General features: G+C 33.8%; 5 protein-coding genes across 8 annotated transcripts; 4 read left to right on the top strand and 1 right to left on the bottom strand.

Moving 5' to 3' along the window:
• The first annotated feature begins 26 nt into the window (after positions 1 to 26).
• Positions 27 to 10,241, top strand: LOC117927611 (protein unc-13 homolog). Its single transcript, XM_034847220.1, has 7 exons — positions 27 to 108; positions 5,691 to 5,795; positions 5,880 to 5,986; positions 6,878 to 6,955; positions 7,040 to 7,135; positions 7,425 to 7,520; positions 9,814 to 10,241. Exons 2-7 carry the CDS (start codon positions 5,723 to 5,725, stop codon positions 9,985 to 9,987), a joined length of 624 nt encoding a protein of 207 aa, XP_034703111.1. The 5' UTR covers positions 27 to 108; positions 5,691 to 5,722; the 3' UTR covers positions 9,988 to 10,241.
• A 2,607-nt stretch (positions 10,242 to 12,848) lies between these two features.
• LOC117927688 (peptidyl-prolyl cis-trans isomerase CYP22) lies at positions 12,849 to 18,120 on the top strand. The gene is made up of 6 exons (XM_034847341.1): positions 12,849 to 13,078; positions 13,180 to 13,267; positions 13,361 to 13,453; positions 16,524 to 16,556; positions 17,256 to 17,312; positions 17,788 to 18,120. Exons 1-6 carry the CDS (start codon positions 12,891 to 12,893, stop codon positions 17,896 to 17,898), a joined length of 570 nt encoding a protein of 189 aa, XP_034703232.1. The 5' UTR covers positions 12,849 to 12,890; the 3' UTR covers positions 17,899 to 18,120.
• Positions 18,121 to 21,610: 3,490 nt separating this feature from the next.
• LOC117927572 (NADH dehydrogenase [ubiquinone] 1 alpha subcomplex subunit 6-like) lies at positions 21,611 to 26,630 on the top strand. Its single transcript, XM_034847159.1, has 2 exons — positions 21,611 to 21,846; positions 26,235 to 26,630. Exons 1-2 carry the CDS (start codon positions 21,631 to 21,633, stop codon positions 26,418 to 26,420), a joined length of 402 nt encoding a protein of 133 aa, XP_034703050.1. The 5' UTR covers positions 21,611 to 21,630; the 3' UTR covers positions 26,421 to 26,630.
• Positions 26,631 to 48,445: 21,815 nt separating this feature from the next.
• On the bottom strand, positions 48,446 to 100,906 carry LOC117927916 (DNA-directed RNA polymerase I subunit 2). Of its 4 annotated transcripts, none has more exons than XM_034847643.1 (28): positions 100,812 to 100,906; positions 100,156 to 100,324; positions 99,925 to 100,007; positions 99,677 to 99,796; positions 99,279 to 99,355; positions 98,731 to 98,794; positions 98,326 to 98,396; positions 96,667 to 96,744; positions 96,533 to 96,578; positions 95,606 to 95,786; positions 95,462 to 95,514; positions 95,221 to 95,294; positions 94,931 to 95,048; positions 84,833 to 84,917; positions 78,838 to 78,953; positions 69,260 to 69,387; positions 69,104 to 69,183; positions 66,175 to 66,416; positions 65,930 to 66,094; positions 65,627 to 65,791; positions 65,435 to 65,509; positions 62,005 to 62,108; positions 61,849 to 61,924; positions 59,702 to 59,830; positions 59,460 to 59,600; positions 51,980 to 52,192; positions 49,819 to 50,073; positions 48,446 to 49,204 (listed from the first exon to the last, which is right to left on the bottom strand). In XM_034847643.1, exons 2-28 carry the CDS (start codon positions 100,310 to 100,312, stop codon positions 48,791 to 48,793), a joined length of 3,510 nt encoding a protein of 1,169 aa, XP_034703534.1. In that variant the 5' UTR covers positions 100,313 to 100,324; positions 100,812 to 100,906; the 3' UTR covers positions 48,446 to 48,790. The 4 variants fall into 4 exon arrangements, with proteins under 4 accessions (XP_034703534.1, XP_034703535.1, XP_034703533.1 ...); XM_034847644.1 differs by having other exon boundaries at positions 100,156 to 100,341; positions 100,812 to 100,889; XM_034847642.1 differs by lacking the exon at positions 100,812 to 100,906 and adding an exon at positions 100,745 to 100,803.
• A 10,438-nt stretch (positions 100,907 to 111,344) lies between these two features.
• Positions 111,345 to 122,659, top strand: LOC117929363 (ERI1 exoribonuclease 2-like). Its single transcript, XM_034849653.1, is given in 9 exon segments — positions 111,345 to 111,432; positions 111,544 to 111,628; positions 118,829 to 119,424; positions 121,709 to 121,773; positions 121,775 to 121,812; positions 121,815 to 121,881; positions 122,027 to 122,148; positions 122,151 to 122,306; positions 122,309 to 122,659. Coding segments are annotated over 8 exon segments (1,236 nt in total). The 5' UTR covers positions 111,345 to 111,432; positions 111,544 to 111,606; the 3' UTR covers positions 122,479 to 122,659.
• Positions 122,660 to 124,473: the final 1,814 nt, after the last annotated feature.

Below are 124,473 nucleotides of genomic sequence, written 5' to 3'. Positions count from 1 at the left end.
TGATGCATGCTCTGTTTTTAATACAGTATGCAATTAGTCAACTGAATAAGTTGGAAGATAGCATTTGGGAGCGATGGACAAGGAAAAAGCCTCAGGAAAGATCTATCAGTATGTATCTAAACACACACACATTTATATATATATATATATATCCTTTTAATGCTCTGTAGTTATGTGAGATTAGCTTAGATTGTGAATAATATTAATTAACATAAAACTTTTCCAACTGGAATGACCCACAACAGCTATTGTTTTTCATCACCCAACAGAGTGAAATAAATAAATTTGAAAAAGTTCTTGTGATGGGTAGAAATGGTTTCAAGATATGGAGTTCAATACCTGCTACTGTAAAATTAGCAAACTATGATCCCAACTTGTGAACCCTCTCAAAAGTAGACTGGAAATGGACCATCCATTTGACAATCAGGTCAAATTTAGAAAATATATCCCAACTTTCTAAAGCTTGTGCACTAAAAACTCCCTATATGTCAAGCAATCTCCTCGAGCTTGGTTTGATCGTTTCACCAAGACTGTAAAGAGGTTTAGTTACTCCCAGTGTCAGTCTGACCACACTCTATTTATGAAACATATTGTTGAAAGAACTATCATTATCATTGTTTATGTGGATGACATAATCTCGATTGGAAATCATGATTAAGAAATAGGCAAACTCAAGAGTTTTGTTGCCCATGAGTTCAAAATTTAAGACCTAGGGAATCTTAAATATTTTCTTGGGATGGAAATTACTAGATCAAAAATGGGTATTGCAATCTCCCAATGTAGGTATGTCCTAGACGTGCTAAAGGAGATTGGGATGCTTGGTTGTAAACCTGTAGACACACCTATGAACTACACTACTAAACTAGGAAAAGTCAAAGGAAATGCTCTAGTGGATAAAGAGAGATATCAAAGACTTATGGGGCAATTCATCTATCTCTCTCATAGAAGACTAGCCAAAACCTTTAGATTCTCCACCCTTCCTACCAGTAGAATCTCACTTTTATCCAAATTAATTTTCAACCCTGAGATAGCTTCAAACCACATTAACAATCAACTCAGATAAGCCATCTGATCCTGAGAAGCCTCACAAAATACAAGCGTGTCGTTAGGGAACAACAAATGCGAAATTTGGACCCCATCACCTCCCCCCCTTCCCCCCTTCACCCTACAACATGACAAAAAGCCCCCTCTCACCACTCTATTGATGAGGCTACTTAGCGCCTCCATCCTAATCACAAAGAGATAGGGTGAAAGAGGGTCCCCTTGCCTCAAACCCCTAGAGTTGTGGAAGAAACCTGATGGAGTGCCATTTATCAAAACAGAAAATCTCACTGTAGAAATGCACCACCAAATCCAATCTGTCCATTTTTCACCAAAGCCCATTTTTTGCATCACCAAAATAAAAAAACTTCTAGTTTACGTGATCATATGCCTTCTCTATGTCAAGCTTACATAGCGCCCCACATTCGTTGCCTTTTAGTAGAGTCATTAGCCTCATTAGCCATTAAAGTCGCATCAAGAATTTGTTTTCCCTTTACGAAAGCATTTTGGGCGAAGACACCACCTTACCCACCACCTTCTTAAGTCTATTAGCTAGAACTTTTGCCAACAACTTGTATAAGCCTCCCACTAAGCTAATAGGTGCGAAGTCTTTTAGATCATCTGCCCCCCCTTTCTTTGGAAATAACACCAGGAAAGTAGTATTCAAACTCCTTGCAAATCTTCCTTGCTCATGGAATTCTCTAAAGAAGCCCATAACCTATTATTTCACAAAATCTCAACTAAACTACCAGAACACTAAGGAAAAACCATCTGGACTAGGTGCTTTGTCCCTACTCAGCTCAGAAAGGGCAGAAAAAACCTCTTCCACAGAGAAAGCCTCCTCCAGCCTCGCAACTTCTTCTTCCTCTCCCTCTAAACTTTCAAACATCAGTCCATTAAAACACGATCTCCAATCAGTAGGTCCCGACAACAGATTCTAGAACGCACTAACCACGCCACCCTGAATCTCCTGCTGCTCTAGAAACTAGGTCCCATTGATTTTGATCTTGGAAAGGCAACTATTCCTTCTATGAGAATTTATCATCCTATGGAAAAAGCATGTGTTCCTGTCTCCTTCCCACAGTCGAACTTCTCTAGATTTTTGTCTCCAAAAGATTTCCTCCATAAGGGCCCATTTCTTGAATTCCTCATTGGCCTCCTTTCTAGCCTCCACTTCCTCTAGCAATAAAACTCTCGAATTATCCTATTCATCCTAGAACGACACTTTTAGCAGAGCCAAATTCTTATTAACCCTAACCTTCCCAAACACTTCTTTGTTCCAAGTTTTTAAATTGGACTTTAGAGCCTTCAACTTTTCTGCCAAAATAAAGTTGAAAGAACCGCTGAAATTAAAACTCTGCCACCAGCTTTTTACCCCTCCTCCTTCAGCCACATGTTCTCAAAACAAAATGACACTAGACCACTCCTCACCCCTCCCCCATCTAACAAAATGGGAAAGTGATCAGAAACAAGTCTAGATACAGTGGACTGCACAACCTCACTAAAATGGCCCTCCCAATCATTTGACACCAGAAAACGATCCAGCCTGGGCTTGGATTGACCATTTAAACCACCACTCCAAATAACCAGGCCTCCTAGCAAGGGAAGGCCTCTCAAGACCAACTCATCAATCACCCCTAAGAACCTTCTCATGGCTGACGACACCCTTCCTCCTCTACTCCGCTCACTAGGGAATTTGATCACATTAAATCTTCTCTTAACCTCTTCAAGGTAGGACCATATACTCCTATGAAAATCCAAACAAAACCATCCTCACAATTTTTAAAGCGACAAGAGATTGAGAACTGGCCCTTAAGTGGGATTTTTTCGGAAAAAAAAAAAAATGGCCCTTAATTGGTCATAGTTTTGGTATTGGGAGCAAAGGTAATTTTAGAGGTGTCTGACATTTTTCCAAAGAATGATGTGGACAAGATTATGAAGAAGTTGAGTGAATAGGGCTGGGGGAAAAACAAAAATCAGAGAAGAGTTTCAAACCTACTCTGATACCATGTGCTGAAAACTAATTTTTATTAATAATGTAATTGAAATTACATAGGGATGTACACATAGTGGGTAGTATATTCTAGGAAACTCTATATTCTGTCTAGGCATAATTCAAGGGTTAATTACAGCATATATATTTACAAGATCACCACCATTTAGGATAAAATAAATAAAAGAAAAGATACAAAATCATGGAAAATGAGATTTCCTAAGATTAGGGAGGTTTCCTAAGATATTAGGAATTCGATATGGCAGAATTTCAACAAATGTGTTGAGTCTATCTAATTTTATTTATTTTTATTAAATATTTTCATTATTCTTTTTGAATTTTTTGAACTTTTTAACTAGTATATCATCCATATTGCTTGATATTGACCAAGGATGTTGTGATTGATCTATCTTGGGACCTATCAAGTAGGTGACTAATACCATGTTGTTGAATAATGAATTTTAAGAGTACCCTTTTGAATTACAACATCGTTGCCCTTGGAAGGCCATTGCATAGGTCTTTCAGGAATTTACTAGATATACTCAGTTTGTAGTGGGAGATGGGGCGAGAATTTGTTTTTAGGAAGACTTGTGGTGAGAGGATCAACCTTTGTGTTCTCATTTTCTAGGTCTATTTAGAATTATCACAGTTAAAAACCTTACTATTGCATCAATCCTCGAGACTGCTTATCCCTTCTTTTGGAACTTTAGTTTTCGTCATAACCTTTCTGATTTTGAGATAGAAGATCTCAAAAGACTTATGTTCTTTCTTACTTGTTTGCATTTATCTCCATCCATTCCAGATGCGAGAGTATGGTCTTTATCTTCTTCTAGTTTATTTACAGTAAAGTCATTCTATTTAGCCTTATCCAATCATGCTAATCTAGCTCCATTGTTTTGTACTAATTTCGTGTGGAAATCCCAAGTCTCTTTTAAGGTCAAGTCCTTTGCTTGGTTAGTGGCACATAAGAACGTAAACACTAATGACATGCTACAATTAAGAAGATCCTATAAAGCTCTTGGCCTAATGTTTGTTGGTTGTGTATGGAGAATAGTGAAATGGTAGATCATATTTTCTTACATTGTCCGTTGACTTTGGGGCTATGACACAAATTATTCAAATTGGCTAATTTGGGTTGGGTTCCTCCGAGGAGAATTTGTGATATGATGACCATTTCATATAAAGAGGTTAGGAAACTTCATGAGAGGCAAGGTTCTATGGCAAACCTCTTGTCTTGCTAGGATTTTTTAGGACAAGGTGAGAACCTCAGTGGTTTGTTGGGATATCATCCATTTCTTTGCATCCTTTTAAGCTTCTTGTACCATAACTTTTAAGGGCATTCCCCTTAATGTGGTTCAACTTGATTGGATTTCGGTTTGTAGGTCCAAAGGCATTGGTTAGTAAGTAATGTTTGTTATTTGTATTTTCTCATATGGGTGGTGATTATTCATTGTTGGTTAGGTTTGCTTTGTATTTTGGAGGTTACTACTGACCTTTTGTTTAGTTTTTCTGGAGGATTCCTCATCCTTCTTTGTACCTTTTGATTCTAAACATAATTTATAACATTGTTGTTTCTCATAAAAAAATAAAAAAATAAAAAGGTAAAAGAGCACCCTTTTGAGTGTTCTATAATTTGATTGGGATAAGATGTCTAGGCCAAAAGAGGTTAGAATCATTTGCTTTTAGTATGGATTCTGACTTCAGTGGCTTTGATTAAGTTAAACTTTAAGGGGTGTTCTCTAGGCAACTCAGGTCATTTGGGAATTAGATGTTGGATAAGGGATTATCATGGTTTAGTGTTGAGTGTTTTATGAAAACTGGTAGGAGAGGATTTGACCTCTAAGGCAAAGATTTTAGCATTTTAGAAGGGTAATTTTAGGCAGTCTATCCTACTCAGAGGTTGAAGAAGATTATGCTCTCGTGGTCTTGTAGCTGTCTATGTCAAAGAGAGTTCCTTGGAAGCACTAGTAATTTTGCCAAATTTTTAGATATGGATGGTAATTTGTGTTGTTTTTTTCTTAGTCCTCGTGTTCAACTAACCATGCTGCAAGTCAATTAGTAAAACATGGAACCAAGCAGAGGGTCTCTTTCAGAGGGGATTTTTGCACCCCTTACACTTGAAATGCTTCTCCATCTTGTACATGATGTTTTATCCTTTAGCCAGCTTGTTGTTTTTGTTAGGTATTTTTTCCATTTTGCTCCAACATTACCATCCTTTGTATTTTTAGAAGGATTCCTCATTCTTCATTTGTACGTCAAAATTCATATTCATGTATTATTTGTTTTTTTATTTTTTAAAAGATGTATGAAGGGTGATGCTAAAATTTGTGCATTGTATGACCTTGGCTTTAACTGGGACACACCTTTCCAAGTTGATTTCTATAATTTTTTGGCCCTCTACTCTCATATTATTATGATCCATATTTTATCTATTCTTCAAGAATGGAGAAATATCCAATTTCAAGGCTACTAGACCATGTGAACATGTCTTTTTTTTTTTTTCCCTGATGCTATTTATAAATATTCCTTATCATCTAACTAATTATTTTGTGGATTTCTATAGTCATTATTCTCCTGGAAAAAGACCTACTCTGGAATGCTTCCCTCCAAACAGTAACCTTTTTCTAATCCTTGTTTTGCTGACCTTTGTCCATAGAGAGGTCCACGGATGAGAAATCAAGAAGTTCCATGCAAAAGGACACATTTGATGGGAGTAGGAAAGATATAAATGCAGCTATAGACCGAATCTGTGAGTACACAGGTAAGAATTATTGTACTTTCTTGCATTTGTTGACATAAAATGAAATTTGACTGCTGATCAGCTTACTTCCATGTTATTCTGTAGGAACTAAAGTTATTTTCTGGGATTTAAGAGAGCCTTTTATTGACAACCTGTATAAGCCCAATGTTACTCACTCTAGGTTGGAAGCAATTGTTGAACCACTTGATATGGTAAGTTTTCTTATTGTGAAACTACGTTTTGTGTATTGTGTTTGTTAAGCTATCAATTTTGATGTAAAAACTTAAGCTATAAAGTAACATTTTGCCAATAATGTATATCAATTTTATTTGAGTTACAACCCTAATACTACACCCCATGGGTTGCCTTTTGTCAGGCTTGCATGGCTCAATAAATAAGAAAAACAAAAAAACAGTGAAGTTCAAACTCATAACCTCCTTAAAATGAAGGCTCTAAGACCATGCTAAGCTATTAATTTGACCCAAAAAACTTGAGCTATTAGCTAATGGTGAGTCACAGTGTAAATTAAGCTGATTTGGGCTACAGCCCTGACAGTATTTGATGCTTAAGTGAAAAAAGTTCAACAAGTCTGGAATTAGTCACCAAGTCTGTGGCAAAGATTGTTGAAAGTAATGTATTTAGTTCCACTTGTGCATCTTAAGTCACATGTACAGGTAACTTATTTGTTCATTTTACTTTTCTCAAATATAATTTCTGGGTTAACTTGGCAACTTAGGTTTTGTCTATGATATCACATTCATACTTCTAAGGTGAACACCTTCACATTTTACTGCCATATGCCTGGTGAGAGTGCCAACAATCTAAATCTTTGGGGAGCTTGGGTCTGTACAGGCTATAGAAGAAATTGTTTGATGCAGAGAAAACTTCAATGCATTAAAGTAAAATCATATATGAAGTTTTCTTGCTTCAGCAACTGTTTCTCTGCTGTTTGGTAATAGACCTGGACAGAAATCCATCTATTTAACATACAGAAATCTGAATCTGATTTGTATCTGTAAATGGAGGAACTTTGTTTGGTATAATCGTGCTGACTTTTCTCAAATTTGTATTTTCTGTACTGTGTTTTCTGTGAATTTCTGCAGGTACTAAATCAATTATGTGATATCATCGTGGAGCCACTCAGAGATCGCATTGTGACAGGTCTCCTTCAAGCAGCACTGGTTTGTGCTTTAACCCCATTTGTTTTGAATACATCTATTATAAATCTGAATTTTTAGTTTTATCCAAGTGTTATTTTCTGCCAGGATGGCCTACTCCGTGTCATATTAGATGGAGGCCCATCACGTGTTTTCTTCCCCAGTGATGCTAAACTATTAGAAGAAGACTTAGAGGTCTTAAAGGTATTTGCACAGTGACACTTTACTAACGTAAACAACTTTGTGCCTATCAAAACATGAAAGTTTAAAAATCTTTTAGCCATTGTTTTTGGACACTATATGTGTGTGAAAGGAGAATCCTCACTTAGATAAGGTGTTGAAAAGTTGTCCAGTGTGAAAGGAAGGCATCAGTAATTCAATTTTACCCTGGATAACTTTTTGCAACATTAGGGCATCCAATATGTTAAGTGTGATGGATTTCATGTCTTGGCCAGAAACTTCAATCCTCTTACATGATTTGGGTGACGTGTAGGAATTCTTTATTTCTGGAGGAGATGGGCTTCCTCGAGGAGTGGTTGAAAATCAAGTAGCACGTGTTCGACATAAGATAAAGTTGCACAGCTATGAGGTTAGTTCTTGTGGTCATATTCTTGATGAACTGTGGGCATCTGAAACCGATGAGATCCCCTGGTTTAGAGGGATTTTCAAGTATGCCATGCCAACTTCTATTGATGGTAGTCTAATTTAGGATTGACCTCCAAAAATACATTATAATATTCTCCTATTGTCATTTTGTCTAACAGTTAAGCATACAGACAATTTACCTATAGTAGTTGATATGAAGATACTGTTTTAATTCACTCTTAAGGAAGTCGGGAAGAAGCAATATATGCTGAAAGTACCAGCTGTTGGAAATTTAACTTGGCAACTTACTTTGGTGAACTTGTTCTCTATGTGTTAACTTCCTGTTGGAGTTCTTCATGTCCCTTTGGACTCATCCAATGATGAGGCAAATTTCACAACTAAGAGGTCAAGTTGTTCCTCGGTGAAAGGAGGCTTTTCTAATGTTGATGCAGTGTTCACCTTTTCCTCAGTAGCTCCTTTTATCCCTATCACTGCAGTGCCCTGAAATGCTTTATTGCTATTCCCCTTTTGTCCATTCTAAGGTTTTCCATGCTACTTCAAGCACTTATCTCTTGTGTGCCTTGGTTTCTTACAATAGTCACACCATAAATCATCTTTATCTCCACTCCCTCTTAGTGCAGGCTTGACTGAACTATTTGGAGTACTATCATGGACATTCAAAAAATAATCCCTTAAATCAAGCTGTATAATCCCCTAAATCAAGCTGCAATATTCCAACACTGTCATCTTGGTCCTCTTGTTTTCCAGAAGATCAAAGTACTCAAAGATTCTCTGACTTCATTTAACCAATCTCGAACTTCCTCTTGTTCTGCTGTTAGACTCTTCCACCTAATTTTCTATAGGATCTTGCCACTGCCTAAATATTTCTAAGAGGCTGGCCTTTTCAATTTCCATGTGTCACCCATTTTCTCCTTGTGGTCAGTTCAGGAGGACAAAATTCCAAAATTGCTCTAACCTAGCACATGGCTAAGAAATCTGCTGTTGAGTTTGTCGACTGTTCTGTCATAGCCATGTTTGCTATCTGAGGTGCCTCTAGATTCTCCTGATTTCATTTTGAGTTGCTTTGCACCCAGCCATAGATCAGCAATACCAACAGGTCTGAAGAAGCTGTCTCTGGTTCCTCTTAAAGCAAAATAGAGAACAATCTACTTATAGTAGTAAAAAAAAAAAAAAAATACTGTTACTACTCCTATCTACTAGTAGAGAAGATCTCTAAAGGAGGGCCTAGGAAAAGCTCCATGCTAAAAGAAAGAGGGATCTAGCAAGGAAGTTTATTAAGACACCAATATTTTCTTACTGACCAAAAAAAACAGGGGGTTCTGCTGACTAAAGCCCCATTTGCTGCCACATTTGGGCTATCACTTTTTGAGTGTTAAAAGTAGTTTACACTGTGTTTGGTTGCACATTAAAGCAATTTAAAATAGAAGAGAATTAGGGCTTAAGAGCTATTTTCAAGCAATGGAGGCTAGGTGCTTTTTGAGAACAGCAAAGAACACGTTTCAATTTGTTGTCCCTTTTGTAATGTCTTTGTTTAGATCTCAGTTATATCTATTAATGAACTTTTTCTTTTCTGACACCTAGTATTCTACAGCCTTCACTCCTGAGGAAGGGGGAAAAAGAAAAACGAAAAGAAAAAAAAGACTATTCATAAAACCTAGTCTTTCACTCACATTTAGTCACAATGACTCTTTAGTTTCCTGGGCTCCATAAGATCTAAAACTAAAGAATCCCGTTTGGGCTAATTAAGAAAATATTCTGGTGATATATTTTTAATACACGTACAAGAATACATTATATAGATTACAAAAGAATAGATAAGGAAAAAAATAGATAGGAAAAAATCTCTACAGCTATACATATATTTACAGCAAGAAAATATCCCTACAGCTATACAAATATTTACAGCCAACACCTAGGATAACAGCTCCTAGGATCTCCTGAGATTTCCATCAAAAACTGTTGTCAAATGCTGAATAGTTTGCATCAAACACATTCTCAGTTTGAGCAAGATATATTTGGCAATGCGTCGAATCTTGGCATATACATGCACAACCCTTTAGCCAGGATATTGAGATCTACTAAAAAGTAAAACGATTCTTGTTGTAACAAGCGCACTCACAAAGGAAAGAAACGAAAAGAAAGCATTTAAACCATGCACAATGATCCAGGATTGTTTTGGTGGCTGAAGAACAAATGGTTTACTGTTTAGCATTCTTCCTATATATGCATTTTTCTGATAGGATATGAATGACATATGACTGTTTAATTGGTTGCAGACTCGAGAATTGATCGAAGACTTGAAATCTGCAAGTGGGTCAGAAATGCAGGGTGGCAGAAGCAATCTGGGTGCTGATACCAATACCCTATTGAGAATTTTATGTCACAGGAGTGATTCAGAGGCTTCTCATTTCCTCAAGAAACAATTCAAGATACCCAGATCAGCTGCTTAGGCAGAATATGTATTGGTAGGCACTCGTTTATGTTAATATAATTCATTGATTTTAAGGGAAATAATGAGATTAGAGTCTTGTTATATTATTCTTTTCGCATTTGTTGTATCTTTGTATCTTTTCCTTAACGTTTAAGAACTTCTTGTGTAGACATCTTGGCACCTGAATTTATAGTGTTCTCTTTATTGAAAACCTCTCCCTTTCAAAAACTGATTGTTTCTCTTGTACCCCAAAACTAAATCTTTGATTTTTCATGTTCTGTTGTTTGGCTGCTGAGAATATGCAGAAAAAGAATGCTCTGTTTGTTTGATTCAATGTTGAAATGTAAAGGGATGATTTCATTTCCACCTTACCTTCAAGATCGCCCTTATTAAGGAAAAACCCCATGGAGAGGGAGTAGATGGGATAATCAGAAGAAAAGGAAAAGAAGAATAATTTTTTATAGTTTTGAATCATTTTTATTATATTTTATTTTTTTATTTTTTTGAAGTTAATGGCTTTTTTTTTATATGAAATGATATTATCTCAATATTCTATTATATAGCTCAATCCAAACTTGACATAAATAATAGTCGTGTCAAAAACATAAATTCGAATACTACTTAATTATTAAACAGGTAATACGTCGTGTAATTTATTTAACTAATTTAATAATCAAGTCCGCTTATTTAATAATTAGTTTAAGTTAGGTTGTCTATATAATTGATATCTTAATCAAATATGTTTATGATTCGATTTACTTATTTTTTTTTAAAACAAATTTAAAATGAATCAAATATGAGTTAAATAGTTTAAAGATATAAGTAAGTTAATAGTGAAGTTATTAGATGAGTTAATTCTAGATTGATTCAAAATTTATCCATTTATTAAATGGGTTATGCAGAATGATATGAATTTAACCCAAATCCATTTATATTCAACCTAAAATTACAAAAAGTGTGTTAGGTATGTGTTGTGTTACCAACCCTAATTGATAAACCAAAAACGTCAATGTTTAAAGTAAATAAAAAAATGTTAAGAAAAATGATTTTTTTTTTAATATTTGTTTTTATTATAAAAAAAAATATTAAAAGAAAACTAATTAAAATTTTATATATTTTAAAATTATTTAATCTTAATCTAAAAATAATTTATTGGTTTTAAATCTATTTTTTTAATTCTCTTCGCTCTTTCATTACCTCTATTTTTCATCTTTATTTAATCGTATAATTCAAGTTATACTTGTTAGAATTTCATAACTTTGATACTAATTTTTTGATCGAGTTTTATCCATTTTATCTAAAAACTAATTGATCTCCATTTTTATTTTTTGTTCTCACATTGTGGATGAACGTGGAAACGTATATTTTGACTTTCATCAAACACTTGTGTTGCATTAGTAGAGTTTCACTTAGTGAATTACAAATGTAGAAAAATAATTACATAATGAGAGAAAAAAGGTTTTAAATTAATTTATATTTGAAATTGATTCCATTATATATGGATTAGGGTTTTGGTGTTTATGGGTTAATGTAGCTTTGGATGGATAGTTAAAAGGTTGAAGAAGTGGATAGTTTTGTCTTTTATACCTATAATTTATTTACAAAAAGGAAAAAAAAATGGATACTAGAAGGATTTAAACCTATGTGTTCAACAATTTTCTATGAAATTTTATTTTTATAATTTTTTGTTTGTTCTTTTAAAATAAGAATTAAAGTTTCTTGTAAAATTTGCTATAAAAAAGGCCTGCGTAACAATTTGTTTTTCTTATTAGCAAAAAAAAGGGCATAATAATAATAATAATAATAATAATTATAATAATAAACAAAAAGAATTTTCTTAAAAAAAAAAAAAAAGCAAAGCAAAACATAAATATTGGTCAATATTTTGATTATTTATATATAAGTTTTAAAAGAAAATATTGTTTTAAAAAGAAAAAGGTAGGGACGTTTTTGTCTAAATGAATATTTTTTAATTGAGAAAAATTGAAAAAGCTTGTTGGACCATGTAACTTTTTAAAAAAATTTAATGCTGATTGATAATTATCCTCCGAAAATAATTTTTAAAAACAAAGTAAAATTAGAGAACATTTTTTAGAGAATAAGTATAAATTGTTTTCATCCATATTTAAAAACAAAAGGAAATTATAAGTTTGTTTGATCATGTTTTCTAAAACTTGTTTTTAAAAATTGTTTTTAAGTTAAAAAATAAAAAATAATTTTTAAAAACAAGTTTCAAAAAATATGATCAAATGTAAATTTTACAAAATCAGGATTATTTTGCGCCATTTAATTAAATAACTCTTAAAAAAATACAAATTATTCATTTTTTCTCAAGTATATATAGTATATTTAGCTTTTATACCTCAAAGTTAAAGGTAATAGTTTCAAAGATATCACTGTCCCACATTTTTTTTTAATAAAAAATATTTATTTAAAATGGATGCAATAATCCTGAAGCTAACTCTTCTCATGCTTTTTTTTTTAAATAATATATTTTTGACATAAATATCTTTTATCATTATAAGTATTTATATTTACATTTTCAAATAAAATGTTATTTTTATAAGAAAATAGTAAGAGTATTTTTATAAGAAAATTTTTTAATAAAAATTTATTTATTTAAAATGGATGCAATAATCCTGAAGCCAACTCTTCTCATGTTTTTTTTTTAAATAATATATTTTTGACATAAATATCTTTTGTCATTTTAAGTATTTATATTTACATCTTCAAATAAAATGTTATTTTTATAAGAAAAAAAATGATAAAAATTTAAATTAAATAAAAAAATTACAATGTGTGTGAAATAAAAAGAAATGGAAATTTAAAACCTATTTAGAACTTAGAAGAAGAGTTGAGCGTTGCTGGCAGTCAAAAGCAGAGTGAGAGCAGAGAAAAAGAGAAGTTGAGAGGTGGGTTGAGATGGCGTCGGGAGCAGGCAATGCCGGGGTGGAGTGGCACCAGAGGCCTCCAAACCCTAAAAACCCCATCGTCTTCTTCGACATCACCATCGGCACCATCCCCGCCGGTCGCATCAAGATGGAGCTCTTCTCCGACATCGCCCCCAAAACCGCTGAAAATTTCAGGCAGTTCTGCACTGGCGAGTACAGGTTTTTATTCTTTTCTAACTTCACTCATTTTCTTATTTTTCAGGATGATTTCCTTTTCTTTTTCTTTCTTCTTATTTGATGAATACAATAATGATTTGCAGAAAAGCTGGATTACCTGTTGGTTACAAGGGATGCCAGTTCCACAGGGTCATCAAAGATTTCATGATTCAGGCTGGTGATTTTGTCAAGGTTCCTCCAAACTCTCTTCCTCTTTCTCTTCATAAATCGACCGCTTTTTATTATTCTTTTCTAGTTGTCTCATTTTCTTCTCTCCCTTTCCAGGGTGATGGTAGTGGATGCGTTTCCATCTATGGAAGCAAGTTTGAGGATGAAAATTTTATTGCTAAACACACTGGTCCTGGTCTCTTGTCAATGGTATTCATTTTTCCTTCCTCATGTTGCTTCTTTGTTGTTACTTTTTCTTCAAATAAATTTCAGCAATTAGATTCCAGATTTATTTCATGATTTAACTATTGATTATGTTGATATCTTGGATGTGTCCCATTAATTTTTGGGTGTTCCTTTGATTTATTGTCTTGATATGTTTGCACATCTGAATGAAAATTAAGTGCCTGAGGGCTGGAAGTTTCTCCCCTCTTGCCTAAATCTCAAATCTTTGCTGAGACTCAAAAAAATCTCAGACATTTTGAGTGAGACCCTAAGTAACTGGAGATTATTAGTATTAGGCCAAGAGCTTCTTTTTGGATACCTCTACAGTCTCAATGCCTGTAATGCTCCTTGGCTAATTGACTTATAATCACGGATGGTATTGGATACCTCTACAACTAGTATTGGATTTTTTTATTTTTTATTTACCTTTGACTTCATTGTACTGTAAGAGTGCTGCATCTTTCAATGCATGGTAGAAATTTATGTAATTATTAAACTTGTAAGGTGCATCCAAAATAGCTTCAAAATTCACTAATTGTAACTTTAATTGAATAATTCCTATGCCTGGAACTACTGAATTGTTTTTCATTTTTTAGTGTGAGAAAAGTTCTATTTAGAAAGTGCTAATGGAATGAAGAGAGAAGAGCATGAAAATGTTTGCTCCAGAGAAACAGATAGAAGATGAGAGAAATACAGTGAGAGTTAGGAACCGAGTGGAAACAACCTGGGGATGTCTCCTCCAAAGGGGAAAGAAAGAAAGAAAGAAAGAAAGAATGAGACAATGAATTTCTGCGTATATTATTGGATATTTGTACAAGAATATAAAAAGGAGGCTGGATAAGTTGTATCATCATTTATCCTATTTCATATTTGGTTGAATATAGCATAGGATAAGTGATAAAATAACTTGTTATATCTCATCCCAACAAACATAGGATCGCATATGTTATTTCATCTCTGACCCATCTCTTATTATATCCAGCAAACCAAACATGACCTAAGTAGAAACATCATTGGGAAGCATAGTGTTATATTTCCTTGAATTCTTGGTCTAATGTATGGGGAAAATAAACACAGGCATAAGCAACTTTGCACAATTAGTTTGTCTTGCTTGTGCATGTTTACTTTTTTCTTGTGGTTTGAACTTTCCTGGATGCTTGTCTTTGACATCTAGTATGTTAAAAGGTTATGAAGTTGGTTTTTGATAAATTTAGTTCCTAATCCCCATACAAAGTAATAGGAAAAAAAATGTGATATTACTTAGTTAGTAATTCATCATTTAAATACTGCAGAAAAGGTTATCATTGGAAATATGGTGTCAAAGCTTGGAATAGAATTAACCTCTTAAGCCCTCATCACTATCATAACCGTGAACCAACTACCAAGTCCTGCCAACTCACTGGTTTCTTGCAGTTTTACTTGGGAATTCATGTTCTTGGAGTCTGTTCACATAGCTTCTTGGTACTTCTGCATTAGAGGTTGTGAGGTTGTTTGATTGGAAATGAAAATTTTCGCATTTTTTTTTCCAAGAGGCAGGGGACTAGGATTTTGCTGTTATGATCCTCCATTTAGGTTGTTGGGGAGCAAAGGAATTTGCCTGTAGCACTTGGACAGGCTGGCCACCTCATCCCCATATGGTCTAACATGTTTTGTAGTGCTATATAATCTTTCATGTTATATGTACAAGAGGAATTTGAGTATTATGTACTCAGTTCAGGATTCTTTGGTGCAAATTTTATCAGGATGGTGATATTTTGGATAATGTGAAGTGATTATTTCCATGTCAGAATTGGTTCAAAATTTATAGGTTACCAGTGTTTTCCTTTCATCCATAAGAGCCTCTTTTGAACTGATTGGACCTTTCTCCTGCTACTTGATTCATACAAATAAAAGCAAATTCCTTATTTTGTGGAGTTGGTGCTTTATCGAAACTCACAATCAGATTCATAGTGCCCTTGAGGCCCACTCAAGTGGCAAGGGGTAGGGCTGGGGATGTGGGAGGTTCCATGTTCATTTGTAGGACTCCTAACAGGGACCAAAAGAAAATGTGACCAAAAGGAAGTCTTGCCAAACAATCAGATCCTTAGTGTTTGCATTATCAAACCCGCTGATTTTGGAGAATCTTGAATGAAGAACCATTCCTTTGTTGGGAGGTCTAGAGAAGTGAAGAGCATAGGCTTGTTGGATCTTCAGCTGGAATTGGATGATGCATAGATTGTTTCAAAGTACTTGGGATATTTCATTAAATGATGAAAATTTTGATCTATTGACGGTTATGGCTTTACTTTTATTCCTTGATTAGCAAACATACAGGTCGGTTTCTTGGCAAAGGGGGCACTAACAAGAAGCAGTTACGGAAAAACATTCTGTTTTATAGCTTTTGTATCTCCTCTATATGTACTGTTTACTTGTTTAAATCACATTTGTTTTCTTTGTATTGATGCTGGTGCCCTGCTTTCCATTTGAAAAGATCTCTCATTTTCATTGTATTTTTCTTCTGTTTCAATAAAATGTAGCTTCACCATAAAACATTATCATAATCAACTTTAAAATCAGTGCTGAAATTGTATGGTTAAAATTCTGGATGCTCCAAGCCTTCAAAAGTTCTAAAATTCTGCTGTGTCCATATGCACCCAAACAGACATAAAGTGTCATTCTCTGCTCAATCCTACGATCCTTACCTACTAAACTGCCATGTACTAGAGAACTTTATGTACTTTTTCCCTTTGATTGGATGGTATTTGTTATTTTCATTTCAAAGGCATGCAACAAGTACACTCTTGTGATGTGAAATTGGTTGCTTCCCAATAGAACAAGTCTAGTTGAAATAATTAACTTTTAATCATAGACTTCAAAATTAGGCTAAGTATGGTTTTCCATAAGGATGCGGACAAACTGCCTGTCTGATTTTTTTTATTTTTTTATTTTTTTATTTTATCAATCTTGATGTTCTTTCTGAACTTCACTCGTGGTATAAAACCTTGCTCCAAATTTGTGCATGACAGTGAGATTCCATTTCCATTACTGAAGAGCATTTATTGTTCTCCTTTTGCAGGCAAATAGTGGGCCAGGTACCAATGGTTGTCAGGTAATTCATCAGATATAGTTTTTCTTTTTCTTGATTATCAAATTCAAACACGCTAGCATTCTTAAGTATGATCTATAGTACTCTTCATCTTGGAGTTCAGAAACTGTTGGATGTTGCAATTTGTTGAAGCACCCAATATTGTTTTATGAAGCAAGATTTTAAAGCCTTTCTATTTGTACCTGAATTGAGGATCATGCTTTTGGTAGACAATGTTTCAATTCAACAAGCTTGGAAATTGTTGAGGGTATACATGCCCTTAATACACCAGTACTGCAGGTTCCCAGCTTGTCAATCACACACACACAACATACATGTGATGAGGGCAAACCCCATCATACACAACATACATACATACATACATACATATATATATATGATGGGGTTTGCCCTCATCATCAGTATTGGGGCTCAACCTTTTATACATCAATTAGCAGCCTTCTATGTCCATCAGAACTGCTTCTATAGTTGTTTAATCATTAAAATGAATAAATCTGAGTTAGAAGTCCTACAAGGCCCTAAAACAGAACCTTGTTCTTGTGTTATATGCATGAGATTGAGTTTAAAGCAATGCCTTTTTCTTTTTCCATGGTTCTTGAATGTATTGGTAGATTTGATCATTGTACCTTAAAAAGATTTTAATGTTTTTGACTTGGTTATAAATTTGTTTACCATATTCATTTGAAGCTACTTTTGCTGCAGTTCTTTATCACATGCTCGAAATGTGACTGGCTTGACAACAAGCATGTGGTATTCGGGGTATGTTCTCTAATCTCTTGCCCTCTGGGTTCTTCGTAAAGTCTTTCAATATGCTGAAACCAAAAATATTATGTCTTTTACAAGACCAATGTCTGTTCTTGCGACTAAGATCAGGTTGGGTTGGTTTCACATCAAACATAAAGTGAACCGAAGGACTAGGCATCATCAACCTATAAAAGAATCCAACCTGAGAAACTAAACCAATTAACAACCCAAGGACTGAGCAGGCCCTACCCACCTGATATTCTGATTTACACTCAAGTCAGGTCAATGATCCTTTGTTGGATGAAATTTAATTGGTGTTTTGATATATATAAAAAGATATATGAACCCTATTTGAGGTGAGGTGTGGTTGGATTAGGTATGGGCTTTTCCCTGTTTATTCCTTCGGCAAAGACCAAAAATGTTTGGTTGTCTTTATTTTTTTGGATAAGTGGTGATCTCTGAAATGATACTCATATATCTAATTCTGCAGAGAGTTCTTGGAGAAGGCCTTTTGGTTGTGAGAAAGATCGAGAACGTAGCCACTGGACCAAACAACCGGCCTAAACTTGCATGTGTGATTGCTGAATGTGGAGAAATGTAGAAGAGGTCAGTTTTTAGTAGTCCTGTATACAGAGTCAAAACCTGATTATGTTTCTCTCTTCTCAAATCTAAATAACATTATAAATGCAAGAGCCTCTGGCTAATGGATTGAAGCCTAATCAAAATATTGCCCTGCTTTTGGATAGATGGTTTGAACATTTGAAGATGTAGTACTCTCCCTCTCTCCCCCTTTTCTTTTAGTGGTAATAAACATTCATATGCACTGAATACTACTGTCCTGAGGACAAGTTTACGCCATGCAAAACCATCCTTCACGTTGTGTCCCATGAGATTGTGATGTCACCTAGAATCCCATATAGGGGCTGAATATAGCTCTAATACTAATTGTAAGGATTTACTCCCTCGATTATAGATATCATATGTTTTGAGCTTAATGAGCTTTCATGACTTAAAAACATGTTTTCCGAACTCAAAATTAAATTTGGTCATATCCCTATAAAAATGAATTACTTTAAATAAGTTTACACAATATGCATAGCAGTGATCCAAATAAATTCATTCAATATGATAAAATTACAAAAATACAAGTATTAGAGTATATATTTGGATCGGTTTCCATTGGCAAGGAAATACGAAAGCCAAAAAGACTAAGAGCCTGATTAAAAAACAGTTTTTTGTTTTTAAAAATAAAAAATTGTTTTTAACAAAAAAAAACTGTTTTTAAAAATTCATAACACAATTTGGTTGTTCTTTATTTCTAATGTTTTAAAAATAAAGTGAAACAAAGAACAATTTTTAAATAATAAGTAGAAGTTTTTATCAATTTTTATAAAAAAAAATTGAGAAATTTTTAAAAACTATAAGCAAATAAAATTAAATTGATATCATTCTTCTTGGATTTTTAGGACATGTCAAAAATCTTCACATATAATCTTCCTTTAAATTACATGTACTTTTCTTAATTTCTTTTAATTTCTCTAATTTTTTTCATTAAACAAATAAATTCAAAATCAAATTATATTCCACACAAAATTTATTAATTTTTAAAAATAATTTAAAACTTAAAAAACCGATTTAATTAGTATTAAAAGGTTATAGAACTCAATAACATTGCAAATTTATAATCCAAAATATATTTTAAATAACTTTATTAGTTTCTTCTTTACATATATCAAATTTTTACAATTTTTTTATTAGACAAATAAACTTCAAATTGAGTAAGATTTGATATATTAGATTTATTAATAAGTCTAATAATTTTTAAGAATAATTAAAAAAATCAAATAGTGATCTAATTAATACCAAAAATTTGTCTAGCATGAATATATTGGATTTATTAATAAGCTTAGTAATTTTTAGAAATAATTTGAAATTCAAATAGAAAATCTATCCGTTCCAAAAATTTATGAATAAAAATTTATTGACAATGACTCTATTATTTATTTTTTTTTACATATGATTATATTTTTATAATATTTTTTTATCAGATAAATGAACTTCAAATCAGACTGACGTTTTTATTGAATTTATTAATGAAGTTAAAATAATTTGAAACTCAACAAAATAGATTTAATCATTACAAAAATAATAAATCAAAATTGATATATTATAAGGAATGACTTTATTGTTTCTTCTTTATATAGAACAATTTTTTATTTTTTAAAATTTTCTTACTAGGTAAAGAGATTCTAAATTAAGAGAGACATAGTTAATAATTATTTTTTTTATTTTTAAGAATAATTTGAAATTCAAAAAATTGATCCAATTAATTGCATATTAAATCAAAATATTCTAGAATATTGTGCTCATAATTAAATATCAAATATGTGTAAGGAATGAAAATTTTGACTCATTTACATATTAAAAAAAATTAAACTTTATTCATTATCCATAAATAAAATATTACTAACAATTATTTTTTATTATTATTACTATTCATTTTTAACAAAACAAAAACACAATTATGCTTTTACCAATGTGTTAATTTCTATATTTTTCTTAGGAATACTAAAATAGTAGTTTTTTTTTTTACAAAAAATATAATTTATAATTTTATTATAATGCTACTATTCATGTTTTATTTTTAATTTGAATTAAATTAAATTAATATTATATAAATTGAATTTACAATATTTTTTATGAAATCAAAATAGAAAATTTATTTTTAAAAAGAATCCAATCCAAATAAGTTTTTTATTGTTTGTTTTTAAAAACAACTTTCTAAACATCCTTATTTTTATAAAATATAAAAAAGAAAATTATTTTTTGTTCATTAACTTAAAAATAATTTTAAAAAACAAACGTAACATGGTGAAATGGGCCTAAGTTTGTTTCCACAAATTTCAAACTAAATTGAACTTCTTAATTCTCGAAAATTGAAAACACTTGATCAATTTGATAATATTTGTTTTGGGCTTTCTTCAATGGTGGCCGACCGGTGACTAAGGAGGGTCAACATTTAATAGCCACAAAAAATGTCACAAAGAATTTACATGTACTTTAAAATTATGGCATGTTTTATGAACCAAAAGTTAAAAATATTCTATTGTTACATATAAAATTAGATTCTAAGCCAAGTTAAAAAATAATCAACTTGAATTCAACTCAACCCGATCTCTAATTTGAGCTGTTCAACTCAAGTTTAATTCAATATTATTTCTTTAGGCTCAAATTAAGTTCAAAATTGGTCTGATTACATAATTCAAAATTCATTTATAATAGTCTTTTAAAAAAACTTTATATATAAATTTATATATCTTTCTAAAAAATGAAAAATGAAAAGTATATGGTATATGATATATGATATAATTTTATATTTTTTTAAAAAAATCTAAAAAAGAAAATGAATATTATTAAACATAATAAGATATATGATAAATATTATAAAAGGATTCAGGTTAGAATTGGGTTGTTCTTGTCTAAACCTTAACCCGAGCCTAATCCAAATTGAATTCAAATTAAGCAAATCTTAACTTAAATCATAACTCAAAATGTTGAAAATGATTGTTTAACTTTATCCAAATGTCAAGTTAGTTTGGGGTTAAAGTCGTTGGATGTATCAAAAGTCTACGCCATTAGAGTTAATCCTTTCTCAATTTAATGATTGTACATCTTTGTGTTACTTGCAGATATGTCAAACTCCAAATCCGTTTTCTTAGTAAGGGTTTATTAAGAACCCTAAAATTATCAATGCTGAATATACAAAATGAAATTTGTTATTTTATTTTCCAATTTCATTAACCTCTAAACCTTTAAAATTGCTTTTACATAGTAAGGACTCATATTGAAGTCCCTTGGCAAATATAAAGAGTTCTAGTCCAACAAAAATGAGAGCTTGGAATCTCCATATGGTGAAATATGAAAATAAATAAATAAAGAGTGAAATTTCAAAATTACGTATATATTGGTAATTTGATTTGTGTTACAAAATTTTTATTAAATAGGCTAATATAATAATAGATGAAATCAAAGAAATAATTAAAAAAATTAATAAAAATAAGAGCGTAGTAAAGAAATCAAGAAATTGGTAATAATAATATTATTTCAAAGAAAATTTATAGGTTTTTCAAGATTGAAAATGATCGATTTTGTGTTTGATTGATATTAAAAATTTATAGAAGAAAAAAATAAATATTTTTTAAAACTTACAAATATATTTAAAAAAAAAATTTTTAAATAATGAAACAAATAAAACGACGTCGTTTTAGAGAGGAGATTCTACATAGATAAATTTCAGAGGAACTTGCAAATGGTTGAAGAGCAGTGAGGAAAAATGGCGTCGGTGATGCTGAAGAACGTTAGGGTTCCAGCGAACTCAGCGAGTCTGGAAGAGGCTCGGAGTCGGACCTTCGATTTCTTCAAGATGGTTTGCAGATCCATACCAAAAATCATGGATATCTACAATCTCGACGACGTCGTTACCGTCTCCCAGCTTCGCTCCATCATCGCCTCTGAGTTCCGCAAGAACTCCCACGTCACTAACACTAAGGTACTGCCCCTCTGCTTTTCTTGTCCCATTTCCCCTCTAAAGCGGATTCGTTTTTTCTGGTATGTAATCTGGTTGCAAGCCTGGCCTGTTTGGTTGTTCTGAAAAGGTGGGAAAAATGGAAAATCATAATCAAAATCAAAATTTTTTCATTGTTTGGAACTTGAGTGAAAAATTTGCCGCTTATCTGGACCTAATACAGGCATTTGGATCGAAGGCGTGACAGCGTGAGGCCTTTTCAAAATTTTATTTATTTTGTTCCTTTTTGTTTCGTCTCAATTACCTCGGAAACCAAATGGAGGGTAAGGGCGTGTTTGGATGAATTGGGGAAATTGGTGGTCCCATTGTGATTTACGTGTATTTGAATTTAACAATCACTACATTTGATTCATTGTTGGTTTTGATTCATGTATTCTCTACGTATTTCAATTCTTGCGAAACCCATCTTTTTGGATTATGAATTTTGGTTGTTTGGTGCGTAATGTGTGCTCTTAGTTGGCTAGTTTTTGTGATATGGAGAATCTTTCATCTTAATAATCCTTTTTAATTCTTATGTAAATGTTTCAATTAGTTGGGGAATTCGAATTAGAATTGGTTTTCCACATAGAGTTAGTTATGTTAAAAACGCAAGAAAATCCATTTTCAAATTTATAAGCCTCACCCATTAGGATTTATGATTTCGTCTCCATGTTAAAAAATTAAATAGTAGCTTATTGAATTTGAAAATTCCTATTAGTCTGGGACATGCTCCGTATCATATTCCTATACAAATTCTTACAGTTTGTGCTTCTTGAGGTATCTTTATTATTGAACAAGGTGTGTTTTGAGAAAAATTTAGATGGAGAATCTACATTACTTAAATGGAGTCTCACTCATTAGAATGCATCAAATTTAATAGGGATAAGCACTGTAATGTCAGGAACTTGTATCCGATTGTGGTAAACTCAACATAAAACTTAATGTTATAAATTTAAACGAGCTTTTTAGTTTAAAAGTTTTGACTATGTGTCCTCAATCTCAAAGATTTTTGGATCATTGGGAATCTCATGAGAATAATGATATCATTACTGTTATTTTTTTTTATTATTCTTGTTATTTCTTTTAAATTTTTTACTCTTTTCTGTTTTCAATATCATTGAAATATTCTTTAAGAATTTTTGTGGCTGAACTGTATCACTACAGCATTTCATAACTTGATGAAAGACTTGCCAAAGGAATTGGTACTTTGGGGCAGGCTTTATAATCTATGGATGAAAGTGGTGGTGAGATACAAGTTTCAAAACAATGCTGGGAAATTATAATTGTATTGGGATCTTATTAGCTGGTTGGAAAAGTGAGAAGAGGGGAGGTTTTTTGGTGTTGAGTTGGGGGTTATTGGTGTTGGGATTTGGGGTAGGGTGAGGTGGGGTTGGCAGGTTTTAGTCTTGTGTGGATTATTTGCAAGCTTCTTTTTCTAATAATGGTTCAAGAATTTTTGTGGCTGACAGTTCAATTCCTCAATGCATCTTTTTGCTTCGTTGTATTGCCTTAGTGGCCAGTTGATTGAGCACAGTCTGAGGAGTTAGTCGTGTTGCTCCAGAGTAGTGTCCTTGGTCAAGTCATTTTATAAGTCTCATTGAAGCCATAATGCAGTCTTTTTGGAAGAAGTGAATGCTAAGATTTTCACACGAGGGGGAATAGCTCATCTGAGGTCCTTGGTAGGTGAATTGTCATAATGAATGTTTTCAAGTGTTCTGTTTCTGTGTAATGGACATTTCTAGTACGGTTTCTCTGAGTCTCTTATTTGGTCTTAGTTGGCATTCCTTGCTCTGTTTTTCCGTTCTTGTTCTCCAAATGGATCTTTTCATCCATAATGATATTTTTTCTTTAAAGACTTATTATTGTGAAGAAAGTAGATATATCTAATATGAAAAGACAAGGGATGTTTGGAAGTTATTCTTTACTTTGTTTGGAGTGTCTTGGGTGTTTCTTTCCTCGGTTAGGGAAACCCTCTTGGGGTGGAAGGGGTCTTTTGTAGGTAAAAAGCGCAGGACAGTTTGGGAAGTAAACCTTTTATGCTTGTTTTGGTCAATTTGGAAGGTAAGGAATAGAGTTGCCTTTGAAGAGTATGTGCTATCCATCCAAAGGATGAAAACTTATTTTGTATATTTACTTTAGTCGGGGACTAAATTGTTTATAAAATATGGTCCTTTGACGTTAATAGATTTCATTGATTGGGTGGGTTTCTGATGAGGAGGGGTTGTTTTTTTCTGTATATCTTGTTGCACAGTTTTTTATTTCAGTTGTAACGGGTCTCTTTCCTGTACATCTTGGGCCGCTATTTTAGCGCCTCTTTGTACACTACTTTTACTTATCAAAAAAAAAAAAAAAAAATCTAATATGAGCAGCTAACACAAAATTATTGATTAAGGCTTAGTTGAGATTAGTACACAGTAGAACAGAGAAACAATTTTGGGTAACTTGGACACATGATGAAATACAACCTATTCAAATAGGTGACTTGATGCTATATGTTAGGTTTAAAAATAATCCTTTTAACCTTTATATATATATATATATATATATATATACACTTTAATGACCTGACCTAATGACTTTCTTGCTCAATTGACTTGGTGGAATGAGGTAAATATAAGATATATAACTAACATAATACGCATAATTTGGAAACTTAATCTTGTACCTCCCATCTTGTTTGAGGTGCTTTTGGTAACTGCCTTGTTGAGTTGAGGAGTGCTTGTTTGCTTTAACTAATCGGGTTTACTTCAAAGTAGGAGCAATCAAATACCACCATTGGCTTCACATCATGGTGTGCCTACAGAGCAAGCCTTTTTATTATTTAGTAGGAATTGGGAAAATTCAAATATGCTTTCAATTAATTAACTAATTCTTTTAATATTGGCATGGCAAAAAATCAAAGGGGACCCAGTAGAACATACAGGCACACATACATCCTGGTATTTTATTTATATATCTCTTGATTTACATTTATTCTCAACTAACATCTTGAGGTTCAATTTGTCATTCAAGTATTTTACTGTTGTGGCAAGGTTGAACTTGTGAAAATCCTTGACAGTGAAGGTAGCTTAACTTATGAGCTTTCTTTTTTGGGTGAAAATATGAGGAAAGAAATGTGGGGAGACCTTCAAATTATTAGTGGAATAGTGGAAGGAAGTAACTAATGTTCCTCTTTATCTTTACAATTTCCTTTTCCTTCCTTTGAATGCTAGTCTTAATTGTCTTGTTGAAGAAAGGGCTAGTTTGGTTGTTTGATTCTTGCCTTTTTCCTTCCCCCCCTAACCACCAGGTTTGGAAAGCCCTTTTCTGTCACTTAGAAGTCTGATTTTCCATGAAAGTTTAGCTTGCCTTTGCAATCTTCTTTTGATTCAACGCTTTGTGGACTGGAGTAGGACACCTACATAAATGCGATGTATTCCAATCTAGTCAGGCCAATTCTATCAGTGACATTTGTTTGATGTTAGTGTGAGGATCACCTGTTGAAGGATTGTTTTATGATGTTGTTTGGTATTGCTTCCCATAGAACCACTTGGTTGGAATGAGCAACCTTCAATTGGTGTTCTCTATCTTGGTATTTCTTGGGTGCTTCCTCCTGTGAAAGGACTTACTGCTTGGTGCATGTGAGTTTTGTTAGGAGGTTTAAGATCTTTTGGAGGCTGGCCCTTTCTCTATCGCTTTGCTGTATCTAGAAAGAGCAGAAAATTTTTGTATTTCTTAAGAAATTTCTTTTCGATCCCTAAGGGCATCAGTTTGCTCCACTTTTTTTTCAGCTACTGGCATTGTCTTTTTACAGCCTGTATACAAGGGATGCTCCCCCATTTTTTCTAGGTTCTTGTTTAATGTATTTTCCTATCAATAATAATAATAATTAAACTAATATAAAAAAAGGAAAGAAAGAAGCTTTGCTTGCCCAAAAGTGTTGCCCAGAAGCTTTTTGCTTTCTAAGAGGTTTAATGTTAAAGTTGACCACCTTGATTGCCTATTACTTTATCTTTATAGTTGGGACTTTTTTCTTCAATTGCCTGTAACAAGTCCTATGCTTTCAAAAGGCCAATATATGAAGCCAAGCATGAGTTGATGGAACAAAGGATAGCATAGCAAATGAGCTCTTATTTTACGCCTGAGATTGGCTTGGCTAGACCCAAAAAAACTATGGTCTAGTTTTCATGTTGGTGTTTATCAGAGATTTAGTTGCTGCCTCATGCCTGAAGAAATTGTTGAAACTCATTGCTTATTTGCCTAATGGTGACATATTTTTCTGATATTGGCTCAGAAGAGCAACCACATATGTCAACGAATATGTTGTCAGTCGAAATTTGTAATGATTGTGGTTCTCTGGCATCTTCTTGATGAATTTGAGAAAAAACTTGCAGGTGATTGACATGCTTCTCTTCAAGGGCATGGAAGAGTTCAGGAATGTTGTAGAGCATTCAAAGCAACGTCACCACATCATCGGGCAATATGTGCTGGCTAGGGAACATCTTGTGCAGGATGCGGGCGCCAAGGACCAGGGCATGTCTGAATTCCTAAAGAATTTCTATAGCAGCAACTACTTTTGAAGCCTTTCCAGTCTGTTATGAATTCACCTCATGTGTGGTTTTGCTTTTGGATGTAGACTCCAAATAAATATGATCTCCAATTTGTATTGTAACTTACTGTTGGATAATGATCAGTTATTATTTGTCTCAGGGCATTTGAAGACCTTGATGTTGTCCAAAACAGGCTCTTTTGCAGAAAATGAAATGAGGAAATTGTGTTTTATGATATCATTATTGTCCCTTTTGCATAAGGGGATCATTTGTCTGATTACCAGAAAGTTTAAAAGCTTATATTATTTGGTTGCCTTCAGGGAGGTCCATTTGAATGGAATCACCTAGTTTGCTTTCATATGCATCTATTTCAATTTGCCTCCATCAGAGTCTTGTGCTTGTGAGATGTCTTATATGGCTCTGAAAATGTCTTGAGAGCCAATTCCTGGTCCTATTTTTCTAAGAATGATGGAAGTACAAATTAGGGGGAAAAGAAATCACCTTGTGTTCTTAAGAACACTTCTCCAAGTTTTAATAGTTGGAGAAAATGAAATTTTCTTATTTTCTCTAATTTTTATAATTTTAAAAAGTATTTTTAAATATATGAGGTATTTATTTACTTCTTATATAAGATTCATATTTTATAAAAGAAATTCCCTTTTATAAAAAATAAAGCATAAAAAGTGTATAGAAACATTACCATTGTTGGCCAGCTTTGTGAAAAACAAGTAACCTCAATCATGTAGATATTATTTAATATAGGCCCAAAAGGCCATAATGGTTTTAAAACACATTTATAAGGTTAAAAAAAGTCTATATATATATATATATATATATAACTGTTAAAACTATTTCTTTTATCTAATGTGAGGTATCATACTTGCTACCAAGAATATAATCTTTAGATCTATGAGGATCATAATTCAAATTATACAATTGTTGTGAAGCCTGAATCGACTTTATTACGCTATGCAAAGGATGTCTAGTCGAGTTCCTTGTTGAGCTCCCAATGCTTGAGTTGTTTAGGCTCATAGGATTGAAGGGGGCAACATCCCTTGGAGATATTTTTTTATTTGTTGAATGATGAGCCCCCGCTGGTATTTAACCCTTTTATGATTTAGGGTTTAGTTAAAGAGTGAAAGAAAATAGCGTGACCCCGATTGAGAGGAGAAGAAGAGCTTTCACCATTATAACATTTTCTACCTTCCGTAGATAAATGAATTGTTGAGTGTTAGTGTGTTCCATGGAGAGAAATCACATTAATTATCAAACCACCTCAAAAATCTCTTTTTTTTTTTTTTGTATTTTTGCTTATGTGTGTATGGTTATGTTAAATATAGTAATTGATCTCATAAATCATTGAAGTGTTTCAAGTTTCCTATAGATTCTTTTTGGTAGAAAAAAAATATTATATTGAGTATTACATATGGATATTTCTTCATGGATATATGTTTTTTTTTATAAAGAAAAGGTATTATAGGAATATATGCCTCAAATTCTTATTTATCTTACATTCTTCTAGTAAATAATAATTTATGGAGTATTTTATGCATTGGTATTTCTTTGTGCAAAAATGTTTTTTTTTTTTTTGAGTTATAGCTATGAATATTTTAAATTATTAGAGGGAAATATTATAATATTAGGTTGAGATTGAAAAAAGTATGAGATAGGTAGAACAATAAGAGAGAACGTGAAACACCTAAAGGAGCATTGCTCAACATAGGATATGACTTAAAATTCAAGGTGTAGATATTAGAAACAAAGAACCATGAAGGGCCTGTTTGCGGACAAAATCTTAGATATGAAAATTGTTTCTAAAATATATTTAAAAATATTAAAAATATTTTAGGCTTTCAAACAGATTTTTGTTTTACAAGAATCAAATAATAATTTTCAAAAACTGTTCTTCAGAATTATTTTCAAAAACCAAATAATAATTTTCAAAAACTATTTTTTAAAATTATTTTAAAAAACAGCTTCCAAACAACCCCAAACTTATTTGATTAAAAATTATTAAATTACTTTTATTTATTACTTATTTTATTTTAATACAAAACATACAAATTTAATCATATTTGATTTTCTTTTATACTTTTCAAAGAAAAACAAAATCATTTATTTTTTATATATTTTTTTTCTTTTCTTAGTATTTCCCTAAAACCAAACATAACCTTAAAATAATAAGATTCATCTTTGCAAAACCTCAAAATCACACACATAATTATCATGAAATGCAATTTTTTAATCTTTCTTTCATTTTCCATCACCATGCGTATGTTTGTCAACTCATTCTCATGCCCATTCCACTATGTATTATAATAATAGTCTACTTTCACATCATTAAATACATCAACATACATGTTGTGTTGCTAAACCATCAATCTCACAAACATATCATCTAACTTCAAAATAATTTTCTGTGAAGATTGAATCCCAAATTTGAGTTTTCTATTCAATCAAACAATTTTCCAGAGAACCAAACACAACCTAAAATTTCAACATACAATCAAGAAATGATTAAAAAAAAAAAAAAAAAAACCACAAATCAAACGAAAAGAAAAATCTGATGAAGGATATGTTGAAAAATCAATAGAAGACGGGAAAGAAATAGAGGGTGAAGAGGAAAAGCATCGGAGTCATGGAAGTAATGATTGATCAACGTCACGAGCTTCTCAGTTTCCAAAATTCTCGTCATTTGCTTTGCCATCTCCCAACACCCACTTGGATTTGGATTATAATATACAAACAAACAAATATAATATCAAAATAATAAACAGGAGGAACAGAGAAAAGGGATTATAAAATTGATTTTCACTCGGGGAAGCTCCAGAGAAGAGAAGAGATGGCAAGTGGCTGCGGCAGTGTTTACTTCCCTCTTTATATACATGGAAGTAGAAGCAGCAGAACCCTAGGGTTAGATTCCTGGACCATGAGTTAGGTTTTAACCCTTGGGTTTGGGTGTGGTTTGGTTAAGTTCAACCGTCACCACCCAACAATTGCCCTTTATATGTCCCCCACAAGCTTTTCTATTTAAATAATGCAAATTAAAAAAAATAGGATTTTGAAGAAAAAAATCAAATAGGTTTTATAGGAATTCAGGGAGAAAAAAGGAAATTTATAATATCTTCAATGAAAAGATTGAAGAGTGGATAGCGTGGATCTCTCTATCTTCCCTTCAACCCAAATATTAAATAAAGAATTGAACTTTATAAAGGTGATTATATTTTTACTTTCTTTCAATGTGGGACAAAAAGTATCTATATTTATATCATTTAAAATAAAATTAAGTATTATTAGTAAAACTAATCATATTTGATTTGATTGATATTAAGAATGTATTTGATAGTAATTTTAAAAAATATTTCTAATAATTCTTATGAATTTTTTTATCTTTTATGTATTAGAAGGACAAAAATCATTTCCTAAAATCGTTGCCAAATACATTTTAAGTAATTATCAAAACTCAACAAATATATTAATTATTATTGTTATTATTATTTTAAAACAAAATTAAGTATTATTAGTGAAACTAATCATATTTTATTGATATTAAAAATGCGTTTGATAGTGATTTTAAAAAGTATTTCTAGTAATTCTTATGAAAATTTTTATCTTTTATGTATTAGAAATACAAAAAACATTTCTTAAAATCATTGTCCAATGCATTCTAAGTAGCTATCAAAACTCAACAAATATATTAATTATTATTATTATTATTATTTTTAAACAAAATTAAGTATTATTAGTGAAACTAATCATATTTGATTGATATTAAAATTGTGTTTAATAGTGATTTTAAAAAGTGTTTCTAGTAATTCTTATGAAAATTTTTATCTTTTATGTATTAGAAAGACAAAAAATATTTTCTAAAATCGTTGTCAAATGCATTCTAACTAGTTGTCAAAACTCAACAAATATATTAATTATTATTATTTTTATCATTTTAACACCATCACCCTAATATTAGAGAAGGTAATAAATAAGTAAATTCTTCAATTTTCTCCCGCGACCTTTTCCCTCATTACAAATAAATAATATTTATAGAAATATTTCTAATAATTTGCTTTATTTTATAAGAAAATCTAATATTAAAATGATATGAATAAAAAGAATATTCTCCCTAAAAAGAGAAACTTTACTAATTAGAAATTTGGAACAAATAAAAGTAGTTATAATAATAAAAGTAGTTTTGTTGAGAATTTTTTTATATTTTGATTTAAAAAAAAAAGCATTTAAGAGAAAAAATGAAGGTTGGTTTTATTTTTAATACCAAACAGGGCCCATATAGTTTTTTCTCTTTCTTTTTAAATAAATCGGAGAAAAACGACTGCCCGTTTTAGAGGAAGAAGATTCCACCTAAATTTAAGTAGAATTTACATTTTGTTGAATAGTTGAAGAATGGAGGAAAAATCTTCTCTAACCATACTCCACTAAAATTATTTCTAATAACAAATTGGAAAAAAATATTCAGAATTAGTGTGAAAGATTGTGGTTTTAACCCATCTTAAACAAATAATATTATCTTTTTATAATTGAAAGAGTTCAACAAGAAGTGGAAAAACATTACCTTGTTGAGATTTGGAAACAAATGAAGAAAGAAAAATAAAATAAAATATAGGAACCTATTTACATAAAAATTAAAATAAATTTAAACAGGTTGAATTCAAGTACAAGAGGAATATTATTTTCAACCATGAACAAGAAGAAAAATAACTCTATAATTTTCATATATAATTGATAAAATAAAAATAAACATTACATTAATATCAAAGGCTGAACCTAGAGTCACTTCCGAGGTTGCCTACGTACCCAACACAAAATATTAGGATCAAACTGCACGTCGCTAAAACCTGTTTTTTTATTCTTTTGTTCGGTGAAATTGTATCCTTCTTCATTGTTGAAGATGAGACTTTCTTCATGGTTGAAGTTGTAACTTTCTTCTTGGTCAAAGATCGATGTAACCTTTTTTATAATTACATCTTTTTGCTCCACCTTCTCTTCATCATTGAATTGCTCTACTCTTGAGATCTTGGGAGTAGTTTCTATGATTCCCAATAACCTTCCTTTGTAAAGTACCTTCATCTTGATCTTTCTTTGCATAGCCATGGAGAAAAAGTAAATAGTCGCTTAATCAGGAAAGACAATAATGAAGAAATATAAAATCAAGATAGAATATTTATAAGTAAATATTTATAAGTCCAACTTAGATTCAATTTGTCTTCTTTAGAATTTCTTTCTTTATAAGTTCAAGTTATTGGTATATTTAGTTAGAATTATATATTTATTTAATTAGTTATCCTAAAATTTTAAAATATTTAAATAAATTTCTATTTTTCTTTCTCAAAATCCTAAAATTCTTATTTGATTTAATTTCTTTTATTTTTTTTTTAAATTCTAAAAAAATTTTAAAAAAATTGTACTTTAATGAATTTTTAAGTAATATAATATATATTTTCCTAAAAATAAAAAAAATCATTTTTTTATTAAATATTTGAATTGAAGAAAAAACATGGAGCTATTTGAGGAATAATTAACATTTTCACTCTTCAATCTTTCTTTAGTCCTAATTTCATCAATTTCCGTAATTCAAGTCCCAAAATTCTAAAATACTACAATATACCAATTTCAAAATTAAAAAAAATAAACAAAAGTTTTAAAAAATAATTAATTTTATACTACATATACCAATAACCAACTTGAAAATATATGACCCACGCGCTTTTCAATTCGGTTGCTCTACACTTGCTAGTTTTAGATAATGCAAACAAAAACTTTCTAATGTCAACAAAATGAGAAAAATATGAGAATTTAGCCATGGAAGATCCTATAAAAATTTGGTGGAATTAATATTTTGTTGAATTATTGTGGGGTAGAGGGAAATTTATTATTGTTTAATAAACGTTTTCCTTAAAAAGTCTTTTTTTTTTTCTTTCAAAACAATTATTATTAATAATAAATTTGACCATTTTTAATTTGAGTTATTAAGGTTATATTTGGATGGACATCGTTAGCATGAGATAGGATAAGAAATGTAATATTATATTTTATCTTATATTTGATTGTAAATTATTTCATCACTTATCGTATCATATATACCATTAAATATAAGATGAGATAAATGGTGTGATATACTATCCACCTTTTTTTTCCTATCCCTTTCATATAGGATATATTAATCTTAAGATATGAGTATCAAAAATTTATTTTTATCAATTTTTTTATTTTTTTAATATACTTATTTTATAATTTTTCTTATAAATTAAATTTATAATTAAAAAAGACTAAAAAAAATATTTATAAAATAATATTAATATATATATATAAATTATTTTTATATATTAAATAATATAATATAAAAAATTATTTATAAAGTTCAAATATTTTAATCAAGAATATTGTTAAACATAATAAAATTTTCATTTTTTAAAATAGAAAATATTTGAATATGATATAATTTTTATTTTAAATATTAAAAATAATATATATTTCATATTATTTTTTATTCATTTTATAATTTAAATACAAATATAATATTGCATATCAGATTAGATATGTTATCTTAAAATACATATCATATCATATTCTATCCGGCCAACCAAACATAGCCTAAGAGTTCATTTAACCTTATAACTTGGTTCGTTGGATATAACATATCTTATTCCATATTTGATTTGTGATATGATATGATTAGTTATCTCATCGCTTATCTTATCTCATATTTAACCAAACATGGGATAGGATTAGTGATAAGATATATTATCCATATATTTGATTAAAGATAAAATAAGATTATATATATATATATATATATATATATATTATTTTTATATATTGAATGACGTAATAAAATAATATTTATAAAGTTTAAATATTTTAATTATAAATATTGTTAAACATAAAGAGAAATTTCATATTTTTTTTTAAATAGAAAATATTATAATTCAATATGATTTTTTATTTTATTGAAAAATAATAGATATTTAATTTTTTTTTATTCATGCTACCAACTAAATATAAACATTATATATAATATTTTATTGGATATGTTATCTCAAGATATTATATCCCATTGAAAATCACATCTTAGGATGTACATATTTCATCCTAGGATGTGCATACTTATCTTACCAACCAAAAGATAGGTTATTTATAAGTGAATATTAATAAGTCCAACTTAGATTCAATTTGCCTTCTTTTAAGTCAAAGTTATTGATATATTTAGTTACCATATTAGAATTATATATTTATTTAGTTATTGTATATATAGTTACTATATATGTATTTAGCCAGTTATCCTAAATTTTCAAAATCTTAGAATAAATTTCTAATTTTCTTTTTCAAAATTCTAAAATTCTTATTTGTTTTAATTTCTTTTATTTTTCTTCAAAATTCTAAAATTTTAAAATGTTTTTGTAATTTAAGGAATTTCTTTTCTCCTTTTTTAAAAATCCTAAAATTTTAATTCAATCATATACACCTACAACCAACCAAATGAGAAAAAGAAAATCTCTATTTTTAAGTAATATATAAATATATATTCCTAAAAATATAAAAAAGTTATATGATTTAATTTTTTATTAAATATTTGAATTAAATAAAATACGTGGAGCTATTTGAGGAATTCTTAACATTTTCACTCTTTAATCTTTTTTCAGTCCTATTTTTATCAATTTCCGTAATTCAAGCATTATACTTTTTTCCACAAAATTCTAAAATAGGACTTTATACCCATTTAAAAAAAAAATTGAAAAAATAATTAATTTTATGCAACATATACAAATAGCCAATTGGAAAATATACTAATCACACGTGATTGCTCAACATTTGTTAATTTTAGATAATACAAATTAAAACTTTTTAATATCAACAAAGGTCATGTTTGATTAGCCGATATTAAATAGGCTAAGAGATGTGATATTATATTTTATCTCATATTTGATTAGTGATGGGATATGATAAGTTATCTCATTACTTATTTATCTTATATTTAACCAAACATTAAATATGATAAGTGATAGGATATGTTATCCACCATTTTTTTTATCCCTTTCATATGGGATATACATATCTCATGTATCAAAAATTTATTTTTTTATCAATTTTTTATTATAAATTAAATTTATGATTAAAAAAGAAAAACTAAAAAATATTTATAAAATAATATTAATATATGATATATAAAATAATATAATATAAAAAAATTTATTTGTAAAATTCAAATATTTTAATCATGAATATTATTAAATATAACGAAACTTTTTTTAAAAATAGAAAATATTTGAATGTGATATAAATTTTATTTTAAATATTAAAAATAATATATATTTCATATTATTTTTTATTCATTTCATAAATTAAATATAAATATAAATATAATACAGTATATCTCATTTGATATGCTATTTTAAAATGTCATGTCTATGGGATTTATATATTCAAGGATATCTATCATATCTTATCTTATCCTGTCAATAGTTAAATTATTGTGGGCTTAAGGAAAATTTAATAAACATCTTCCCTAACCACCTTTAAAAGCATTTTTTTTTTCTTATCATATCTAATATCATGTTTGATTACTTATCTTTTGTTATGTTTAACATAGGATTACTGATGAGATATTTTATTCATCTTTTTCTTTTATATATATATATTGAATAACATAATAAAAATATTTAAATATTTTAATCATAAATATTGTTAAACATAAAGAGAAATTTCATATTTTTTTAAAATAGAAAATATTATAATTCAATATACTTTTTTATTTTATAAAAAAATATATATATTTTAGTTTTTTTATTCATTGGAAATCATATTTTAAGATATACATATTATATCCTAGCATATACGTACTTATTCCGCTAATCAAACATAGCCTTAAGATTTGAATCAAATACCTTTTTATTTTAAATCAAATAGAATATGAGCGAAAATAAATATTTTTGGTATTATTACAATATATTATAATAATTCTATATACAATCTACTTAAATATCTAAATCGCTTTGGTAAAGAAGTAATTATTTTTCAATGTTTAAGATCTCCTGACGCATTGAATCAAGGTATCTTTTTCTTCTTAATTGCGGAAGAGAGAGGAATTATAAAAAACAGAAGAACACAAATGATCAGGTTGAACTACAAATCAAACAAAAAAAATATTAAAATTAATACAAGACCGGAAAGAATAGAGGAAGAATAATAGAAGAGGGCGAAGGGAAAAAGCATCGGAGTCATGAAAGTATTTATCTTTTTATAATTTAAACAGTTCAACAAGAAGTGGAAAAACGTTACTTCATAAATAGTTTACATAAAATTAAAATTTTTATTGCTCATAAATCTAAACAAGTTGAGATCAAGTTCAGGGGAAAAGAAAAGAAAAGAAAAAAACTTTAATTTTCAATATATGATTGGTACAATAAAAATACAAGTTTGATTAATATAGAAGCAGCTGAACCTAAAGTTACTTCCTAGGTTGCCTACGTACCCAACACAAAATATTAGGATCAAACCGCACGTAGTTCTTATTCTTACAATATACTACAACAATTGTATACTACTTAGTTACATATTTTGATCGTTTTCAAGTATAAATAATCCTTTCCTCCGCCAAGATCTGTTGCGCTCCTTAAGTCTTTGTTGAACTTTTTCTATTCTTTTATGCGATGAAATTGTATTCTTCTTCATTGTTGATGATGAGACCTTCTTCATGGTTGTAGTTGTAACTTTCTTCATGGTCGAAGATGTAACCTTTTTGATAATTACATCTTGTTGTTCCTCCTCTTCATCATTGAATTGCTTTACCGTTGAGATTCGGTTTGGTTGGTTCTTGGGAGTAGTTTCTATGATTCCCAATAACCTTCCTTTGTAAAGTACCTTCATCTTGATCTTTGTTTGAATAGCCATCGAGAAGAAAGTAAAGAGTAGTTTAATCAAAAAAGACAACAATAAAGAAATATGAAATAATGATAGACTATTTATATGTGAATATTTTTAAGTCCAAGTTAGATTCAACTTGTCTTTTTTTAGAATTTCTTTCTTTATAAGTCCAAATATTAATATATTTAGTTATCCTTATTTATCCTTAAAATAATACATTAATTATTTTTAAATTTCAAGATATTCTATGTTTCTTTTGAATCGATTGATATCATAATCTTATCTTTCATCAATTTTTTATTTTTAATGATAAAATAATTAAAAGTAGTTACATTTAAAGTATATACATTTATATTTTTTTTTGTTCTTTCTTTGTAATATATACTATCGAATTCAATTTTTTTTTTCTTTTCGTTTTTCTTTGTAGTGTATATAATTAAATTAGAATTTTAAGATTTTTGAGAAAAAATTGCTTAAAGTAGGAAAATATTTTAAAATTTTAGGATCTTCAATAAAAATAAAAGAAATTGGATTAAACATGAAATTTTGGATTTTTTTTCACAAAACATCTAGGCTTGTATTATATAAAAATAAAATTTTTCTTTATTTTTTCATTTGTGGGTGCAATTTTTTTCCAATAAAATAGTTATATATTTTATGTTTTATTTTCAAGTTATTGGTATAAGAATTTAAACTTTTTTTTTAAATAAAAATTATAATTCTATTAATTTTTGGGAAAAGAAAAAGGAATGAATTGGGAAAAGATTTTGAAGTTCAGAATGACAGTAAACATAATTTAATCACTTTAAATCTATTTTTTATTTTCTTTCATTTTTTTTTTCCTCACATTTTTCTTCAAAATTTTTAGAAACCAAACAACACCTTATTGATTTTAATGTAAAAATTGGGTCTTAACACACTATTTTTCCTCGACCCATAAACTCTAATTGAAGTCAATTAATTATAAAAATTGTAGTGTACGTGATGGAATTAGAATTTTAAGATTTTTTTTAAAAAAAAAAACAAATTGCTTGAATTAGGAAAAGATTTTAAAGAAAAAATGAAATAGGTTTTAGGGAGAAAAAAGGGAATTTTGCGAAAAGTGGATAGCATGGATCTCTTTATATTCTCTCCAACCCAAACATTAAATAAAGAATTAAACTTTATAAAGGTTATTATATATTTACTCTCTTTTGATGTGAGACAAAAAAATCTATATTTATATTATTTTAAAAAAGATATGATTTTACGTTTTATTTGTAAAAACAATGTCTAACACTTGATATAGTTACCGAATTAGAAAAGTCATTAATTTATAGGTCATTTCATTGGTTGAATCATGATCCAATCAACTTCTCGGCATGATATTATAAATATTTAATTTATATATTAAATGAATTAAAATAATTATATATATAAATTGAAAAAATAACAATTTGAATTTAAAGGTGAAGACACTTTTTAATTATTTTTAAAATTAAAAAATATTAATAAAAATAACGGTTTCTCTTCAAATGTAGAAATAAAAAAAAAATTAAAATTAAAATAGTGAACTAGTTCTCAAATAAATGGAAGAAAATAAAGAAAAAAAATTACAAATTAAGCAAATAGTTTGAAGTGCGAATACGTTAACTAATCCTCAAATTGTTCTATACATTTATTCTTAACCTCAAATATATATTAAGAAATCAAACTATATAATTTTTTATTTTTTATTTTTGTATTTCTACTTCTTTTCAACGTTGGATAGAAAGAAAATATCTATATTAATTTGCATAAAAATGAAAAAAAAATTTCCTTTTCTTTGCCCTTTATATAGATATGATTGAATTAGAATTTTGAGATTTGTTTCTTTCTTTTCTTTGTAGTGTACACGATGGAATTATAATTTTAAGGTTTTTAAAAACAAATTTCTTGAAGCTGGAAAAGATTTAAAAATTTTTATATTCAAGAAAAAAAAAGAAATAAATTAAATATGATTTTATGGATTTTTTTCACAAAATATACAGAATTTTTCTCTCTCTCTTTTTTTTTTTATACTTTGTGGATGTAATTTATTTTTTAAAAATAAACTAGTTAATAAAGAATTGAAGTTCATAAAGGTTGTTATATTTTTACTCTCTTTCGATGTGGGATAAAAAATATCTATATTTATATCATTCAAAAAATATTCTTTTTCATTTTATTTGCAAAAACCAAAGTCTCACACTTCTTAAATCAATTAAAATAAATAAATATAAATATATATATATAAATTAAAAAACAACAATTTAAATTTAAAAGTGAAGATACTTTTATAATTATTTTTAAAATTTTACAAAAATAAAATAAAATAATGAAGTAGTTTCCATACCCTAGTTGGATCAATAGGTTCACAGTTTTATTGATGGCTCCATGGATCCATGGCCAAGTCAATCCCACCTAGTGGTTTGACGGGTCAATCTTCTTCTTTCTTATAAAATATTAATAAGATTTGTTCCACTGAGCAATCAAATATAATATTTTAAAATAAAAAATTATATTTATCCCACATATATATTACTTAAAAATAGAGATTAAATTAGTTACTACAAGTCTGGAACCTCCTATCTTAAGCTGGCTACTCCTGGTTGACCCAGAACAGTGATAAGAGTTAAAAGAGAGACTGATCACTCTTTTCCTTACGTTTCTTACTCAGGTATCTTTCAAAAAGCATAATGGGATGATTTATTTTCTTTGAATGGATGCATGCCAACCAAAACATATCTAATAACAAAATTTTTACAATGTTTTTTTTTTAAGTTATAGCTATGAATATTTTAAGTTATTAGTGGGAAATATTATAATATTAGGATGAGATTGAAAAAATTATATGAGATAGGTAGAACAATAAGAAAGAACGTGAGACACCCAATGGAGTATCTCTTGACATAGAATATGACTTAAAATTCAAGGTGTAGATATTACAAACAAACATAAGGGCCTTTTGGGAACAAAATATTAAATATAAAAATTATTTTTAAAACATATTCAAAAATATTAAAAACAAATTAAAAACTATTTTCAGAATTATTTTTAAAAACCAAATAATAATTTTCAAAAATTGTTTTTTAAAATTATTTTTAAAAACAACTACCAAACAACCCGAAAATGTAGATATGATTACTTATAAATATAGTCATAATTAGTCAAATCATGTTAAAATTTTGTATAATTTTGTATGTGATTTTTTTTTCTTTATATCATTCTATTAATACAAAAAATTGAAGCTTTATATATTTTCTTTCCACCTAGGTGAAGAATTGAACCTATATATTTTCTAGAAATATTGCAATTGGTTAAAGATCACTGTTCAAAAAAAAACCTTGAAGAACAGTGAAATCTCAATAGTGAAATCTCACTATTGATATCATCATTATAGACTATGTTTGATTCCGGAAAAAATTGAAAAAAAAATATATTAAAAAATACAAAAAAATAAAAAATAAATTAAAATTTATTAAATTACTTTTATTTATTACTTTTTTTATTTCACTTATATAAAGATTAAATAATATAAAAATACATACAAATTTAATCATATTTGATTTCCTTTTATACTTTTCAAACAAAAACAAAATCATTTATCTTTTACATTTTTTTTTTAATTTTTTTAGTATTTCCCTAAAACCAAACATAACCTTAAAATAATAAGATTCATCTTTGCAAAACCTCAAAATCACACACATAAATATCATGAAATGCAATTTTTTAATCTTTCTTTCATTTTCCATCACCATGCCACCATCTCAGTATGTTTGTCAACTCATTCTCATGCCCATTCTACTATGCATTATAATAGTCTACTTTCACATCATTAAATGCATCAACATACATGTGTTGCTCAACCATCAATCTCACAAACATATCATCTAACTTCAAAATAATTTTCTGTGAAGATTGAATCCCAAATTTGAGTTTTCTATTCAATCAAACAATTTTCCAGAGAACCAAACACAACCTAAAATTTCAACATACAATCAAGAAATGATTAAAAACAAAAAAAAAAATCACAAATCAAACGAAAAGAAAAATCTGATGAAGGATATATTGAAAAATCAATACAAGACGGGAAAGAAATAGAGGGTGAAGAGGAAAAGCATCGGAGTCATGGAAGTAATGATTGATCAACGTCACGAGCTTCTCAGTTTCCAAAATTCTCGTCATTTGCTTTACCATCTCCCATCTCCCGACACCCACTCGGATTTGGATTATAATATACAAACAAACAAATATAATATCAAATAATAAACAGGAGGAACGGAGAAAAGGGATTATAAAATTGATTTTCGCTCAAGGAAGCTCCAGAGAAGAGAAGAGATGGCAAGTGGCTGCGGAAGTTTTACTTCCCTCTTTATATACATGGAAGTAGAAGCAGCAGAACCCTAGGGTTAGATTCCTGGACCATGAGTTAGGTTTTAACCCTTGGGTTTGGGTGTGGTTTGGTTAAGTTCAACCGTCGCCACCCAACAATTCCCCTTTATGTGTCCCCCACAAGCTTTTCTATTTAAATAATGCAAATTAAAAAAAATAGGATTTTGAGAAAAAAAATAGGATTTTGAGAAAAAAATCAAATAGGTTTTAGGGAGAAAAAAGGAAATTTATAATATCTTCAATGAAAAGATTGAAGAGCGGATAGCGTGGATCTTTCTATCTTCCCTTCAGCCCAAATATTAAGTAAAGAATTGAACTTTATAAAGGTGATTATATTTTTCCAGTCTTTCGATGTGGGACAAAAAATATCTATACTTATATCATTTTAACACCATCACCCTAATGTTAGAGAAGGTAATAAATAAGTAAATTCTTCAATTTTTTCTTATAATTTTTTCCCTCATTACAAATAAATAATATTTATAAAATATTCCTAATAACTTTCTTTATTTTATAAAAAAATCTAATGTTAAAATGATATGAATATAAAGAATATTCCCTATAAAAAAAGAATCTTTACTAATTAGAAATTTGGAACAAATAAAAGTGGTTATAATAATAATAATAATAATAATAAATTCTTTGGGTACATTGCAAAGTTAGTTTTGTTGAGATTTTTTTTTATTTAAAAAAAAAAACATTTAAGAGAAAAAATGAAGGTTGGTTTTATTTTTAATACCAAACATGCCATATAGTTTTTTTTCTCTTTCTTTTTAAATAAATCGAAGAAAAACAGACGTAAAAACAAGTTATTGATTACCTTGAGAGAACGAATGCGTTTTAGCAAAAGAAGATTCCACATAAATTTAAGTAGAATTTACATTTTGTTGAATAGTTGAAGAATGGTGGAAAAATCTTCTCTAACCATACTCCACTAAAATTATTTCTAATAACAAATTGGAAAAAAAAAATCAGAATTAGTGTGAAAGATTGTGGTTTTAACCCATCTTAAACAAATAATATTATCTTTTTATAATTGAAAGAGTTCAACAAGAAGTGGAAAAACGTTACCTTGTTGAGATTTGGAAACAAATGAAGAAAGAAAAATAAAATAAAATATAGGAACCTATTTACATAAAAATTAAAATAAATTTAAACAGGTTGAATTCAAGTACAAGAGGAATATTATTTTCAACCATGAATAAGAAGAAAAATAACTCTATAATTTTCATATATAATTGATAAAATAAAAATAAACATTACATTAATATCAATGGCTGAACCTAGAGTCACTTCCTAGGTTGCGTACATACCCAACACAAAATATTAGGATCAAACCGCACGTCGCCAAAACCTGTTGCAATTGTATACAAGTTTTTTATGAACTTTTTTTATGCTTTTATTTGGTGAAATTGTATCCTTCTTCATTGTTGAAGATGAGACCTTCTTCATGGTTGAAGTTGTAACTTTCTTCTTGGTCAAAGACGTAACCTTCTTGATAATTACATCTTTTTGCTCCTCTTTCTCTTCATCATTGAATTGCTCTACTCTTGAGATCTTAGGAGTAGTTTCTATGATTCCCAATAACCTTCCTTTGTAAAGTACCTTCATCTTGATCTTTCTTTGCATAGCCATGGAGAAAAAGTAAATAGTCGTTTAATCAGGAAAGACAATAATGAAGAAATATAAAATCAAGATAGAATATTTATAAGTGAATATTTATAAGTCCAACTTAGATTCAATTTGTCTTCTTTAGAATTTCTTTCTTTATAAGTTCAAGTTATTGGTATATTTAGTTAGAATTATATATTTATTTAATTAGTTATCCTAAATTTTCAAAATATTTAAATAAATTTCTATTTTTCTTTCTCAAAATCCTAAAATTCTTATTTGATTTAATTTCTTTTATTTTTCTTTAAAATTCTAAATTTTTTTAAAAAAAATTGTACTTTAATGAATTTTTAAGTAATATAATATATATTTTCCTAAAAATAAAAAAAAATCATTTTTTTATTAAATATTTGAATTGAAGAAAAAACGTGGAGCTATTTGAAATAATTAACATTTTCACTCTTCAATCTTTCTTTAGTCCTAATTTGATCAATTTCCGTAATTCAAGTCCCAAAATTCTAAAATACTACAATATACCAATTTCAAAATTAAAAAAAATAAATAAAAGTTTTAAAAAATAATTAATTTTATACTACATATACCAATAACCAACTTGAAAATATATGACCCACGCGCTTTTCAATTCGGTTGCTCTACACTTGCTAGTTTTAGATAATGCAAACAAAAACTTTCTAATGTCAACAAAATGAGAAAAATATGAGAATTTAGCCATGGAAGATCCTATACAAATTTGTTGGAATTAATATTTTGTTGAATTATTGTGGGGTAGAGGAAAATTTATTATTGTTTAATAAACATTTTCCTTAAAAAGTCTTTTTTTTTTTCAAAACAATTATTATTAATAATAAATTTGACCATTTTTTATTTGAGTTATTAAGGTCATATTTGATTGGTGATAGGATAAGATAAAATATCTCATCACTTATCCTATCATATATACTGTCAAACATAAGATGAGATAAGTGGTGAGATATACTATCCACTTTTTTTTTTTTTTTTTTTTTTTTATCCTTTCATATAGGATATGTTAACATGATAATAAGATATGAGATATATATCTCATGTATCAAAAATTTATTTTTTATCATTTTTTTAATATACTTATTTTATAATATAATTTTTTTATAAATTAAATTTATGATTAAAAAAGAAAAACTAAAAAATATTTATAAAATAATATTAATATATGATATATAAATTATTTTTATATATTAAATAACATAATATAAAAAAATATTTATAAAGTTCAAATATTTTAAACTAAACATAATAAAATTTTCATTTTTTAAAATAGAAAATATTTGAATATGATATAATTTTTATTTTAAATATTAAAAATAATATATATTTCATATTATTTTTCATTCATTTTATAAATTAAATATAAATATAATATTATATATCTGATTATATATACTACCTTAAAATACATATCATATCCTATCCTATCCGACCAACCAAACGTAGCCTAAAGTTCGTTTAACCTTATGACTTGGTTTGTTGGATATAACATGAGATATGAAAAGAGAGGTGATATCATATCTTATTTCATATTTGATTGGTGATAGGATATGATTATTTATTTCATCACTTATCTTATCTCATATTTAACCAAACATGGGATATGATTAATGATAAAATATATTATCCATATATTTAATTGTCATAAGATAAGATTAATTGTCTCATCACTAAATTTTCAAAATCTTAGAATAAATTTCTATTTTTCTTTTTCAAAGTTCTAAAATTCTTATTTGTTTTAATTTCTTTTATTTTTCTTCAAAATTCTAAATTTTTAAAATGTTTTTGTAATTTAAGGAATTTCTTTTCTCCTTTTTTAAAAATCCTAAAATTTTAATTCAATCATATACACCTACAACCAAAGGAGAAAAAGAAAATCTCTATTTTTAAGTAATATATAAATATATATATATATATATATATTCCTAAAAATAAAATAAAAAATTATATAATTTAATTTCTTATTAAATATCTGAATTAAAGAAAATACGTGGAGCTATTTGAGGAATTCTTAACTTTTTCATTCTTTAATCTTTTCAGTCCTAATTTTATCAATTTCCGTAATTCAAGCATTATACTTTTTTTCACAAAATTCTAAAGTAGTACATTATTGATTATACCCATTTCAAAAACAAAAATTGAAAAAATAATTAATTTTATGCAACATATACAAATAACCAATTGGAAAATATACTAATCATATGTTTGATTGGCCGATATGGAATAGGATAAGAGATGTGATATTATATTTTATCTCATATTTGATTAGTGATGGGAATAATAAGTTATCTCATGACTTATTTATCTTATATTCAATCAAACATGAAATATGATAAGTGATGGGATATGTTATTCACCATTTTTTTTTTTATTTCATATGGGATATACATATCCCATGTATCAAAATTTTATTTTTTTTTTCAATTTTTTATTTTTTAATATACTCATTTACAGAATAAATTTTTTTATTATAAATTAAATGTATGATTAAAAAAGAAAAACTAAAAAAAATTTATAAAATAATATTAATATATAATATATAAATTATATTTATATATAAAATAACATAATATAAAAAAATTTATTTGTAAAATTCAAATATTTTAATCATGAATATTATTAAATATAACAAAACTTTTTTTAAAAATAGAAAATATTTGAATGTGATATAAAATTTATTTTAAATATTAAAAATAATATATATTTCATATTATTTTTTATTTATTTCATAAATTAAATATAAATATAAATATAATACAGTATATCCCATTTGATACGCTACTTTAAAATATCATGCCTATGAAATATGTACTTCAATGATATATCATATCCTATCTTATCCTATCAAGTATAAGATTGTAACAGTAGAAGATGTTATATAAATTTGGTGGAATTAATATTTTGTTAAATTATTGTGGGCTTGAGGAAAATTTAATAAACATCTTCCCTATCCACCTTTAAAAGCCTCTTTTTTTTTTTCTCAAAATAATTATTAAATAATAATAAATTTTAGTATGTTCAATTTGAATTATTAAGAGTTTGTTTGGTTTAATATAACATAAGATAGGAGAAGAGAAGAGATATCATATCTAATATCATGTTTGATTACTTATCTTTTCTTATGTTTAACATAGGATTAGTGATGAGATATTTTATTCATTTTTTCTTTATATATATATATATATATATTGAATAACATAATAAAAAAATATTTAAATATTTTAATCATAAATATTGTTAAACATAATGAGAAATTTTATATTTTTTTAAATAAAAATATTATAATTCAATATAATTTTTTATTTTATCAAAAAATAATATATATTTTATTTATTTATTAGAAATTATATTTTAAGATATACATATTATATCATTGTACGTACTTATCCTGCTAATTAAATATGGCCTTAAGATTTGAATCAAATATCTTTTTTTATTTTAAATCAAATAGAAGATGAACGAAAATAAATATTTTTGGTATTATTAAAATATATTATAATAATTCTATATACAATCTAGTTAAATATCTAAATCGCTTTGGTACATAAGTAATTATTTTTCAATGTTTAAGATCTCCTGACGCATTGAATCAAGGTATCTCTTTCTTCTTAATTGTGGAAGAGAGAGAGGGATTATAAAAAACAGAAGAACACAAATGATCAGGTTGAACTACAGATCAAACAAAAAAAAAAAATATTAAAATTAATACAAGACTGGAAAGAATAGAGGGAGAATAATAGAAGAGGGCGAAGGGAAAAAAAGCATCGGAGTCATGGAAGTATTTATCTTTTTGTAATTGAAACAATTCAACAAGAGGTGGAAAAACGTTACCTTATTCGGATTTGGAAACAAATGAAGAATTTTTTTTTTTTTAAAAAAAAAAAAACTATTTACATAAAATTAAAATTTTTATTGCTCATAAATCTAAACAAGTTGAGATCAAGTACACGGGAAAAGAAAAAAAAAACCTCTATAATTTTCAATATATGATTGGTAAAATAAAAATACAAATTTGATTAATATAGAAGCAGCTGAACCTAGAGTTACTTCCTAGGTTGCCTACGTACCCAACACAAAATATTAGGATCAAGCCGCACGTAGTTCTTATTCTTACAATATGCTACAACAATTGTATACTACTTAGTTACATATCTTGATCGTTTTCAAGTATAAATAATTCCTTTTCTCCGCCAAGATCTGTTGCGCTCCTTAAGTCTTTGTTGAACTTTTTCTATTCTTTTATGCGATGAAATTGTATTCTTCTTCATTGTTGACGGTGAGACCTTCTTCATGGTTGAAGTTGTAACTTTCTTCATGGTCGAAGATGTAACCTTCTTGATAATTACATCTTGTTGTTCCTCCTCTTCATCATTGAATTGTTTTACCCTTGAGATCCGGTTTGGTTGGTTCTTGGGAGTAGTTTCTATGATTCCCAATAACCTTCCTTTGTAAAGTACTTTCATCTTGATCTTTCTTTGAGTAGCCATCGAGAAGAAAGTAAAGAGTGGTTTAATAAAAAGAGACAACAATAAAGAAATATGAAATAAGGATAGACTATTTATATGTGAATATTTTTAAGTCCAAGTTAAATTCAACTTGCCTTTTTTTAAAATTTCTTTATTTATAAGTCCAAATTATTAATATATTTAGTTATCATTATTTATCCTTAAAATAATACGTTAATTATTTTTAAATTTCAAGATATTCTATGTTTCTTTTAAATCGATTGATATCATAATCTTATCTTTCATCAATTTTTTTATTTTTAATGATAAAATAATTAAAAGTAGTTACATTTGAAAGTATATACATTTATATTTTCTTTTGTTCTTTCTTTGTAATATATACTATCGAATTCTTTTTTTTTTCTTTTCGTTTTTCTTTGTAGTGAATATAATTAAATTAGAATTTTAAGATTTTTGAGAAAAAATTGCTTAAAGTAGGAAAATATTTTAAAATTTTAGGATCTTGAATAAAAATAAAAGAAATTGGATTAAACATGAATTTTCGGATTTTTTTTTTTTTTCACAAAACATCTAGGCTTGTATTATATAAAAACAAAATTTTTCTTTATTTTTTCATTTGTGGGTGCAATTTTTTTCCAATAAAATAGTTATATCTTTTATGTTGTATTTTCAGGTTATTGGTATAAGAATTTAAACTTTTTTTTTAAATAAAAATTATAATTCTATTAATTTTTGGAAAAAAAAAAAAGGAATGAATTGGGAAAAGATTTTGAAGTTCAGAATGACAGTAAAAATAATTTAATCACTTTAAATCTATTTTTTAATTTTCTTCCATATTTTTTTTCCTCATATTTTTCTTCAAAATTTTTAGAAACCAAACAACACCTTATTTTATTTTAATGTAAAAATTGGGTCTTTAACACACTATTTTTCCTCGACCCATAAACTCTAATTGAAGCCAATTAATTCTAAAAATTGTAGTGTACGTGATGGAATTAGAATTTTTAAGATTTTTTTTTAAAAACAAATTGCTTGAATTAGGAAAAGATTTTAAAGAAAAAATGAAATAGGTTTTAGGGAGAAAAAAGGAAATTTAGTAAAAAGTGGATTGCGTGTGGATGTCTCTATACTCACTTCAGCCCAAACATTAAATAAAGAATTGAACTTTAAAAAGGTTTTTATATATTATATATTTACTTTCTTTCGATGTGGGGATAAAAAATATCTATATTTATATCATTTAAAAAATATTCTTTTTCATTTTATTTGCAAAAACCAAAGTCTTACACTTCTTAAATCAATTAAAATAATTATAAATATATATAAATTAAAAAACAACAATTTAAATTTAAAAGTGAAGATACTTTTTTAATTATTTTTAAAATTTTACAAAAATAAAATAAAATAGTGAAGTAGTTTCCATACCCTAGTTGGATCAATGGGTTTACAGTTTTATTGATGGCTGCATGGATCCATGGCCAAGTCAATCCGTATGGTCCAGAAGATCCCACCTAGTAGTTTGACGGGTTAATCTTCTTCTCTCTTATAAAATATTAATAAAAGTTAATATTAATAAGAAAATTATATTTATCCCACATACATATTACTTAAAAATAGAGATTAAATTAGTTCAAAAAGCATAATGGGAAGATTTATTTTCTTTGAATGGATGCATGCCAACCAAAACATATCTTATAACAAAATTTTTACATTACAAAACAAATCCCACCATAATACCCGGTTACAATTTTACACTAAACCAATATCCTGACCAAAAAGAACCCAACTGCCGGGTTAACAAATACAGATACAACATCTTCATCTTCATCTTCGTCTCCTCTTTTGTTCTACTAGTTTTTCTTTCAGAAATAATTTTACCTGGTGTTTGTTGCAATATGAGACCTCAGTCCATCATGCCTTTACTATTTCTCTCAGTTTTAGTGTTCTGGGCTGAACAAGGATTTACCAAAATTTTCCAACCCACCAGTTGGTGCGGTTTGACTGCAGTTGATATCAGGCCCCTGCTCCATTGCTTAGCTGAAGGGTCATTTTTATGTTCATAGCAGCTAATTCTGCAGCCAAAAATCTAAAAATGTAGGGCATTGAGACTGTCTCCATTCCTTTACTTGTCTGGCAGGCGTGGCAAGTGACCTTTTTGGGAGCCCTCCCAGGAGGTAGTCCTCCGATCTCTCTCACTGCTCGCTTTTGTGGCTGGATGATTGATGTTGTGAGGATGCTTCCACATAGGGAACACACATCAGCGATGTGGTGATCAGAGCATGTATGAAGCCTGTCATGTAATAAATATGCAGCCCCATGTGCAAGCATGGAGTCTCGTTCCATTTCTCCAAAACGGATACCCCCACCACGCTTTCTTCCTTTAATAGGTTGTCGAGTAACCTGGTCTACCGTTCCTGTGGAGCGAACCTGCATGACAACCGCTAAGAGAATTAGATCATCTGAACACCCTGCAATTCTCCCCAGAAAGGGTAGAGGCAGCATATCAAAACTTAAAACAAAGAAGACCACATAAGTCTACCACAAAATGCAAAAAATAAAGCTCAATAAGTTAAATTATAGATATCTGAGAGCTCATAGGAGAGGTCTCAGGTTTGATTCCTGGGCAGCTCAACTGGTATAGGGTGTAGGGTATCTGTGGTTTTCCTGATATTGAGAAGAGGGGCTAATGGGTTTCCACATTATTAAAGGAAAAAGAAAAAGACATCAATGTCAAGAGAGAACCGATGAACATCCATAACAATGCATGCCCATTTTTTACAGCTGCCTTGTTTTCTTGGCAATAAATTGTATATCCAAACCCAATCTGCTCTATCTGGAAAATCTAGATTTGAAAATCTGTTAAGGTACCAAATTCTTGGTTTACCTATTTGTGATTGAAAACAAAGGGGAAAGAGCTCAACAGTAGATATTTCCTAAAACAAGAACATATGCCTTGAATTACACACCTTATATCTTAAGCAAAATATAAAGATGAAATAAGCCCTAGCTCTATTTACATAATTCTAAATAGGAAAAGTCACCTGAAATTTGTCTGAGACCATGTGCCGGAGTCGCTGATAATAAACAGGTCCAATAAAAATCTCACATGTGAGTTCAGTACCATAAACTCCACTGTACAATACCTCTACACCGTGGTAATTAAACCCATAAGAGGTTAACATGGAACCCAGTTCATCAACAAGTGAACTTGATTCAGATCCTGCTTCTCCATTAGCTTTCCTTAATGAGTCAGAAAATGGCGTTGCATCCACAAATTTTCCATGTAAGCTACCTCCCTGTAACAAGAAATACATAAGCACCTAGAACATTTTTTTAGTAATTATGCTACAGCCATTTTCTAGACGAGGGGATAAGAAGCAGGACAATACACTAATAGAGGTAAAACGGTCAGTGGAGGGAGAAGAATGAGAAGAGATTGGGATAGAAAGATTTCAATTCAAGAATATTTTTTAACTAAGGGTGAGGGGATAAGAAGCAGGAAATCCATTAATAGAGGTAAAACGGTTAGTAGAGGGAGAAGAATCGGGAACCTTCAAAGATAAAGAACATACAAGAAAGCACATCTATTTTTAGAAGAACACAGATGCTGAACAATATAGTGAAAGGTAGAATAACAACGTGTAACCATATCAGGTAGAAAAGGCACCAACAAGATGAAGGAGATTCATTCAAGATGGTTTAACCATATGCAGAACAAATCTATGAATGCACTGGTATTGGAGGAGTGGGTTCAAGTTGAAGGCACCAAAAGTAGAACAGGTAGACCAAAAATGATTTGAGCACAGGCTTTAGAAACTCATGATCAGGCTTCAAACCAGGATATGAGTCTAGACAGAGCAGAATGACAACAGCTTCATGTAGCAGACAAGAATTAACACCTTTTTACGTTAAATATAGTTGCTAGGCCACCCTAGTCAATGATTCACTTCCCTACCTTGACAAGAATTAAATTCAACTGGTTGAAAAAAATTATCTAAGCCTATCGTACACAACCTTCTTTGACAATTTTAGCACCCAGATGACAATGTCAGTGTTATTTAATACCATCATCTAATCCACTGATTCAAATCTTGTGATGCCTTTCCTTTTGTCCTTTTTTTCTAAAACAGTTTCAAGAAGGATCATGCAAAATTTAAGATACAAAAAGGATGTAAAAATACTATTAAAGAGTCCAAAAATTAAGTTCAAACATTTATTTGAAAAGTTCTTTTTAGTAAAGGACTGATGTATAGAAAATTATATAACAAGGATTAAATTATGAGCAATATTAATGAATGGAAATTTTCGAACATATAGCTTTACTTATTTAAATATATACAATTCTAAAACGGACTAGTAGCAAATAAGTTGAAGTGTGAGCTTTATAAGAAAACAGTTCTAGATCAGATCAAACCCACTTCAATGGTTCTTAGAAACTACAAATCTGGGGCAATATTGACCATTAACCTACTGCTGACATATTTTACACCCAGAGGCCACCAATGACTTTATGATATAAATAGCTACATATTTTTCTAGCTCTTTTCACCTCTTCATTTTCTTCTCTTCTTTTCCTCCATAATCAGAAACAGCACCTGGATATGCCCAGCACTGTATCCATGTCAAGACCTATACTTCATACCCAAAATCTACGCCATGTCATGTGGTGTCAACAGGCACGCCCTCGGGTGAAATTGTGATTCCTTGAATCAGAACGTTAAGGTATGTTATATGCCAAAGAAATAAAAAGTTTTGGTTTCGGAAAAGATGTCCTACCTAGAAAATTTACAGTTCAGCAAAACAATCTCAAAAATATTCTAGAAATGGAAACCTGAAGAACTCCATCTTACAAATCACATGAAACATAAAATCATATAGAAAAATAAGTAATTAGTCTTTCAGAAATCACTTTTTGAGAGCATATGATGAGTTTAGAACATAATCATGAGATACAATCATATCACAACTACGACGCTTAGTAAGCCTTTGAGATCTGGCTCTAAGCGACAAGTAATTCAGGTTGAGTGGGAGTGGAGGGAGCAGAGGTTAGATTCCATGTGACAGAAAAACAAACAAATAAAATAAATAAAGAAGAATAAGATTAAACCATCAAGATTGTAAACCACCAGAATAATAGCAAAAAGTGATATCAGGTGATACAACAGAAAAGTCAAAATTATGGCTGTTTTGTGTTTCCGTTACCTTAGCAGCAACAGATTCCAAAAGCATTGCAATTGTCATTCTTGAAGGAAATGCATGGGGATTAATAATAAGGTCTGGGCGCATTCCAGTAACTCCTGAAAATGGCATATCGATATCTGGCCACAACTGCGAGCAAACACCTTTTTGCCCATGTCTGCTACTAAATTTATCACCAATAATAGGATTTCTAGGACGCCGAAAACGAATATTCACCTGCCCGAAGTAAGGAAAATATAAGGGATGTTTATGTAAAAAGCATATGAAACAAAATACATGTAATACAAATTTGTGCCCTGCTGAATATTTTCATAGGGAATAACTTCCAATGGTTTCCATGTAAAGAAAATTCTAACAATCTAGAGACAGATATTGACAATAGTTCATAATTTAGCCACATAAGAGAAATGCCAAAAGGATCTTTAGTCGCAATACAGAAAGGACAGTCCACCATTTAGTTTCAAGGAACAGAAGAATGCCATCAACAATGTAGTTATCCTTGTGTATAATGTAGAGCCTGATGACATCACACAACCATCCAGGGTATATTCAATATTTTTTTCTAGGTTTACATTAACCCTGATCACTTTCAGGGTATATATTGCATGTCCCTGGGCTAGATAGTTCCCATCTTAGGTAATCAGACAATTGTTGCGGGCATCATGGCTTTTCACAAATAGTAGGTCCATGTCAGGCCAGATCATTTAATCAACATAAGTCTAAGTCAGCTAGAGAATTTATGATTGTCCATATATTATACCTCTGCCTAGACTGCTTTAGTTATCTTTAGCAAGTGTAGCTTGGGGTATAAAGTGAAGGGTAGTTATGTATTTCCCCTCTTCGTCCATCTATTTATCAAAATATTGAGAGTTTAATTAGTATTAAATAAAGGGTTATATCATATCTTTTCTTCTATCTAACATTTTTTTTTTTTTTTTGATAGGCAAAAGCACAAAGATATAATAGAGAAAGGGAGCTTGAAAGGCAACCCAGAGCATACAGGGAGTATACAAGAGACACCTAAAACAAGCAACAAAAACACAAGCACTCACCGGCCCTCAACAAGAACCCAACCAATCCACAAAGTTAGACAAAGATAAAGGGCCTACAACTATAGAAGAATTAGCCCAGGATAAGAGATTACAAACAAATGAGTTTTTCAATCTTTGAGTCGACAAAGCCTCGTTATCGAAGACTATCCTATTTCTTTCCTTCCAAATTGTCCAAAATAAACAGAGAGGAGCTGCCCGCCAAACCTTTCTATGATTCTTGTCCTTAAAAGAGACGTACCAACTTAATAGAGTGTCTCTCACCGAAAACGGCAACACCCAATTGACCCCAAAAAGAGAAAACATAAGATCCCACAAAATCTTCGTCTTAGAACAATGAACAAGGATATGATTTATCGTTTCCTCTTCAACGCAACACAAGCAACATCTATTGGCTAGAATCCAGCCCCTCCTCTTAAGCTGATCTTGAGTAAGGACCTTCTCCCAAGAAGCTTCCCAAGCAAAAAAACTCACCTTTGAAGGAACATACGGACTCCAAATAATATTACCCGGAAACGAGACTGCACAGCTATGATCAAGAGACTTGTAAAGAGATTTTACAGTGAAAATCTCATTTTTCGTCCCTCTCCACAACATCCTATCCTCCCCATCAACATCCAACCTCTTCCCTTGAATGGACGATAGGAGTCTCTCCACCTCCTCCACCTCCCAATCGTTGAAAGGTCTAAGGAAAAGTGGAGTCCACCCTCCCACTTCCCCCATTGGGTCCCAATAGTCCGCAACCCACGCATCTTTAGAACCCGCTAAATCAAACAAAGAGGGAAAAGCCTCACAAAGGGGGGTGTTCCCGCACCAAATGTCTTTCCAAAACCTCACCCTTTTACCATCCCCCACCGAGAAAGATACATTATTGAGCAGTAGCAAACCTTCCTTGCTGATTTCCTTCCAAAGCCCAACCCCATGGCCCTCCCTAGCCCCGCAAGTGCTCCACCCTCCTCTTTCAACCCCATACTTCGTACTAATAATAAGCTTCCAATATGAGTCTCTTTCAACCGCATAACGCCAACTCCATTTGCACAAGAGGGCTCTATTAAGAATGGAGAGATTTCTAATCCCCAATCCACCCATCTTTTTGTGAGTACAGACAACAGCCCACTTAACAAGATGGGGCCTCTTCTCCAACGCTCCCCCTCCCCAAAGAAAGTCCCTTTGTATTTTCTCAAGTCTTAATTTAACCACTCTTGGCATGCGCAATAATGACATAAGGTAAGTTGGCATGCTCGCCAAAGTACTCCGGATGAGAGTGATTCTTCCTCCCTTAGAAATGAATTGCCTCTTCCATAAGGCAAGTTTCTTCCTCATCCGCTCTTCCACTCCGTCCCAAACCTTCACAGACTTATGCGAAGCTCCCAAAGGGAGCCCCAAATAGGTGGAAGGGAGAGATCCCACCTTGCAGCCAAGCTCAGCTGCCAGTAACTCAGCATTCTCCACACTACCCATCGGCAAAATCTCACTTTTGTTCAAATTAATGCGCAGTCCGGAAGTGGCTTCAAACCACATTAATAACCAACTTAGAAAAGCCAATTGCTCTTGAGAGTCATCACAGAAGACCAAAGTATCATCGGCAAACAACAGGTGCGTAACTTGGATCCCGACACCTTCCTTTCCCCCTATCCTGCAGCCTGAAAGAAAGCCCCCTCTCACTGCTCTGTTAATGAGACTACTTAAGGCCTCCATTCCAAGGACGAAAAGGTAAGGAGAGAGTGGATCTCCTTGCCTTAACCCCCTGGAACTCCGGAAAAAACTGATAGGAGAACCATTGACCAAAACCGAAAACGAGGCAGTGGATATGCACCATCTAATCCACCCAATCCATTTCTCCCCAAAACCCATTCTTTGCATCACTGATAGCAGAAAATCTCAATTAATCCGATCATAGGCCTTCTCTAAGTCCAATTTACACAAGACCCCACTTTCCTTTCTTTTCAGCACGGAGTCTATGACCTCATTAGCAACTAATGCAGTATCAAGAATTTGTCTACCTTCAACAAAGGCATTTTGGGAAGAGGACACCACTTTTCCCACTACCTTTTTCAATCTATTGGCTAAGACCTTAGCAAGCAGCTTGTAGAGACCCCCCACCAAACTGATGGGTCTGAAATCACTCAAGTCTTCGGCCCCACACTTCTTTGGGATTAAAACTAAGAAGGTGGTGTTCAGGCTTCTTACGAATTTTCCCCTCTCATAAAACTCCTTGAAGAAACCCAAGACCTCATCTTTGACAAAATCCCAACAGAATTGCCAAAATGCAAGGGAAAACCCGTCCGGACCAGGGGCCTTGTCCCCATTCAGATCTGAAAGGGCCAAGAACACCCCATCCCCAGAAAAACTCTCCTCCAGCCTGGCTGCCTCTTCATCCCCAATGCTGTCAAACTCAATATTGTTGCAGCAAGGACGCCATCCTCCAGGATCTGATAAAAGGTCCTTAAAGGCCCTCACCACTCCCCTTTGAATGTCATGCTCTTCTGAAAGCCAAGTGCCATTGATTTTGATTTTTTTCAAACAGTTCCTCCTTCTGTTCGAATTTGCCATCTTGTGGAAGAATCCCGTGTTCTTATCGCCTTCCTTCAGCCAAATTTCTCTCGATTTTTGTCTCCATGAAGTCTCCTCCATTAGAGCCCATTTCTTAAATTCCTCCCTAGCCTCCTTTCTCGCCTCTAGCTCCTGCTCATTTAAAGCTCTAAGTTGCTCCTGATTATCCCAGTAGGATACTTTATCCAGAGCCAGCCCTTTGTTCACCCCCACTTTGCCAAAGACTTCCGAGTTCCATTCCTTCAGCTTAATTTTCAAGGCCTTCAATTTTTCTGTCAAGATGAAACTATAGGACCCACTATAATTAAATCCTTGCCACCAGCCCTTTAACAGCTCCTTAAACCCCTCCTCCTTCAACCACATATTCTCGAACCGAAATGGAATTGGACCTCTCCTCGTCGCACCCCCATCTAACAGGATTGGGAAGTGATCGGATACCGGTCTTGGGAGAGAACACTGAGATGCCCCACTGAAATGATTCTCCCAATCCTCCGAAATCAAAAAACGGTCCAGTCTGGACCTTGAAAGACCATTCAACCCTCCACTCCACGTGAATAACCCCCCATGGAGAGGCAAATCTTTTAAAGCCAACTCCTCAATCACCTCCGAAAATCTTCTCATAGAACCAGTCAGTCTTCCTTCTCTACTGCGCTCGCTAGGAAATCTAACCACGTTAAAGTCCCCACCAATACACCAAGGGTCAGACCACAGCCCTCGAATGGCTCCTAGCTCTTCCCAAAACAACTCTCTATGTCGTTTCATAGTGGGTCCATATACTCCCGTGAAGGTCCACAAGAAGCCATCTTCACAATTTTTAAAGCGACAGGAAACTGAGAAAAGACCCACCTCCATGCCCATTAACTCCAGAACCCTGTTATCCCAAAACACTACTACCCCACCGGCTGCCCCCCTTGCACTCATAGCACCCCAACCTAAGAATCTTCCCACTCCAAGACTGTGAACAATCCCTCTGGATATATCTTGAATTTTGGTCTCCTGTAGACACACCAAATCTGCTCTTTGCGACCTGATCAAAGCCTTAATAACTTTCCTTTTATCCCTATCATTGGCCCCTCTTATATTCCAAGATATGATCTTTATCTTCATCTAAGGTTCGAGATTCTGTCCCCACCATCTCTAACCAGAGATTTCTCCTTCCTCGCCCCTTTGTAATTGATGGACCACTCTAATTTCTTCAATTCACGATCAAACTTAGTGGACCCCGAAATGTCTTTCTTAATATTCTGCTCCCTTCTTCTCTTGTTCCTTAGAAGCAAGTTCAGAATTTCTCCTTCAAATCCTTCCGTCGAAAAGCCCAGGAACTTGCTAAATCTCGCCAAGCAACTATCATCCCATCGACATCCTCTTCCTTCCAAGTCTTGTAATAATATCTCAAACTCATCCCCCCTTCCTTCATCACTCGAGGGTCTCTCCCCCTCAGGGCCCATCTCCCCATTGCAGCCATCTGCTAGAATAATGCTAAGAGGGAGCTGCTCCTCTCCCTCAATCTCAGAAATCAAGCCCGATGAGACCCCCTCATTCGTCCCCGCCCGATCGATCCCAGAAAAAAGAGAAGAAGGAGAAATTTCCCGACCCCCCACAGAAGGCGAAGGTAATCCGACATACCTGGAAGCTTCATCACGCAGCGCTTGATCAGTCATTTTCGGCACCGCAAAGGCTTCCGACTGCGACGCAGCTCTCAAATTGTCGACAATAGGGTCCTCCACTATAAAAGCTTGACTCTCCGAGCTAAATATCTGAGCCGTAGGACGAGAGGCCGAAGGTGCTTCCCCACGGACGAGAAAGTCAGCATCTCCTGAGCCTTTCTCCACGCCTGGCGATTGTGCCCTAGCTCGAGGACTCGAGATTCCTTCCCCATTTAAATCTCCTCCTTCCGCTGCAACAGGCCCAAAACCCTCTCCTTTCTCCCCGTAAGAGACATTGGGCCTTAAGACACAGCCCAAATCCTCCTGGGTTTCTTTAAAAGGCCCCTGCCTTAACCCACTTAATTGAGAAAGGCCCAGAGGCACCCCATGGGCTGGCCCTTTTGGCCCGATACTTGGCCCAAGAGCTGGGCTTTCCAGCTTATTCAAAAAGAACCCGTCTCCCTCTCTAACCCGTCCATCAGCTGACCCTACTCTACCCTCCACTGCATCCCCTGCCTCATAGAGCACAGCGGGACAGAGGGTAGAATCGCCTCCACAGGCTGACACGGCATTCTCTCCCTACTGCAACCTCAACTGCTCCACCTTCTCCCTTTGACTTCCACGACTGAGATCACGAACAATTCCACCAGCCTCTTCTCCTTCCCTTGAGCTACCTTCCCCGCTGAAGCTTCCCGCCGACACCACCTGCGTGAACCAAGGAGAAGACTCCCACCAAAGTTGAAGGGAATAACAACCCGACCCCACAACAATATGGGCAGTGCTGGGCATCTCCCTGTCCACGCACCTCACCAGTAACCGAGCCCATTGCATCTCATGCAAAGATGATTTATCCGCAGCTATGAATCCTCCACATTCATCTCCAATTCTTTTAAACACCTCTGAGCTTCTTAAATGAAGAGGGAGTCCAATCACCCTTACCCAAACATCTTTTGCCGTGGGCTCCTTGCGAAGACACCCCACCTCAGGGATCCATCTCTCCAAGACTAAAACATTCTCCTTGAAGATTCTCAGACCTCTGGCTAAAACACGCTCAGCCTCGTCTGGTAACTCGAAGTCAAATAGCAATAATCCTCTGCCTAGCGTGGCCACCCTCAGATTCCCCTTCAAAGCCCAATGCTTCAGTGCCCAGCTTCTAATGTACTCCATCTCAGGGCAAAGAGCTGAACTAGGTCCCCACCAGCCTACCAGACACTGACTCATTTGTTCTATTCTTCCACGCACTTCTCCTTCCCCCACCTCTATCCAAACTGACTGGCCTACCCTTCCCGGGCTTTTCCTTACAACATCAGCATATGTTTTCAGCTCCACCCCTTTCTCCCTCCATTGGACCTTTGATCCCCCTTTCGACCTCAACAAGTCCTCTTACCCTTTAGGACCCTGCAAGCCACCTAAGGGGATCACACCAAGAGCTCTCAACCTCTCAGCCAAGGAGTTCCAACCAAAAGACTGACCCTTTCCCTCTGGGACAATAATGTTATACTTTTTTGAATCAATGTCGCGAACTGAGCAGAAGATGAACCTACCTGCCCCATTCGAACGGCGCTCCAACCTATACTTTCTATTCCCCTCCTCTCAACCAGTAGCCCAAACACTATTGTTTACCTCTCTACAGCAAACTTCCACTCCATCTAGTAAACATCTTAAGCTAGCCTCCCCGAATCTAATCCATGAGGAGACCCCTTTGCTTCTCTCTCAAATGCAACCTCTCAGCTTGCCTCCCAACTCTTCAATCAAGATTTCGAAAGATTTGGCCTCCACCACGAAACAACTTCCTCCCCTTGAACCACCAGCTCCACCCCTTGCTCTCATCCCTCCCTTGGACATCCGAGGAACTCAATGTGTATCATATCCTATCTAACATATACTTATGTATAAAATAAAGGTTTGATGGTGCAGACTGACTAACACTAAAGCATCACTCTTTTTATTTCCCCTTCTTTTTTTTTCTTTTTTTTAATTTTCTTTTCTATTTTAATGAACAACTTGTGCAGGGATCTTGGGTGTTTTTTCTACATTTTCCTCCCTTCTTTCTTGGCTTCTTTGAGTGAGAAGGATCCCTTTTAGATATATTCTTCTCTCTCTCTCTCTCTCTCTCTCTGTGTTCTCTGTTGAGGATAATTGTTATAAAAAAAAAAGGAAAAAACCAAAAAAAAAAATCCCTTTAACATCAATTTCATATAACAAATACAATCCAGACAAAATAACATTCATTACCTTTTGAGGATGCTTTTTATTTTTCACATCAAGAGCAACATAGTCAACAATAACAGGCTCTGAACCCTTTAATTTGGTAGCCCTTGTTGAGCTTGTTACTTCATTATAGATACTACAATATGGTTCGTTTGGATTTATCATCTGAAAGATTGCAGTCAAGAGTGTCAGATAACATTAAAGAGAAAAACAAAAAGAGCTATTAAAAATGTAGCCAGAAGAAGAAGAAAAAAGAAAAGGCTAACCTGACCAACATATGGAAGTCCATCTGAATCAATCAAGGAATTTGCTGACTTATCAACATTACTTCTTCTAAACATTCTTTGGCCACGATCTGATTTGTTGTTTTCATCAGATAAGTCGATAGTTTCTGTCTGCACAATAACAGGTTTCACTGTGGGTGCTTGTATGTATCCAAGAAGCCAGCATTCACATTAATAAATCAAAGACATTTCTATAGTCAAAGAACTCTTATTAAAAACAGGTGGGGAAAAGTGAAAGCATGTGTGCAAGTCATCAATAAAGCTAAGTCATTCTCAGAGGAGTGCTTTGTGCAGCCCTGTCTTCCTTTTTTCTCAACTCATCACACCCAATCTTAGATTTATGGTATGGGGGAAGAAAATCTCTCTCCCTGGCAAGGCCAGTGAAGGCCTATCTCTAGTTCAGACTCATCTTATTGCATTTTTGTACAAAGTCAAAATACTCTTAAATTCCTTAAAGCTCATTGCCATAATTCAAACTAGTGTGAACTTGAGTTTCCTTTGTTCCTTGACCTCCAATCCCTAAAAACAACTTTGCAAATCTAAAATTATGCAGAGAAGTAGATTTCTCTACAAAACACAAAATGCAATAAGAACTAGCCAGGGTTAAAATGTTGCAAGATGTAGATAAACGACTATACATTTATTTAATATTGCTTTTGATATATAAACATATATAGATAGATATATAGATATAGATATCACATCTTTTTAGGATTTTACATTGGAGGTTGACTTATAGAATATGCCCATATATATCCCTTAAGTCTGGTTCTGGTGTGAATGTTTAAAAAAAGAGGAGCTACCTTTTGTTCAGGCACATAAATTTGTATTGACAACATGCAGAAAGGAAAATATTCAGGTAAAAACTTAATTTTATGAAAGCCCAAGCCCAATTTGGAATATACTCAATGCTTTTACATACTCCTATTATAGATTGTAAGATGACAAAGTAATTCTGATATTTAGGTGTGCTTAATAGAACTGAAAATAAGTCCGGAAAAAAAATTAAACAAGCTAAATTATAAGTACTAAAGCATTTTCTAAAAGTTAACTATTTAATAAAATAAACTAAAGTCTAGAAACTGTTTATTCTACAAATTGTCCTTACAATTACAAATATGACTTGAATAATACCATATTAAAAACTTAAAACACCCAATTTGAGTATTGTGATATTCTAATATAATATTTCCAATTATAAAAAGTATATTATATAACATTTCAATTTTTTTTCTTTTACAGCAACATTTATTAATAAAAAAAAATTGTTTCAATTTCAATAAACCTTACAAGTCAAAATCTGTCATAAATATTTAGAATGAAAATAAGTTTGCAAATATAATTTCCATTTCAGTTATTATTATTCTTACATTATTATTATGAAAATAAGTTTGCAAATACAAATTCTGTATCACTTATTTGAGATGAGTTTAAATATGATTGAAGAGCCTAGCAAACAAAACCCTAAATCCAACTAAAATTTTAAAATATGTTAATAATCTATCAAGAATTTTATTTTTTATTATAAGAAAAGGAAAAACCCTAGTATAAATTGTTAAAAACCACTTATCATGAAAAGCCAAAGTCCATTTATTTAATAAATTAAGTGGTCTTTGATATAAGCTACGTGATAAGTGGTATAAAATTTGTGGTATCAAACACACTTAAGAAGACCCACCAATTTTTCAAATTTTCAGTGATGAGCTCTTTTATCGAATACCCCCTTATTTTCTCCTTACAGTATTTTTCCATCCACAGAAATTTAGACTGAGCATCACACTCTCATATCTGTCCTCCAAAACAACACAAAACTACTAAAACTGAAATTACCAGAACAAAAAAAATACAAGTTCCTTTATTAAAAGTAAGAGGATAAGTGGAAATAATAGTGCAAAGGATGTAAAAAGAGAATAAAAATACAAATGCAGGATATATTTTGAAAATCACCCAATACACCTTGAGAGAACTCTGAATGTAAACTACAATTTATTGAGCTACAAAATCAGTGATAACAACTTATGACTAGAAACTGTAAGTTGTGAAAAGATATAATTTGGCACAAGTGCACTTATCTCCTGGGAACTTAATTTCTTAGTAATACACCAAATGACATTACAACAAGAGCATACCTGGTATATTTGTCCATGACACAACCCTCTATCCACAGATGACTTATTCAAAATCATAGCATCCTCCATATCGTATCTGAATAATTTACGAAAAAACCAATCATACAGATGCTATAAAATGAAATATATGCCTTCATATTCATCTAAAATTCTTACCCTGAATATGCTAGAACAGCAACAATTGCATTTGTCCCTGTTGGAAATTCGTCCATGCTGTACTTCACATATGCACTTGTACGAACAATGGGAGTTTGAGGAGTCTGTCAAGGCCCCAGAATATTTTCATTATGCAGTGAAAAGGGCACAATAAAAAAGAACAAAGAACTAAATGGGTCAAGTAGATAAGGTTCATTCAGATAAGATAGTTTGTGACTTCTATAACACATATATTGGGCAACAAATTCTCTTATTTGATAAATTTTAGCTAAAATTCAGCAGATTTGGGACAGGATTTTTTTCCCTGATCCTTTTACAGGAGATGAGAAAATATGTTGTTTTGATAGGTAAACAAAGCAAACATATTAAAAACACTTGGAAGAGGTGCACAAAGTACACACAGAGTATACAAGTGACAGCCGAATACAAGCAAAAGGAAAGAGAAACAACAAACCAACACCCGAAACTAATGTTTTCACCCTAAAGCCTAGCAAAACATAAAAACCCCAGACTTAGCAAACCATTGGGGTTAAACCAACCTGAATCACCCCCACTACTGCCACACCCCTCGGCCTTGTCTTTCTTGAAACTACCGCCTTCTGCCCCCTAAGAAATATAAAATACCCCACAGCCCCAAAACCCTTGCCTTAGACTGGGAGAGAGAGCACCAGCCCCTCTCCTCTTCTACAAAACCTCGTAATTCTGAGAAGAGACGATCGCCTAGCCTCTAAGCCAACCAATAGCAACCCCAAAAAACAGTGTACAGCGTCACTTACAAACCATCTCCAACCCACTGCACCAGCTCCTCTCTTTTTTGTCTGAATTGCAGTAATTGACAGAGCATTCCAAATTTCAACGCTCCCTAACAAAGCAGGGCATGGAGGATGTCCTCCTCTTCGCAGTGGAAACTCTGCGATCCCTTCTAGTTTCCATCTTTCTTAGCAGAGAAACAATTTCCTTCTCATGCTCATCCATGGGCAAACCCACAAACTTGCTAGAAGAATTAAATTTCTAAAAAGAAGGATCGAAGAAGCTCTCTACTGCTGACAAGGCCCTACTAGGACTCCCAAAAACCCAAATTCCCCTCAACACTACACACTTCTAGGTTCACCGTCTTGGTATCCTTAGGCTGATTCTCTAGGGATTCCACAACCAAGCCCTCGCCAGAAATCATACGTAGAAGCTTGTAAACATCACCCCTGCCCTTTGCTAAAAGACACATGTCTTGCTCCCTCCAAAGAACCAAGCTTTTGGTTCTTCCCAAAGAAAAGCCCTCATCTTTGGACATGAATGAAATCAAAGAAGACCTTCCCCCCAACAGACAAACTAAAGATGAGAGCTTATCGGGAACCCTTCCGCTTCAAATAAAAGAGTGGCGTCAATAGAAGGCACTCTCTCCTCTAGGCACGAGAAGAGTAAACCAAAAGAGATCAGGAATTTTCGTTGCAACTCAACCTTGAGCCACCAAAAGAAGCCGGAGACAACCTCAAATCTAGAATTAAAACTTTTTGAGCTTCCTTTCTGCACAAGGAGTCTTTCCCACAACCCTCGATGCAATCTCTTTTCGAGGATGAGAAACTAAAACAACCCTTTCCCCCACAGTATAGTCTGGAACTCCTGGGTCCCTGTTAAAGTTGGCTTCTTTGCTTGGGAGGCAACTTGGGTTAAGATATTTGACTCTAGATCAGCTCAAAAAGAGGGGGTGGAAGATGCCTAATAGATGCTATATGTGCAAAGAGGAAGAAGAAACAAGTGTTCATAGTCTTCTTCATTGCCCGAAAGCTCGTATATTGTGGCAGCTTATTTTTGCTTTGTTTAGTGTTCATTGGGTGATGCACTCTTTGGTGAGAGGTTTTGATGCACTCTTTGGTGAGAGGTTTACTCTTGAGTTGGGGAGGCTTTCCTATTGGTAGAAAAAGGAAAAAGACTTGGAAGGTTGCTCCGTTATGCCTTTTTTGGTCTATTTGGAGGGAAAGAAATAGGAGAGCCTTTGAGAATTGTGAATGTTCAGATCATTCTTTAAAAAGTTATTTTTTGTATCTATTTTGGGATTGGGTAAGATTGTATATTGGGGAGGGCTCCTTGTCGATGCTTGATTTTGTAGATTGGTTAGAAGCTCCGTGAGGTACGGTTGTTTTTGTATGTCTGCGCCTTTTTGTTTTTTGTTTCCTTGTATACATTGTGTATACTTTTCTTTTTAATACAATTACTTTTACCTATCAAAAAAAATATTTTAGGTCCAGTAAGGTTTGTTTATTAATTAAGGTTACTAATGCACCAAAAGAATTCAAATCAAAGTGTCATGTCACTATGAAACCTAAAGATTTGTAGTTGAGGGTTTTAATAGTCGTGCTTAAGCAATTAGAACAATTATAGCATTATTAGTTGTTCCAATGGCTTGGGAAGTGAAAAAATAGCTCTTCTTTAAGGTGCCATTTGGATGCACATCTATTTTTATGACCATTGTTCTTTTAATTTTTGCTATCAAATTCTAGAAACAAAAAATAAAAACAGTTATTTGACATGAATTTTAGAATTTTTCAAGTTTTTAGTTTTAGAAACAAAAATTGGAAGATGAGAATGCAAACAAATGCACCCTAAATTCCATGAACTCTACCATAAAAGAGATTTTGGAGACGAAATGCTGCACGGTACACAATGATTGGCATTTAGTGTTTCATTTCTTGCTGGTTCTTAGAATTACAAGCTTTCTTTTAGAGTTCTCTACATGATATTAAAAAAAATTGATCATCTCAGACTATCAAGTGGTATAAGCTGAAAACTATTACAGTATAGCAACAGGAAGCAATGAGAAATAAAATAAAATAATAAAAAAACCTCTAAAAACTATGGCTGTATCCATCTGGATGCTGTTTGGTTGAATTTTCAACATGATGAATTGGAAAAAAAAAAAAATGGTGTGATATCTTCCATTGTGAGCATAGGAAATGCTATTGGGTCAACAATTGGAGTGAGACAGGATTTTGCATGAAGAGGGTCTACGAACTAGTGAGATATGGAGAGAATATTAAGGTGTAAGACTATAGAGGTGAAGGAAAAGAGTGTTGTCCAACTTAGCAACATCCGAAGGGGGGAAAGAAAGCAAGACAAGGCAGCAGTAGGGACCCTTACCAACAGTTCATCCTTATGGATGTGAAATCTGGAAGGAAAGCCTAAAAATTAATACCCCTTTAGGGAAAGGAATTACAATGGGAAACTGGGAGCAGAGTACTAGGAAAATATGTGGTTTAATGATGCATAAGAAACTGAAGGCATCAGAAAAATTTGATGAACAGATCATTCTCAGCACGAAGTATGCAAGGACACAGACAAACAAGAAAATGATTCATAAACAAAGAAATTTACCCTATAACAAGTTTCAAGTGATAACAGTTATTCCCAAACAAGAACAAGAAAACAAGAATCAGACCTGAAGATGGTATAGCTTTTGATCTGCCCGACAGTTAATTGCTTGTGAAGAGAAAGCCATTGTTTGTTTTCCCATCTACCAGTCATTTTTAGAGAAAAAGAAGAAAACAAAACACAACAGTTAGTTAAATTTGAAGATAACAGGAGCATAATACATTATAGGACCTTTTTCAGTCAACATGCAAGAAAAAACCTGACACTGGTACATATTACGCGGGCTCTGGTTGTGATCCGACCAAGGTGTAAGACTAGCAACAACACTGAGCATTCCAGTGGGATGGATCTCTTCATGAGTTGCAGGAAAAATATTCCTCCTTCCTCCATCGCTACCATCAGGACATCTTATTTCCATATAAACCTAGGATGACAAATATAAATCACTCAGCGGCTTGTATTTGGCATCCAGCAACTACATCTAATAACAGATTTGCTAAAACAGCAAAGGTCAAAATATGATTGTAAAAACAAAAGAAATGTGTGGAAAACCTGGACTCACCTGTTCAAAAGGCCCAATGAGTTCAATATCATGACCTTCCTCAGAAGGAATAGAAATATTTCTAACTGGTCGAACAAATCTAGAAGGAGATGTGAACAGGTACAAACCAGGATAAGCACCACCCATGCTCAAAGGAATGTATCCCACCTCCAGATCATCAGGAATCTGTAATAAACTATTTCAGCAAGAAACATAATGGCAGAAAAAAATGAAAAAAAACCAAAAACAAAATTATGAAAACAGACCACTGAAATCGCAGACACTTTTAATCTCCTTAGATGATTGACAGCTGTTTCAACTTCACTAGAAGGTATGGAGCCTACAACACGACCATCTAAAATAACAGAAAGAACTTCAGGAGGACCAGCTTGAACAAGCTTTGGTAGTGCAGGTGTCATTCCAATTCCAATCAGAACACTGAGAATAGACATCCTTATTTTGAAAAAATCTCTAGTGTTTCCCCGGGAATCAAAATATGATGTGATTCCTGATATACAAAAATTAACAAACAAATATTAGATGAACATCCTTCATAAGCATGCTAATAAACAGGAAAAAGATCTGGAATATGGGCAGCTAAAACAAGACAATTCAGTACAAGTGGCCCAAGAAAAAGATCATCAGGGATGAATATTAAAGTTTCAGAAAATAAAAAATATGACACATATGCATGCATCTCAAATGATATACAGTGTCCCACTTGTTCTACATTTTGTCAATATTGTACATACATGGAGCAATACATATGATGCTTGTTCTAGCAGTTAAATAACATGAACTAGTTACAAACATTAATCTATAGGAAAATGATTTTTGACAAAATTTAAAAGAGAAAAAGATGATGAAAGAAAATTACTATTACTGTCTTAGGATACCATACAAATAAAGCACCCATTTGAAAGTTTTCCCTTTATAATGTATTATTTGGCCCTCCAACCTCCACTGGGGAAAAAGAACTTCTCATTCTTCGATCAGTTTCTTGTAAATCTTGGAAGGATTCTCATCGTTCATTGTACTTACCACTACAATAAATTGTCTTGATTCTAAGACAAAAAATGAACTTTACAAACCACAGAAAATAAACTAATGGATGACATACTATAAAATACAATTGCAAAAAAAAAAAGGCACATTCTTTTTGTGGGAGAGGAGAGGAGAGAGGTTACAAGTGAGGAGAACATGAAAGAACAGACATAAATACAGGATCCATTTGAGAGAGTTTTCGAAAACTATTCTCAACAAACAGCTTTTTAGAACAGTTTTCAAAAACAATTCTCTAATGTTTTTTAGAACAAACTTCTGCTTAGGAACTTGGAATGTTTTTAACTTGTTTTCTATGTTTCCAAATATTTTTTAAAAATATTTATATGTAGTGTTTTCTTTTCAATTATTCTTTGTATTTATCCCATTATTTTTTTAAAATAGCCCTCAAAAAACAAGTGAAAACAATTAAAATATATCCTTAGAAAACACCATGTTTTTAGTTTTTAAAAACAAAAGACCATTTTTAGAACAGTTAACAAACATGCCCACAATCTCTCTTTTCATAGACTAATAATGATGAGATTAAACAAATAAAGTGGTTAGCAAGAAAAAACGACCGCACCCTACGTGGAGTCTAACCAATCCACAAAATCTATCAAAGAAGTAACACTATCCCCCATATACACTCTAACCCAATCCCAAAAAATATACAAAAAAGAACTTTTGATTGTTTGATCTGAACTTTCCCTATCCTCAAAAGCTCTCCCATTCCTTTCTTTCCAAATAGACCAAAAAATGCAAAGTGGGGCAACTTTCCAAGCCTTTTTCCTCTTTTTGTCAACCGAGCGACTATTCCAACTTAAGAGCACCCCTCTCACAGACGAATGCATCACCCACTGTACTTGAAATAGAGCAAAGACCAGTTGCCACAGTAAGCTTGCTTTCGGATGGTGCAACAAAATATGATATCCCATTTCCTCAGCAACCTTACACATGTAGCATCTGTTTGGCAACCTCCATCCCCTCCTTCTAAGCTGGTCTTGTGTCAATATTCTAGCCCAATCTGCCTCCCAAACAAAAAAAACTAGCTCTTGCATGGGCCCAAGAGTTCCACACTGTACTGTGTGGGAAAGACTCCAAACTCCTACTTGCCAAAGAGAAGTAAAAGATCTTAACTGAAAAAAATTCATTCTTAGTCCCCATCCATGCCATGTCATCAATGGCACCCAAAGCACTGAAGCAGTTATGCAACCTTCCAAAAAAAGTATCAACATCCTCCAACTCCAAATCATTGAATTGTCTAATAAACCTTGGACCCCAACTACCCCCATCCCAAACATCTACCAATCCTTCGAGGCAATGATTGAATAAAGGCCCGATAACGCATCCCTCAAAGGCGTTTCCCCACACCACCTATCACCCCAGAACTTAACCTAGGTCCCCGAACCGACCTGAAGCCTTGTTTTAGCTTTGAAAACCTCTCAACCATTTCTAATTGCCTTCCAAACCCCTACACCAAACCTCCCTCTCACCTCCTTTGTGCACCACGCCCCCTCCTACAACCCATACTTACCAATAATAACCTGTTTCCAAAGAGGATCCCTTTCCTCCACAAATCTCCAAGACCATTTCCCCAACAAGGCCTTATTAAAAAGAGAAAGACTTCTAAAATCCAAACCCCCTTTTTGTTTCTCCATACAAACAATCGACCACTTCACCAAGTGGAGCTTATTTACCAAACCCCCTCCATCCCAAAGGAAGTCTCTTTGGATATTTTCCAATCTGGCTGTCACTCTATTAGGGATAACAAAGAGGGACATATAATAAATAAGCAAGCTAGATAAAGTACTCATAATCAGTGTTTGCCTTCCACCTTTCGAGAGATACTGTTTCTTCCACAAAGCAAGCCTTTTAAGGAACCATCCTCCACCCCTTCCCAAACCCTACTGGACTTGTAAGGAGCACCCAAGGACCAACCTCTTCTCTTCAGATGATAAAAACACCACCCCAAACCGCCTTATTGAGGTGCTAGAGAATCTATTTTTCAGGTTTGAGGCTTGCATATAAAGCACTCCCAGCAGATAATCACTGACATTTTAAAAGGTTTGTCTACATTTCATCATCTCTCAGCCTTTCCTGACCAAAAATCCACACTATACAGATAAGATAACCAGAAAGATGTACACTTACGACAAGTAGAAGCCATATGGTTCAGCAATCCACAAGGCTCCCCATCAGGTGTGTGAACAGGGCAAAGAAAACCCCAAGCTCTGGAAGCAAGAGAAATAAATCAAGATCATAATACTCAAGCTAAGTACATTAAAAACTTTCCAAACAAATACATACTCAGGTAGCAATTTTCGCACACTCGTGGTGCGAAGTCCAGCAAATGAAGCCCCACGATGAACAGCTCGAAAATGAGAAAGAAAACGAAGAAAATTAAGCCTTTCTGCCTGAACAGTCATGCCTGCACGCTACCAAAGCCAAATGTAAAACATTAATGAGAAATTCCATGAACCAATGAACTTTCCTACAAGAAGAAAATTGAATCTACAACTTTATTAGATATTTTCTACTATTTCAAGCATTCCTGCTATCTAGAAGAAGAAAAAATCTTTAGCTTCACATAAATCAGTTAACATACATGGCACTAATATCTAGAAGGGTAAAAGGTTGAACTTTCAGAGAATATGAAATTTCTACACCAGTTCTAATAAAAACGGTAGACGTGAATAAAAATGGGGCAATCAAGATTGCACGAGTGTTCCATTTGATTCGAAAATTCAAAACCACTCAATTCCTTCTACTAAAATATTTTGAGTAGATGTCATGCATGCTCGAACCTTCAACTCCTTTATTGGAGGTTGAGAACAGAATGCAGAAATCAGCTGGCAGGTTGTACTGAGTGGACAGATAAATTAAAGAATGGGAAAAGAAAACTGGATTTTTACATCTGTCAGTTAGGACAACCATACTCAATGTTTATGAAACTGAGCCAGACCGGTTGAACTGCCAAAGACCATGTCTCCAGATCAGTTCAGTTCTTGAGCTGTTTTTCACACTGAACCGGCACTAAACTGATGGACCAGCCAATTGGACCAGAGAACCTGTTGGTTGGACCATTAGCTTGACATTTTTATTTTTATTTTTTTAATCTCTAAACGGAGATGTGGGGTGGGGGTGTGGTGCCTCAAACCTAAGCTTTCTTTGAAAAAGTGTGGATGTTACCACCAGGCCAAAGGCCACTTTTGTTATATTAGTGCTTGTAATAAATATATTGAATATTTAGAATTAACTTCCACATGCATTTGTAAGTATTAAGATATAAAAGTTATAAAATATAAAACTAATAAAATATGACTAAAGGATGATAATATATAAAATTCATAAAATGTGAATAAAATAAATAATAAAATTTTATTTTACTCTTTGATATATGATATATCTTCTTAACAATTAAATATCATAACTTTTCAATTTGATAAAATGTATAATAAAAATATTAATGCATTCACATTTTTTTTTTTTTATAGGAATGCATTCACATTTTATTCTTATCATAATTTACTATGTTAATATTAAATATAAAAGGTTGAAATAGTTTAAGGTTTTAAACTATTTACTATACAATTTTAACTTCTTATAATTATTTTGAATTTTAATAATATATAAAAAAAAATTTTGATAAATAAGCACGGATTGTATAACAAAAGGCAAAAAAGCCACAAAGCATACAAAGGGTATACTAGCCAGCTAAGGCCTCACAACCAAAAAAGAAAAACAAAAAAAACTCACCAACCCTTAACTGGAGGCTAACCACTCCAAGAAGCCTATAAGGGAGAGCGACTTCTCTCCAATATACAATTTAGCTCAACCCCATAAATTACAAACAAAATAATTTTTGAGCTTCTGAATTGCTAACACCCCCCCTCCCCCCCTCTCCCCCTAAAGGTTAGTCTATTCCTCTCCTTCCAAACCGTCCAAAAAATGTACAGCGGAATGGATTTCCAAATCTTTTTCCTTTTTTTCCCACAAAAGGGCCCCTCCAGCTAAATAAAACCTCCTTTACAGTTTCTGGAAAGACCCACTGAACACCAAACAAACCAAGAACAATATCCCACAGCATTCTGGCCACTGTACAGTGTATGAGAATATGATTTACAGTTTCCTCTTCACAACCACACAAGAAACAACAATTAGGGAGCTGTCACCCTCTTTTCTGAAGCCTATCTAGGGTAAGCACCTTCCCCCAAGTGGCCTCCCACGCAAAGAACGCAATTTTGGTTGGAACTCTATCCACCCAAATGCAACTTTTCAGAAAAACGGAGACAATGGGGCTGACCAACAAGCTGTACGCTTTCTTGACTCTGATCTGCCCGTTTCTTCCTCCCTTCCAACAAACCGAGTCTTCCTCCAAACTAATCCTGTGACCCCTCAAAACATGAAGCAAATTACCTACCATATCCAATTCTCAATCATTAAAGTCCCTAAGAAACCTTAAATTCTAGCCTCCATGGCCGAAATTCTGGTCCCACATCTCTTCCACTGTGGCATTCCTATGAACAACCATGGCATAAAGGTGAGGGAATCTTTGGGACAACATTGTACACCCGCACCAAAGATCAGTCCAAAATCTGATTTTGGTGCCTTTTCCCACATTAAACGCCATATTTTCTCAGCACCAATCTGATTCCTTCAAAATCTCCTTCCAAAGCCCTACTCCAAATGCCCCATTTGCCTTCTTTATCCTCCGACCAAAATCCTCTTGCCCATACTTCGCCCCAAGCTCCTACTTCCAAAGATCATCCTTCACACAAGCAAATCTCCATATCCATTTGCCAAGCAAGGCTTTGTTCAAAAGGGCTAGCTTCCTTAAGCCAAGCCCCCCCTTTTCCTTATCTGCACCAACCACCTCTCAATTAACTAAATGGGCTTTCCTTTCCAGATTTCCCCCTCCCCACAGAAAATCTCTTTGCAACTTTTCTAACCTCCTTGCCACTGTCTTGGGCATACGGAAAAGGGACATTTGATACAATGGCATACTAGCCATCGTGCTCTTTATAAGAGTGATTCTCCCCCCTTTGGAAATATATTGACGTTTCCAAAGCGCAAGTCTCCTCCTCACTTCTCTTCCACCCCATCCCACACGGAAGAAGCCTTATTAGGCGCCCCCAAGGGCAGCCCCAAATAGACTGAAGGCAAAAGCCCCACCCTGCATCCTAGCTCCATTGCCATCTCGTCAACCTCTTCCACCTCACCAACTGGGATAATTTCACTTTTGGCCAAATTAATCCTTAACCCTGAAGCTGCTTCAAACCAAAAAAGAATCCAGCTCAAATGCGTTAAGTGCTCCTTCTTTGCCGCGACTGTATCATCTGCAAAGAGTAAGTGTGAGATGTTGACAGCCGGTCTTCTACCCCCTCGGATGCTACACCCAGAAAGAAAACCCCCTTCAACAGCCCTCCTAATTAGAACACTCAGCACTTCCATTCCCGTGACAAAGAGGTAGGGGGAAAGAGGGTCTCCTTAGCGCAGCCCCTTAGAACTTGGGAAAAACCGGCTAGCACTCCATTCACCAAAACTGAAAACTTGGCTGTAGAAATACAACTCCACATCCAACCCAACCACTATGGCCCAAACCTCATTTTTTGCAAAACCTTCAGCAAAAACTGCCAGTTAATGTTGTCATACGCCTTCTTGATATCCAACTTGCATATTAGGCCTTTCTCTCCCCTTTTTTTCCATGAGTCAATCACCACATTTGCAATTAAAGAGGCATCTAAAATCTGCCTACCCATGCCAAAAGCATTCTGATAAGGGGAGACCGCTTTTTCTATCACTTTCTTGAGTCTATTAGCCAGCACTTTGGCCAATAATTTATACAGCCCCCCCCAAGAGACTAATAGGTATAAAATCCCCAAGGTCCTAAGCCCCCCCTCTCTTAGGTAACAAGACCAGAAATGTGTTGTTAAGGCTCTTGAGGAAAGAATTTTGCTCATGGAACTCCTTAAACATTTCCAATATCTCCTCTTTTACAAAATCTCAGCAGCTTTGCCAAAAAGCCCCAGTGAAACCATCCGATCCTAGGGCTTTGTCTCCATTCATATCCATCAAAGCAGAATGGATCTCACCCTCAGAAAAAGGGAGCTCCAGACACTCCGCTTCTTGCTGACTGATCTGCTTTAACTGCAGTCTCCCTATATCCACCTTCCACTCCAAATTTTTTGAGAGCAACTGAAAGGCATTCACTACCCCTTCCCTTACTTCTTGCTCCTCTGACAACCACTTCCCATTTATCTTTATTAAATCCAGGGAATTACTTCTTCGATGGGCAGTTGCCATACGATGGAAGTAGCCCGTATTTCTATCCCCTTGCCTTAACCATAACTCCCTTGATAACTATCTCCAATGGATTTCTTCCAAGAACACCTACTTAGCGTACCACTCCTTGGCTTCCTTTTTAGAAATTGTTTCCTCCTCTGTCAAACTTGTCTCACTTTCCACCATATCCCAGTATTCCACTTGTTGGAGAGCTGAAGCTTTATTGCACTCCAGTCTCCCGAACACATCCCTATTCCAAACTTTTAAATTTTGTTTAAGCTCCTTCATCTTTATAGCCAATCTATAGCTAGCACTGCCTCTGACCTCTATCCCCTACCACCAACTACGAATAAGATCTTTAAACCCCTCAACTTTAAGTCACATATTTTCGAACCTGAAAGGAAAGGGTCCTTTTCTTAGGCCACCACCCTCTAGTAAAATGAGGAAATGATCCAAGGTAGGCCGAGGCAACCTTCTCTAGAGAACACTACTGAACTGATCAAGCCAGCTGGGAGTCGCAAGAAATCTGTCCAGTCTAGCCCAGGACTGATTATTCAGACCCCCACTCCAGGTAAATAATCCCCCTTGCAGCAGAAGATCAACAAGCCCTAAGTCATCAATTATCTGAGCAAATCTTCTCATTGTTGAGGTTATTCTCCCTTGTCTACTCCTTTCCATTTAGGAGAGAATAATATTAAAGTCACCCCCTAAACACTAGGGTTCTTCCCAAATTCCTCTAATCGCCCCAATCTCTTCCCACAAACACTCCCTTTCTTCTTTGGAAAAAGAACCATAGACTCCCGTAAACACCCAGACAACACCATTTTCCACATTCCTGAACCTACAGGAAATTGAGAACTGGCCCTCCTCCCAATCCAAAATTTCTAGGGACCTTTTGTCCCAGCAAATCAAAATACCTCCTGCCGATCCAGTAACATCCAAAGCCCTCCGGTCTAAGAATCTCCCCGAACCTAAACTTCTCACCACCCCTTCAGACATTGATTAGATTTTTGTCTCCTGGATACACAGCAAATCCACCTTTTGACTTCTTACAAAAGACTTGATTATTTTCCTTTTAGAGCTGTCATTCGCTCCCCTCACATTCCAACTCAATAATTTGAGATTCATTGGACTTCCGCTAGTTGGCACCCTCTGCCCTGAAGAGAACATTTCTTCTTTTTTTCCCCTTCATAGTCAATTGAACACTCAAGCCTCTTTAGCTCCCTCTCGAATTTTGATTTCTCCAATAGACCTTTGCTATGTATCCTCTCCCGCCTTTTTTTGCTTTTGACTAAGAAACTCAAGATTTCCTTTTCCAAGCGTTCTGTCGAGAATCCCAAAAAATGACTGAATTTGGCCAAACTACTTTCCTCCCATCTAATCTCCTTCTCGCCCCTGACTTCTTGGGGCACAGACTGAGCTAAACCCCACTCCGTATTCCTTGCCTTGTTATCGACACAATTAACCTCAACCAAGTCCCAACATCCATTGCCATTCTCGGCAGACCCGTCTGCATCTAACATTCTCAACGTACTTCCCTCATGGATATCCTCCCTTAGCACCCCAGAATGGTCGTAATACTCCCCCTCTGGAGTCCAACCAAGAGAAAAAGAATTAGAAGGAGAAGATTCCGAGACCCTTAAGCCCCATGAATTTAAAACAGTCCCATACCTTGAAGCTTCTTCCACTAGTGCACGGTCTATCGTTGAATGTTGGGTTTCCAATTGCTGCTTCCTCCAAGTTTCCTTCTCCCGGGGCTTAAGAAACTCAATCTCCAAGTTGCACCCGCTGCAGGTACCAAGGCAAACTGAGAAACAAACCTTCCCCGAGAGCCCACTATCAGGAAGCAGGGTTTGGGACGGGCCAGAACTGTCCCCTATCAAGACAGATGGCCCAATAGGCAAAGAAAACCCCTCAACGGCAGCCCACCCCTTATCCTTAGAAAGCGACGGCCCAATCGCTGGCCCAGCGCCAACAGCCGCAGCCCCCTTTAACTTTTCTCTCACTGATGGGCCTTGCAAAGAAGACCCAACAGCCCTCTTCGAACCCAAAATACCCATGGCAAGGGCCGACGAGGAAGGCCCAACCTCCGATGGGTCAATAAAAAGTCGGGTCACCAACCCAACTTGAGCCTGATTTTCAATCACTTCACAACCCGCCCCGCTCGCCTGCCCACTGGTCCCATCTGCTGACCGGAGCGGCGCCTTGAGCCTAGTGTTTGCCAACTCTTCCACTCGCGGGCCAGCGCGTGCAGCATCGTCACCCCTAACCTCTCCACTCGTTCGACCATTCAAGGCTCGACTATCCACTGAGGACTTCCTTAGCGACGGCCTAATCTCCCACCAAAGGGAGATGGAATAAATCATCTCCTCAACCCTGATCTCCAACGTGCTCGACAAGTCTTCGCCATTCGATTTAACTAATATCCGAGCCCACTGAAGTTCCTCCATTCTCTCCGTCTGTGGGTCAATGGCAATGAAACCCCCACACACTTCCCCCACTCTTCTCAAAATGGACGGGACCCACAATGAAATTGAGAGTCCTGGAATCTTTACCCAGGCTTCGTTTCTTGTTTCACTTTCTTCCAAACACCCAATCCTTGGACTCCAGTGCTCCAAGCGTGAAGCCCTCCCACCGATCTTTTCCCAGAGGTTAGGACACGTCTGGCTTCTTCCACAAATTCAAACTCCAAAAGAACCCTTCCCTTTTCCAACCTTGCCAACCCTAGCTTTCCTTTTAACCCCCAAGAACTTGCCATTAAGCACCCCAACCTCTCCAAGTCCTCTCCTCTTGCTGAACTAGGGTTTCAGCTTCCGACCAGACAATGTTCCAATTTGCTCAAATTTCTGCTTATTTCCTCCCCTTTTACCTTCACTCTGACTGTTTTACTGTCCCTGCTCCTCGGCCTCTTCGCCATTTCCACATACGACCTTCCCGTGACCCTTTCTTCCTTTTTTTTTCTCTTTTTTGCCGAAATTTACACCCATCTTTCATAACATCTCCGCCATAGAGATCCATCCCCCCCTTTCCCCTCTACCTTTCAGAATGCATATGTTGTATATCTTCTTCTCCAGGTCGACAACCCTTAACCGGAGAAAGCATCCCGCACTGTTGGCGTCTTGCACCAGGGAGTAACTTCTCCCCTTTTCCTTCTATCCCCTTTCCCATTTTCCTTCTTTCCCATCCTTGATGCACTGGTTCAGACCCTACAGAAAAAACCCTACACTCATCGACCCCATACGGACCCATGACGAGACCCCTCTCTTGCTTTCCACAATGATAACTTGGGGTTTGCCTTTTCTCTCCTCAATTCCAATTTCGAACACCTTCGACTCCACCCTAAAGCTACTCCCTTTCCGTTTTCTCCGATTCTCCGCTCAACTTTCTCTCTCATCACCCTCGCTCTCGCTCACTCTCTCTCATCATTTTAATACTTTAATAATATATAAATTGTATTTATAATGTCATGCTTACATCATGATTCAACCACAAGTCCAACCATTGAATTATGACTCAGCAACTTTTTTGGTTCAATGATCCATCCTATTCTAAAAACATTGTCCAAACTCACCATAAACATAATTCATATCATAACTACGAGATTTAGCCTCAATTGCAAATTTCAATTATTCAAAAAAATTATTTTTCATCAAACAATAACTCAATAAAAAAATATGAATAAATAGAGCTATCTTGAAATTCTATGTAGACATTTTACTTAATATAACAGGAAAATATTAAAAAATAAATAAAAATTTTAAAAAATAAAAAATAAATAAAGAGTTTTAATGAAATAGAAGAGCTATTTAACATCTTAGTGAAGGCATTCAAAACCAACACAAACAAGTAGGGGGATAGAGGATGTCCTGAACTCAAGTTTCTTGTAGCTAATGGTTCTAAATTTCATCATTAGAGTAAATATGGTGGGAAGATCAGCTGCTCAAAAATCAGGGGCTTTTTAATTTCCCAAAGGAATAAAACTTCCATTACTAAGACTTAAATGATAAAGGGCTAATGACAATGTTCCCTTCCTCCTGCCCTTATATGCTTGTCTCATAGATGTCATGGTTGAAAGACATTGATCACTTCATGTTTGAACAATGCGAGTGGTGTTGCTCGAGAGCTATGATGAACAACTATGGGTAGGGTTGTGGAAAGCTATCAGAAATGGGTGGGAGATTTTTAAAAGTAGATCTCATTTCATAGTGGGTAATGGAAGGAGGGAAAATTCTTGAAAGATGGTTGGTAGGGGAAAGTTCTTCAAAAGTTTCCTTTCCAATGTTTTTCTCTATAGCCATTGAAAAAGACACTTGGATGGTAGATATGTGCGAGCAAGTTGGAGAAGGGCTTCAGTGGAATCCAGTTTTACAGACAGTTACATGATTGTGAATTTAAAGAGTGGGGGCATTTTTTAGAGAAGATTGCAATTGGTCTCAACTAGAAGAGATGAGGAGGATAGATTGGGCTAAGAGGAAACAAAGTGTGATAAATTCTTTGCTTAATCATACTACTCTTTATTATCGAAGGGAAGAAGAGAGGTTTTCCCTTCAAGAATAGTGTAGAATCCTTAGGTTCCTACAAAGGAGAGCTTCTTTGATTAGGAAGCTATATGGGTAAGGATTTAGTGCTCATCCAACTCAAAAGGAGGGCATGGAATTTGCCGAACAGGTGCTACATGTGTAAAAGGGAAGAGAAGATAATTGATCATATGCTTATGCACTACTCCCAAGCAAGAATTTTGTGGCAGCTAGTTTTTTCTCTTTTTGGAGTTACCTGGGTAATGATTCAGTAAGAGGGACCCTTTTGAGTTTGCATGGTTCTTTTGTGGGGAAGGAGTGGGAAAAAGCGGAAAAAAGCTTGGTGGGCCGCTCCTTTGTGTATATTTTGGATGCTAAGGATGGAAAGAAACAGAAGGTCATCTGAAGACACAAAACAATTGGATCATGCAATTAAATCTTCCTTTATGTGTATTTGTTTGGATTGGGTTGGATTGTACATAGGTTACTATTTCATGACCATGATACACTCTATAGATTGGCTGAACTCAAAGTAGGTAGAGGGAGGTTGGTATTTGTTCCCTCTCCTCTTTTTTGTTGACCTAATGGCGTTTCTTGTATACATTGTGTACTTTGATGCACCCTCTTTCAGGAACTGTTAATATATCCTCTCTTCTGCCTATCAAAAAGAAAATGTTTGAGGTTTATCTCTTTCCATGTCTTTTCCCAACTCCTATCCAAGTATAGCAATCAAAAAACACTTTTCATCCAGCCAATTTGATTCAGAAAGCCAAGGATACACAGATCACTAAACTTCTGGATGGGTTCGATTTGGAATTTGTCTACCCCCTTTCACTTTATATTGCTTTGGCTAAAGCTAGGTTAATTACGAAGGATCACTCAGCTTTCTCTATGAACTCCTTTATTTGGCCAAAATAGCCTCTAGGTAAATTACCAAGAGGCATAATTAATTTCATTAATTGGCATATTTGTAAGACAAAAGATTTTGTACATTCACAATTATTACCATTGAAAAAAAAAAGGATATACAACGTAAGTTTCCAATATATAACAATAATAGGACAGAAAAGGATCCCAGGATGTCACCTGTTGTAGATCTAAACCAGATTGTGTGACGAGTCTTCCAGTCTTCAACATATTCTCAACAGCTAAGCTGATTTGTCTTGAAGGATTTTTATCCATGACCTTCTTAACATGGGCCACTACATAATCTCAGGCAACACAAAAATGTAAGGTCCCTCTGACAAATATTTAGTGCCAACTACAAAAATATTATGATTCAAGATCCTCTATGCAAGAGAATAAACAAAAAGGTGCAGAGCATGTACAATACTTCAATGCAACTTACATATTACAAAAGCTTTATTTCAAACATGTATGAGTCAAGCAATGATTCAGCATTTCAATGTATGATACATAAAACACTCCTCCCTGTCAACAATAGGCATACCTAACATTTGCAGACACAAAACCCATAACCAGCACTCATTTGGAAACTTAGAAAGATAATTTCTCATGTATTTAATTCAAAAATGTGAAGAAGTGGGCTATGGCTTTCTTGTCATGGAAAGTAGTATAAAAATCATTACTTTCTTCACTATTTTACTTTGTAAGGTTCTGCCATATAAATACATAAATTCAAATGATGACAGAAGTATATGTTTGATACAAGTAGTTCACAAACACAGATATTAGACTGTGTCAGGAAATTCTCATCTTACTCCAGGAGTTCATCTGTCATAAGGTGACTCCCTATCCACTAATCATGGGCTTCAATTGAAATGTCATAAAACTACATTATGTAAGTCTAGTGAATTCAGATTCATTGAAAATAGATCTATAGACTTCCAAGATACCACTTGAGGGGTAGCTCTTTTCAGCCCTCTTTAACAACAAGAAAGATAGTAGAAACTCAAAATAAAAAAAAATTACGCATGGTAAATTTTACCCAAAGAGGGCACCTAAAACCTCCACAGCACTACAGAAAGGAAACAAGAAAAGAAGACAAGTGGTGAATGACCATATCTAACACCCCCCTGAGACTCAGTGGATACTAGACCAAACATTTTTGCCATCAAGCAGGAGAGATATAAAAAAATACAGCACTTTGCAAAAAGATTCAGACTGCTAAAGGTGTAAAGGGAGAAGAGCACAAAGTGGCAATTAGTGTTCATGATTGATGGTTTATCAATCCATTCTGGGGGCCGGGGTATGGAGCCGCCTTCCAGGGCATTTCTGGCAATATAAGGCACTGCCAGAAGTGGAGCAAACAAGGAAGCTACGCCACTTCTGTCATAGGATTGATTGATTTATTGATCATCCTTCACATCAGCCAACCAATCTTCCCAGCAATACAGGTCAGGGTGCAGCATTGAACTTCAACACCTTAACAAGATACCATTTCTTGTTTCCAGATTTTTTAAGAAATGATAAGGTCTCCAAGCAGAACAAAATAAGAAACAATAAGATGTCAATCTATGACTTAGTAAGCCCAACAAGTATCAGAAAACCATATGGATGAACCAAAACACCCCTGCCATCATCTTATGTCACAGAAAATAAGAGCAAGGAGCAGATATAAACCAACAAACAACTCGCATAATGTAGGGAATGCTAGCTGAAAAGAAATATTTCAGTAGATAGTAGCACTAGGAAGCAGCTTACAGTCAGAAGAAGAATATAGATGATGCACAGAAGATGAAAAGAAAAGAGTAATCCCAAAAGAAAAAAAGGAAGGGAAAAAAAAAACAATAAAACATGAGGTACTGCAAATAACTAAGAGAATTGATATTCATCCAAAAATTGACCTACAGATTGACATTGACAAACTGAACGTCAGAAGTATCCAGAAATACAAAGCAACCAGTAGAAAGGGATTGACAACAACAGAAGGAAGAACAAAGTGAAGACAGGAATATATTCTACATCATATTACAAGTCTTCAGCCACAAAGCAATAGAATTGGAATGATTTTTTGCCTGGAATAACAAAAGGGATGGGTAGCAAATCTCAAGGTCTTTATATACAAGATAGTTCCTCCTGAGAAGGTAGCCTTTCACCATTAAAAAACAAGGTGGTTGGTTCCCAACTATCAAGGATTGGAGTTCCTCCTTCAAGTGGTATCAAATCAAGTGGATATCTTGAAATCGAGTTCAAAGACATGCAGACCTTTGTAGATGGCTTAAGCCAAAAAGAAGATGTACGGGTGCATAACAACATGTCACTGATGGAAGTACATAGCATGGTAAGTTTTGATATTTCTTTCACAGAACCAAAGACATACAGGTGCAAAATGAAGTCACTGATGTTAGTACGTGTGCACAATAATTTATGATATTTCTTTCACAAAATTTCTCATCTTAAGATTTTGTCTATAATTCCAATGATATTTCTGGATATTTGTATAGTCAATATTTTCACCAATATCAATATCTTGATAACACACAACACTGAGAATGATGAATAACCACATCTAGTATCATGATACACCTTAGTATTATTTATTTTCCCCAGCTGCAGGGTCTTCTGCAAATAAGCAATTGAGTTCTTCCCAAATATTTTTTTGATGAGAAAAGTTCTTCCCAAATATCTTAAGAGCTCCAAATCCCTCATCTCACCAGGCCTCCCATTTATATTGTCTCTTAAAAAAATATTTTGGCTATTATATGCCATATTTTATTTGTTCTAGAAACTAACAAGTGTTAATTCAAAAAACCTTGCATAAAGCAAACCTGCCAAAAATTCCTTGATGGATTTTAATATTTTCAATTATTATGTGATTCATCTTCCTTACCAACATTGAATAGATTTAGTGAATATTGGATAGAGAATAAAGAAAGATAAATACATTGAACTCTTATCCCCTTCTCATCATACCAAAGAAACTAAAATGGAACATCTTCAGTACCATGGAACATCCAAGTATCACAAAGTAATTGACCTCATACCCTAAACCAAGGAATATAAGGCTTGTGGAATGATTTCTAGATAATGACTCTCATCCATTTCTTTTGAACTGTTGCATCTTTTAGTAATTTTTAGGAGTACAACTCAGTCGATGCAACCCAATGAACCAATTTGACACTCTTTGAGTTTGTGTGGTCTAAATCTTTAAGCACATTCATCAACTCCTAGGTTGCAAAAGAATAAAACCAGGGTTATTTGGTTCAGTCCTGAGTTGAAGGCTCAGGCAGCCTAGGTGAACCAAAGAACAGGTAGAAGATGCTAACCAACAATCATTATTCTTTTCAAGTAACCATACTTGTACTACCCCCTGAGATAAACAGATAATAAATTCTTAATCAAAATCAAATTACGCATTCATATGGAAAAAGTTCATATATCTCTTCTAGGAAGAGGCTTATGGATTCAAATTACGCATTCAAATTACGGATTCCTTGGAAGAGGCTTTTCCAAGCTTGTACTCTCTTGCCTCTTCCAGAGACGCTTGGGTAGCTAAGTTGTGGGATGAGTCTAGGGAACTGGGTCATTGGAACCCTATATTCACAAGACTTAACAATGATTGGGAGATGGAAGAAGTGGAAACTTTTTTCAGAAGGTTACATGGTCAAGCGCTTAGAAGGGACGAGGAGGATGTCATGTCTTAGCGGGTTTCAAAGAAAGGCTTCTTTATAGTAAAGTCTTTCTACTCATCCCTAGTTCCTTGCATCAGTAGAGAGTTCCTTTCAAGCTTAGTTTGGAATCCTTGGGTTTCGAAGAGAGTCAACTTTTTTGCTTAGGAGGCTATTTGGGGAAGAATTCTAACCATGGATCAACTAAAAAGGAGGGATTGGATTTTACCAAGCAAGTGCTATTTGTGTAAAGCGGATGAAGAATCAGCAAATCATGTGTTTATTCATTGTCCCAAGGCAGCTATGATTTGGCACCTTATTTTTGCTCTTTTTGGTGTTCAGTGGGTTATGCCCAATTCTATCAAGGAAACCATTCTTGGGTGAAGCGGTTCCTTTATTGGAAAGAAAAGAAAAAAGGCGTGGAATGCAACCCCTTTATGTTTATTTTGGACTTTATGGAAAGAGAGAAATAGAAGAACCTTTGAAGATACTAAATTAGCGGATCAACCTATTTTACGGTCTTTTTTGTACATGTTTTCGAATTAGGTTAGGGTGGATGTAGATTGTACATCATGGTCCATTTTCGATTTCATTTTTTTTTTTTTCGATAAGTCAAAAAAGCATGTATTAGAAGCGCCTAGAAACGGCGAAAACAGTACACATTAAGTATACAATCAAAATGCCCAAAAAACTAGGCAAAGAAGACAAATAATTTTTCCCCTAACTAGACATATAGCCAATCTATAAAGTCAATCATAGACAAAGTATGACCCTCTATAAACACCCTAGCCCAATTTACAAGAGTATACAAAAAGGAATGTTTTAAAGCTTGATTCGACCGCTCGATATCATTGAACGCTCTTTCATTTCTTTCCTTCCATAAGGTCCACATTAAGCATAAAAGGGCAGCCCTCTAAGCCTTCTCCCACATCTTACCCAGAAAGGCACCATGCCAACCAAGTAAATTCCTTTTAATTGAAGAATGCAAAACCCACTGCACACCAAAAAGGGAGAAAATCAAACTCCAAAGCATTGTAGCCTTTTTACAAAACAAGATTAAATGATCGCTAGTTTCCTCTTTCTCTTTACACAAGTAGCACCTATTCGGCATATTTCATCCCCTCTTTTTGAGTTGGTCGATGGTCAAAATTCTGTTCCAAGACGCTTCCCAAGCAAAAAAGCTCACCCTCATAGGTGCCCAAGACCTCCAAATAAGACCCCAAGGAAAAGGGTCACTATAGGCCCTCGTGAAGGAGTGGTAGAGGGATCTAACAGAGAAAATGTCATCCCTACTTTCCTTCCACCTCAAAACATCCTCCATTTCTCTTCTCACTACCAAAGGATGCAAATTTCGGAACAAGCCCTCCACCTCTTCCAATTCCCAATCATTAAAATGCCTTGAGAAGTGAGGATTCCAACAACCCGACTCCCCACTCCCCTCCCAAGCATTTGACACCCACTCATCTTTGTTAACCACCAACCGATATGGATTAGGGAAAGCATCTTTCAACATTTGGTCCTTACACCACAAGTCCTTCCAAAACTTGACCTTTCTCCCATTCCCAACAACAAAGCAAGATTTGCAACAAATACCCTCCCATTCTTTTCTAATGGCTTTCCACACCCCCACACCATAGCCTCCCCTTGCTACTCTTGAACACCACCCTCCTTCCTCTAACCCAAATTTGTTGATGATGACTTGCTTCCAAAAGGACTCCCTCTCTACCGCAAATCTCCAACTCCACTTCCGAAGTGAGGCTTTGTTTAGAGTCACAAATCTATCAATTCCTAAGCCTCCCTCCTTGTCAGTTCAAACCAAGCTCCAATTCACCAAGTGAGGTTTTTTCTCTAAGGCACCACCGCCCCACAAAAAGTCCCTTTGAATCTTTTCAAGTCTTGCACACACCTTCCGAGGAATAATAAAGAAAGAAAGGAAGTAAATTGGAAGACTTGATAAAGTACTTTTTATCAAGGCGAGCCTCCCCCAAAAACACTCAACTCAAGTATCTCAGATTTTTGCTATTGGCGTTACAAAAAATTAGAGTGTCGTCAGCAAACAGGAGATGGAGCAAGTCCATTTTCGATTTCATTGATTGGTTGGGTTGTAAGTAAGGGGATGATTTTTTTGCTTCTCCTTTTCTTCTTGGCCTTGTTGCCTTGTATACATCGTGTTTACTTTAAGGTGTACATCAGGCTTTCTTAATACAATTGCTTTTACTTATCAAAAAAAAAAAAGTTCATACATTTCTTAGAACCAATTTGCCAAGGTATCGTAAGTTTATATACCTCCAAAACAAAATAAAAATGAAAAATAGTGCAATAGAGCATCATGAATTCTTTGAAACATTTCCCATTTCATTAGCAGTGGCCTACAGTAACAGTGATATTGAACTTGAAAAGCTATAAGAATCCATAATAAATTCAAAAGAAAACCCAATTACAACATACTAAATGAGTATCAGATCAACAAAAAGAAGAGAGCTAGATAGAAGAACAAGAATGTAACATACAGCTGCTGAATTCGAAATTTTTGCTTTTGTTGATCTCATCTTGAAGAAGTCGTCTTGCCTTGTACAGCCACTCTTGTAGTTTTTCCTATAAACCACAATACAATTCAAAATTAGATAACACCAATACAACAATTAATATCACATTTAAATCAGAACACAGGAAAACTTGAGGATAAGGATGCAGCCTTGTATGCATCAAGCTAATTATCCAAAGATCAGTATATCATCATTTAAGTACACATTACAGTAACATAGCTAGGTTACAAGCAAATAATAACTGTAGCTTGATTATATCAATGGAAAAACAAACCACTTTTCCACCAGTAGATGAGAGTTCATACGAATATGGGAAAAACAGAACCCAAAATGTGGACTAACAACTTTAACCTACCATTTCAGTATACTTATATCATTTCAACACGTGTATGTGTACATCTTTGTGCAGAATGGGAGTACATGTGTGTATGTATGAGGTGGACATTTTTTCTTTTTTTCTTTTTTGTCAATAAGCAATGAATAAAATTCTGGGGTGTTGGAGGTTCCAATGCATCCTCATAAGTAATGAATAAGATATTGAAATCAAGAATCATATCAAGGCTCTAAAAATTTGGAGACATCAAAATGCGTCGAAGTGTTTTTTTTTTTCTTTTTTCTTTTTTTTTTCTTTTTTTTATAAGTAAAGAATCGAATTGAATTACGAAGAGCCGCCAAAAGAGTGACCCAAGGTATACAAGAAACAAACCTCCCTTCACCACCAAGGCTCAAACAAGAGAATATGGAAAAAGAGTCTCAACAAGTGCCCAACCATTCAAAAAAACTTACTAAAGTCAGTGGACAATCATTTATAAACAGCTTGGACTCTAACCAAAAAAGAAAACAAAATCCCTTTTTAGCCTTTGGATAGAAAAACGTCGTTATTAAACGCATTTTTGTTCCTTGCCTTCCATCCCCTTATTTATTAATTTATTTTGGTGAGGGAGGCACTTAGCATTCTCTTGAGAATGGTAGGGGAGGGTGGCTTCACTTCGAGTTTCAAGTTAGGAGAGAGAGACGGAGTGGAGATTTCTCACCTTTTATTCACCAACAATACCTTACTTCTTTGTGAACCTTGTTTAGATGAACTGATCTATATGGCTTAGGTTTTGCTTTGGCATAAGGCTTCTTCAAGACTAAAAGTTAACTTGAACAAAAGAGAACTAATTCTGGCAAGGGAGGTCCCCAATCTAGAGTAGTTATTGTCAGTTCAAGTTGTGGAGTAGGAAAATCGTCTATCGCTTACCTAGTTCTACCCCTTTAGGTGCTCCTTTTTAAGGCTTTAGCTGCTTAGGATGTGGTAAAGGAGAAGTTCTCTAAAAGATTAGCACCGTGGAAAAGGCAATACCTCTCAAAACTTGACTCACCTTGTTAAAAAATTACTCTTAGCAACCTATCAAGTTACGTCATGTCTCTTTTTGTTATTTCTAAATCATTGGCTCTGAGACTAGAGAAGATTCAAACCATTTAACAAACTCTTTTCCATCTCTATTCTCATTTGCAGCTTCCAAGGAAGCTTAGGTGGGCCAGTCATGCGGAACGCATGCTTCTTAAGATATTTCCAAGATTAGGAGATGGATAATGTTGAGGAGCATCTTTGGAAGCTATATGTGTTAGGAAGAACTAGCACAGAGTGGACAAAAATGGTAAGGAAGGCTAACAAGAGTAGAGAATTCTTGGTGAAGTCTTTCTACTCTGTCTTGGTGAAGTCTTTCCCCTCAAAGATAGTGTGAGGTTCTTAGGCTCCTACCAAAATGGGTTTCTTCGTGTGACAAGTGACTTGGGAAAGGATCCTAACCATGAACCAACTAAAAGAAGAGGATGGTTTTTGGCAGGTCATAGCTATATGGATAAAAATATAGAAGACAATAAACCATCTCCTCATCCATTATGGGAAAGCTCGGGGTCTATGGAACGTTCTACTCCCCTTAAGTTATACCGACACGCGATGGGAGAGAGAGAGAGAGAGAGAGAGCGAGAGAGAATGCGATGGAGAGGAGGGAGAAAATAGCTCAGCACCTCGCAGAAAAAGGAAGGAGAGCAGCTTCGCAGTGGAGTCTAAGGCGTTCGAGATCGTTGTAGACGATAGGAAAGGAAAACCCCAAGTTCTCATCTTGGAGAAGAAGGGAGGGGTTTCGTCATGGGTCCGACTGGGACCGGAAAGCTTAGGGTTTTTCATAAAAGGTCTAAACCACTGCATCAAGGATGAGAAAGAAGCAAGATGGGGGAGGGAATGGAAGGAAAAGGGGAGATTGTATTCCATGACGCGAGGGATAAACAGAGCGGGGGGGTTTATCCGGCTAGGGGTTTCTGATCTGGAGAGGAAGAGGTTCTGCATCTTCATCCTGAGAGGCAGAGGGGACAAAAGGGGATGGATGATTATGGCGGAGAAGCTTCATCAACTGGTAGGCGCTTTTGGTAGAAAATCAAATAACCAGGAAGTAAGGGCCGTGGGGAAGGCTATTGTGGAAAGCTCGTACGCGACAGTAGCGAAGAGGCCAACTTGGGGAAATACAAACTCAATCACAGTGAAGGTTAAAAGGGAGGAAACACTAGGAAATCTACAGAAACTGGAACATTGTATTGTGGCGACTTGGAAAGCCAGTACAGGGGGAGAAGAAGATCTCGAGAGTTTGGGAAAACTTTGGGCAAAGTCTTGGGGTCTAAGAGGAAATTTAGGGTTGGCTAAGCTAGAAAAAGACAGATTCTTGCTGGAATTTGAAGATCTGGAAGAAGCAAGACGCGTCGTATCCTCACGGAATCGTTCGATGGGAGGACTCCAGGTAGGGCTGGAGCATTGGAACCCTAGGAATGGATGCTGGGTGGAGGCGGATGTAGGAAATGAAGTCTAGGTGAGAATAGTTGGGCTTCCAATCTCGTTATGGAGTCCGATGATCTTGAAAAGAGTGGGGGAAGAATGCGGTGGTTTTATTGCAGTTGATGAACAGACGAAGACGATGGGTGAGATCCAGTGGGCTAGAATCTTGGTCAAATCGAGAGGAGAGGTCAAGCCGAGTGTATTGGAAATCGAAATGGAGGAGGAGGTTTATGCTCTGTCATTGTGGTGGGAGTGTCGACCGGTGTTGAGGAGAAAACTCAACGAAGAGGCTGGACGAAAAAGCGTCGAGGTTAGGGGTGACGTTGCTTCACGCTCAAAGCAGCGCGTGGAGGAGGAGCGGGTAAGCTTGAGGCTCGAAACGCTGAACTCGTCAGATGAAGAGATGGGTGAGCAAGGGGCGGGTTGGGTCGGGCGACGGAAAACCGAGATCAAAGCCCGGCAATCCGGAATTGGGCCTCAACCGGTAAGATATTGTCCGGGTCGTCTTCCTTAGGCCTCATCATGGGCCCAAAGGAGACAAGGAGGGCTGGTGGGCTTAGCCTGGCTAATGGACCTTTGGGCCTAAAGCTGAAAGGAGTGGCAAAGTGAGGATGGTCCAGAAGCAAGCCCATCGTCAAGGAGGTGGGCTGAAGAAGTGGGCTGCCATGCCAAAGGCCCAGTCTCGTCAAAAGACCAAGCCTCAAGCAAAGGCCCAATTCTTCCAATGGGCTGCCAAAAGCAATTTGATTTAGAAGGAAAGACAAGGGATGGCCCAATCTCGCCAGCAGCCCAAGCCTCAAGCAATGACTCTCAGGAGAAGGGCTATCTGTTGGAGCGCTCCATCTCCAGAAACGAGAATTCCTCAGAGACAGAGCCCTTTGTCGCACGGGAGTCAAAGGATCTAAGGAAGCAACAAATTTTTGCTAGTTATTCAATGACAGACAGGGCGCTCGAATAGGAAGCCTTGAGGTATGGGTCGGGGTTTTGTTCTAGGGGAGAAAGGGTTTTGGGGGCTTCTCATCTTAATTCTTTTCTTTTTTATCGGACTCTGGAGGGGGAGTTTTACGATCGTTCTAGGGATATGGACGAGGAAATTCGGGTTGATAAAACAATGTGGTTAACAGTGTATGAGGGTTACAATGAGAAGGTCAGTGGCTGTAGGGAATTGGGAGTAACCAAAAGAAGCAGTGATAAAGTCAGGGGGACAGATGGGGCCTTTGGCACACATGACATACAAGCTGTGAGAAATGAGCCTGAGGAAAAATGGGACGAGAGTAGTTTGGCAAAATTTAGTCATTTCTTGGGATTCCCGACGGAGGGTTTGGAAAAGGAAATTCTGAATTTTTTTATTAAAATCAAAAAAAGACAGGAGAAGATACATAGTAAAGAGCTTCTGGAAAAGTCTAAGTTCGAAAGGGAGTTAAAGAGATTGGAATGTTCTGTAAACTATGAGGGGGGAATAAGCAGAAAGGCTCGGTACAGGGCAAAGGGAGTCAAATTGTAGTTGCCCAATGAAGCTAAAAGTCCTGAGCTGGAACGTGAGGGAAGCAAATGATAGCTCCAAAAGAAAAATTATTAAGGCTTTTATAAGGAACCAAAGGGTGGATTTACTCTGTATTCAGGAGACAAAAATTCAATCTATGTTGGAGAGTATTGTAAGAAGTTTAGGCTCTGGGAGATTCCTAGATTGGAAAGCTATGAATGCAGAGGGGGCTTCGGGAGGAATCCTAATTTGCTGGGACAAGAGGTCCCTGGACATTCTAGATTGGGAGAAGGGACATTTTACTTTATCGTGCAGATTTAGGAATGTAGAAAATGGGTTGTTTGGGCGTTCACGAGAGTTTATGGCCCTTTCTCCAAAGTGGAAAGGGATGCACTATGGGAAGAGTTTGGGGCGATTAGAGGTCTGTGGGAAGACCCCTGGTGCCTAGGGGGGGATTTTAATATCACCTTGTTCCAGAGGGAAAGGAGCAGTCAGAGGAGAATAAGCTCAACAATGAGGAAGTTTGCTGAGATTGTGGATGATCTAGGGTTGGTGGATCTTCCTTTACAGGGGGGAGAATTCACCTGGAATGGGGGCCACAATAACCAGGCTTGGGCAAGATTGGACAGATTTCTTGTGTCCCCTAGCTGGTTAGACCAATTTAGTGGGATTACCCAAAGTAGGCTGCCACAACCGATTTCCGATCACTTCCCAATCATGCTAGTGGAGGATGGGATAAGACGAGGCCCGACTCCATTTAGATTCGAAAATATGTGGCTTAAAGTTGAGAAATTCAAAGACCTTATACATAGCTGGTGGCAGGGAATTGAAGTCAGGGGTAGTGCTAGCTTTAAATTGGCTGCTAAGATGAAGGAAATCAAACAGAAGCTGAAAGTTTGGAATAGAGAAATTTTTGGGAGGCTGGATTGCAACAAATCTTCAGCCCTGCAGCAAGTGGATTTCTGGGATCGGAAGGAAAGCAAGAGAAGCCTGACTATGGAGGAAACAGAGTTAAAAAAAGAAGCAAAAGAAAATTAAAAAAAGTGGGTGCTTCTGGAGGAAACTCATTGGAGACAGCTTTCAAAGGAAATCTGGTTGAGGGAGAGGGATAGAAACACGGGTTTCTTCCATCATATGGCAAGCGCCCACCGTAGAAACAATTCTTTGGACATAATTAAGATCAATGGGGAATGACTGTCAGAGGAGCAGGAGATTAGGGAAGGAATTGCTAGTGCGTTTCATCAGCTGCAATCAGAAGATACAAGGTGGAAGGCGGACATTGGGAGGCTTCAGTTTGATCAAATCAGCCAGCAAGAAGCGGAGAATCTGGAAAGGTTTTTTTACAGAGGATGAAATTCATGCGGCTTTGATGAAGATGAATGGGGATAAAGCCCCTGGTCCGGAGGGCTTTACTATGGCTTTTTGACAAAGTTGTTGGGACTTTGTTAAAGAGGAGATCCTAGAAATATTCAAGGAATTCCACGAGCATAGCTCCTTCCTCAAGAGCCTCAACAATACTTTTCTGGTTTTAATTCCCAAGAAAAGTGGGGCTGAGGACCTTGGAGATTTTAGACCTATTAGTCTTCTAGGGGGGCTCTATAAGTTATTGGTTAAAGTGCTAGCTAACAGACTTAAGAAAGTGGTTGGAAAGGTGGTCTCCACTTCTCAGAATGCCTTTGTGAGGGGAAGACAAATTCTTGACGCTTCCTTAATTGCAAATGAAGTGATAGACTCATGGCAGAAACGAAAAGAAAAGGGTCTTATTTGCAAATTGGACATAGAAAAAGCTTATGACAGCATCAATTGGAAGTTTTTGTTGAAGGTTCTGCAAAAGATGGGCTTTGGGTCTAAGTGGCTGGGGTGGATGTGGAGTTGCTTGTCCTCAGCCAAATTCTCAGTTTTGGTTAATGGGGTGCCAGCTAGCTTCTTCCCTAGCACTAAGGGCCTTAGACAAGGAGATCCCCTATCTCCTTATCTCTTTGTTATGGGAATGGAAATGCTAGATGTTCTTATTAGGAGAGCCGTGGAGGGGGGATTTTTATCAAGGTGTAACATTAGGGGTGGCAGTAGATCCCCTTTGAACATCTCCCATTTATTTTTTGTTGATGACACAGTTGTGTTTTGTGAGGCTAGTAAGGAGCATCTAACTCACTTAAGTTGGATTTTACTCTGGTTTGAAGCGGCTTCAGGTCTAAGGATTAACTTAGCCAAAAGTGAAATTATTCCAGTTGGAGAGGTGGTGGAGATTGAAGAGTTGGCTGTTGAGCTAGGCTGCAGGGTGGGGTCCTTACCCTCTCAGTATTTGGGACTTCCTCTAGGAGCTCCTAATAGAGCTCCTTATATGTGGGATGGGGTGGAAGAGAGAGTAAGGAGGAGACTCGCGCTTTGGAAACGGCAATATATCTCAAAAGGGGAAAGAATCACTTTAATAAAAAGTACTTTGGCTAGCATGCCAATCTATCAAATGTCAATCTTCAAAATGCCCAAGATTGTTGCTAGAAGGCTAAAGAAAGTGCAAAGGGACTTCCTGTGGAGAGGGGGAAATATGGAGGGGAAAATTCATCTAGTTAACTGGGAGGTGGTTTGTACAGACAAGGAAAAGGGTGGGCTAGGCCTCAGGAAGCTAGCCATTTTGAACAAAGCCTTATTTGGCAAGTGGATATAGAGGTATGCTTGTGACAAAGATAATCTTTGGAAACAAGTGATAAAGGTGAAGTATGGGCAAGAGGGTCTTGGATGGAAGCCAAAGAAGGCTAATGGGGCGGTTAGAGTAGGGGTTTGGAAGGAGATTTGGAAAGAATCAGATTGGTGCTGGGATAACATGATATTCCGAGTTGGGAAGGGCAACAAGATCAGATTTTGGACAGATGTTTGGTGTACTGATACAGCGCTGTCTCATTATTTTCCTCATCTCTTCGTCATGGCTGTCCAAAGGAGTTCAACGATTGAGGAAATGTGGGACCAAAATTCTGGTCAAGGAGGTTGGAACCTAAATTTTTTTAGGGACTTCAATGATTGGGAGCTAGATATGGTTGGGGATTTACTCCATATGCTAAGGGGTTTGGAAGGAGATTTGGAAGGAGGCCAAAGAAGGCTAATGGGGCGGTTAGAGTAGGGGTTTGGAAGGAGATTTGGAAAGAATCAGATTGGTGCTGGGATAACATGATATTCCGAGTTGGGAAGGGCAACAAGATCAGATTTTGGACAGATGTTTGGTGTACTGATACAGCGCTGTCTCATTATTTTCCTCATCTCTTCGTCATGGCTGTCCAAAGGAGTTCAACGATTGAGGAAATGTGGGACCAAAATTCTGGTCAAGGAGGTTGGAACCTAAATTTTTTGAGGGACTTCAATGATTGGGAGCTAGATATGGTTGGGGATTTACTCCATATGCTAAGGGGTCATAAGCCTTCTTTGGAGGAAGACTCAGTTTTTTGGAGGCAAGGAAGAAATGGTCAGTTCAAGGTCAAGGAAGCTTATAGCTTGTTGACCAATCCTAATGATACAGGCTTTCCTTCAAGAAGTATTTGGGTGGCTAGGGTGCCAACTAAAGTCGTCTTCTTTGCTTGGGAGGCGACGTGGGGGAAGGTGTTTACTTTGGATAGACTTCAAAGAAGAGGGGTGCAACTTCCGAATTGTTGTTTTTTGTGTGGGTGTGAAGAAGAAAATGTAAATCATATCCTTATACATTGTATAGTGGTTAGAGCTTTGTGGGATATTGTCATTGGGTTAGTAGATGTTAAATGGGTCTTTCCAGAAACTGTAAAGGAGGTCTTAATTAGCTGAAGGGGCTCGTTTGTGGGGAAGAAAAGGAAAAAGGTTTGGGACTCCGTTCCATTGTGTATTTTTTGGACGGTATGGAAGGAGAGGAATGGATTAGCCTTTAAGGGGGTGTGTTGAATATTCAGAAGTTAAAGAATTTTTTTGTCTGTAATTTGTGGAGTTGGGCCAAATTGTATTTAGGTGAGGAGGCTTTCTCCCTTATAGGCTTTCTGGAGTGGGTAGCACCCACTTAAGGGGAGGTGATTCTTTTTGCCTTTGTTTTTTGAGGCCCTTGCCGCCTTGAATACCCCCTGTATGCTTTGTGGTTTTTTGCCTCTCTATTAATGCATATCCTTTTACTTATCAAGAAAAAAAAAAGTACTAGATTAAAGTTATGGTTATTAATTGTTTCCATTTTCTTTCTTACATGTATACTTCTTGTGTGTCGTAAGCACCTCTAAATCTTGATGGAGAACAACAGGAAAAAACACTCTTTCAAGACTAATCAAGGAAAATAGAAAAGTATTAAGCAAAAACAACTAACAATTTTAGCATTTCACAATTTTAATAGCAACATGTTTTTATTTTAGTAAAATTAGTTTCAAAGGTTTATTTTTAGTTAAATGTCTACTTGTTTTAATTTCTCATTGATTAGGAAAAGTCATATTCCTATCAGAAAACAAAATCTCAGCCCCATGAGGAAAAAGAATTTCAAGAGTTTGCACAAACCTACATAGTTTTCAATTTTATTAGTAGAATTTATTGAAAATTTTGTAACTACCTTGCTTCTTAAAGGTCTCTAACCATCTTGTGCTCTCTTCTGGAACAGGGACCAATCTAACCCTTAGGTTCTCCAATTTTCATCATTTCTACATTAACTAAAGGAGGTCATCGTGAATTCTGGAAAACGCCACCCCTCACCCCCACCCCGCTTTGTTTATATTGGATAAGTTGGAAAGAAGAGGACAAAAAAGCATTCTAGGGATGGAACAATCAGACCTAGTGGCAAAAAATTTCTTCCTTAAAAACTTTGTTCTCATGGGCTAGTGGCTTGAGAGAAGCTAGTTTTTTTTTTTTTTTTTTTATCAATATGGCTTGAGAAAAGCTAGTGTAACTTTTTGGGTCTGGCTTAGCCCAATTCTTGTCCATTTTTTTGGCTTTGGCATTCCTTGTACCCTCTACATCATGGGTAACACCCTCTCTTTCCGTTAGGCACTTTATTAGTAAGTTTTTATTTTTGCCTATCAAGAGAAGAAAAGAACCAAAAAAAAAGACTAAAGGAGGTTAGAGAATCTCAAAATTTCCCAAAGAAATAAGATCCTCATCAACTAATAATGTGACACATCCTATCCTTGAATTGAGTTCCCTCTTCTTACCATTATTGTGGAAGGGTGAAATTAGGAAAGTCTAGTTGTATATTTTTGTGGTTGAGGAGAGAATTAAGACAAGCCCGTAATCAAGGGGATCTGATGTAATTAGGGTAGGAAGGTTCCTATTTTTGGTGCTAGGAATATGTGTGTGTATGCATATATATATATGGGTCTCTGTATAGATTAAAAATTAAGGACGAACTTTATACCTTTTATTTCTTCCAATCCTTCATCTTCTACAATTATTATTATTCTTTCATCAAGAAAAGCTAAGACTAGCAAGTGTAATTAAAAAAGACAAATGGTACATCTTGGAAAGATTGTTTGTCCTTCTTTGTATTTACTATTCAATAAAATTAATTTTTTTTTTTTGATAAGCACTATTCAATAAAATTAATAAATTTAGTTTCTAATAAAATGATAATAATAATAATAAAGGGAAATGAGAAAAAATTTTGGTAGCCAAATTCAATTTCTAGAATGCAAGTATATGACATATTGGGTCATTGAATCTAGTCCTCAGATGGCAAGGCACCATAAATTTGTGGTAACACCATGTATACATATTACATAGGAAGTTTCTGTGCATACAAAAACATCTTTCCAAGAGATAAAAGTTGCAGGATTTGTACCTTGAGATAAATAGTGATCAAGTGACCAGGCAGTAATACTTCCTGATTCTGCAATACATCAGGGTTGTCTGGCACAGAAGTCTGATCTATAAGTGAGAAAAGCTTCTGCACCATGAAGCTAAAGGAAAGAACTATGTTAACATTGCAAAAAATAAGTAAATATATACTATCCCCAACCCCAACCGCCCCATGCACACTCATAGAAACAAGAGAAAGAAAGACAACATACAACAATGGTAGCAACTATTAGATAAGGATAAGACAGAAATTTAAAGGAGACGATAACCAACATGAGCAGATTGAATTTGTCATAATTGTTATCAAGGTGAACAAATATGTATTCTCTAAGAACTGCATCTGCAACCTACAAAAAGATTAAGAAAAAGAAAGAAGATAAGAATTAGAAGGAAAAGCAGTCTCAAATCCAGTTCCCATATGCTTAGGGCTCTACTTAGATTTTTCTTCTTTTTCCTCCCTAATTCTCCCTGATAATCAATTGGAGTCCAACAGATAATGGAAAATATAACTTACAATGGAATAACTTTCATTTTCCAGTCCATCCATCACCAGTTGGAAATGCTCTCCTAAATTTAGAAGGGAATAAAATTAGAAAGATAGTTCAAAATTAAATCTGGAACAATAATAAGCTTATGGAGAATGATATTAGAAGGTTACCAATATGCTGGAGACATTGATGGCGTGTAAAAAGAGACAAATCCCGAACTTCATCAAGGATAATTTTCACCCTTTCACCCACAAGCTGAGTGCCAACAGCACCCTTTCCCCCTTCATATTTCTCACTGTAGCAACATGTCAAACTCTCATAAATTTCATGATCAGTAGTGTCAATCAGAGCCTGTCAACAGGAGGTGTCACAGTAAGAAATTCAGTCACATCTCAAACAAGATAATGGTAGATACTCCATAAAGCACTTTCAAAAATAAATTACAAAATTTCATTCATGCGCCTGGCTGGAAAAGAAACTGAAAAAAATATATATTTGTAATGTATTCCAGTGTGCACTATATTTTTATGGCAGAGAGAGAGAGAGAGCTTTCCAACATTAATTCATGAAAAACTACATGCTTTTTAAGTTGTCATCAATGTTTCTTAGGAGGGATTGATCCTTTTAATATGATTCTTTACCACAAGCATTCTAAGACTTGTATAATTTTATTGAACATGCTCAACATTTTTTGGGAACTTCAACCAACAAGCTGTATCCACTATGCTCCAAATATTTATATAAATTCTGCATGGTTTAGACTTGATGAACACATAAGGACCAATCTATATTTTAAGTTACAGAACATAATTATTGCTGTTGTTGCATAACTCTTAGATGATAAAGAATTTTAACATTTCTACAATAGGAGAGATGAGATCAAACAAGGGTCTGCAGCAATGACAACAAATAAAAGGAAAGGAAAACAAAAAGGAATATACATTCAATCTATAGTCATATCCTTGAGTTTGTGTTCTGTTTTTGAAAAAAAAATGATGTCTTAGCATGTTATTATTGAATCAAATCCAAGTTCCATGTCTGTGTCGATGCAAAATGAAAATTGCAACTGCACATATAAAAAGGCACAAATCACAAACCTTTAGAACAACACCCACAGGAAGCAAGTATTCCCTCCCTTGTATCCTGGAAAGGCGCAGAAATATCTTTCAGTTACAATTCAAGATCATAACCAAACAGTTCATCATTGAAGACCATAGTTAGAATTTCTCACCAAAATCCAAGTCTTGCACTTCCATTACGAAGGTAATACAATTTGACTGTTACTGCAGATTGATCTTCTCTTACACACCTTGAATGAGAATTAATAGTGAATCACTATTACAAAATAAAATTCATTTAATAAATGTAAAATTCCGTTAAGAATTATGATTGAGAGAACAAATATTTGGCATATAACATATCACGGTAAATAAATTGGCACTAAATAATAATAGTTTCCAATAGATCAGAGAAGATGAACAAGATTAATGAAATCCAAATTACAGTTCCAAGGTTTGATAATTCACAAAGAGTCAAAGACAGTAATTAAATGTCTTAATCAACAAAACAATCAAATTACAAATAAGATACTAACAAATGATTATTTCAATTACTCAAAAACCCCTTAGTTCTTGCAATTGGCGATAGAAGGGGAGAGAGAGAGAGAGCATTGTCAATTTTTTATTTTTTTAAATTCAATTTGCTTTCCAAATTTAAAGATTGCCAATAATTATTTATGATTATATAAATTTCATTAACTTTTTTTATAGCCAATTTATAAGTTTTGTTAATTAAATATAACTGAATATGATTATCATAAATAATTTATGAAGCTTACTTCAATGGGACTGTCATTAATGAAATGATAATAAGTACGATTGAACATGATTATCATAACTGATACTTATGAAATTTAGTTAACTGTGATATTAATAAGTGATATAATAAGAACAATGAATTGGGAAAGCATATGATCACATAAATAGGGATTTTCTGCTTTCTGTAACTAATAAAATGGGCTTCGTGTAAAAGTGCTGGAGGTTGGATTAAATTTTGGATTTCTACAATTTACTTTCTAGACGTTGGTCAAAGGATCCTCTAATTTTTCCACAGCTCAAGGGGTTTGTGACAAGGATCCATTCTCCCCTACTTGTTTATTCCTGTTATGGAGGATTTGAGTTTGTTTTATTTCCAGGGCGGAGCAACGAGGTTGCTTTAGGGAAAAGCTTACCTCAGAATTTTCATGTATCCTTGGATACAATGATAACCAGGCACCTTATTCAAGTTTTGCTAAGCTTGGTCCTGCCAAAGCATGTGGACAGATTAATGGACTGTTCTCACCTATCAACTCAAAAGCAACTAAAACCATATCCAATTTTTATCTGCTCTCAACAAAGGATCCCCAAGAAGGAGAAATAGGTTCATGCAATACTCATCAAAAGCATTTAGACGGCACCATAGCCATAATGTTGTAAAGCCTGGTCACCAAGCTACCATGCCTCAAAACTCTTAGCTAGGTCTTTCTTGGAGCCTATGACTATGAATGTAGCATTAGTACTTCAATTCACAACCTGATGTTGTAGAATTCCGAAACTGATCTACCAAATCTTCCTTCATGGTATTCCTAAAATCATAATTAAAAAGCTAAACAAACCCATTAGTGCCAAGCTTCAAAACCAAATGCTTTCTAATAATACGTTCAGACCCACTCTCCATTATTTACAATATACATCTCTCACAAGTACAACTATTATTGCAATAATCAATTATTTTTGAGAAGCAATCAGCATATGTTTAAAAAAGATCTTAACATCAATTATGAATAAAAGAGCCAACTATACAATAAGATAATAACCAAAAGGAAAAAGACCCATAATATGTAGAAAATCACCTTATGACAACTGCTTTATCAGTATATCCCTCTCGGCGATCACGAAATGAATTCCGCACCATGCTCATTGGCTGGACCATAACAGACCCAAGATTTAGCTATGAAAAATTTACTTGTCCAGGTATACCTGATTTACAAGAGAAAATGGCAGGAGAAAATACAAGACTGTTGAAAAAAATCAGTCAAGTTGCAATATATCATAGTAGGTCTTGCATATTGTTCCTGCTAAAAATTTCAGAGTTGTATGCAAACGACTTCATATGAGCTAGACAACCAGCTAGCTTCGCTCGTATCAACTAAAGAAGAAGTTGCACAGACCACTTCAGATCGACGCCTATGCTTGAATAACTCACAAGATCTATTTTCCCTTCAAAAGAATGTGTTTAGAACAAAAGGTTTACTCACATAGTTTCGCTTTGGCAAGATCAGAAGTCGAACAACTCTCTCAAGCCCATTCAAAATGAAGTAACTACAAAATAAAGAAAATAAAAAGAGTACATGAATTGGAAAAGAAAAAAAAAAAAAAAGAAAAAACATGGAAGTGAAGACTAATATGGCGTCTTTAGTAACTTCAGCCATATGAAGACTCCAACAAATCCTTTTTAAAACATTTATTGCCTTAATCTGTTACACATCCATAATTGCATGCCAACAGCATCCACATTATGAATACCAGTACCATAGCTGAACCGCACAACTTTCTTTGTTAAATGTAATAGTATAAAATCCACACTAGAACACACATGTACACATATGTACCATAACCATAACAATGCTTATACATGTTCATTTACAATTTACACTTCATTCATTCTATTAGCATGCACTTTCAGAGTTCACATCCAATTGGAGAATTCTGAAATGTGAATATCATAAATATGACCAGAAGCCCAGTGCAAATACAATACCATAGAAGCCTAGTATAGTACAGAAGAAAATTGTACCACACTTACCCGCCCATTTCTGATGACTCTTCTTTGCAAGAAACTAACTTTTGGGGATCGGCACCTCTCAAGTGACATAGTTTAGACTACATGGAATATGCTCAATCAATCAAATATCAGGTAAGAAGCAAGAAAACAAGTTAAAGATAATCCAGGTGAAAAAAAAAAAAAAACATTTCAAGCAAATAATGGTAATGAACACATTATTGTCCAGCTGCCACTTTTCCTTTGGCCCATTTTACAAGCATTAAAACCTCAACACATAAACTTAGCTTTTTATCTTACAAAGAGTTCCTCAATTATCAACAAGTTGAATACTTAAATTTTAGCTCATGAACCATGTATTCCTATGGCCCACTCATTCAAGATGAACAAAATCACAGCCGCCAAAGGGAGGATCAACTAACCTTTAACATTATAGGAAACTGCCCAAGATTAAATTTTTCTCTAATGACAACTCCATTCCCATATTGAAAGCAAACATCAGCCAAAAGCTTCCCCGAATATGAAATTTTTGCTTGCCTACACTGTTTCAAGAACATGCACTCAAAGAATGATATTCCAGAATGATATTAACAGATGAAATACACTCTATTTAATTAATATAGAAGTTAAAAGAAAGAGAAGCAAAAATACATGCATCGTGAAATATTACCTCGAAAGGATATAATGCATCGCGCATTGTCCGGGCAGAACGCTCCTTTTGAGGTGGGTATAACTCCGGTTGCCCAAACCAAAGTGCAATTCGAGTTAAGAAGAAAACACCATTGTGAGTGATAAATAAGGACTTCATAATTAAAATAATCCAAAACAAGTCACAAAAATTCAAAAACAGTCCTTCATTTCATTGCTGATAAAAATGACGTAAAAATAGCAGAAAGGATATTTCGAAGCTTCTGTTTGGTGAATGAATCAACGACTTCAACAGGTTTCACGCTCATGAGCAGAGTCTCCAACCCAAACTCCACCAAGTGATCGAAGGAGTCGATATGGTGCTGAAATAGCTCTCGCAGCGGCTCGTAATCTGGGCCTGCCGTAGCCATTTTCTCAAGAGCCTGCACTTTCCAAAATTCTTAAACCCCGCAAAACTTCAATTTTTCATATCGATGTTTTATCACAATCATAGTTCTTAAATTGGCAGCCAATGGAGTCAAATACTAAACAAAGCAATAATGATGCAAATTTGCAGAAAAAAGTTCATTAATTATTAAAAAAAAAAAGTTCAAAATAACACCGAGAGAAAATGCGCACAATAATTTTTCAAAAAAAAAAGTTCCAAATAACAAGAAGAGAAAATATGCAAATCAGACCCAGAGAGCAAAAAAAAAAAAAAAAGAATTTGAAAAAAGGGAAAAGGGAAGAAGGAGAAGAAATCCAAAAATCCAATTTCCCCATCATGAGACCTTGGTCATAGTCCAAGATTACCGTTGAGAAGTAAAAAAACCATCGCAAAGACAGAGGTTTGGGAAAAGAACCTGCCCGTTTTCCATTGAAAGGTACCAACAGCAACGACAAATAAGAAGATCGAAAAAACGCCCGTACCTGTCAAAGCAAAAGATACAAAGAACTCTTCTTCTGCTTCGTCTTCGTGCAGAGAGGAAGAGAAGGGGGGTTATGGCTTAGGGTTTTTCATTTTGAGGTTTTAAGACCCGTTGAATTCTGGGTTGAGACCCGGCCCAATAGTATATCTTATTTAAAAATAGAAAAATAAAAAAGGTGAATTGAGGTCAAGGTTATAAATAAAACCTTATAAATGGCTAAAAATTTCATGCTGGGATAAAAATATCATTCTTCTCTCTTTTTCACTATTTTATTTATTTTTTTCTTATTTTCTTAATTATTTTTTATTTTTTCAAATTTTATTCTTTATTAATGTTTTAATATTAACATTGTAACTAATAATGATAGAAAATTAGGAAAAAATAATAAAAAAATAAAAGTAAAATGGTAGAAAAACACCAAAAAAAAAGTAATTTTGATTTTTTTTTAATAATAAAGTAAAACTTGTGGGTAGAAAGATGAAATGATAATATTTTATATTTTGAAATTTGATGATTATTTTGTGAAATGAAAAAATGTTAAACTTATTGTAAATCCTCTATTATATCTCTATAGTACATGATTTTGATCATATTTAGCATCTCTCATTTCACTCCTCTGCATGATATATGCATAGGATCATTTTTCTTTTTTTATTCTTCACAATCTTTAATGGTCCGTCTATTACTCAACTTTGGCATTGACTTCGGAACCACTTTTAAAGACCTTTTGAAATTTTTTTGGATCTATAACGTGACTTTAATAATACCCTATGTTTTCCCTTTCTTTTTTTAGAGGTTCTTTAGGCTTGGTTTAGGAGTATTTTTATGAGTTTTAACCTTATGTTGTTGCGTTTTTTGAGTTTAGGCTTGGTTTATATAACTTTTGGTCTTAAAAATTTTACATATTTTTCATAACTTTAGGTCACAATTTTCTTTATATATAGATAGATAGATAGTATTTGCACATGTTTCTACAGTTAAAAAGATAAATTAAGTAGAAAATAAAATGAAAGCGGAATTTTATCGCATATCTTTTACATGAGAAATAAAAGATTTCCTCATAATAGGTTTATCATCCTTTCAATGTTTCAACAAGAACTTATAAGAGTTTTTTTACGTAGAAACTCTTCCAGCCATATTAAAAATTAAAAAAATAATAAAAAGAAGTAGTGAAGAAATCATATGGTATAATACCATTATGCTTTTCTTTGAGATTTCATTCTTGTTATAGTTTTTACAAACAATTCAGAAGATTCCCCTTTATCTAACTGTTTATTATTATCCTCTATGATTTGAACCTTTTCATTTTCTAGCATTTGAAGTCTAATTTCCATTTCTTGATATTGAATTAACATGATGTTAATTTGAAGTTTAATTTGACTTATTTCATTTTGAAGGTCGTAAATTCCTATTGGTTTAGGTTTATAAAATTGTTTTAATACAGTTTTTAGGTTGTATCAATTTGTATTTTCTAATTGTTTTTCACTATTTTGTTTTGGATTTTTAAATATTTTTTGAAGTATTCTTTTTGAAGATTTGGATCCGAGATTTTATCTACTAATTCAATTATAAAGTTTTGTTCACTACGTTGAGGGATGTTAGGAGTAAAATCCACATTATCAAGTTTGACAAATGATCTTCGAGAATTGTTTTCGAAATAAGGTATAGGAGGAGAGGAAGTTCTACTTCCTTGAGTAGAGATTCTACTACTCGATCCTTCCCATTTGGCAAACTATAGGGTAACATTCCATTTATCATCTTGCATGATAAAGAGGGGTTTCCTAACTTCAATCGGTTTTGGAAGGGCTAACCATTTGAAGTTCCAGGTATTTGAATGGGTTAAAGATTCCCAAGGAATCTCTTCAGGAATCATGGTTGACGAATGTTCCTCATTTGATTGGAATAAAAGGGTTTTCCATTTGGGATAAGTCAATAAACACTTTGCATTTATTAAGATGGTCATTGCTTTGTAGCATACTCTATACACTATAAGGATATTCTTGGCTTTAAGGTCCATGTCATAACCTTTAGTTTGAACATTTAGTGTTAAGGCTTTTTGGATAGATATATCATCTATACAATTTAACTCTAGGTTTGGAAAACAGTTTAAATAAACAGGGTCACGTGTCATGTTGATTCCATGACTCCTAACAAAGAATCATCAAAGTTGTTGTGTCTTGCATCTTCAAGGCAATGCAAATAGGTTTGTTTAACCCAATTGGAGTTAAAGGTTTGACCGCTACTTGGATAGCTCCTATATGTAGGATTTTGAAAGCTTGATTTCTTAGTGTTTCAATATCTTTTGAACTAAGGAGTTCTATAGTCTCCGTTTCTAATCCTATAGAATGTGTATTATCTGAAACTTTGATTTTGTAAGTTGATTTCCATTTGAAAGTTCCTATTTGATAAATATCTTTGATATTTTGTCTTGGCATTTCTCAATTTTTTATATAGTGTTCTAAAGTATCAATTGATACATTCAATTGATTTTCAATTTTTGAAGTATTTTCTTCTACAATTTTGATGATCATTTTTCATCCTACTTATATCACTAGAAAGATTTCCAAATAAATTTGACATTTTTGTTTTATGGTTTCTCTATTTTTAACCCTAACAATTAGTGAGGCGGGACCACCTAATGCCCACATGGCTAACATGGTTGACCAACGGATAAGCTGATCAACGCTTTGGATTTAAAACAAATAATTATATAATAAAATGTAATTGACATAAGTATAATCAATGACAATATTTATCAATTTATTTTTAAAATTAGCTTAAATTTATTTAATATATTTATTTTAAAATTTAAAACTACTTTTATTAAAACATGTTTTATTAAATTTTAAATAAAAAATTAAATTGATTTATATAAAACTTTTTATTTGAGATTTAATTTATAAAATTTTATTAGAAACTTGTGATGATAATTTTTTGCTACTAATATTAATTTATTTAAATTATAAAAAATTATATTAATAATTTATCTTATCAAATTAATTTTAATTTATAAAACATTAAAACTTCATTAATTTTTTTATTTATATTTTAGCAAATTTAAAATAATTTTATATCTTTAATATTCTAAAATAATTATTTAAAATTAAAATGACAAATATATAAAAATTTAAAAGTGAAGTTATAGTAATTTTTTAAAATAGGATTAATGAGATAAATATGAAAAATAATTAAAAATAAAAGGGGAAAAATGAGATTTGATTCACTAATAAGAAAACATATGGAAAAAACTACCAAAAAAATTTTAAATTAGTATTATTTTCATTTATTTAAAAATAATTTGAAATACATTCACTTTTTAATGAGTCATCCGATTATTCCAAAAATACCATTTTACTTGTCATGTCAATCAAATCAATTAGCAACTAGACTCCTCTATGTAAATGTTTCAATTCATTTTAGATTTATTATTATTATTTTATTATTTTAGTATTTGACAATTTTTTTTCTCTAAAAATATTATAAAGTAAGAATTTGAAAAAAAAAAGTTTATTATACTATTAATAAAAATAAATTCATTTTATTGAAAATAAATAAACCAATAATAAATGTGTATTTATTATATAATATTAATAATTGTTTAATATAATAGATAATAAAATTTGTTGTAAGTGTTTTTCAGATATAAAATATTTTATAATATGGTTGTACTTTGATGTATAGTATAAAAATAAATAAATAAATAAACATTTTATATGAAATAAACTAATCATAATTAAAATAATTATAAATTATTAAATTTATTATTTAATAAACAACCTTATTACTTTTTGAATTGGTAATTATGATTAAATAGGATTTATTTAACAATATTTCCTATTAAAATTTTAGGAAATAAAAAAAATATTAATTCTATTTAAATATGATTTTTTTGCAAATGCAGGATCGAGAATGAACATAAAATGAATAGAATGAAGAACATTTCAATCTGAAAATCAATAAGAACTTTGAAGAAATCTCCCAGTTAAATCTGGAGGAGTCATAATGGTCTTGCTTAAAACCCATATAACTTTGACAGAGCTTCTATAAAGTACTCATACTTTCAAAATAGAAGATGAATATGATGCATAGTAAAAACTAATGCACAGTTGAATTTGAAATTGAAAGTAAAAACTAATGCACAGTAGAATTTGAAATTGAAATTTTCATTCACATAATAAAATTACAAGAACTTTGAAAGAACTGAAACTTACAATCTTTGAAAAACAAACTTTGAGAGCTTTGAGCTTTCTCGATATAAGGCTTTCAGAGGGAAATCTCACTTGTTTTCTCTTATCATTATAATGACATGTTGCTGAACAGCTCAAATCCACAGTTCAAACCGTTTTTCAAAACTATGGATCATTTCGGTGGGCGGAAAAACCATCTTTCAAAAGCAAAGACAACTGCACAAAAAGACAAAGGATTTTCGATGGATTAGAAATGTTTTCAAATCTGTGGATTTCAAAGAGCTTCAATTTCGGTTCAAAGAGTCTATAAAAAGGACTCTGTTTCGCTTGGTAAGGCATCACAAATTTGAGAGAGAATTCGAGTAAGAGAAAACAAGTGAGATTTCCCTCTGAAAGCCTTGTATCGAGAAAGCTCAAAGCTCTCAAAGTTTTTTTTTCAAAGATTGTAAGTTTTGATTATTTCAAAGTTCTTGTAATTTGATTATGTGAATGAAATTTTCAATTTCAAATTCAATCGTGCATTAGTTTTTATTGTGCATCATATTCATCTTCTCTTTCATCTTCTATTTTGAAAGTCTGAGTACTTCATAGAAACTCTGTTAAAGTTATTTGAGTTTTAAGCGAGACCATTGTGACTCTTCCAGATTTAACTGGGAGATTTCTTCAAAGTTCTTATTGATTTTCAGATTGAAGTGTTCTTCATTCTATTCATTTTCTGTTCATCCTCGATCATGCATTTATTGGTATCAAAGTCATGTTCTAAGTTTATTTTCAAATTGAATTTGCCATTTATTTTATGAATATTTGTTTGCCCCTACAACTGTTTGAAGAGTTTGTTCAAAATATCTAACAGGAATTAATCTTTATTGGATACAGTTAATATCAGCACCAAAATCAACTAATGCGATAAATTCTTTTGAAAAATCAGGTTTGATAAAAAGTTTTATTTTGATGTGCCATTTTTGAGTTATCATTTTTGTTATAATGTTTACAAACAATTGAGAAGATTCTCTTTCTTCCAATTGCGTATTTTCAATGTTTTCGGGTTCTTCAATAAGTTGATTTTTTCTTTTTTCTAAGACTTTTAGTCTTGTTTCTAAGTCTTCATTTTGAACTATTATTGAGTTGGTTTGAAGTTTTATTTGACTAATTTCATTTTGAAGGTCCTGTATTCCTACAGACCTAGGTTTACTGGCGAACTTATCTAATACAGTTTTTAAGCTGTATTGGTTATTGTTTTCTGGATTCATGTTATTATTTTGTTTTTGAATTTCTAAATATTTTTTAAAGTATTCCCTTTGAAGTTCTTTATCAGGAACTTTTTCTATGATTTCTATGAGAAAGTTTTACTCCCTAGATATCATATTAATCTGTTTGATTTGGCAAATATAGTTTTCTACACAATCACAAGATGACTAGGAATTGAGAAATTGAGTGATTATAAATGGTATAAAGAAGTATACTTTGCCAAAGTACACTCAAGAACAAATTGTAACCAACCCTATTGGAAAGAACGTTTTCTAAATGAGACCCAAAGTTTTTAGTCAAAGAGTATAGGTAAGGATCAAAGAGATGTACAATGGTATTATCCCCTATGATTCTTTAACATATGGACAACTAGCAAACTTTGTTAGCCGATAAGCATTAAATCTTTGCTCTTTGATCAAAGTAAATACTAACATAAAAAAGGACTTTAAATCTGCCAAGAAAGAGTTAGGATCTTTTTGTGCCCAATATGGGTATGACATTCCTCTTCCTCCATCAGTTAGACAAGAAAAGTTCTATAAGTCTAAAAGGAAAAGAACAAATAAGAAATATTCAAATTTAAAAGAAAAACCCTTTTATAGGAAACCCAAATGAAAGAAACATTCAAATAAAAAATATCAAAACTTTCTCTCTAAAAAGAATGATGAAAAAAACATTAAATGTTTCAAATGTGGCAAAAAGGGGCATATAGCTCCCAATAAATCAAAGAAATCATTGTTGATCTAGACATAGGAAAATGTCTCAAAAGACAAATGATAAACCTTATCAAAATTGAGTCTGATTCGTCTAGTCAGTTCCCGATGGAAACATCTAGTGATAACCAATTTCTTCCGATTGAAGAAAGTTCTTCAAATGAGTCAACCAGTTTTTCTTCCCAATCATCTTGTGATTGTGTAGAAAACTGTCTTTGCCAAATCAAACAAATTAATATGATATCTAATGAGTCAAACTTTCTCATAAAAATCATAGAAAACGTTTCTGATAAAGAACTTCAAAGGGAATACTTTAAAAAGTATTTAGAAATTCAAAAACAAAGTAATAACAGGAATCCAGAAAACAATAACCAATACAACCTAAAAACTGTATTAGATAAGTTCGCCAGTAAACCTAGGTCTGTAGGAATACAGGACATTCAAAATGAAATTAGTCAAATAAAACTTCAAATCAACACAATGATAGTTCAAAATGAAGACTTAGAAACAAGACTAAAATCTTAGAAAAAGGAAAAAAATCAAATTATTGAAGAACCCGAAAATATTGAAAATAAGCAATTGGAAGAAGGAGAATCTTCTCAATTGTTTGTAAACACTATAACAAAAATGATAACTCAAAAATGGCACATCAAAATAAATTTTTTTATCAAACCTGATTTTTCAAAAAAAAATTATCGCATTAGTTGATTCTGGTGCTGATATTAACTATATCTAAGAAGGATTAATTCCTATTAGATATTTTGAACAAACTCTTCAGACAACTGTAGGGGCAAACAAACAACTATTACAGATAAATTACAAAATTTCAAATGTTCATGTTTGTAACAAAAATATTTGTTATAAAATTTCATTTTTATTGGTAAAAGACATGAACAAAAAAATAATTTTAGGAACACCTTTCCTTAGCCTCCTCTATCATTTTAGAGTTAATGCAAAATGAATCAAAACTATTTTTTAAGGACAAGAAATTTACTTTAACTTTCTTAGTCCTCCAAAGATAAAAGAATTGAATTGTCTTGATAATCAAGTTAATCTAATTCAAAAGAAAAAACAACAAATCAAATTTCTAGGAAAAGAAATACATTATAGAAGAATAGAAGAAAATATTTTACAAAAAGAAATTCAAACAAGAATTGAAAAAATAAAAGGCCAAATCAAAATAGATTTATGTTATTCTATACCCAATGTTTTTTGGAATAAAAAGAAACATAAAGTCTCCTTATCTTATGTTGAAGGATTTGATGAAAGACAAATTCCTACTAAAGCAAAACCCATTTAAATGAATGCTCAATTACTTGAGTATTGTAAGGAAGAAATAAAAGATGTAATGGATAAAAATCTAATTAGAAAAAGCCAATCCCCTAGGAGTTGTGTTGCTTTCTATGTTCAAAGACCTTCGGAAATTGAAAGAGGCGCCCCTAGACGTGTAATTAATTACAAGCCTTTGAATAAGGCTCTCAAATGGATAAGGTATCCTATACCTAACAAGAGAGACCTTATTGGACGTTTCCATAATGCTTCAATTTTCTCAAAATTTGATATAAAGTCTGGATTTTGGCAAATACAGCTTCATGAAAAAGATAAATATAAAACTACATTCACTGTTCCATTTGGGCATTATGAATGAAATGTGATGCCTTTTGGTTTGAAAAATGCTCATTCAGAATTCCAAAATATAATGAACGACATTTTCAATCCCTATGCTAATTTCTCTTTAGTATACATTAATGATATTCTTATATTTTCAAATTCTTTGGAACAACACTTCAAACACTTAGAAACTTTTCAAAAGATTGTTAGGGATAACGATTTAGTTGTCTCCGCCCCTAAGATTAAATTGTTCCAAACTAGGATTAGATTTCTAGGCTTTGAAATCTACCAAGGTACTATTAAACCCATTCAAAGGTCTATAGAATCTGGAAGTAAATTCCCTGATGAAATTAAGGACAAGACCCAACTTCAAAGATTCTTAGAAAGTCTAAACCATGTTTTAGACTTTTTCCCTAACCTTAAAACCACAATCAAACCTTTTTTTCCAGGCTTAGGAAAACCCCAAAGCCTTGGACGCAGGAACATACAAACATAGTCAAACAAGTCAAAGAACAGGTCAAGAGTCTTTCTTGCTTAGGAATCCTCAACCCCGATGCCTTTCCTATTATAGAGATAGATGCCTCTAACATAGGATATGATGGCATACTCAAAAGAGATTTTCAAAATAAAATCTCCATTATCCGTTTTCATTATAGAGTGGACCACAAGAAAATTATTCAACAATCAAAAAAGAGATTTTGGAAATAGTTTCATGCATTCAAAAATTTCATGAAGATGTTTTTAACAAAAAAATCCTTCTTCGTGTTGATTGCAAAAGCACAAAATAAATTCTTTAAAAAGATGTTCAAAATATTGTTTCAAAACACATATTTGCAAGATGGCAAGCCATCTTGTCAGTTTTTTATTTTGAAATTGAATTTATCAAAGGAGATTCAAACTCTCGTCCTGATTTTTTTTCATGTGAGTTTTTACAAGGAAAATGAGCTTTCAAAAATATAAATCCTCAAAGACCACAAAAGCCTCTTATGCAATGCCCTAGGCCCATCAAGAAAAACCCAAATCTCAAAGCCAAAACAGATTTCAAGTTCTTGGAAATCTGCCTTCAAACCAGCCCAAACAAACCTTCGCTCAAAAGATTTCTTCAAGTCAAAATCAACAGTATGTGGATAAGGCCATACTTTGAAGGTATAGGTTCTTGAACCTTTTCAAATTTCAAACTCTGGGAAACCAGATCTTTCAAAAATCTTTTCCAAAGGAAAGTATTTCCTTTAAAACAATTTAGATAAAACTCGTAGATTCTATGAGTTTATTCTGGTGGATACTGAGTTTGTAGAAATCTCCCACATTCAAAATGAAGCTTCTACAGAAATTTGTTATTCAAAATGCAAAATTTTCAAAGTACTTACTCACAAATTGTGGGGTCAGTCTACTGATACTCACAAAACATTTTCAGAAAATTTTAAGCCAAAATCTTATGATTATCATGATTATATAGACGCTTGGTTTTATACATTTTTCTATCACCCTTTTGATCATTCATGGTTTACTAATACTCACAAAACATTTTCAGAAAATTTTAAACCAAAGTCTTATGATTGTCATGATTATATAGATGCTTGGTTTTATACCTTTTTCTATCGCCTTTTTGATCATTCATGGTTTTTTCATTGGGGTAATGAAATTAAAAATCAAAATGATTTTCCAAATTGGTTTCTGACAATATTTCCTATTAAAATTTTAGGAATAAAAAAATATTAATTCTATTTAAATAGGATTTTTTTGCACAACATTTTATACATTTTTAGGAAACCAAAATAAGAATCCTACGAGGTGTTTGTTTATAGAAAAAGAAAAATATCAAATAATAAAATAAAATAAAATAATAATACTAATAATAATCATAATAAAACATTAAAAGAAAGGAAAACATTTAGATGAAGGACTGCAGTTGTTAATTGATTTGGATGATATGGTAAGTAAAAGTACATTTTTTGAAATAATTAGATGACTCATTAAAAAGTATATGTATTTAAATTATTTTTAAATAGATAAAGATAATAATTTAAAAAATTTAAGGTTATTTTTTCATATATTTTCGTATTAGTAAATCAAATCTCATTTTTCTCAAATAAGAGGGTAATAAAAATTTAAAACAAAAGATAAATTAGAAAAAAATAATTAAAAAACAAAAATATGGATAAATATTAAAATAATTATATAAATATAAAAAATAAAAAATAAAAAATTATAGATATAAGATATTTAAAAATATAGAAAATAAGTTTTTATTCTAGCATACATGGCAACTATTTTTTAGTACCTAATTTTGGAAATTATTGTTAATAATTTTTCTTTGAAAATTATTTTGGAAACGTGGCCAAATGTGTCTTTATCTTTTCCTAATCAAAACTTTTCCCTAATGAAAAAGAATTTCGGTCATATATTAGTAAATAAAAAACAACAGAAAATAATTTAAAATACGCATATCCTAGAAATAAAACCCGGAAATTGGGTCCCACATTACAAATCTAGGATTCCTAGATCATTGTCACGCCATGATGGGTGGATTATTGGTTTCACAAATCAAAGAAATCAGACCCATGGAGTCCACACAACCGACGGCGGAGAATCATTCAACCCTCACCCTTCTCCAAAATATCTTAGGTGACAACAACTCTGTGGCCCATATTCATTGCCTACTGACACGTGTAATATTCCATCCAATCACCTTCGCTGTTAGAAACCCACCCGGTGACGTTAAAATCTTCCCAAAAATACTTTCCATTTAATTAATATTATTATAATAATTATTATTTAATAGATATTATTATTATTTTTTATTATATGATAGGTTTTATGTAAATTTGGGAATTTTGTTTTTCCCCGGCACTTCTTCTCAAGCCAGGTTTGTTCACTTTCTCGCTCTACACTTTCTCTCTCTATAAATAAGTTTCAATTTTTTTTCTTGTGGGTTTAATTTTTTGGTTTTCTGTTTGGTTGATGCGATCGTTTACAGGTTGGGAAAATTCATTGGGGGATCTCATGTACTCGCTTGTGGATCACAACTACATTCACCATCATGATTGCCCTAGAGCATAAAGGTAGGTTACTTTTATTAATTTGAAGCTTTGATCTTTTGATCTTCGGTTCGATTCCTTATTTGAGATTTGAATTTTTAAAGAATTGTTGTTTGATAATGAAATGATTTGATATTTGTGCCATGGATTTGAAGGGATTTGATCATAATGTGTGGTTTTTTGCTTTTAATTTTTGCCTTTGCTGGGTTCGTATGGTGTTTTCGGAGTTAATTAGGGTTTCCTGTGTGCCCTAGAGTGCAGTGGAACGTGAAAGGAATAAAAAATTTTCATAATGGTTTTGTATATTGTGAGTTATTGTTATGTAATTTAAATTGTTTTTTTGTATGGGTTCTGTTATTTTGATTTATTATTTTGTAATTTTGCTCTCCTTAGGCTTCAATGTACCAGTTGGTGGATATTCTAGTAATGGGGGCATGAGTGGAGTGATGTTTATGTGGAGTGGGGTGTAAAGATATTTTATATAAAGGGAATGGTTTGATTTTAAAATGGATATGAAATGTTAATGCTAGAGTTGGAATGTAGAGTTTGGGTCTGTTGGTGTAAAATACATCTTTTGTGCCCAAGTGTAGTTTTGGTTGGATTTTTTAGTTTGATGTTTTGGATATAAGTTGTGTTGGTGTCAAAAAAGATTGTCATGATTTTATTTGTGTGCAATACTGATTAGGGCTGTAAGGCAAGTTGAACTATCTGCGTTCGGTTTGTGATTGCCTAGATTTGAAGGCATCATTGAGATTGTTTGTTGGATAATTGAACCACTACTAATACTATTCTTAAGGTTTGTTATCTTTTTTGAGCCAGGCTTGAGCAGTCTACTGCTCTCTGAGAAATCAAAACAAATTGAGTTGCTTGGTGTTGCTTTGAGATTGGGTTGATTTGAGGCTTACTAAAGATAGTTCTGTTCTTGAGATTAGCCAGCAAAGTTCATTCTTTTGTGGTTTGTTAATTTTTTAAGCCAAGCTTGAGCAGCCTACTGCTTGGCTCGTCTCTAGCCCTAATTATACTTGAATGTTTGAAGTCCAATTTGGAAATTTGGATATGGTTGATGCATATATGCTTCAGATTTGCTTCATTGAGGTTCTTTTGGGAGGCGATGGATATCAAGAGAGGTGGCATATTACTAATGAGGGTAATTCCGTGGTTGATACGTTCAAGGCAATGATTCAAAGGTCAGTTCCATATTCCCTGCATCAAAGACTTGATATCGGCATGTCCTTCCAAAATAGCATTCTTTGCCCAGGAGGTGATTTGGAGGAAGATTCTTACTATCAACAAGCTGATGTATGAAAATAGACTCGTTTAACTGGTCCAGCATGTGCAGGAAGAGTTAGGCAGCAAGTAATCTCTTGATCCACTCAGTGGCTCAAGAGTTGTAGTTGATGTTCTTCCCACTTTCTGGGTTAGTATGATTCTCCCAAGTTTGTGAGGGATGTGCATCTTTCTGGCTCATAAGTTTATCAAGAAGAATACACGGGAGGTGTGAGAATTACCTCCTTTGCTGTTTGACCTGGTGCTCTTGGAAGAATGAGCCATAATAAGATAATTTTGATGGGGTTCATTACTCAGAAAGGAATATAGAGGATGTTATTGTGATGTCCTTGTAGGCATGGATGAGGATCATGCCATTGAAGGGAGGTTCTTTGTTAGACTTTAAATGTAGAATGGGTTGTACAAGGGTCTGACAGCTGTTTGATATCTTTGCCTTTTACTTTCTTTTCCTTTTTGCTGAGGTATCTCTTGCATATTCCCTATGATCTTGGGTGGCCCCATTTGATGTTTTCTAATGAATACCTTACCGAAGAGAAAAAAAAAAAAGAAGAGAAAAAGAAAAAAGAAAAAAGAAAAAAGAGAAAAACAAAGGGAAAAAGGGATTGATTTCGATCTTTTTTATTTTTTTTATTTTATGGAAAAGGACTAGAGATACTTATACCAGTGATAAGACATGTTGTATAAACTTGTAAAAGATTAACAAAGTTCAATAAGCGGGGATGACATCAAGACGTGGTGTAAGTTGCCATCAAGACTGACATGGTTATGTGAGTCTATTGAACTGGAACATATCCAAAGATACTTTTCTTCATTCACCATAAAGATGTAGTGTAAGTTGCCATCAAGGCACATGGTTATGTGAGTCTATTGAACTGGAACATATCCAAAGATGCTTTTGTTCATTCGCCAAAATGGTCTTTGGCTTTTAGGATCAGATCAAAATGCTCTAGGTTTAAATATTTAGTTTTGTCAAGAGGTTCATATCTTTGTAAATAACAAACAAAAATTGTAGTGCATTGCAAAACCTTATTATTCTTTAAGCTCATGTACAATATAACCTTGCTTATCCAAGTATTTTAGGTAGTATATGTAATCTTGTTTTGCTGTTCTACTGCTCTATATAAAAAAGGGGAAAAAAAAAACTCTTGTTTTTCTGTTCTGCCATTTTGTCATTTTGCTTGATCCAAGCAGTATTTTACATCTAATGTAGATAATTAATTTCTGGCTTATTTTTGTTAGTCCACCTTTTTTTGGCATTTCTTTTATTTTCATACCACCTTCAACTTGAGCCATATTTTGCTTGCCGCCCATGATTGGACATCTCAATTGACATCACATTTGATCACCTATTGGTGCTACCTGTTAGTTTTTCATAGTGCAATTATTTCTCTATGCTTTATTGTCTTTCCTGTGAGAGTTCGAATGGCCTGAGCCAAGTTGGTGTGATATTCATAGGTGGATGAGGGACGCCTGTAGTTTGGGTTGGTCTGAATTTGGCCTAAGTATTTAGATCCTAAATTGAGTGTGGATCAGCTTTATCTTGGCATGTTGTTCAACTTATCCTAGAGCAGATATTTGTTCTAGTCTTAATATTTTTTTTTTCCTTTTTGTGGTCATGTGATTAAATCAACTTAATTGGTAAAAATATCAGTTGTCATGTGGTCTTGGTAAGTAAACCTTTTAGCAATACTTTCCCTCAATTAGCTGAGATTAATTCCAGTTGAGTTTAAGTAAATCTTGACTCAGCATGCGCTGATTTGCATCCCCACTTCCTATTCATCCATTTCAACGTCCCCTTTTTTAGCTGCGCTTGTTAAAAGCCATATCATTTCTTAAGCACTCAACTTTTCTTTATTATACCCCTCATTTCTAGCATTGACCACAACCGTCTGTTGACACCTCTGTCAGTGCTAATACAAATTTTTCTATAAAGCTATCCATGAAATTCATAACATCATCCAATTCCTGAATCCTTTCAGTTTCTTATGAACTCTCATTAAGCCTTGCAAGATGTACCATCTATTCCCATTTAATGATTCTTTGGAAGGAATGGAAGAGGTTGGATTTTCTTGGAGGGAGATATATTGCGGTTTGTTTTGAACCAAGGTGTTTTTTCCCCCTTCTTTCTTGGATTTTTTTGTCGTACGAGTTTCTAGGTATTGTTTATGAGTTGAAATATCTCCATATCTCCATAGCGGTATTGTTTTTTTCCCCCTATGCTTGTTTATGAGTTGAAATATCTCCTTTTTTTTTTTTTTGGAGTATCTTGGGTTTTTCGTTTTTCGGTAAAGGAAACCCTTTTAGGTTGGAGGGGATCTTTTATGGGTAAGAAGAGGAAGGTGGTGTGGCAAGTGGGACCGTTATGCTTGTTTTGGGTCATTTGGAAGGCTAGGAATACAATTACTTTTGAGGATTGCGTGCTGTCCATTCAAAGGCTGAAAGCTTCTTTTGTGTATTTACTTTGGTCGGAAACCAAATTGTGGATAAAAGATGGTCCTTCGACCTTAATAGATTTTATAGATTGGGTGTGTTTGCGATAAGGGAGAAGGTTTTTTGTTTTTTCCTTGTTGTTTTGGGCCTTTTGTAAGGGGGTGGGTTTCTCTATACTGTAATTCTGTGGGTTGCTACTTTAGCGCCTCTTTGCAATACAATTTTCTGCTTATTGATAAAAAAAATAATATCTCCAATACAATTTTCTGCTTATTGATAAAAAAAATAATATCTCCATGGCGGTGCTTATATGTGAAGAAGTAAATTATCTTCTAATTCATTACAAATTGGCTTTGGAGCGGTCTTTTCTTTTCCTTCTGGTGGCAGTGCTTTTGGCTATGGTGCAGACAGTTCTAGAGTTGTACTAAAAGGGTGGCATGGATGGTTTATGAGACAGTGGATAAATAGATTGGAGTATAGCTCCTCTTCGTTTGATTTGGAGGTCTACTAAAAGAAAGAAGAGGAACCTTTGGAGGAAGAGAGCTATGCCTTCCCGAGTTAATGTTTGACCTTCTCAGCCTTTTTGTGCTTTTGGCTCTTTCCATAGAGAGAGAACTTATTGGGATATGTATATTCTTTTCCAGGCCACTTCTTCAGCGAATGCAACATGGTTATGGAAAATATAATATAATACTCACAAACTTACCATATCATTTTTTTTTGATAAGTAAAAAAGTAAATTTTAAAAAATATCAAACAAGGAAGCTATACATCAAGGTATACATGACGTATACAAAGGATACCAATAGACACAACCCTAAAGGGAGAAGACCGCCAAAAACAACCACTCCCTCCCTCACCAAGAACCCACCCAATTTACAAAATCAATTAGAGAGATAGAGCCCTTCCTTACCTTATCAATTGTATATACCTGATTTTTATTGTATTTGAATTCCAATATAAAGATCTAAGCTTAGGAAAGTACAACTCACAGGGTCAGATCTGCTCTATTTCTTGTCCTAGGAGGAATCTACATTGAACTTCTGTAGTCATTATGCAATTTTTTTAAAGTATATATTCTTTTTTTTTTTTTTACTTATGTGAAATCAAAACTAAGCATAAAAAAGTAGAGGTGAAGGATCATATCTGTTAGTGAACTGAACCCAACCTGTAAGGTGTGGGTACTATTCTATATTAAATTTATAAACTAAAACAAAGATGTAGTATAAGAAAGAAATAAAAAAAGACCCCTTTAAATCATTAGAGAAACTAAGCATTTAAAATTCGCTTAGTTCACAAAGAATTTAAAATATGTAACTTATTTCTGATATGCTTTCTTTGATGATGTATGTCTATCAATCTAAACCTGAGAGAAATCATTTAAAAAGTTTAGGAATTTCTAGTCCATAAATAAAGAAAGTGGAAAGAAGGAAAAGAAATTCCATCTTCAAGGTCTCAACAGAGGTTATATTTGGTTGTTAAGGTGGAGAGTACTAACGTAAGGCTAGTCTCAAGGTGTGAGGAGTGTGTCTAATAAGAGCCTTAAACTTTTACTGTTAGCTTTGTGGTTGTTGTTAGGCCTCAAGATCATGCCTTGAATCATTTTCTTTGAGCCTCATGTTGAAGTAAACTTCTTAAGCCTCAAAAGCCTTTTAAAACTCTGGTTCAATGTAGCTCTTCGAAACACCATTTGAAAAGGGGAAAGGGCCAAAAAACTTGGGTATTGAAAAGAGCCTTTTTCATTGATGGAACAAAATATTAGCCCTGAATGGAGGGAATAGTGGAATAAGATTTTTGTGGTCATACCCTGATAGTGGGGGTAATGTTTTGTCAGGTTGAATATAATTGATGGATTCTGATAGTCTTTTCTGTAATCTAGGATATGTTTAATGTTTTTGAGTTGAGGGATTATAGAGTAACTTTGGAAGAAGACTCGGTTTTTTGGAAGAAAGGAGAGGACGGGTTGTTTAAAGTCAAGAAAGTGTATAGCGTGTTGGCAAATACTGAAGGAGCGGACTTCCCTCATAGCAATGTTTGGGTGGACAAAGTTCCAACCAAAATTGCTTTTTTCGCTTGGGAAGCTACTTGGGGGAAGGTTCTCACTTTGGATAGGCTGCAGAGAAGAGGGTGGCAACTCCCTAACCGGTGTTTCTTGTGTGGGTGCGAAGAGGAAACGATCAATCATATCCTAATACATTGTACAGTGGCAAAAGGGTTGTGGGACATCATCCTTGCGTTGTGTGGTGTACAGTGGGTCTTTCCAAATTCTGTAAAGGAGGTTCTTAGTAGTTGGAAAGGCTCTTTTGTGGGGAGAAAAAGGAAAAAAGTGTGGAGATCCATTCCGCTATTCATTTTTTGGACAATATAGAAGGAAAGGAATAGGCTAGCTTTTAAGGGGGGTGTGTTGGCTCTTCAGAAGTTAAAAACTTCGTTTGTATACAATATATGGGGTTGGGCTAAAGTGTACATTGATATGGAGTCGAACTCCCTAATAGGCTTCTTGGAGTGGTTAGCCTCCAAATAGGGATTGGGTTGTTTTGTTTTTTGTTTGAGGGGTTGGTAGCCTCATATACGTCCTGTATGCTTTGCGGCTTCTAAGCCTTTTTATATATATTCGCTTGCTCATAAAAAAAAAAGAGGATATGTTTAATGTCAAACTCCACTCTATGGATCTCGATACACTTGAATTGAGTTCCATTATTTCTACCATGTTTATCTAGCATACTGGTCACTTTTAGGCACCATATTTCACATGCCAACCTCTTATTTATCAACATGCCCTCTTGCCATTGTTTCTTTTCCCTCCTTGTTCGTTTAGGTGGTATGAGTTTTCTCTTTATTGTTACTTGAGGTTTTTTGGATATATATTGGTCTTGTTTGGGATGGTTTCTTTTTTCTGGCTTTATCTGGAATTTAAAGCTGAAGTCAAAGTCATAATTTTAAAAGGATTGTATTAGTAGTGTAATAATTTTATTAAACATGAAAGAACTTTTTGCATAAGTCAAAATAGAGTTTCTACAAAAAGCAACAATTTTCTGGCTGCCATATTGAGGTCCTTTTTAGACCGTAAGATTAGCTAAATAGGCATATAAAAGTCTTGTTGAGGTTAAAAAAGATCTTTTGGCTTCTCCGAATTCAAACCCAATAAGGCTATTTTTTTTTTTTTGATAACCGTGGATGTCCGAGCCAGCTTATGCGCACCTCGACTAATTCCACGGGGCCTTGAAGTTAACAACCGGGTAAGCCTTCAGTGGCCCTGAGGGGACTCGAACTGGTGACCATTGGGGAGCAAACCCAAGGCCGGACCAACTGAGCTACCCCTCAGGGTTCAAACCCAATAAGGCTATTATATTCTCATATCCCTATCTGGGGGTGCCAGCAGGAAGTACTACTATTGGAGTCCTTGGTTTGATAACTTGACTTGTGTTTTATGGTTAATCTTGGTTTGATACATATATTCTATCATAATATGGTGGTTTATTGAAGACTTTGTGCTTTTGATTGCAGAAACCATGCAAAGGAACTGTGAGGCATCTGTAAAGTGCCTCCAGAGCAAGAGATTCCCTTACAAACTACCATGTAAAGGGAATCCAATCGAAGGTTTCTCTGAGCTAAAAGATGAAACCAGTGTTCATGCAGGTGGGGATATTGTAGAACGAGAACGTTCTTTAAGCAGTGAGTCTCTCAAACCTTCAAATGAGTTTCACAACAAGCCTATTTATCAGAATGATTTTGGTTCATGGCCAACCTTCTATCCGGACTCTCAAAAGGTGCAGCAGTGCCAATTGAATGCTTTTGAGAGCCAATATTATCCTTTTCCTGTGGACAATCAATTTCTGTATGCCCCATTCCATGCTTTCTCTCAAGGTTACCCCTATGAGTTCATGCTTCAAGATTTCCAGTATTTTGTGGTCATTGACTTTGAGGCTACATGTGATAAGGGAAAGAACCCTCACCCTCAAGAGATAATTGAGTTCCCATCTGTCATAGTGAGTAGCGTGACTGGCCAACTCGAAGCGTGTTTTCAAACATATGTGCGGCCGACATGCAATCAGATCTTGAGTGATTTCTGCAAGGATCTGACTGGTATCCAGCAAATTCAGGTTTGTCAGGATCTATTCTGTTAGTAATTTTCATTTTGCAATCTAAAATTGTTATCAGAATAATTATTTTAAAGAAACGAAACAGAATAATGTGTGAAGGTCACGAGGCTCACTTGCATACTGCTTATCAGCATACAAATATTAGTACTGCATTGCATTATATGTTACTTTATTTTTGATGGGCATACAGAGTATGTGTAGTATTAGAAGTGCTAAAAGAACGAAAGGGGCTTTGATAACGGGATGTATACAAAGGAAAACCAACCAAGAGAAAATACTGTGCAACCCCGAAGCAAAGACAAAGGACACCTGCAAGTGAATAAAAAATCTGAAGAAGTGGTCCCAATCCTCAAACAATCATTCAACCAAATAAAGAGACTTGAGGAAACAACTCTTCAACCCCAGTTCTGACAATTCTGCACTGTAAAAATACTATTATTTTGTTCGTACCCTAAGCTCCAATTTAAACACAGCATGACCACTCTGGATGCTTTCCTCCTGCTCTTCTCCATAGAACTACTGTGCAACTAGCTACTAAATTCACCTCTCAGGTAAAACTCTCAGGAAACACCAAACATGTAGGAGGTCGTTGCCACAATGACAATGAAGACGGATATGATGGCGTGTTTGAAGCTACTATGTTTTGCATTATTGGTGGGTAAATAGTAATTGTAGACTCATTTCTTTCTCTTTGATTTGGAAATCTTAGTCTCTCTCTCTCTCTCGCTCGCTTGCTCGCTTGCACTTTGTGCTTACTAGCCATATCCTTATCTCGTCATGTACATTATGTGTTTCCTCTCTGGTATGAAGGTTTGGAAACCCAAACCTTAGTTGGGCTAGCCAAAACCCTAGCCCGCCATGTATTTATATGTTTCCTCTCTGCTATGGAAACCCCAATGTATGTGCATGCGTGCTGTGCTTATGCTTGCCAAAACCCTGGCCCGACATGTATGTCATGTGTTTGAAGCATCTGTCTCTCTCTCTCTCTCTCTCTCTCTCTCTCATGTATCAAATGCTTCCATGGCCTCTTCATGTATGGTACTCCATAGGCATTGAGAGGGATTTTGATGGTTATGAAAGGGTGGGATTCATTAATGAACGCGTTGACATGATTGAGGACATTTATGGAGCAACAAGATCTTATGAGGGGGATTTGGTGGCTAAACAGGATCCTAGTTATAGTTGGTTGGCTTATGCCATGGTTACCACATGGACTATCTTAGGTTTGGATTGTTTGTGTTTTGCCTAATGCTTTTCTAGGACTATGGAAGGTAGGAATGTTTTGCTTAGTATGCCAGGGGTAGATCATGTGGGGAGTGTCTATTTTTGCTTTATTTTGTCTGGAGAAAAAGCAATCAGGGGAAATTTTTAGGTCAAGGGTCTAGAGGCTAGTGTATAATCTGGATGTCCTATTGTTAACTTGATAGTTGTTTTTTTTTTTTTTTGCTAATGTATAGATTATTATTTGAAAGTGGTGCAACCCCTTTTAAATTATAATTCTCTAAGGGCTGAGAACAATTTATTATTTCCAGCTAAAGAGATATGGGGATCATGTGCTCCTCTTAAAACTCTTTTTTTTTTTTTTACTTGGGAAGCAATTTGGGAGAAGATATTAACCGTAGATACGTTGATGAAGAGGGGATGATCCTTGGTTAATAGATGTAATATTTATAAAGATGGTGAAGAGTTGAGAATTTGGGGCTTGCAGTTGATTCAATCTGATCTGGATTCAGTTTTCATACTAAAACAGCTGTCTTTTTTAATCTGGATTTGACCATCTATTGCTCAACAATGGTTCAGCGCAGTCAACCTGACCTACCAACGAAACTCAACCCAACTCAATGAAGCCTTAATCAGCAAAGCAAGTAAAAGAAGGGTGAAAATACAATCAGAACCTTACCCTAAATTTTCTGATTGTAGTGCTACAACTTAAAAGGAAGGGAACCTAGGGGGAAAAAAGCAGAGTTAAGCCATATCAGAATGATATAATATTAGATTAAACTAGTAGAATTCAGTTGTTTCAGAATATTACAATACAAGATTTAGGAATACGGCAGAACTTGAAGATTCTGAAGGAAAAAGGGACAACAAAAGAACCTGGCTTGAAATAGTGATGAAAATATCATGATGTTAGTAGAGAGTGAAAACTCTAAATAGAGTAGATACAACAGTTGGTGAAGTAAAGCAAAATTGGAATGGCTAGCTATATATCATTTTCATTTTCCACTTTTAACATTTCTTGGTCAATTTTCAACTTTATTCTTACTGTATTATTATATTCCAGGTGGACAGAGGTGTAACCCTAAGCGAAGCTCTACTTCGGCATGATAAGTGGCTTGAGAAGAAGGGATAAGAACACCAACTTTGCTGTTGTGACATGGTCTAACTGGGATGTCGGGTAATGTTGGAATCTGAGTGCAGATTCAAGAAGATTCGAAAGCCTCCTTATTTTAACCGGTAAGTTATTCAAAATAAAGGAAACTTTTTAAATTGAACTATCTGCATCATCTGGTTGCACGTATTTTTAGATGTATACAGAATAATACATAAAATTAGATAACATAGCAAATTAAAATCGTCTTTGTTGGACTTCTTTGGCCAGATGGATCAATTTGAAAGTTCCTTTCCGTGAGGTGTTTGGTGGTGTGTGGTGCAATCTAAAAGAGGCAGTTGAGATGGCTGGCCTGGCCTGGCAGGGTCGTGCCCACTGTGGTCTGGATGATGCCAAAATACTGCCCGCCTCCTTGCTTTTCTCATGCACAGAGGCTTCAAATTCTCCATTACAAACTCACTGATGTGGCAAGCTACTGACCACCCAGAGTCCTGGAAACAATCCCCGGAGCTCTCATCTTTTCCTGAATATCACCCTCAGAAACTAAGGGAACCAACCATTCCCTATTCCAGTATCACCCATATTGCTACTGTGGGGTGAAAAGCAGCAAAGGGATGGTGAGGAAGCCTGGGCCAAAGCAAGGGAGCTTCTTCTTTGGGTGTGGGAACTGGACTGCAGCTAGAGGTGCCCGCTGCCATTACTTCGAATGGGCTTCTCCTTGACATATGTATGGGAGAGAAGATTTCTCTGTCCTTAAGATCGCAAACTAAGCTTTGTTACCTTCTATAAGAAAAGAAGAAAAAAGAAAAAAAATGTGGGTTTTCACTTAGTGGAAGCAAATATACCTGAGAAAGCTGCTTGGTGGTATTTCTGGTACATATAAATAGTAGTGTGTCTGCCAAATGCATCTACTAGTCATTTTAGAGAGAAGGGGAGGTCCAGCCAACTCTGAAACTGACTTGATTGACAGGAGAGGAAACAAATTGGGAATGTGAGGAATGGTAGTAACTTACATGCTGCTCTCAGACATGCTTAATTATCTTAATAATATGTGATAGTGAGACCCTTTGTTTTCCCTATGCATTTCGACTAGTAGAGTTGCTTGCATTGAACCTGGGATGCTAGTCTTACATTTCCTTTGTGTGTGTGTGTGTGTTATTTGTTTTGACTTATACCAATTGCTGTTTCAGTTTCTGCCTTTGTATATAGGTATTTCAGGCCTATTTTGTAAGCCTCTTCTGGTTAGGCTTCTGGCTTTGGTTTCTAAATTGGGATTGGGCTTTCAAGCCAGGCCCATGTTAACTGAGTTATCATCCTGTTTAAAGGTGAAGTTATCACAAATTACAGGGATTTTTTCCATTTTGACTAGCATGTGTGGTCCCAGTTTAAGGACTGAAAGCTATGGATTGGCATCATTCAATATAATGATATCAGCATAATACCAAGTGAAACTTGAAAGATTTGCAAGTCATATCTTGCTGTTATTTTTATTTTTGACTCGTTCAGTTTTTCCTTGGTATTCAGGTATTTCAGGCCTGTTCTGTAAGCCTCCCCTGGTTAGGTTTCTGGCTTTGGGTACTAAAATTCGGATTGTTTAGCCCATATTAACTGAGTTATGACTGGTTTTCAAAGTATAGTCATATCCAATTCATATCTTGCTGTTACTTATGACGCGAAGATGATGAAGTTGAAATATGATTTGTCTTGAAGAAAGAGGAAAAACCTGGAGAAGTTGGCCAACCTCTTCGTACTTGAAAAACATCACCTTCTAAGTCTAATTCTATGGCAGCTCCTATTCCTCCAAAGAAGCTGTTGGCTCTCTCGCCTGAAATATTTATGTGGATTATTATACTTTAGGAGCAGATGGATTGATAATTAGTGTAAAGGGGCTGTATTTTACATAATTAATGGTAAGGAACAAAAATACCCTTTTAAAGTGGTGCATGAATGAGGAAGAGAGTGATCAGTCTAAACACTGACATGTGTATTGTGTAATTATTCTTGAAATTGGTTTATGCATGAACAATTGTAATTCTAATTGTTCACACGTGTTCTTCTTCATTGGAAAAAAATATATATATTTATATTTTTTATGGTTAAATAAACTTTTTATTCATTTTTCTTCTTTACTATAAAAATAAAATAAAATAATTAAATAAATTTATGGTAATTTCTATTTCTAACATATCTTATGTTTATATTTTTTTAGGTTAAATAATTTTTTTTTCATAGCAAAAAATAAAATAATAAATAAATAAATAATTTGGGGTAAATTTTATTTTCTAACTATCTTATATTTATATTTTTTATGCTTAAGTAATTTTTTTCCTTCACAACAAAAAATAAAATGAATAAATTAATAAATTTGGGCTAAATTCTATTTTTAACATGTTTTTATTTTTATTTATTTATATATATATATTGTATGGTTAAATAAACTCCTCCATCTCAATTTTTAGGCCATCTTGCAATTGCTTTCTACATAATTAGAATTGAATAATTTACCTTTTAAAGTTATTTAATAGTATGACTTAAGTTTTTTTTTTTTTTAAATTACACAAATAAAATAAAAGAACGTTTATTTGTTTTAATTCTTTTAAATGTCAAACAATTGGAAACATGTTCACACACTCATGTGGACATAATTTATAAATGTGTATGGAATTTGCACAATTGTATAAGAGTGTTATACTAACTGTATAAGATAAATACATTAA

This window comes from Vitis riparia, chromosome 13 (assembly GCF_004353265.1).
Source record: "Vitis riparia cultivar Riparia Gloire de Montpellier isolate 1030 chromosome 13, EGFV_Vit.rip_1.0, whole genome shotgun sequence".
Classification (NCBI taxonomy): Eukaryota; Viridiplantae; Streptophyta; class Magnoliopsida; order Vitales; family Vitaceae; genus Vitis; species Vitis riparia.
The sequence above is the reverse complement of the archived record's forward strand: the minus strand, read 5'-3'. Positions and strand labels throughout refer to the sequence as shown.

What these genes read in the sequence shown, in the direction of transcription:
- LOC117927611 (XM_034847220.1), top strand. Translation starts at nt 5,723, where the DNA reads ATGCAAAAGGACACATTTGATGGGAGTAGGAAAGATATAAATGCAGCT. An exon ending in TTGTTGAACCACTTGATATG is followed by an intron (nt 5,987 to 6,877) that starts GTAAGTTTTCTT and finishes GAATTTCTGCAG; the next exon opens with GTACTAAATCAATTATGTGA. An exon ending in TAAAGTTGCACAGCTATGAG is followed by an intron (nt 7,521 to 9,813) that starts GTTAGTTCTTGT and finishes AATTGGTTGCAG; the next exon opens with ACTCGAGAATTGATCGAAGA.
- LOC117927688 (XM_034847341.1), top strand. Translation starts at nt 12,891, where the DNA reads ATGGCGTCGGGAGCAGGCAATGCCGGGGTGGAGTGGCACCAGAGGCCT. An exon ending in CAGGTACCAATGGTTGTCAG is followed by an intron (nt 16,557 to 17,255) that starts GTAATTCATCAG and finishes CTTTTGCTGCAG; the next exon opens with TTCTTTATCACATGCTCGAA. An exon ending in ACAAGCATGTGGTATTCGGG is followed by an intron (nt 17,313 to 17,787) that starts GTATGTTCTCTA and finishes CTAATTCTGCAG; the next exon opens with AGAGTTCTTGGAGAAGGCCT.
- LOC117927572 (XM_034847159.1), top strand. Translation starts at nt 21,631, where the DNA reads ATGGCGTCGGTGATGCTGAAGAACGTTAGGGTTCCAGCGAACTCAGCG. An exon ending in CCCACGTCACTAACACTAAG is followed by an intron (nt 21,847 to 26,234) that starts GTACTGCCCCTC and finishes AAAAACTTGCAG; the next exon opens with GTGATTGACATGCTTCTCTT.
- LOC117927916 (XM_034847642.1), bottom strand. An exon ending in AGTGCAAGACTTGGATTTTG is followed by an intron (nt 96,579 to 96,666) that starts GTGAGAAATTCT and finishes GCGCCTTTCCAG; the next exon opens with GATACAAGGGAGGGAATACT. An exon ending in GACTTCCATATGTTGGTCAG is followed by an intron (nt 59,601 to 59,701) that starts GTTAGCCTTTTC and finishes GCAATCTTTCAG; the next exon opens with ATGATAAATCCAAACGAACC.